Source organism: Phycodurus eques, chromosome 15, assembly GCF_024500275.1.
Source record: "Phycodurus eques isolate BA_2022a chromosome 15, UOR_Pequ_1.1, whole genome shotgun sequence".
NCBI classification, from domain to species: Eukaryota; Metazoa; Chordata; class Actinopteri; order Syngnathiformes; family Syngnathidae; genus Phycodurus; species Phycodurus eques.
In genome coordinates this window covers 23970756-24103450 of record NC_084539.1, presented here as the reverse complement: position 1 = coordinate 24103450, position 132695 = coordinate 23970756, and the positions used below count along the sequence as shown (strand labels likewise).

Genomic DNA, 132695 nt, shown 5'->3' with positions numbered 1-132695 from the left:
ACTACTTTTTACTTTTACTTGAGTCATATTATTCTAAAGTAACAGTACTACTACTTCAGTACAATATTTGGCTACTCTACCCACTTCTGGTCTTAATGCCCAGCGCTAGTCTCCTCACATTCGACCTTGTCGTCTTGATCATAGTCCACCTTCAAACTTCAAAAAAATTTGACCAAATGCTTTGTTTGAAGTAAACAATGCCGACACCCCAAAAATGTGTTCACTATTAATATACAGAGGTACCGTGACTTGCAAGTTTTTCCAGTTACGAACTATCACTTGTTTTGTTGTTGTTCGGCCACAATGTACTTAGATGCCCTGGCGTGTGGGCATGGAAAGCCACAGCAGCCGTTTCTTCGACGGTGTAAGCAGTTAAATACAAAATTAGAACACGCAAGGTGCTGCTGTAGGTCACAACTCGCACTCAGACGAACCGGCCAACCAGATTCCGGCTCCTGACTGAACTCGCTGGGCCACGACCGTGAAAGGCACACATCCAGCACTAGGACACTGCAGTACTTATAGGTTATTACTTTTCCATGATTTTTTTTACAAGTTACATTTGTCTTTATTAAAATGTCACAAAAAGTCTGATGAATATAGTTTCTGTTTTTCAGTTAAAGTCTTTGACAAACTTTTTTTTCTGATTTTACCGATTATTGTCCTTCAAGGAAAAAGTAACCTCCCACTCCGATGTAAACTTTGTGTTGCACCACACACACTTGAAGGAATGTAAGAAGAGCTAAAGTGTGCTGCAACTGCATCTCTTGAGCTGAGCTCAGGGGCCCCTCCACACACTAGAAGTCTCTCCAACAACTAGTTTCCCTTTTTTTACATTTTTGTCCACAGTTGGACTCGAACCTGTGTGCTCCAGGTCTTTTAGAGAGGTTGAGGAAATGCTGAAGGAAAACGATTGATGTTAGAAATTCGAAATGGGGAGTATAAACTGCAGCAGAGCTGTAAATGTAATTATATTGTTAGCAAAAAAAAATGTGTTTTCAAGCTTCGAATAGATTTTCACTTCAACTTTCAAACTTGTATGAGATAATACAGGATTTTGGAGGGGGTTAAAAATGATTAAAGATGTGAAGTTCTCAATGTTTCGGTTCAGACAGAGAAATTTTAACATTGTGTTTTCGATTAATATATTTTGCATCCATCAATCCCACTTCTGAGCCGCTTCTCCTCACTAGGGTCGCGGGCGTGCTGGAGCCTATCCCAGCTATCATCGGGCAGGAGGCGGGGTACACCCTGAACTGGTTGCCAGCCAATTGCAGGGCACATACAAACAAGCAACCATTCGCACTCACAGTCACACCTACGGGCAATTTAGAGTCCCCAATTAATGCATGTTTTTGGGATGTGGGAGGAAACCGGAGTGCCCGGAGAAAACCCACGCAGGCACGGGGAGACCATGCAAACTCCACGCAGGCGGGGCCGGGGATTGAACCCCTGTCCTTAGAACTGTGAGGCTGACGCTCGAACCAGTTGGCTTGCTAGGCTACTTTTCGTTTTGTTGACTGCTTGTGAGCCGTATCGTATTAAAAGCATGTGAACGGACCTCAAGCAAGCCTTGAATTAAAGTCCTCTCCCGAGCACCGGTGACCACCAGCACACGTTTTCCCCCATGTTGTTCTTATAATACACACAACGCGATCAATTATTGTCGTCGTCGTTGTTGTAACGAGTGTATCCGGTAGCATTTGAGTTTGACAAGACAAAGCCCAATGATCGTAAAAGACGGGATGCGGTGGTATCGGAATACAAGATTTTATTGCAGTTGTCTGACATAGTCCAATTGTGAAAGAGGAAATTTGTCTTGTAGTCCAACATTATGCGTTGTCTGTCCCACACTGCCGAGATGTTTTTTTTTTAATAACTATTGGCTGTCATATATTTACAGTACTAAGTCAAAAGACGTGCAACAAGCCTAAAAATAAACCAGCTTTTGGATTTAAATACACTGTACACGATGGCGACGCAGAGTAAATTTCTCTTGCGGAGCCGATCAATGACATCATTTTTCGGATCTGCAAATTATGACATTAAAGCCGATCAGCATAAAATGCTAATTATCGTCCGATACCGATCAGGCCGATGAGATCGGTGTAAATTGTAGTTACAATGTGTGTAATAACTTTATTTAAAAAGGTACATTTTGGGAGTTGGACTTTTCTTTCGATTAAATAAAACAAATCTTTATTTTGTCACATAACTATGTTCATTTTTTTTAGTCAACAACAACCCCAATCAACAGGGGGCGCTGTGACAAAAATGTCAAATAGTTGACATGCCCACATGACAAGCTATGCTATGCTACTAGAAAAGGATGTCTTGCATGTATAACCCTCAGTCTGCTTGTGACAATGACCACCACTGACTCCTCCCTTGTCCGACACACCTCCTCCAGTCTTCGCTTGCCTTCCCGGCAGCCTTCAGAAGTCGTCATCGTCGCAAATGTCTAAGTAGACGTCAAAGGCTTCTCGGTTGCAGTTTCCCTCGGGCGTGAAGACGTACTTGTGGAAGGTTCCGTCCACGCAGATGGCTGCGGGTGACACGACAAAAAACATCAACGACGTTTACGCGTTTCCAGAAGACGACGAGGAGCAAGCGGCGGCTGACCGATGACGGAGTTGACGTTCTTGGACGTGTTCTTCCCGAAGGCGCAGATGCATGCGCACTCGGCCGGCACGGTGAAGCTGGCCAGCGACCACTGACTGTCCACGTACTGACCGATCACAGGGCCCACCTTTCCAACGCGAGCCAACCTGACACACACACGCGCACACACACGGTCAAGGGGGCACGGGGTTGAGGAGCGGGCCGGTGCGGTCTTACGCGGAGCGGCGGTTGAGTTTGGTGTCTTTCAGCGCGAAGATGTGGACCGTCCCTTTGTCGCTGGATGCGCACAAGAACGACGAATCGTGACTGAAGTTGATGCTGCACACAGGAAGGAAGTGGACACGGTCAGCAGCAAGTTAGAAGCGGTCAATGGGAGCGGGCGGGCGTGCGGCACTTACCAGTAGAGCGTGGCGGGGTCTGTGCCTCGCCGCAGCTCCACCAGTTTGTCGCGGCTGCTGGTGTCGAAGAGCCGGATGAGCGTCCCCTTGCGAGATGCGGAGGCGGCCACACTGCCCGGCTGGTTGAGCGCCACGCAGGCGATCTCGCTCTGGTGAGCGTTGACGGTGAACGGAGCCGCCGACGTTCCGGGTTTGGTGTTGGACAGATCCTGGAGGAGGGGAAGGGACGGGTGGGACATCGTTCCCGACAGGAAGTGCGGCTGGCTGATATGGACTTCAGTGACATCAGTCAAGACAAGTTTGAATAATTTCTGCTGATATCAAACAAGCTTTTTCCAAGGCATTAACAGGCATCAACTTACACAGAAATAATGGGAATGATTACAGTGCTGTGAAAAACTATTGGTCCGTTCTCAAATTCTTATATTTTTGCATAGGTTCCCCACTTTAATGTTTAAGCTCATCATGCAAATGTAAATATCAGACAAATATAACCAAAGTGAACTTAAAATGCTGTTTTTAAGTGATTTCATTAATTAAGGAAAACAAAAACTTCGAGTTACCTGGCCCTGTGTGGAAAAAGTAATGGCCCCCTAAACCTAAGAACTGGCTGGGCCATCATCAGCAGCAACAACTGAAATCAAGCGTTTTCTGGAACTGGCAATGAGTCTTCACATCTCTGGATATATTTTGGCCCACTCTTCCTTTCAGAATTGTTTGAATTCAGAAAAAATGAAGGGTTTTGGAGCATGAACGGCCTTTTGAAGGTCATGCCACTGCATTTCAATCGGATTGAAGTCTGGACTTTGATTAGGCCGTTCCAAAACCTTCATTTAGTTTTTTTTTTTTTTAAGCCCATTCAGACGTTGACTTGCTGGTGTATTTTGGATCATTATCCTGCTGCAGAACCAAAGTGTGCTTTAGCTTAAGGTCACCAAAATTTTCTTCAGGATTTTCTGTTAAAGAGCAGAATTAATGGTTCCATCAATCACTGCAAGTTTTCCAGGTCCTGAAGGAGAAAGCAACCCAAGACCATCTCACTAATGATTTTTTTTTTTTTTTTTTTTAATGCTGTGCTACATTTACGCCAGATGTAACGAGATGCACACTTTCCAAAAAGCTCAACTTTCATCTCGTTTGTCCATATAATGTTCTCCCAAAAGTCTTCGGAATCATTCAGATTATTTTTTTCTTTTAGCAAAAGTAAGACAAGCCTTTGTTCCTTTTGCTTAGCAGTGATTTTGGCCTTGGAAATCTGTCATGGATGCCATTTTTGCCCAATCTCTCCCTTATTGTTCTGTCATGAGTAGCATCTCCTCCAGTTGCACACTGATTGAGGAGTATCTGCAACATTTGCACAATCAACATTGTCCCAGATGATCGCACTACTCGTCACTTAAACTGCATACACCCCTTGAAGTCTCGGCACCCTTTGCACAATGGTCATTGCACCGGACTATTGCAATATTAGTCATTCGAACTGCTCTCAGTGCTAGAGGACTCTGCATCTTTTGCACAATTGTCAAAAAAAAATAACATAAAAATAAAATGTACCAGCATTAACAGACAACTAGCAACCCTTTATTGCTCGGTGACTGTTTTTTTTTTTGTCAATGTCTTTCTGTCTCCAAAGTGTTCTCTGTCAATTGACTGTCTGTTGTCGTACAAGAGCGGCTCCAACTCCCGGAGACAAATTTCTTGTGTTTTCTTTAACATACTTGGCAAATAAAGATGATTCTGATGAACTCTGACCTTGACTGAGGCAAGGGAAGCCTGCAGTTCATTACCAGTTGTCCTGAGTTCCATTGTGGCCTCCTGGATGAATCATTCCTGGTCTCTTGGGGTAATCTTTGTAGGCTGGCCACTCCTGGGAAGGTTCACCAGTGTTCCATGTTTTCTCCATGTGAGGATAATGGCTCTCTCTATGGTTCACTGGAATCCTAAAGCTTTCAAAGTGGCTTTTATAACTCTTTCCAGACTGATCAATGTCAATTACTTCATTTCTTGACTGATCGGGAATTTCTGTGGATCGTTTCATTTTGTTGCAACTTTATTACGTCTTTTGTCTGACTTGATTTCGTCGGGACAGTATGTGTTTAAGTGATTTCTTGATTGAACAGGTCCGGATGTAATCAGGCTTGGGTGTGATCATTGAAAATTAATCAAATATTGTGATTAGCCACAATTCATTCATGATTTAAAAAGGGGGGTAATTTCTTTTTCACACAGGGCCACGTAAACTTTGAGTAGGTTTTTCCCCTTAATAAATAAAATCATTTAAAAACAGCATTTGAAGTTCACTTGGGTTATATTTGTTTAGTTAGTTACATTTGTCTGATAATCTTAAAGTGGGGAAACTGCAAAAATATAATTTGAGAAGGGGGCCAATACTTTTTCACTGTATTTTGTCTATACAGATGATTTATTAGTTTTTCCTCTTGGAAATGGTCAGTGCAATGGAAATGTATTTATTTAAATTTTTATTAAATTATTATTGTCCGAGCTGAGTGGAATGATGTTGGCGACATGAAGTAGAAAGATGAAAGTCAAGTGTGTGGACGTTACAACCAACTGCAGACTTCCACATTTGTGTCCCGGGAAGACGAGCAGCTGCTTCTCCAGACTGGTACACAAGTCGCACAGACCTGCTGGGAACAGCGGCGGCTGTTACAAAATGGCCGACGGGGGGAATATGGTGTCAAGGACTGAGTGGGTGAGACCTTTGGGGTTGTCACGCGTGTCAAACTCAAACAGCTTGACCGGCTTGTCGGGAAAGCTGTACACGTAGATCCGGTTCTTCAACACCATGACGATCCTGGAGAGACAAACTCCAATTAAGGGGGCCAAAAACACCAGTAATTGACACCCCCACCCTGACCCTGAAGTTTAGAAATGAAGAGTTCGAACACAAAAGCCGCCAAGCGCTATTATGTTATTGTTGGATACGGCCTTTCCTAACCCTCAAAACCAAACAAGTACTACGTAAAACTGGTCGGGAACAAAAAGGTTGATTGCAGAACCCACCAAGTGCCAGAAACATTTTACTGCGTCATCCCCACTGATGCCAATCATGAACCTGCATGTATTATCGCCATGACCATTTCGTCACTCGTCAAACATGTTTGAGGCAGTTATTTCTCGCTAACTCGCTGCTTCGATTGTGCTTGAAAGTGTGCAATGTCAGTACTGTTGACCTGACACTTCAGTTGGGTGAGAAAAAACAAGGAGAAGCTACTCTTCAACGTGCGAGTGAGCAAATTTGTCTTCTGCAACTCTTGAATACACAAAAACACAACCTTTTTGATGCTCTTTTGTATTATTGACATTTTATTCTTTGTAGCACTGTAGAGTATGTGAATTAATAAAACTATATAAATAATGCATATTCAATTAAGTGGAACAGTGAACGACTGGTTAGCACGTCTGCCTCACAGGTCTGAGGACTCAGGTTCAAATCCGGCCTCGCCTGTGTGGAGTTTGCATGTTCTCCCCGTGCCTGTGTGGGTTTTCTCAGAGTACTCCGCTTTCCTCCCACATCCCCCAAAAAATCCATGCTAGGTTCATTGAAGGCTCTAAAGTGCCCGTAGGTGGAAATGTGATTGCAAACGGTTGTTTGTTATTGTGCCCTGCGATTGGCTGGCGACAAGTTCAGGGTGTACCCCGCCTCTCGCCCAGATTCAGTAGGCATAGGCTCCAGCACGCACGCAACCCTAGTGAAGATAAGCGGTACGGAAGATGAATATTCAATAAAGTATATTTGAAATTAGTAATTCATTTTACATACAATCTGGTCAAAAACTATTTGAATCGACAAAAACAATTGAGGGGCCACAGGGAAGCTGAGAGCCGGCCCCCTTCTTGGGACCAGAGTCTAAAGAAACGGCCCTAAAAAGAGACGAGAGTCCCATTTTTATTTAATTTCCAAAATTAAAAATTGGTTTTAATGAGCACGTCCGCAGATTCCACGAGGAAGTCTTCGCAAGAGCGCCGACACGATCTTCAGGAAGAACAGAACGGACTGTTTGCAAGCAATGTGACTTTTCGTTCCGTTTGAACGGTTAGCAATAAGGGTTATTTGTGGCTTACTTGTCGTGTCGCATGCGGACGCCCAGCACCGGTTTGGTGAACGTGAACTCCAGCACCAGTTTATCTTTGGCGTCCCGACACTCCCGCGCATCGTCCCAGATCAACACTGAAACCAAATATACCCAGCCACAAGTGTGGGCTCGTGGTCGTCATCGTCATCATTATCAACAAGGGTTCAAGTCACCCACCTGATATGTCAGAGAATTTGGGATTGACTCCACCCCCGACCACGGCCAGTAGGTTGGAGCGATGCAGCATGGAGCACGACGCCACGCTGCCCACCTGCTCGTGATCTGGAAAGGAGGAAATGACGTGCTCACGTCAGGGGGCGCACGTCAGGGAGCACAGGTGAAGAGGGCGGCTAGACGGCGACATGCTCACCCAGGTGGCCTTTCTCCATCAGAGGCTCGACGTTGTAGATCCTCACACCAGACTCCATGGAGCAACAGAAGCAACCTGGGGGGGGGGGGGGAAAGCACTTTTTAACACTACAGGAGCATGAGGCAAATGTTTGTGCTCAAGGGCCACGTTTGACTTTTGAAAACAGACAGGTCACTTGATTTGGAGATTAGGGTTAGGGACCATCTGTTGTATTATTCTGTATAATTAATGGACCTTTTATTCCATCAAATGTAAATAATGAATTTATGTAACTTATCACTTTACTCATTGTTTGAAAATAGTTATTTACATTCAACAAATTTAGATAAATGACTGAAAATCAATAAATTTTTATTAACACATTTTCGAACGGCTAAATAAACGTAACAAATCTCTTGGTCATGTAAATTATGATTAAAAGAATGGACCGAGTTGTGTGTTGCCCATTCAACTGCATCAGGTCTGAATGTTTTTATTCTTAAAACGAGCCCAATCTAATTTCTTTAATGTGAATCTATAAACACACTGTAGTTAAATTAAACCTTCAGGATTAAACGTTGAAGTATGGACGTGCATTATCGGCCAGAATGAGTAGGAAGCTGGAATTTACTGTGGTTCTGAAAGTGAAATGTGAAAGGGCAATTTAAAAATTTAAAATGAATCTTACTGTGGTCCTGGTTAAACTGCAGACTGTTGACTCCTCTCTGTTGGGTCATGCTTGGACGCATAAACACTCGACCTCTCCGGACCAAAAACAAACGAAACTACACTAAACTACGTTAAGATAACCTAGACTAAGCTGCTGTTAGCTGCTTAACTTTGTCCGCCGTGCCAATTGAAAGTAGCAAACGACTACAAAGACGTCGCAAGCAGTCTTTTTGTTTGTGTGTGCTTGTGGTAAATTGGCCATACGACGGTTTGGTTTGTTTACGGCGGGTGACGTCACTGTGCCGACGTCCGGTTCGCTGACACTTCCGGTTCTTTTTTTACGAAACTTTTCCCCAACCAAAGAAAAACATTTATAGAAGAATAATAAATATACGCCACGCATGCAGTAAACGTTTCTAAAAATTTATATTTACTTTTTAACCGGACGACGTGGAATTCCAATCCTGTGGTCTGTTCATCATGCGAACACGCAGGCAGGCCGCGCGGCGGCGCGCTTTCATCAAATACCGTGTTGGGTCAAAGCGTAGCGGTAATATTCCGAGTAAATCTGATGGGTATTACCGTACATCCGTGTACTTTGTACCACGAAATGAGCACACTTACAAACTTCAAGACAAGATAAAAAAAATTAATAAAAAAAAAAAGTATAGTGGTATCTTGAATTAAGAGTTGAATTCCTCGTGACTATGCTCGTAACTCTTTCTGGACTTGGCTCCTTTTTATTGCTATTTTATTTATTAATTAAATTTATTTTAATCTCTAAATTATGTTAAATTGTTTTATGTTGGAGTTGTATGTGCAGCACTTTGTTGCAGCTGCGGTTGTTCTTAAAGTGATATATAAATAAAATGTCCTTGTTTATAAATTATAAATAACATCGATTTACGATGGATTTATAATTTATAAATAAAACTGACGAGCTGGGTTTATGATTTATAGATAAAATTGACGAGATGAGGCGGCACGGTGGGCGACTGGTTAGAACGTCAGCCTTACAGTTCTGAGGACCTGGGTTCAATCCCCGGCCCCGTCTGTGTGGAGTTTGCATGTTCTCCCCGTGCCCGCGTGCGTTTTCTCCGGGCACTCCGCTTTCCTCCCACATCCCAAAAACATGCATTAATTGGAGACTCTAAAATTGCCCGTAGGTGTGACTGTGAGTGCGAATGGTTGTTTATTTGTATGTGCCCTACGATTGGCTGGCAACCAGTTCAGGGTGTACCCCACCTCCTGCCCGATGACAGCTGGGATAGGCTCCAGCATGCCCGCGACCCGCGTGAGGAGAAGCGGCTCAGAAAATGGATGGATGGACGAGATTTATATAAAATTTACTTGCTTTGAATTTATTAAATTGATTTGAGATGGATTTATAATTTCTAAATAAAATTTAGTTTGGTTTGCAATTGTGTGACTGTAGAACATTCATGTTATTCTATCTTTATTTTTCTGCTGCGTTTTTCATCCGTCTTCTCCTTTGCCATGTTGCATCCGATTCACAAAATTTTCACTTTGCCCACAATTCCACATTTTACGGATAAATATTCTCCAATCAGCAGCACGGTGGACAACTGGTTAGAGAGTCAGCCTCACAGTTCTGAGGACCTAGGTTCTATCCCCGGCCCCGCCTGTGTTTGCACGTTCTCCCCGTGCCTGCGTGGGTTTTCTCCGGGGACTCCGATTTCCTCCCACATCCCAAAAACAGGCATGGTAGGTTAATTGAAAACTTTGATTTGCCCGTAGGTGTGAATGTGAGTGCGAATGGTTGTTTGTTTGTGAGTGCCCTGCGATTGGCTGTCAACCAGTTCACGGCGTACCCCGCCTCCTGCCCGATAACAGCTGGGTTAGGCTCCAGCACGCCCGCGACCCGAGTGAGAAGCGGCTCAGAAAAGTCATTCCCAATGGCACATTCAACAAAACTGTCATTCCCATTCAAAATTCAAAATGACAATTCAGCTCATTCAGTTCACCTTGGGGTTGATTTTCAACCTTTAAAAAAATTCCCACTCACCAAAAATTCCTCATTTCTCACCAAAATTTTCTACCTTTTTGATCCACAAAACTCCTGTACTAGGACATAGTCAGCATTATTCCCTCCAACATTTCTCATCTTATTCAAACCTTTCAACTACAAAACCTTTTCGACAGTCCAAATATTCCCACACACCAAGAATTAAACTATTTCCACTGGATTTTTCTACCTTTTGACCTACAAATTTCCCATATTAGTCTACATTATACCCTCCTGCTTCAACATTTCTCAACTGATTCAAACTGTTTCAACTTCGTATTCAGCTCATTCAAGCCATCCTGTGAGTTATTCCAAATTGCTAAAAATTTCCTAGATTTTCAAAATAAAAGCCTGAAACTCAAAATGTTTACAAACATACCTACATACCTGCTTCAATATTTCTCAACCGATTCGAACATTTCAACTTCGTGTTCAGCTCATTCAAGCCATCCTGTGAACCGGCGAGGTGGGCAGCGTTGGAAGACCAACTCGAGCAATGGATGAATGATCAAAGAACAGCCGAGAGAAGAGTCTCTACAGTCACCATTCGACTGAGGGCAATAACGCTTGCAGAAGAAATGAAAATCTAACATTTTCAAGGTGGTCAGTCTTGGTGCTTTCATTTTATGAAACGGCGCCATCTATCCATCCAGGCAAGGACTACCGTGGCGCAGCAACTTCCGGCGTATTACAAGGAAAAGCTGGCCATCTTCCGCTCCTTCTGCAGTAAAAAGATTGCCGACAAACATATCCAGGCCGACCACAACACCAACACGGACGACGTGCCGCTCACTTTCGACATCCCGGTGAACCGCACTGTAGAGAAGGGGACCACCACGGTAGCGATACGCACAACGGGGCACGAGAAGTCGGCTTTTACTGTTGTGCTTGATTGCCATGGTAATGGAAAGAAACTGCCACCAATGGTGATTTTTAAGAGGAAGACTCTGCCTAATGAAAAGTTTCCAGCCGAAGTCATCGTTAAGGCCAATCAAAAGGGCTGGATGGACGAGGAGAAAATAAGAGTGGTTGAGTGAGGGGTACGTAAAGAGACCAGATGGGTTTTTCCCACGTGTCCCTGTTGATCTGTGACTCCATGTGCACCCATCTCACAGCCGCTGTGAAAAACCAAGTGCAACTAAGACTGGGAGGTACCGCTGGGAGAGTTACACCACCATATGTGAATGCTTGGGCTAAGGCATCTGCTTCGACTGTTCGAGCTTTTGCGAAACCCGGCATAATTTCTGATTATAAAATTGCAGTCTAGTTTAGAAATTACATGAATTTATAAAATTCACTGTATTGTATCAAATCAATTTATCCCATTAATCCATTCTGCCCCCCCCCCCCCCCCCCATTTGTCACTAAGAAAAATAGCACCACATTGTATATACAAAATGTAAAGATATTTAGTTGTATAAAGTGAAAGTACTGTATGCATTTGTGCTGGAGAGTGCCTTCAAGGGGCTTGGCATGGTGAGCTGGATTCTTAGTTTGCACGTGACCATCTGGAAACGAGTTGCAGCCTGCAGCAGCTTGCAAGTATTTTAATTTTGTATTTGTCCCAATCAGTAAACTGCTGAAAGTACATGGGCCACTGTGGCGCTAAGGCATTTTACCATAATTAACATGCCTAAACCTGGAAAACAGGTTAGCTGACTTCCTGTGTATGCTACTCTAACAAGGATGACTACAGTTTGAAGCCAAACTTGCCATTTTTTTATGGCTGTGTCTTCACACAAAAGTACATGTCATTTATGCAAATATTGTAAACAAACAAAGCCTCATCATCAAATTTTTTCAACTTTTTTCTCTTTTTTTAAAAAAAACAAAAGACATTGAAGTTTCTTTGTCATGATCCCCTTCGCCATTCACCCCAATCGGATGGAATTATTTAGACCGGTTTTGACAGATTAAGATAGCTCCATTAACGCGCACCCTCCATCCCACCCAGCTGGTAATTTAATTTAAAAAAAAAAAAAAAAAAATCAGGTGGGGAAGAAACCCAGATCAAGGTACCATTGTCGTGATGCCACAAAAAGGTGACCGATTTTATTTAAATACTGTCATCTGTTCAGCTGGTGTTTCTGGCGCTCTCCAGCAGGGACCGGGTGGTATTGCGGGGGAGGGCGATGGCATCTTCCTCATGCGCAAGAAAGGGTGGCGCAGATTTGTCTGCAGGTTCCAACCACTGGGGTGCCACCACTCTGCTCATTTGGTCTGGTAAAGATGGCAGACTAGTCAAGTGCACATTTATGGGTAGAATCTGAGTGTTAGCGGCTAACAAAAAAAAGAACGTACCACATTTGTAGAGCAGACGAACTCTTCGGACGTCTGTGTGAGTCATGCCGACGCGCTGACCCATGTTAGTGGCCTTCACTTTGGCCACGATGGTGGGCTTCCCATTTGCCGAGAAGAAAGTCCTACCCCCGCCGCCGACACACAATCAGCCAAACCACCACCGTGATAACTTTAGCTTGCGTGGTGCGTGCGATACCTGCCGTAGTGCATGATGGAGGTCAGGTCGTACGCGAGCTGGAACGTTTCCCCAATTTGCTTCCGGAAGTTTTTATGATGCCCTTGAAAACAAAGCAGAGGCTGTGCTGGGAAGCACTCCCTATACATTACGTTGTGCTTTCACCTTTTTGTCACGAGCATCGGCTAGCCCATATCAAGGGCTCTAAATGCATCCCACAATGCATTGACAAAAGTAGTTGGCATTTGATTGGCTGTGATTTGAATCAATCACTTATTCCTGACTCCCTAATCACTATAGAGGGAGTTTTATTACGTGGACAGTTTGTTAAAGGTCCACTCAAAAACCCTCTTTAGTGATTAAGCAATGACTGATCAGAATCATTCCCTACTCCACAATCACAAAAGGAATTTTAAATGCTGGACTATATCGTGGACCTAGATAGGGCTTTTTCAGGAACCATCTTGTGATTCTGGAGTAGGGAAGGAGTGAATATTCAGAACACTCAGAATCATAGGGTCCTTCCCTACAGTGATGTTTTTAGTGGAACTATATAGTCCACTAAAAGTCCTAGTTGCTGATTAGGAAATGAGTGAATGATTGTCAACACAGCCAGAAAGTGACAACCGTCGACTGAGTGAGACGTTTGCGAGAAACTTTTCCGACCTTTCATGATGTTGCCGGACACAATGCTGATGTATTTCCCGCGGTCCATCCTTGTGTGCTCGTGGTAGAATCCCAGCGCATGGAGGACCTCGTGGACGATGTTGCCTAACCTGCAGTTGCTGCCCATATGCACATCCTGCTTGCCGCCTATGAAGCCCACGTAGGACGCACACCTGCGTCATCACATGGAATGACTCCAAATAAACCACAGGTGTCAAAACCAAGGTCCACGGGCCAGATGTTGGCCATGAAAGCTTGCATCAAAGTTTCCCTTGACTTCGGTTCAAAATGAGCTATAAAATGATTAGTCATTCACGATATGGTTTCACAAAACCCACCATGAGTAAGTGAAGAGTTCATTGAAAAGGGCTACATATGAAAATTGAAAAAATTTTGATTTGCCAGAGTCCCATTAATTCCAAAAGGCTACCTTCCCTAGCATTAGCTGAAGATAGACAAATGTCATCAGGTCAGTCACTGCCATTTCCTCCCAAAGAAGTGGTAAAAGACAATAACCAGGTGAGATCCTCTGAATAAATAAAAACCACAGAAGTCTCAGACCAATTAACATTTTCCCAATGTTTTCCCTAATGTGGGTCACCGGATTTGGATGAAGTATTAGCGTAGGTTCTATGGACATTTGCCCATACCTACTCCACACCTCCCTCAAATCGGTCTGGGTTTGCAACTGCGACCTGCCCCAAATAGTATAGCAGCTCACATGTATAAAAGTGTCAAAATATGAGCGAGAAGCTTTTCTTACCCAAAGCCGTCTTTGAAGTAGAGGTAGTCCACCTCGGTAGTACGCTTGTGGAAGGACAAACAGGTGTGGGAATAGATCATGTTCAGCGCCATCTCAATGTCATTGGTGCGGAAGCCTTTCGCACAGAAGGGTTTCGCATTTAGCTCATCGTTAAACGTTTGCGCTCACACGCGATCTCTCACCCAAATTGGAAGCAATCTTGTATGGGATCTTTGTGGAAGGCCACAGTCTGTCCACTGCGTTACGGTTACTCTGCACAGGAAAAACGAGATCTTATTTTACCTCCTAAACCAGACATGCGCAAAGTCCGGCCCCCGGGCCGCATCCGGCCCGTGTTCATATTTCCACTGGCCCGACGCCTCTGTCATAAAACCAATAATAAATGTGGCCCGGCAGTACAAAATACACGCGCAATTTTATATTTCACCACAGGATGGCAGTAAACTGGTGGCTGAACTCTCACGGGGCCGTTTTGCACATGATCTGTTTTTTGCCCATTTCTAAAATGGCAACTGGAAGTAAGAAAAGGAAAGTTGATAGCGAGGGCTGACGTTTCCAGGAAAAATGGAAGTCTGACTATTTTTTCACTGAGTTTAGAAACAACTGCGTCTGCCTAATTTGCCAAGAGACTGTGGCTGTGTTCAAGGAGTTCAATATAAAGAGGCACGACCAGACGGAACATGCTAATTACGACAAGCTAACTGGGAACAAACGCAGTGAAAAATTGAAGCAACTGGAAGCTGGTTTAACGGCACAGCAACACTTTTTCACAAGAGCCAGTGAGTCGAATGAAAATGCAACAAAGGCGAGCTATGAGGTGGGCAACGCTGATTGCCCAGCACTGCAAACCTTTTACGGAGGGTGAATTTATTAAAGACTGTGTGATGAAAATGGTGGAGAACATTTGTCCTGAGAAAAAGCAACAGTTCGCCAATGTTTGCCTGGCTCTTAGCACTGTGTCACGAAGAGGCGAAGAAGAAGTTTCTTCTGATATTAAGAGACAGTTGGACGCAAAAGGAGTGAAGATTGAATTTTTTTCGTGAGCCTGTGACGAAAGCACGGATGCATCCGACAGCGCTCAGTTCCTGATTTTTTTTTGAGAGGAGTGGACAGTGAAATGAACGTGCGTGAAGAGCTACTTGACCTCCAGAGCCTTAAGGACCAAACAAGAGGGAACGATTTATTTGCTTTTGTTTGTTCCGCCGTACATGACATAAAATTAAAGTGGAATAAAATCACGGGGACTATTACGGATGGCGCACCTGCCATGGTTGGCGAGCACAGTGGATTATCAACCCTAGTGTGTCAGAAAGTAAGCGAAGAAGGAGGTAAAGCTATAAAACTCCATTGTATTATTCACCAAAAAGTTCTGTGCCAAACCGTTTCCGTGGATCTCAGTGACGTTCCAGCCCACCTGCAGCTGGAGCTCATTGAGCTGCAGTGTGACACGGAGTGTCGCAGCCTGTACCAACAACTCCCTTGTCAACCTTTACCAGCAGCTGGATAAAGACAGGTTCTAAGAGATTCGTACATTTGCTAAGACAATGTTGAGCTTGTTTGGCTCGACATACTTGTGAGAAGACATTCTCAGTCATGAACATGAATAAGAACCGCGTGAGGACAAGACTAAGCGACTCCCACCTGCGTGACATCTTGCACATTAAAACCACCGCTTTTGAGCCAGACCTGCCCCATTTACTGCAGTCGAGATCTCAGTAGCACCCTTCACATTAATGCAAACATGTTTGTTGATTCTGATGAATAAAGTTTGAGTTTGAGTCAAATTTCATAAAAATACTTTATTTTGCATTTCATTAATTTTTATTTTAACCTTCATTTATCCAGGTCAGGCAGTTATAAGATCTACCTAGCAGCAGACAGTATAGTAAAACTGTAAAATAAAAATACAAAAAAGCATTCCCCTCGTCGGTAGCATGTAAAATTAATGCTGGCCCGCATGACAATTTTTTTTACGGCAATGTGGCCCCTGAGCCAAAAAGTTTGGGCACCCCTGTCCTAAACGAATGGTATTCAGATTGCTCAGTTCCACACATCAGTACATAAGCATCAGAAATCACGTCTATGAGACGCAAAGACTCACTTGCAGAAGCATGTCACCCTCCGCCACTGCATCATCCATCAAGCCTGTCGACACAGCACAACAAACAGCATTTTTTCATCGTGGCACACCCTCGAAATGAAACAATCCCAAAATTCTAACAGTATGCATAGGCTGTGCATATTGATAAAAAGCATCACCTCTCTGCCTGTCGGTGTTTTTCAACCGTTGCGCCGAGGCACATTAGAAAATCCAGAGCACACCAAATAAGTTTCCAAAAGTATACTGAAATAATGCTCATCTCAATTTACTCCCAAATGTACTTCACCAGTGTGAAATGTAGGCCACAAAGCTGTTTTATGAATGGCCAACAGGTGGATCCACTGGCTCATTGAGCCTTCTGCCATCTAGTGGTAGCGCATTCAATTGTTCTGCTTCTCGCTATGTCACTGGCATGGATGAAGCTAGATCAATGTGTTTGGAATCACTAGTCTAGGATACATGCTTGTGATTAGGCCTCATTTGGACAAATTCCCTTGTTGGTGTTCATCAAATTACGAGGCCTGGAACGGGCTCAAAATGGCTTCCGGCTTACAGTCTTATGCAAGCGTCCTTGAAACCTTTTTATGTTATTGGATCAACAACATTCAATTATCTTTTGAAAATAGTAATATTGATTAATTTTAAAATCATCCTAATCAAAAGATCAATTCATCTATGGAAAAATATTTACACTTCCACAAACCTAATGCCAAAATGTCTTTACCGTTAGGTGTCCGAGATGAAGTTTCATGATTTGCAACGTTTTCTGAAGATGCCAATGACATTTTTGGATACATCAGATTTCTCTCCTATTGCTTAATTTGCATTTTCCATGGAAACGAACAAATGAATCTTGGTGTCGAAAGAATTCCTCGCTTTCACTTCTTTTTGAGAGGTCACTCAAACTATCTTGACCGTTAATGCCATTGGAGAGATTCTCATGTTGCAATAAACCAGAGGGATCTGTGAGCTGAAGTGCCAGTATGAGACTGCTATTTTGCATTCACACAATAGCAGAAAGCAAAATGCTGTTATTTCTGAGACATGAATGTATGAATTTGTGAAAGTGTGGGAATTGCTGCATGTCTTTCCCATTATTGTGATTGTATAAAGACATGCATGTGAAGAGTTTAAAGTCTATTTAGTATCATTTAAGCACTTTCATCTACAGAGTTTGAAGCGCATTTCCATCAAATTTCATGTTGCCAATTGAAACTAGCTTCAAGAGGAATTTGTTCAAACTTTCCAGGGGTTGCTACGGAGCTTTAAGGGATTGTGGTTGGAACCTTTTTTAAAAAAAAAAAAAAAAAAAAAAAAAAAAAAAAAAAAAAAAAAAAAAGACATTTTCACGAGGATACCTACACTTGAAAAAACCAATGAGTTTGTGCATGTTGATCCCATAGTCATCAAAAGAATTACAATTAAAAAAAAGAAAGGGCCTACCAATCATCATCCTTGTCATCATTATTATTATTATTAGAAAAAGAAGAAGAAGTGCGCACTGGCCTGCTAGCGTCTCCGGGTTGTTCTCGGTGTACTCGAGGGCTTTGACGAGGAGGTCTGCATTGGATTGATGACAATTGATCGGGGATAATGCTGACAAAAAGTGACATGCTAACTCTACCTTTGTCTTTGGCTGGTGACGGAGCACAGTGGCCTGAAACAAAACACACATCAAAAGAAAAAGCTCAAGAACAAGTTAATGTTGTGGATGTTTACCATGCTGAAGGGTTGCACAGCAGAAAAGTGCAGCAAAGAGCAGCAACATGGTCACACTGGCTCATTAGCGCTGAAGCACATCACCTGGGCGACACCTTCTTAAATAAGACAATTTGCTAATTAACTGGATTGGGAGCCTTCTGCTGCCCGATGACTGGAGGACTGCACTGCAATTGTCAATCTAAAAACACTGTTCACTACGCCCTAATTATGCTATAGGGACTTTTATACAGTGGACGTAGATAGTTAGTAGTGGACCTAGAGTAAATGATCCAAAGTCAGCGACTTGCGTTGGAAATCAGTGATCGTTTCCTACTTCCCTCATTTTAGTTTGCGCGTGTGTGTGTTTGAGTGACAGAAGGGGATGGATTTTATGTAAATCACTGAGTTGCATTTCACTGTATGAAAAGTGCTTTATAAATAACATTTTGCTTTGAATCACTGCAGCAACCGTCCCTTGCCATATTGCAGTTCACATTTTGCATTCTCACCATATCACAGATTTTTCCATCGGAGATATCTAATTTTGTGTCGCAGATTTGTGTCTTTGTGTCTACATTGTGTCTTTGGAGATCTAGAGAAAGCCTATGACAGAGTACGCAGGGAGGAACTGTGGTACTGCATGCGGAAGTCTGGAGTGGCAGAGAAGTATGTTAGAATACAGCAGGACATGTACGAGGGCAGCAGAACAGTGGTGAGGTGTGCTGTAGGTGTGACAGACAAATTTAAGGTGGAGGTGGGACTGCATCAAGGATCAGCCCTGAGCCCCTTCCTGTTTGCAGTGGTGATGTTAGAACAAATTAACACCAGTTAGAACAAATTGTAATCCGTCCACTGATGGTCAAGGGCAGACAGCTGCTGGTGCACTTTCAATCGCTTAATTGAGAAAACGTTAAGAAATTAAAACACGTAACATCGCGTGTCGCTCACCAGGCCAGGCCCTGCCTTTTAAATCCACACACACTCAAAGTCAGTGTACATTGTGAGGATGCCGACCCCAAGTGGACAAAAATAATGCCTGCAGCTCACATGCATATTTTGTATTGGTATTATGCGTAAAGGTTTAAAATATGTACAAATAATAAAATGAATACATGGTCACTACAGATTTCCATCAATCGAGAAAAAACAAGGGACTACAGTATGGGGATTTAGAGTACCTTCTGTTTAGTACCACATTGTGCCACAACATGCAGCAATGAGCTCTACTGGAAGACATGCAGCAAGATTAAGAGAAGAGAAGCAGAGGCAGAGAAGGTCCCAAACTAAGCTCCAGTAATGTTCATTGTTCCCACGTTGCAGAGAATAAATGCCTGTGAGGATTGTTAGATGCAATGTTTGTATGTGTTGATTCTTTGTTTGTGATAATGTCGCACTTGTTTGAAGGTTATAATTAGACAGGGACCTGTTTCAAACGCTCCACCATCACTCCAGTCCCCAAGAAAGACACACTTAATGTTAAAGTAAAAAAGTAACAACAATCAAATACACTTTTTTACGAAGGAAAATAAAAAGAATTGTGTGGCAACAGTGAAGCCGTGCATTTCTTTCCATTTACTGTGGATTGTTTGACAATGACCTCCCAGTCATTTTCCTCAATATGTTAGAAAGGGGGCGGCACGGTGTACGACTGGTTAGCACATCTGCCTCGCAGTTCTGAGGACCCTGGTTTAAATCTATCAATCAAATACACTTTTTACTAAGGAAAATTTTAAAAAATAGCATGGCGACAGTCAAGCTGTGTGTTTCTTTGGACTTTTATCTTTAGTGTGTAGGTTAATTGAAGACTCTAAATTGTCCGTAGGTGTGAATGTGAGTGTCAGTGGTTGTTTGTTTGTATGTGCCTTGCGATGTGCTGGCAACCAATTCAGGGTGTACCCCGCCTCTCGCCAAAAGATAGCTGGGATAGGCTCCAGCTCGCCCACGACCCTATAAGTGGTACGGAAAATGAATAAATGTTAGAATGGGAGCTATCTGCCTAACTGGTAAAATGCTATTGGACAGCTGCGCTGATGCTTTGTCACGCAATCAGCTATAAATGATTGCATGCTAAAATTGTTGACTCAATAGTAACTATGACCGTAATTTCTCGTGTATAATGCGCATCCCCCCCCCCCCCAAACAAAATTGTCAAAAGTCAATAGTGCGCATTATACATAGGTACAGGGGCAAACGGGGAAAAAAACTTTCACATTTTATAAATGTATGCCGCCATCTAGTGGTTAGGAAAAAGCTGTACACTTTCATTCCAAAATGCTACCACCACCTAGTGGTTATAAAAAAGGTGTAGCCTACACTTTCATTCCAATATGATAGGGGTACGTACGACTGTATATATGTACAGTTGTGCTCATAAATTTACATAACCTGGCAGAATTTGTGAAATATTGTATTTTTGTTTTGAAATATGACTGATGACTGAACAGGAACCATCATTCATTTCTTTATGGTTATGTTTTGTTTAATGATAATGCTTTTCTGAAAAGCTTGACCCTTTAATTTGAATCCCATTAAAATAAAATTGAATATGGCCCTCATGTTTTGTATAAAGAATTAGGGTTAGATAGATAGATAGATAGATAGATAGATAGATAGATAGATAGATAGATAGATAGATAGATAGATAGATAGATTGGTAGATGCCAAATTATTAATAATATGAAGAATATGAACCTAGTCTTTTGTTTTCGATTGAGAACTAACGTGGATGTGTGGTGAGCAGAATGTTGCCAGCCGAGTGAGGGAAGGAAGGCGATAATACGCAGAATGTTGCCAGTTGTCTTGTGGGGAAGGTTCCTTTTTCTTTCTTTAGCAAGCGCCTCTATCAGCAGAGAGGAAGGAAGGAAGGAAGGAAGGAAGGAAGACTGGGACTGGTTGGAGGCGGTCTTCCTTAATTCCTGCTGGCGACGTCAGATGAGCGACCACGGTGAACGTCATGTGCGCGGCGATGAAGAGAGGAGCTCTTCATCATCAAATGCGGCGCATCCATGGAGAAAGAGGCCTAGGTTAGGCGGCACTCGCACACACTCCAACCTTTTGTGCGTGTGCGTTGCCAGCAGGAAGCATGTGACCGCCGCCATTATGTCGCACGCCATCTACGGCCAACGCAGTCTTCACTTGGGTGCTTCTCGTCCCTTAAATGCCACTAAAGTCAGATGCAACATAAAACACAACCATTACAACCAGGGACTTTCAAATTGTAATCTTGCGATCACAGCGCGCGTGACGTCAAGTTTTCAGATTTCAGTTTTTGTGAGTTGCACACAACCACACGGCATGGTTCAAATCTTCTCCCCATTTAGTCCAGTTACTTCGTTTCAGCATCTGCTCTCGCCCGTCTCCACATCTTCAACGGGATGCATTCTTCGCCGAATGGAAGTCGGCCGGCTCCATGCCGAGATAAAGCTCCTCGCGGTGCATCATCAACAAGTAACAAGTAACAAGTCAAAAAGCGCAGATATTCTCCTCTAAAAAAAGATATTAGTATGACCCAAAATGAATACAGGTGGGAAAGTACAAATAAAGGAGAAAGTTAACGGAGATGTTGTAAATGAACTGCCGATTCACAAGCACACACAACAACAAATGCCAATATTCTCTGCCCGAAAATGACACGGCTAAAATGCTGTAAATAGTGCAAAATGGCAAACACAAAACATAAAAAAGCGTGACAAGCTTCGACATCATTCACATTCATGCGTCATGCCGTCATATCATCACGGCACGTTGTCGTCGTCACACTATCGTCACATCTTGTCATTCCGTTGCACCGTTGCATCATCACACATCATGACATCGTCGCTTACAGTAGTGCATTTGTATTATTCATTCATATCATTGTTTTCCGATCATTGCGTCATCTCGCTGTGATGTCATCGTATCACGTATAGTCATGTTATAGCTTTGTCTCATCATTCCGTCGTCACGCCATGCCAGCATATTATCGGATCGTGTCATTTTATCGCCAGATCTTGTCACGCCGTTAAATCATCGTGCCATCATGTTAGCGTGACATGTCACCAAATCCTCATGTTGCCATGTTAGGTCATTGCATACTGAAGTAACTTGACAAGTAAAGGTATAATCATGTTATCATATCATGCCATCCAATAATCATGTCACATTGCCACGGTCCCAAATGAGAACGTGTTGCATTCGTCATTTGTCATCTGACTTCAACGTGACTTCCTTAATTTAAAATCAGGCAAGTTGCACAAAATATCCAAAAAGTTAAAATCATCTCTTTTTTTGTGTGTGCCTGTGGGCAAATTTATGACCGCACTACATTTCACCACATCCTGCATGCACGCACACACACACACGCACGCACGTACACACACACACACACACACACACAATGTATACTGTGTGCTTGTTGACAAAGTGTGTATTTTATTGTGAGTCAAGCGTGTTGCTCTGTCTTCAATATGTCAGTAAGCAAATGTCATTCCTGGAGCCTTTGTCACGAAGAAGACACAAAGTAGGATGCAGTCATACAGACTCACAACAGATGATGCAAGAAAAAGCACAAATCAATGAAATAGAAATAAAAATGGAGTCTTACTGGAAGGTTTCAAATGCTTTTAAAGACATCTCTTAACTTCAAATGTTTGTGTAAAGATGCACGTCATGTTCATTATAATATGTACACCCCACAGTCGATAATATGACGACCTTTTGTACAATGTGCAACACAAAGGGCATAAAAAAAACTTTTGATTTTGAGTTTTGATCGATTAAATATGTGGTGAGGCTTTATTTTCACCTTTATAAGGAGTCAAGTTGTTTTCCTGCTGCATGCCATTCATTATACTATTTGCAGAACAGTAACTTTGACGCAAATATGTTTTGCTTTAGTGACACCTCAAATTATAAAACAGCAAAAACAAGACAAGTAAACATTTTTTTTAAATCACTCCATCCACTGCATCTTTTCACACATGTTCTACTTCCTACCGCCACGCATACTCTGTTTCTTGCAGACATATACACACACTGTAAGAGTGTGAGGTGCCTAAACTTGTCCGACTTCCAACTGGTTGCCATTTCCCTCCCTCATCATCAACACGGCAAGCCGAGAATTCGCCGCCTAATCTTTATCTTCTACTCAAAGATTGTGCTGATCCCAAAACCAAAGCCATGCAACGCCACCATCTGCAGGGATCTGGTACTCATGGCGGCTGTTTACAAAACTGAACTTCGAGCTGGGCGAGACAGTCTTCCACGCCTACCCGTTGAAAAACGAACTTGACTAATAAATTACGCTGTCTTACGCTCATGACACTAAATGTTTGGATTAAAAATGCCCACGGCAGTGAAGGACTTAAATCCCAAGTATGATGAACACATTTTTGTATTTGTTGCTTAAAGCAGAAAACAGTGTACATGTGTACACTTCATGTGTAAACAAAACCTCCGTATTTAGAAGAGTCGCAGAAGCAGACACAAATGTACATGTGAAAAAAACTTTCAAATATATATATATTTTTTTTGAGGAGAGAATTTTCCTGGGAAGATTTGAGGTGGCCCCTCCTTGCAGGATGTCGGGGGCGAGGCCTGTTATCGTGGAGCCGCAGAGACATATAAAGTCAGAACCGAGACCACGACAGCCTCCATCCCTCCCTGTGCCACGGCTGCCACCTCCATCCTCTGATCACACCTCACAGGCAAAAGGAAAAAGAACTGCATCCATCCATCCGTCCATCCGTCTGTCCGTCATCTGTCCGTCTGTCCGTCATCACCCATCTGTCCGTCCATCTCCCTAGTTGCTATCCAGCATGGCGGTGGACAAGTCCAAAGTGGCTTTGGGCTTCATGATGGCTGGAGTTCTCATGGCTCTGTCCGGAGTCATCCTCATCTTTGTGGGCCGGACCGTCATGAACGACCAGATTGTCAAGGTACGTGTGCCTGTGTGTGTGTGTGTGTGAGTGTGCGCCTGTATGCGTGTGTGTACGCGTGTTCGTATGTGTCTGTGTGTGTGTGTGTATTTGTGTGAGGGAGAAAAAAAGAGAAGCACTTCAGATGATTGAAAGTGTTAAGTATGGGAGTGAATAATGCAAAACAAAGTTATCAGGCTTGTAACTCATTGATTGATTTCAAACCGCACTTAGCTTTTATTATTTTTTTAATTCTTATTTTTTTTAGTGTAGTTGTTTTTTTAGAGTTAGGGGTTATGAACCATTATAATAAAATAGTATCATTGTTTTTGTCAAAGTTATTGGTAAAAAAATTATTTGGTTAGTTAGTTATTACAAATCTAATTTGTTGATTGATTGAAAACTGTAATTAGCTATTCTTATTTTATTTAGTTGTGTTTTTGCATCCTTTGTATAACAATAATAAAATATATTAAATGATGTTATTAAACACAATAGACTTTTACAATCACTCTTGTTTATTTGTTTTATAATTCACATAGCTTTTATTGTTTGTTTTGTGTTTTTTATTATTTCCGTTATACTTTTAATGCTAAAATGTTATTGTTATTATTGTTAGAATACTAAATGGTATGACTAAAGGGACTGTAAAGAAGGATATTCACACCGCAGGGAAGTGTTGTTGAAAAGCCTGCCAAATTTGAATGTATAAAAAAAATTGCCACATATATAAAATGAGGCTCCAAAATAATGAACAATAGAGACCACCCGCCCTCCAACTGTAGGAATTTGTGGGCATGTCCGGTGAAACGAGCCCTGCTCGACCTCCACCTCTCAGTCAAATCTGTTTGTCCATACGGTATGCTCAAGGGTCTGTAGTGAGCTACAGGCTGAAAACGAGGTGCCGCTGTGTTTAATCAACAGTTAACTTTTCCTCGTTGGCTTGTTAGCTCGTGGGCTAGCGAACATAATAAAACGTTAACTTTCCCGTAAGTTTCTCTGCTGTGTGGACCCACACACAACAACACTTAGCGAGGGCTTTTTGACGACCCCGCCGAGGGTCTAGTGAGCTCGTTAACTTGCTAGCTCATTAGCTCGCGGGCTAGCAAACATAATAAATAGTTAACTTTTCCTTAAGTCTCCCTGTTGTGTAGATCTCCGCGTGGCACATGAGCGAGACTGGAGTACTGGACGGACCCAATGCCAGTCTGTCGGTCCGCGAGCCCGCCAGCAGGGAGTGGAGCCATCCAAATTGCCAACGGCTCGCTCTGTGCGCCGCGTGAAGCATAACACTTCATGGTAGATGTATTTTGTGAGATGTAGGGTTAGCTTGTTGGCTAACTGCACACTGTAGTGGTAGAAATGGGCCAATGTTTTTTTTTAGATCACATTTGCGGCGAATAGCCACATGTAAAATGATGGCACACGTTGCTTATATCGAGGGTGGAAATTCTATACAACTAATAGGAGTGTCAATGCTACTAATAAACACATTACTGTATTTGTATGCAATAGGTCATGAGTAAGTGCTCAAAATGTTGGTTTGGTGGGCAGACAAAAGTTTTGATGACTCAACATTCAAGTTCAACACAAGTAAACATGAAAACCTTATGAACCTTGTCCACGTCAACTGACTCGTGTTTGCTTTTTGCCCAACGAGCGCAATGAAGCGAACTCCAAGCACCCTAAAAACTAAAAGAAGACGCGGACTGCATTTCCCAGAATGCCACGCGAGAAGGAGGAGGAGGAGGAGCAGGTTTGTCTATAAATTAGATGGCGAACGAACAGACGCCTCAAGCGTCTCCGTTGGAAAAGTGTCTTTTGCAATGTCTCAACAACGGCGGCGAGTTCCTCTCGGGACACTTTAAGGGACGCGGACGCGAGGAAGCCCTGCGGACGCGGACGTGCATTCAGCTGGCCCGTGTGGCAGCCAGCAGCTAGCAGGTTAACAGTTAGCTCCCACCAAAACAACGACAAAAGTGTCGATGGGGGTGAATAAAAGCAAAGTGGTGGTAGGTTTCATGGTCATGGGGGTCCTAACGCTGGTGCTCGGGACCATCGTGACCATCGTGGGTCCACTGATTATCGACGACCAGATCGTTAAGGTGAGTTCCGACGGACCTTGAACGCCGCACCAAATCAACCCACTAAACCATGATACGAAAACAAAATTCCAACACCAATCTCTCGTCTTTCACCACCTGATTACTTTATCATTCATTTGTACGTGTTTTTACATCATTTGTCATTGAATAAATCAGTAATTTGGAAGTGAACGTCATATTTTCAATAATTGTGTCTTGTGGGTCATTAAAAACAACAAATGGAAATGGCAAATCTGTGATGTTTTATTTTCACTGATAAATGTAATCAAGTAATTTCTTTGCTGGTGATAATTGGACAACTGTCTTCTTCTTTTCCTTTCAGCTTGTCCCTTTAGGGGTCGCCACAGCCCGTCATCCTTTTCCATGTCAGCCTATCTCCTGCATCCTCCTCTCGAACACCAACTGCCCTCATGTCTTCCCTCACGACATCCATCAACCTTCTCTTTGGTCTTCCTCTAGCTCTCATGCCCGGCAGCTCCATCCTCATCATTCTTCTACCTATATACTCACTCTCTCTCTTCTGGATGTGTCCAAACCATCGAAGTCTGCTCTCTCTAACTTTTTCTCCAAAACATCAAACCTTGGCTGTCCCTCTTATGAGCTCATTTCTAATTTTATTCAACCTGGTCACTGCGAGAGCGAACCTCAACATCTTCATGTGCTCTGCTTCCTGTTGTCTCTTCAGTGCCACTGTCTCTAATCCGTCCATCATGGCTGGCCTCACCACTGTCTTCTAAACTAGCAGAGACTCTTCTGTCACATAACACACCTGACACCTTCCTCCACCCGTTCCAACCTGCTTGGATCCGTTTCTTCACTTCCTGACCACACTCCCCGTTGCTCTGGACTGTTGACCCCAAGTATTTCAAGTCATCCACTCTTGCTATCTCTTCCCCCACCACCCCTCTCATTCATGCACGTATAGTCTGTTTTACTTCGGCTAATCTTCATTCCTCTGCTTTCCAGTGCATGCCTCCGTCTTTCTAACTGTTCCTCCACCTGCTCCCTGCTTTCACTGCAGATCACAATGTCATCTGCAAACATCACGATCTGCGGGGATTCCACTCTAACCTCATCTGTCAGCCTATCCATCACCACTGCAAACAGGAAGGGGCTCAGGGCTGATCCCTGATGCAGTCCCACCTCCACCTTAAATTCGTCTGTCACACCTACAGCACACCTCACCGCTGTTCTGCTTCCCTCGTACATGTCTTGTATTATTCTAACATCTCTGCCACTCCAGACTTGCGCATGCAGTACCACAGTTCCTCTGTGGGTACTCTGTCATAGGCTTTGTCTACATCTACAAAGACACAATGTAGCACCTTCTGATCCTATCTGTACTTTTCTATCACCATCCTCAAGGCAAATAATGCATGTGTGGTACTCTTTCTAGGCATGAAACCATACTGTTGCTCGCAAATACTCACTTCTGTCCTGAGTCTAGCCTCCACTACTCTTTCCCATAACTTGATTGTTTGGCTCATCAACTGTATTCCTCTATAGTTCCCACAGCTCTGCACGTCACCCTTGTTCTTAAAAATGGGCACCAGCACACTTTTCCTCCATCCCTCAGGCATTTTCTCACCCGTTGGAATTCTGTTGAATTGGACAACTGTAATTATGCTTAATGAAATATGCATTGCCAATCATAAACATTTTTTTTCCAAATCAGTCAGTCATCATCAACCCCCCCAAAAAACAAACAAGCACATGCTACTTTATCCAATGTTAAATAAAACAACAACCAAAAAGTCATTGTATATACCAGTTTCTTACTACATAGTATTTTTATTTTTAGACAGTCTGTGCTCTGTGTGCTGCTGTAACTTGAATTTACCCTCTTGGATGAGTTGGTCTCTTCTCCATTTATTCACCACATATGAAAAACACATTTAGATTCGTTACTGTAGTTGGGGTGTGTCACTCCATTGCAAATGCGTGTGTACAAAATGCGCGTTTTCAGCATAAAATGTATTCTACACATGGAAACAAAATGGAACATGTAAACTATGTCGTTGGCCCCCCAGAACACAGTGATCGACCCCAAGAACGAGGTGTCGTACACCATGTGGAAGGACATCCCGGTGCCGTTCTACATGTCGGTCTACTTCTTCAACATCCTCAACCCCAAGGAGGTCCTGAACGGCGAGAAGCCCATGCTGGAGGAGCGAGGACCATATGTGTACAGGTCAGAGTTCGGCGCTGCCGCAATGCTCACCTTTGAACTTTGCACACTTTAAGACATGGAGATAAATACAGCTTTCTGGATGGAATTGAAGTCAAAGCAATCAAATCTGAAAGTTCAACGTGACTCTTTATATTTCAAGTGACAGTACACAAGCTGGAGGCTTATTTTAGCAGGCCATTTACATATTGTGTCAAACAAATCTAACGTTACATGAGAGCGGTCGAAAATGCAATAAAGTCAAATGATACAATCAGTGCAGATTCATTTGCCGTACCTTAAATGAATTCATGATAATTTGTTGTTCAAAATACATTGAAAGAACATCCATCCATCCATTCTTTGAAGCGCTGCTCCTCCTTGAGGGTCACTTATGGGTATGCCGGCACCGATTCCAACTGACTTTGGGCGAGAGGCGGGGTACACCCTGAACTGGCTCCCGGCCAGTCCCAAAATGTTAATACGTCCAAGGTTTTCCCACATATACATTTGTGGCGGGCCGCCACAAATAGAATTTGGCTTTTGCTGTGCTGAGATTGTGCCGCGATGTGTTCCTTTTGTGTGTGCTAATTATCCATACCACCGATTTTCTTTCTGATACGATACTGAAAATACAGTCCCTCCAATGACTGGAGTATCAATATTTACTTTTGAGAATCGATCTTCTGGTATCAGCGAGATCGACATTTCAGAGAGTATCGATCTTTCACCACACCAGTGACGTTGCTCCAACCAGTGTAAAGGCGTCTCGCCACAGCACACTGTTTTTGTTCGTATTTGTGTGTATTTTCGAGTTTGCGTGTTCTCCCTGTGCCTGTGTGGGTTTTCTCCGGGCACTTCGGTTTCCTACCACATCCCAAAGACATGCTTGGTAGGTTGATTGAGGACTCTAAATTGCCCGTAGGTGTGAATGTGAGTGCGAATGGTTTGTTTGTTTATATGTGACCTGCGATTGGCTAGCGACCAGTTCAGGGTGTACCCCGCCTCTTGCCTGAAGATAGCTGGGATAGTCTCCAGCACGCCCGCGACCCACATGAGGATAAGTGATACAGAAAATGGATGGATGGATGGATATGTGTATTTTCGCTTCGAAACGCCACTCCGTGTTGGGCGCTGCGAAAAGACGGGAAGCGAACAAAGCTGCAGCACCGAGCACGGCGAGTTCCCCCCCGACCCCACGCTCATGCGTGTAAACTAACTCTGTTGACTCCTTTGTACACAATTATACAGTGTTAAAGTTCTGTAAAAAACCTTTTTGAAACAAATAAGGATATACAGTATATGCGACTGTTAAGTCTCATGACCACCATTAATATATGACTGCGTCAGGACTCCTACTGTAAACCCACAAGTTCTTCTTTCAAATCATTCAAATCATTTCCAACAAAAGTATCTAGTTATTTTTTTCTGTACAGTACTGCATGTTTTGACAACTACTACATTGTTACCAAAAATTAAGTTCTGCTTGTTTGTTAACAAATACACATTTTATATTCAAATCACACTCATTATGTTTTTCCCTGAACCCAAACGCACATGTATGCTGATATGAAGTTAAAATTTTGGCTGGTACAGCATTTATGAAAAGTAAAAACAACAACACAGTACATAGAACACATGTAAACACATGCATGCCTTTTGTTATGCTTTTTAAGAACATGCACGTTTCCCTTGTTTTTTAAAATTATATAAAAGAAATGATCTGTCTAGTCAGCCACTGCTTGTTGCAGACCTACTTCATATTCAGAGTAAAATATTTTGAAGATATAACACGAGTCACTCTCAATCTTTATTATATACAAAGCTACGGTATCCCAGTTACGTTAGACTACACACATTGTGCATGGTCCAGTGCTACCAATGGAAAAGTTAGTGTAGAGCCCTGTAAGTGTTTGATTTTACATTTTATATTATTCTATTTCTATAAATGTATTTGTTTTTATTTACTAAAGTGATTGTATTTTTTTTTATTGAAATATTTTAATGTATTGTAAGGTATTAGGTAAGTGTTCGTTTAACTTCAACGGCCCGATTAATTGGCTCGCCCATTTAACGGTTGGCTTCTGTTGTGGAAGGTTTGATTTGTAAGCCAATGTTTTTTATTCATGTCTGAAGAATTGTCCGCATCAAGTTTCTCCATGGGCACAAATTTTGAGCGATGATGTCATTAAAGGGTGAGCAAGTTGGATGACGTGGCCTTGATGTGTGGTGTGTGCGTGCACAGGAAGCAGTGTCAGAAGGACAACATCACGTTTCATCCCAACAACACGGTGACCTACCGAGAATACAGACGCTACTTCTTCGAGCCGAGCATGTCGGCCGGAAACGAGTCTGACGTGGTCACCATCCCCAACATGCTGGTACTGGTAAGATGGACTTTTTGACTACATCAGACTATAACTCTCTGCATTTGAAAACAATGTGTACTTATTACTCAAAATAGGCTTGTTACTTTTTTCAACCTCCGCGGATGACGACATGACATAAAAAAGACGGAACGAGAAAAGGAGGTGGTCAACCTTTTGACTGATGAATGCTCTATATAAAAATCCCAACGTTGCTTTGTTCAGAATCATTCACTCATTCCTGACTCACGAATCACTACAAAGGGACCAATCTAGGTCCACTATTCAAAAATGCCGATGTACTGTAATAATTAGGCAGTGGTTAATTTTCCAGTGATACTATGTAAAAAAAGTGCAAATACCTGGTTACTGTACTGAAGTAGATTTTTCAGGTCTCTGAACTACACTAAACTTTTTCAAACGACTTTTTACTGTCCAGAATCAGAATCAGTTTTATTGGCCAAGTATGTTACAAGACACACAAGGAATTTGTCTCCAGTAGTTGGAACCATGCTCGTATGACAACAAACAGCCAGTATGACAAAATATACATTTAGGACAAAAAACAGGAGTGTGGAGAGTAATTGAACAATGAAAGTGTACCACGAGTCTGGTGATTAGGGTTGGGCATCGTTTGAATTTGAGCGATTCTGGTTCCTTATTTCGATTCCGGTTCCAAATGATTCTCGATTCTTTTAGGGGACTGGGTCAAAAAAGTTTACATGGTGTAAATAAAGGGTGTCCAAATTATGAACATCCATTTTCTTAGCAGCCCGCAGCATAGACTAAAATGAACATTTGACTCGTGGTTCTTTATAACCAGTATCAATATCAAACCTATGAACGAAAAGGCGTGTGTGGAAATAACCCAATTGACTTAATATTCATTAATTGTTTCAAAAAAAGTTAAATATAGCGTTGTACAAATAAGTATTTGGGACTGTTTCATCACGTCAAATGGTTTAAATGTGCAAGTTTTAACTTGACTTCCTGTTTTAAGCTTGTATCCTTTTATTTTGGAGGGAACACACCGGAACTCACCATTTTGACACGAAAAGCAACTTTACACGGCACCAGTGATTCAAATGTATTTATTTTATTTATTTATTTAAAAAAAAAAAGTTATCTTTTTTAATGGATGGAACCACATGCTATAAAACGCTGATTCCTTTCCCGATTTTGACCGATGAGGTACAAGGTTAGTGTTTGTGATACTGTGAGACAACGTTTATGTGAATTTTGTCCCAATAAATTGCGATGTAAAGTTGCTACGGTGAAGTTTTAGCTCAATGTTAAGCTTTTTTTTTTTTTTTGTCATCGGCGCTTACGTTGGTTTGAAGACTAAAATAAACGCTAAAAAACATCAGTGCAAAAGTGCAACCAACCGTTTACCTTGTTCGCTGTCTCAATGTTGGCATAGACGTATTTTATTGTTTCACTCACCCAGTTGACTTCACTGAAGCTCCGCGCGGTGTAGGCTGAGGCTCGGCGCGAGTCAGATGCTACACATTGTGCAAGCCTCCTTTGCGCAATATCATTGCATTCCAAGTGTTGCACTGAGGCGACTGGTCATTAATTCTAATAAAGTTAAGAGCACACTTGTTCGCTGTCGCCGTTGGGTACAATGACGACTTCATGCGCGTTCTTCTTCGTTGGTTTTCACCGCTTCTTCTTCAGGGTGGGCGGACTGTAGTCAGGGAACCGAAATCTTTTAATTGTAACGATTCCAGGAGAACCGGATCGATAGTCCCGGTTCCAGTGGTTTCTCTCTTCTCGATGCCCAACCCTAGTGGTGTTGCTGATATAATGGCAATTGAGCCAATGATGCAGTCCTCAAGCAATTTAAAGTGATTAATAGTGCAATGATCTGGCACAGTGACGATTGTGCAAATGGCGCAGAGTTCTCAAACACATAAGTGGGCAGTAGTAGTCAACTACAGTATGCAAATAGTGCAGTGTCCTAAAACAGTGAGGGTACGAATAATGTAAGTATCCTGACAGAGGCAGCATGCAACAATGAAATTGTAAGTACCGTATTTTCCGGACTGCAGAGCGCATAGGCCGCGCCCACATTGTGTAGAAATTATTATTTTTTCATATATATAAGATGGCGCCTACCAGTGTGGTCGCCTCGGTAACGCGCTCTCTAGTATTGTTTTTGTGTTTTTTGTCCATCTTTGGAGACCTTACACGACTCACTTACACAAGGGGAGACCTGCTAACCATCAAGGTGGCTACTCCGGACTTTCTGTCACCAACTTTCGCAAATCCGCTCAGTTTTTTCCCCGAGTTACTCACCGGAGCGGCGTCCGCGGTTTTCGGCGCATTGAGACAGAGGGAAGCGTGGCGGCATTCAGGTGAAACTCCGCAAGAGAGGACACAGATTGGCGTTCCCGTCGATCCACCTCGCGAATCTACGCTCCCTACCCAACAAAATGGACGAGATTCATCTTCTGTTAAAGACCAGTAAAGACTTCGACGTTCCGCGGCCATGTGCTTCACGGAGACCCGGCTTTGCGACGCTGTACCCGATGGCGCCGTCATGCTTCCCGGCTTCCACATTCATCGAGCGGACCGCGACATGGAATCATCGGGGAAAACGAAGGGCGGCGGGATATGCCTCTATATCAACGAAAAATGGTGTACGGACGTCACGGAGCTCAGCACACACTGCAGCCAGCATTTGGAGTCGCTGTTTTTGAACTGTAAGCCATTCTACTCGCCACGTGAGTTCGCATCATTCATACTGGCTGGAGTCTACATTCCGCCTCAAGCTAACATGAACACCCCATTGCTAACGCTCGCCGAACAAGTCAACGAAATTGGAAAAAAACACCCGGACTCACCCCTCATTATTCTCGGGGACTTTAACAAAGCTAAACACAACCACGAACTCCCTAAATACAAGCAGCACATCGACTGTCCTACCAGGGAAAATAATACTTTAGACCACTGCTACACTACGGTAAAAAACGCATACCGTGCTATACCTCGTGCAGCCCTGGGCTCGTCTGATCACTGCTTAACTCACTTAATACCGACGTACAGGCAAGAACTTAAATGCGTGAAGCCTACAGTGAAAACAGTGAAAAAGTGCACCTAATGAAGCAAAGATGGAACTTCAAAGCTGTTTAGACTCCACAGACTGGAGTGTCTTTGAAAATTCAGCTGACAGCCTGGATGAATATACTGACACTGTTACATCCTATATCAGTTTCTGTGAAGATGTGTGTGTACCAACAAAATCATTTCACACATTCAACAACAACAAGCTGTGGTTCACTGCTAAACTTAAGCAGCTTCGCCAAGCTAAGGAGGACTCATATCAGAGTGGGGACAGGGCCCTGTATAATCGAGCTAGAAACCAGCTGACTAAAGAAATTAACATTGCAAAGAGGAACTATGCAGCAAAGTTGGAAAAACAGTTTAGCGCAAATGACTCTAAATCAGTCTGGCATGCATTCCAATCGCTGACTAATTACAAGCGACGATCCATGAACAGGATGTGAGACGCATCTTCAAACAACAAAAGATTAACAAAACGGCAGGCCCAGACCATGTGTCCCCATCCTGCCTCAAAGTCTGCGCGGACCAGCTCGCTCCAGTCTTCACTCAGATCTTCAATAGATCTCTGGAACTGTGCGAAGTTTCACTTTCAAACGCTCCACCATCATTCCAGTCCCCAAGAAACCTGCAATCTCAGGTCTAAATGACTACAGGCCTGTCGCTTTGACATCTGTGGTCATGAAGTCCTTTGAACGTCTCGTGCTGGACCACCTCAAGAGTGTCACAGGTCCCCTGCTGGACCCCCTGCAGTTTGCCTACCAAGCGAACAGGTCTGTGGATGATGCAGTCAACATGGGACTGCACTTCATCCTAGAACACCTCGACAGTGCAGGGACCTACGTGAGGATCCTGTAGAGATGATCGTGGACTTCAGGAGGCATCCTTCGCCACAGCTGCCCCTCACGTTGTCCAGCTGCCTTGTGTCAACCGTCGAGACCTTCAAGGTACTGGGAATTACAGTCTCTCAGGACCTGAAGTGGGCGGCCAACATCAACTCCGTCCTCAAAAAGGCCCAGCAGAGGATGTACTTCCTGCGGCTTCTGAGAAAGCACGGCCTGCCACTGTAGCTGCTGAGACAGTTCTACACAGCGGTCATCGGATCAGTCCTGTTTTCTTCCATCACAGTCTGGTTTGGTGCTGCTACAAAAAAGGACAAACTCTGACTGCAACGGACAATCAAAACTGCTGAAAGGATTGTCGGTACCCCCCTACCCACCATTGAGGACTTGCACGCTGCCAGAACTAAGACAAGGGCGTGTAAAATCCTCTCGGACCCTCCGCACCCCGGTCACCAGCTCTTCCACCTCCTTCCCTCAGGCAGGCGCTACCGATCAATGCAAACTAGAACTAGTTGACATTCCAACAGCTTCTTCCCTCTTCTTCTTAAACACCTGACCTACAATTCCATTACAACATGCTGGCAATTTTTTGACTTGAGTTCGTTGTCACATTTCTGTGGGGCCAATTATGTATTACTCGTGCACCAACTGTAGTTGACTCGCCATTCTGCACTATTTGCATATACTGGCCACTCATGCCAGAGTAGCATCTGCTCCATTTGCACACTGATTGAGGAGTATCTGTAACATTTGCACAACCAACATTGTCCCAGATTATCGCACTACTCATCACTTTAAACCGCATACACTCCTTGAAGTCTCAGCGCCCTTCGCACAATGGTCATTGCACCGGACTATTGCAATATTAGTCATTCGAACTGCTCTAAGTGCTAGAGGACTCTGCATCTTTTTGCACAATTTGTCAAAAAAATAAAATGTACCTGCATTACCAGATAACCAGCAACCCTTTACTGCTCAGTGACTGTTTTTTTTGTCAATGTCTTTCTGTCTCCACTCTGGAGCTGCCCACGGTGAGAGGCGCCGAGCAGGTGTAGGTATATTCAATTGACTGTCTGTTGTCGTACTAGAGTGGCTCCAACTACCGGAGACAAATTCCTTGTGTGTTTTTTGGACATACTTGGCAAATAAAGATGATTCTGATATATTAGCAGCACCAGACTATATGCCGCGGATATATACATTGTGAAATGAGATATTTACACAGAAAGATTTTGTAAATGTTTATTTACATACCTTAATTGTTTCCAAACAGTGCCTGTAACACAGCAGTAAAATGGCTCTAACATAATAGAAAAGTAATTGTTTTTATTCATCCTCCTCTTGTTCACTGAAGTCGTCATCTTCAGTGTCGGAGTTGAAGAGCCTCAGAACATCTCCGTCACACACCATTTCAGTCTCTCTGTCGGTGTCGATCTCATTTTCATCTCGAGACAGTTACCGCTGAAGTTGTGCTGTTCTCCTCACGTAGCAGTCCAGCCTTTCAAAATCGGTTGGTGATCGTAGATTCTTTCACACTGCTCCACGCTTTTAAGATCCACTGGCAGACCTCAGAAAAGGATCTTCGCATGCGGCCAGTTTTTTGAAAGATTTCTCGCCGCTGGTCATCCAAGCCTCCCACTCAACTCAGAGTGCAGATTTAAAAGCACAATTCACACCGATGTCCAGTGGCTGCAAAAACTTTGTTGTACCTCCAGTAATCACAGCTGGAATTGAGTTTGAGCTCTTGATTGCTGTTTTCACAGAATCTGTTATATGGCCCCTCATACTGTCCCAAAAAAGCAATGCTTTTTTACTACTGTAACACTCGGTCAGCCATTTATTTTGTTAACTAACGACTATGCCTTGTGGGAGTTTTTCTTTTGGCATAGTCGGCCGCTTAAAAATCACCATTGGTAGAAGCTTTTGTCCGGATGCGGTGCAGCTCAAAACACACGTGAAGTGCGTTCTCTTGTAGCCAGTTGTTTTCACCATAATGGATGACGCTCCTGTCGTGTTAACAGTTCGAGTTAGATGTAGGTCGAACGTCAAAGGCACTTCATCCATATTTATGATGTCGTCTGGTCCGATGGAATCCTCGGCTATTTTTGTTGCAATGAATTTGTGGAAGTTTGCAACTTTTTCCTCGTAGTTGGGAGGGAGTTGCTGACAGACAATCATCTGTGCCCTGATGGACAAACCTTTTTGTCTCATGAATCGAAAACACCATGACTGTCCACCTTGAAAACCTTCAATGCATATTTAGCTGGCGATTTATTTATTTATTTATTTTTATTTTTTTTATTTAAAATTTTTTTTTTAGCTTTCAGTCGAATCTGCACGGTGGATACACCTCGGCCGTCTGCTCTCTGTGTGTTCACCCAGTCCTCAAGAACATTTTCAAGTTCGGGCCATCTGCTCTTATGACCTGAAACCCTTTGTTGTCTTTTGGCATTGGATCAGTTCTTCACCCTGCCGTCTCCAACGCCTCACTATCGATTCGTTAACGCCAAGCTTATGTGCAGCAGCTCTATTTCCCTCCTGGTTAGGCAGATCGATGGCTTTCAACTTAAAAACTGCATCATGCACTTTTCTTCTTGTACTTTCCATGATGAGTGTGTGAAAAATAAAACATATTTTGCGTTCGTGCGTGTCCGCTGCGCTTTGCGTTGAGTGCGCAAAAAACTAGCATAGTCTTCTTTTACACGCTGGAGGCATCTGCACATGCCCAAACCCTAGTTCGTTATGGGAAACGGTCATGTTTTAAGTATTACGTTCGAACAAGTTTTTGTTGTACATTTAAACAAGTTGGGAAAATCTATATTTCAGCCACATCGTTGCATTGGCCACAGGGTTCAGAGCACAGGAAAAAGGTAGCGGCTTATAGTCCGGAAAATACGGTAGGTGGGTATCAGTAATTCTTTCAGCAGCCTTGACTGTCCTTTGCAGTCTGATTTTTGTCATTCTTTGTAGCAACACTAAACCAGACTGTGATGGATGAACACAGAACCGATTCAACTTCTGCGACAGGCCGTGCTTCCTCAGAAGCCGCAGGAAGTACATCCTCTGCTTGGCCTTTTTGAGGATGGAGTTGATGTTGATATCCCATTTCAGGTCCTGAGAGACTGTAATTCCCAGGAACTTGAAGGTCTCGACAGTTGACACAGGGCAGTCGGACAGCTTGAGAGGCAGCTTTGACGAAGGATGCTTCCTGAAGTCTACGATCATCTCTACTGTCTTGAGCGTGTTCAGCTCCCGGTTGTGTCGGCCGCACCAAAGCTCCAGCCGCTCCGCTTCCTGTCGATACGCAGACTCGTCAACGTCTTTGATGAGGCCGATGACTGTGGTGTCGTCTGCAAATTTGGAGTTTGACAGCCGGGATCGTTGAGGTGCAGTTGGTCGTGTAGAGACAGAAGTGTATAGAGTGCATAGTGCAGCCGCTCCGCTGGTAAGTAACGCAGAGAAAAAACTTTGTGGATTTGTGAAAGACTCGCCTGGCCGTGAAAGGGCGCCTATCGCTCGGTAGGAACTGGAAAGCGTTTAAATAATTTATTGCTTACCCAATCTTTTTGTTTTGGTTTGTCAGAGAGACTTCTGCCTTGGACGCTGTGACCCTACATCTTTTCTTCAGGCTGAATTCACGTTATCTGATAAAGATTTTTTAGTTAATGTGATATTTGACGTTCATGATCTGATTGCGACTTAATAAAAAATTCAGAAGTTACTCACCAGTTCGTACTTGACTTAATTTTCCACTGAATACTTAGTTTTACTCTTACTCAAGTCATTATTCAGAGGACTACGTTTTACTTTGAGTTGAGTCAGATTATTCTAAAGCAACAGTATTCTTCCTTGAGTATATTTTTGGGGTACTCTAGCGACCTCTGGTTGTGCCGAATTACAGAGCGGGAGTACTTTTGCCACCTCAGTTGGGGCCCTTTTGATTGATTCATGTGGCGTCCCTCAGGGTGCAGCGGTGATGATGGAGAATCTCCCATTCGCAGTGCGGCTGATGATCAGCGCCACGTTCAAGACGTTCAAGGAGGGGCCGTTCCTCACCAAGACAGTGGGCGAGCTCATGTGGGGCTACGAGAGCGGCCTAGTGGACTTCCTCAACAAGTACCTGCCCGGAATGCTGCCCTCCTCCGGGAAGTTCGGACTCTTCAGCGAGGTGAGCGCCCGCCCCCACACAAGCCCCCCTCACCCGGGGGCGAGTCAGCATGGCTGACTCACTCTGGTTGTGCAGTTCAACAACTCTGACACGGGTCTGTTCACCATCTTCACGGGCCGGGATGACATCCGCAACGTGCACAAGGTCAACTCCTGGAACGGCCTCACCAAGGTACCCGAACGCTTCATGCTAATGTTAGCTCGGCTGAGCTCTCTGTGACATATTTGCATGTAAGTGAAAAAAGAAAAATTGAAAGTGTGAAAAAAAACTTGATTCTGAGTATTTGGACAATTTTAAGTCAAACAAGTTCTCTACGATTAATCAATTATCAAAATAGTAATTTTCATGATGGATTGGCTGTCGATTAATCGATGAATTGTTGCACCTCTAGTCCAATTCCTGATACTCGTGATCCTTGCTGGCGCACATGCTCACTGTGTCGCATGTTTTGCGTGAAGGTATCATTCGTGTTCATGTTTTAAGCTGCTTGCTGATAAAACATTTGGGGTCGCTGCATGGAGAGATACAAAAATGAGATGAAATGCCTTCTTTTCTTGAACACTTTATTTTTGGGTGTATTTAATGAAGGGGCATACATGGTTAAGAGCTTGTCTGTTTATTGGTTATCCTGCTTGCATTTTCCTCTGTTTATTTAACCTTGCCCACAGAGTGCCTGTGAGCAAAAAGTCGTTCGTAGAAGCCCCTCATAAATACTAAACACTTGTGTGTATTCTTCTGCGCACACAATGAACCCATCAATGTTTGTTTCCTCTTCCAGCAAACGCACTGAGCAGCTGTGCATTGACGAGCAAACAATACAAGTGAAGAAGCCTAACAGAGCAGTTAGCATAAGCTGCCTGGAAAACGACATCGTGTTTTATTTATTTATTTAATTTGTCACATATATTTTATGTAACCGCGGCACGGTGGATGACTGGCGGACGACTGGCGTCTGCCTCACAGTTCTGAGGACCGGGCTTCAATCCGCCTGTGTGGAGTTTGCATGTTCTCCCCGTGCCTGCATGGGTTTTCTCCGGGTACTCCGGCTTCCTCCCACATCCCAAAAACATGCATGGTAGGTTAGTTGAAGACTCTGAATTGCCCGTAGGTGTGAATGTGAGTGAGAATGGTTGTTTGTTTCTATGTGCCCTGCGATTGGCTGGCAACCGGTTCAGGTTGTACTCCGCCTCCTGCCCGATGATAGCTGGGATAGGGTCCAGCACTCCCGTGTCCCTTGTGAGGATAAGTGGCTCAGAAAATGGATGGATGGATATTTTATGTGTATAACTTGCTTAGGCCTGGTTCACACAAGGATTTTTCATATCTTAAAAGATGATTTATCTGTGACTCACAAAGATAAAAAATAAGAGACTTAGCGTTTCGGTCGTATTTTGTGTGGTGTGCCTCAATAATCTCGACGACACCCCCCATCAAGATTCTCTTCTGCCGCAGAACTCGCAATCTCGCGAGATCACACGTGATCCCACAAAAACGAAGACTGGCAGACACCTCTGGGTGTACTCTGGAAACTACTTTTGCCGTGTGGGGAGGGAAGCCACTTTTAGACAAAAATCACATCGCGTAGGACATGTTTGTTTAGATTTGCGAGAGGTCTGCTTTCCTCACACACACAAAGACTTTTGGTTGTCAATATTGAATGCGTTCCATATATAAGATTGTCGGCCCCAACCCGCTGGGGACCCGATTGTCTGGACAGATCCACTCTTAACACATCTCAGACCACACGATCATCTTAGAAGACAAGATTGTCTGGCGTGTGACGTTCTTAGTCGGGAACGGGCAAAATCGGGACAAAAACAGCCCGATTGTCTTCAGTCGCGGGTGCGCTCTACTCAAACTGCCCAAGTAAAACTTGATAAATATGACGAATATACACGTCCCACCTATCTATTCATGCTAAGACGTGTTGGTTTGGTTGTAACAGGTTTTGCTCTGACCGACCAGGCCGAGCAAGCAATTTCATTTTAAGTAAAAAAATCACTTATACTGCAGGAGAACAAGATTTGAAAATTGGAGTGGTTTTGAAACGGTGTATTTTATAAAGCGCGGTAGACGTCGAAAGCGGCAACCGGCCCGCGCCTTGCAGCAACACATGTAAACCGACAATTATATCACAGGCGTATTCTTTATCCTCTGTGAAAAACACTAATATTACTGCAGCTAATTGGGACAGTTGTGAAAACCTTCTTCGTGTGTCTTTCTGTATTGTCCTTCCCCCTGGTGGCCAAGGCACACACAGCAGAATGAGCCCAATTTGTGTCTGGAATGGATTCGTGGCGTCCCCTTTTTTTTTCTGGGGGGGTTCATGTTCAATGTCATCCCTCGGTTTCACGTGATCACAAAGCGTCGTGACGTCGTCTCTTTGCAAACGGCATCATTTGTTTGTGTTTCAGTTGGACTACTGGCGGACGCCTCAGTGCAACATGATCAATGGCACGGCGGGCCAGATGTGGCCCCCCTTCCTTACCCCGCGCTCAACGCTGCCCTTCTACAGTCCCGACGCTTGCAGGTTCGCAAGCACACGCCGCCGCGCCCGACGCACCTCACCCTCTTCTTCGTCGTCTTCTTGTGCTTCTTCTTCGTCGTCTTTTCTTCTTCGTATTCTTCATTCATCTTCTGCTTCATCTTGATTGTCTCCGTCTTCTTTGCCTGCTTCATTCGTCTTTTTCTATGTCATCTTCATTCTTTGCCTTCTGTTTCTTCTCTTTCTCCTTCTTCGTCTCCTTCATTTTCTTCTTGGTTTTGTGGGCGGCAGGTCCATGGAGCTGGTGTACCAGCGCCCGGGCAGCATGAAGGGCATCCCCTTGTACCGCTACGTGGCACCCAAGACGCTGTTCGCCAATGGCAGCGACTACGCCCCCAATGAGGGATTCTGTCCGTGCCGCCAGTCCGGTCTGCTCAACGTCAGTAGCTGCCGTCAGAGTCAGTAACGGGCGCCGCACGCGTGGATTTGCTTTTTGTATCTTTTGTCACATCCAAGATGCCGTCGCTTGAGCTACGTGGAAAAAAATGGCACAGTTAAGGTAGCGGGAAGTGTTAGGGGAATCAGGAATTACCATGTCCGCAATCATTCATCATTCCCGCCTCCCAAATCACTACAAAGGGATTTTTAGTGGAGGTTTTAGGGTGCGATCTCGGTCCAATCTTGTCACGTTGCTACTCTAATGATCTCAAATGTGGGCAAGTGGAGCCACAGCGGCCGTTTATTGAACAGGACAAATAGTCAAACAGTCAAATACAAAGTGAGAACACTAAGAAAGAGCTGCTGTTAGCCACAACTCACACCCGGATGCTCACCCGCATACGAACCGCCCAAGCAGACTCTAGCTCTTGATGTCACTCACTAGGCCACGCCCCTTATAGGCACGCACACAAATACTACACGTACAGTAAGGACACTTTATAAAGCCAGTTTATTTGTTTACATTCTCTGATATTTTACTGGGGTTTAAACAGTCAAATTAAAAACTCATTAAAATTGTGTTTGTGGGGCTGGAATGACTGCGATTGGCTGGCAACCAGTTCAGGGTGTAGCCCGCCTCCTGCCCGATGATAGCTGGGATAGGTTCCAGCACTCCCGCGACCCGCGTGAGGATAAGCGGCTCAGAAAATGGATGGATGGATGGATGGAAGGGGCTGGAATGAATTACCAGCATTTCAATTTGTTTTTTTTTCTTTTTTTCCCCCTCTTTTTTCCTTTTCTTTTTTTTCCTTTCTATTTTTTTTATTTTTCATCAGCTTTTCATTTCATTTAAATGGGCAAACTTAATTTGACGTCCGAGTAAATTGAGTTACAAGCCTTGTCCCGCAATTAGTTAAACTCCTAATTTAAAAAGCGATGATCAACTTGAGTTCCCTCTAAAATTGAACGAGACGAGTGGAATTTGTTTTGCATGTGACAAGGACAGGCTCCCGTGGACAGTAATCACGCCGAACATCCCCGAAGACACGGCAGCCGTTTTTTAGCTGACGTAAAAACGCTGGTCATTGATGCACCTTTGACCCTAGGTGTGTGCGTCCAAGGTGGCCTCGTCTCAGTTCCACATGAGAAAAGGCCGTGCTAGAGCTGCATAACACGGACCAGGATGGTCTTGCCGTTTGGAATTGGTGATCATTTCAGAAGCTCGTTTCTTAACGATTGCGTTTACATCACGACGATTAAAAATTATTAACAATCAATCTTTTGATAATCCATTCATCGTTTCGAGACCTTGTTTAATGTAAAATTGTCCAAATCCTCGGAATTTCAGCGTCTCAATAGTGAATATTCTCCGATTTCTGCCGTCCTCCATGTTTGCAGACTGATTATCTTTGTATTGAATCAAAATAAGAACTTTCCAAACAACTGCTTTTAATTTGGAAAACAACGATCAACATTTCTGCCCATTTTCTGACGGATTACGCCCCAAACAGGAACTGAATCGTCAATTTGGAATAGTGTCCTGTTTTTGAATAGAGGGCACAGAAATTCAAAACTTTAATTCGATCCATCAATTAATTGAAAAAAATGGACAGCTTAATCAATTATTAAAACAAGAGGGTTAACCCTAACCCCTATTACAAGAGAAAAAGAAGCAGAAGAAAATTAATGGTACTTTTGTACCATTAATTTTTTTTAAGGCTACATCCGTACGTAGAGCGCCCGCCGCCATCTTGATGTGTTTTTCTTTTTCTTCAGATTCTCCCGTCTTCATTTCGCACCCTCACTTCTTCAACGCTGACCCCGTCCTGCTGGACTTTGTGCACGGACTCCATCCAAATGAGGACCAGCACGGACTCTTCATAGACATCCACCCTGTGAGCACACACACACACACACACACACACACACACACACACACACACACGTGCGTGCACATACATAGGGTGACAGTTGAATTTTGATAAGATTTTATAAGATAAAGCGTTTGTTTTATGGCACTGGGTGAAAATGTGTCAGGAGATAAATTGTCGATGTTGTGCGTCAACATGCAGACTTTGCGTTTTGTGTCAGGGTCACTTTTTTTTTTTTTAAATCATTAGGTAAACAGACTGCTGGTCAAAGTTCATGTCAGGAATCAGGAATTGTTTCTTTGCCATGTTATGGTGTACATAATAGGAATTTTTTAGACAATGTGAGGGTTGTGTAAGTACATGCGTATGTGTTTGGTTACATGAATATGGTGCATATGTTCCCCTGCCTGGGTCCCCCGCAGGATGGGCTCGCTGGCTTGGCCCCCACACCCTGTGGGCGGAGTGGGCCGGGCACACCCTTCCTCGATGTGCCGGCTCAGCGACTCCGTACTCCGGTTGACTAACGTGCACGTGGTATGGTGTTCACTCACTAATAAGTTCCATAGACACGCTGCAGGCTTGAATTGCTTGTGCTGGAACAACTAACAATAACACAGGTTGGATTAAGATAACTCACAGTTTCTTACAGGTGTTTAGACGCTATAAAAGCATCCCACCGCACCACTCGTCAGTAGCGCTGCCTTGCTCATTTCCCACATCCTGTCCCGTCCTCTCTCATCTTGTTCTCTTGGTTAGTTGTTGCGCGTCCTCACAGGGTCCCCCCGTCCACAAATAAGAACACGATTTGACTGATGCAACGTTACTTGTGCTCAAATATCTAGACCAGGGGTGCTCAATGCGTCGATTGCGATCGACCAATCGACCGCAAAGGTAGTATTGGTAGATCGCGTGACATTAAAAGAAAAAAGACATCAGCCTATCATCCATCCCGTCCGTCGCTTCATTGATATACAAATATAATTGTTGACATCAGAATTTTTCTGACACTTGGGTCACGCACATGCGCAAACAACGGCGCGAAAAGGTAACTGCAGATGCGCAAACAACAGCGCTGTGTCAAAACTAACAAGCTAGTCAGTGAGTTACCTCCAATTTTTATCTCTCGGTGTTTTCTCTTAAACTTAAGAACGGGTATAAAAATGAGTGGGGAAGCTGGACCAAGTAAGAAGACAAAAACTTACCACTTTCATACGGAATGGGAGGAGGAGTATTTTTTTCACAATGAAATTTTCGAAATGGGTATGCCTCATCTGCATTACCAAAGAAGGTAAATGTGGAGCGGCATTTTAGGACTGAATGGAAAATACGACACTGTCCCAGTTGTCCGGACAGCAGTTATTTTTCACACAACATACTTCAAAAGCGAAAGCCGCCCCCGAAGCATCGTTCCGGGTGAGTCACGTCATCGTTAAGAACAAGAAGTCCTTCAAAGAAGGAGAAATGGTAAAAGAGGCAATCGTTGAAGCAGCTGACGCATTGTTCCGGGACTTTAAAAATAAGGCAGAAATATTATCTTCGATCAAAGCTCTCCAGCTGTCAAGAAGTACAGTTAACACGGCGTTGTGAAGCCATGGCTGAGGATTTAACCCAGCAAATGTGGAAGAACATCGGAGATTGTGAGTGTTTCTCACTGCAGTTGGATGAAGCTACGGACACACCCCAGATGTACATTTTCATTCGTATGGTGTTTAGTGATATCACTGCAAAAGATGAGCTACTAACAGTACTGCCCATGAAAGAACAGACGCGAGGATAGGACATATTGCAGTTGTTCAAAAACTTTATTGAGAAAACCCAGCTCCCGGTGTACAAGTTGGTCGATCACCACGGATGGAGCACCCGCAATGGTTGGCCGCGTGAATGGATTTATTTATTTATATTGAGTGCAGGCAGGACGATGCTTTACCACTGAATTCCTGATTTCCTGAATTACCATTGCAAAATCGACCAACACGCGTTATGCGCTAAAATGCTCAACATGAAAGAGATCATGGACGTGGCAACGAAGATCGCCTGTTGTATTCGAGCCAGAACTCTTCAGACAGTTATTCCGTGCACATCTGGAGATGGCTGAGTGCGACCGCTCTGAGTTGTTGCTACACACTGATGTGAGATGGCTTAGTCGAGGGAAATTCCTGCAAAGATTTCGAGAGCTCTGTCAGGAGATGGAGTTTTTCTGTGTTGCTGGACATGCAGAATACAAGCTACTGAATGACGGTCAGTGGCTTTAATACTTGGCATTTTTAACCAATCTGAAAAAAAAAAAAAAACAGTGATCAAATATGATCAGCTCAGTTAACGCTTTCAACCAAAAGAGGCAACAGCTCTCCTCCAAGGGAAGGCCTGTGTGCAACTTGACAGTGCACAGAGCTGATTGACAATTGTCTGTCAGAGTTTGACAAACGCTTTCAAGACTTTTCTTTGCTCGAGCCAGTCGCTACATTCATGTGCTATCCTTTTCGAGAAGATGCTGAGGTTGATTCAGTCGCATCAAAAATTGCAACACTGTTTCGCTTGAACTCTTCTGGAGTGGAAGATGAGATTTTGACACTACGAGCCGACATTGAGCTGAAGTACAGAGCTCATGGACAGTTTTGGAACTTACTCACAGAGCTAAATTACCCCAACATGAGAAAATGTGCTACCTTTTTGACTGCATTATTCGACTCCACTTATTTATGTGAGTCAGCCTTTTCCCAAGTGAAGATCATTAAGTCCAAGTACCGTTCCACCCTAACTGATGAACATTTGGAAGTGTGCTTGAGGCTGACTGTCAGCAGCTACTGTCCAGATTATGCATCCCTGGCGGATTCACTTCAGTGCAAGTCATCGGAGTAAACTCGGGTCATGACAAAAAACTTACATTGTGAATTGTGTTGTGTTGTGCAAGATTGGCTCTTGCGGTGATGCAAGTTACATCAACATACATTGGTGCTGAGCTGTGTCGGTGGCCCAGAATTTTAGCTCACTGGTAGCGCTCTCAAACCGGAGACATGGTCGCGGCCCCCACACCCCCCAAAAAAAGTTAGATCGTGGGAGGTTGGCTTCATGAAAAGTAGATCTTGGGGCAAAAAAGTTTGGGCACCACTGATCTAGACTGTCATAACTATTGTTCAGCTGTGGTTCGCACCCGTATTCCCCTTGTCCGTCCCTCTCTCGGTCCCCTAAAGCCTTTTTCTGTCCAGCTGTATTTTCGATAAACATCAGAATAATTAAAACATTAAAAAACAGGTAGAGGGAGTATTTCAAACTCGCCTGTTGCACAGCAAAACTGTTCCACCACAAAAGGCATATACAGATCCACCATTCGGCATGTCCATGCAGCTGAACAGGACAGATTATTTAAAAAAAAATATATGGTGCAGACAAAACCGGATGGTGAAAACCACAACCAGTGAGCACCTTTCTACAGACACGTCAACTTCAACACAGTAAGCTGAGCTGCTGTCAGCATGTCACACTTGTAAGCTTCCTGGTGCCTTGTTGGAGACACGCACACACAATGATTATTGCTCTGTGTGTTGCAGATAACGTAATTGGATAATAGGTTTACAGCCCCATTAAACCTTGACGACTTCAATGAAACGTTGATCATTAAAATAAAATATTTTTCCCTCATGATGATGAAGTGTCAGAACTTGGCCTTAATTGACCCTATTCTATTGTTTTTAAGTTACATTGGAACATTTCTGAGAGACCTTGTAAAATGAATTCTGAGATTTGTTTCTGAATCCATTCTACTGGAAATGTGCAAAGACTGACAACTATGTTGTGCTGAATTGTGGAGATCTCGCATTGAACTGTTTTTGACCATTTGAGTTTTCCAGTTTTTCCTCTTAAGTTTGTGTGTGTGTGTGTGTGTGTGTGTGGGGGGGGGGGGGGGGGGGGGGGGGGTGACTTTGGTAAAACAGTGCCCAGTGCTGCACTTGGGATTCCAGGCATGAGTAGGCCTTCCCCCACTACGTAAAACCTGAGGAGCTCTGTTCGGATCAGTGGCTATCTGGCGCAATTGCTATACACTTAGCTTTTATTACGTGGGCCATTTCTACCAGTTCAGCGTTAGCCAGCTAGGTATGTCTACACCCCAAAACTTCATCTTCCCTGATGCCCCAATTTACAGAACACCTCTGTGTCCACCGTGTCCAAGAGCGGGGAGGACGTATCAAATTTTCACCCGCTTCAAACCTGATTTCATATGCAGGGTTTACAACCGAACTGGCTTACAGACAATTCAATATTTTTTACCGGGAAAAGGGTTTCGGTTTACACACTGTTTTCGGTTTACAAATGTCTTGGCCTGGCCGCGGAAGCCCCAGAACATTGTGCGTTTTCTCGCGCTGCATAAACATCCTTGGCTCTGGGTATAATCACGATTATTCCTCATTTGGGAAAAATCTTTAAGAATAAATGATACATTTATTTTGTTATTATATATCCCAAAAAAATTCTACTTTACCAATTGAATAAAGTTTACAAACTGCAATCATGAATTGCATGGAAGCAAATACAGTTCATGCATAAAAAGCAATAACATTAGGCTGCAAGCACCAAGTTTTCATTTGAAAATCCCCGTCGTTAATATAGTGAATTGTCAAGGATGATGCGTCTCCATTGTTCTTCTTGAGCATTGGTCAGTCGTGTATGGACGCAAACTTTTTTTGAACAAAAAACGTTAGATTTTTAAACAAAACCTTTTCCCCATAGAGAGTAATGGATTATTCCAGTCCTGCTGTTTCTTATGGGGAAGTAAAGTCACACGTCATGTTTTTCAAGATGGCCATTCGAGCGGTTGGCCTAGTTGCTAAAAATACGGCGGCTAAATTGTTGTCAAAACCACGTGTGCTTTTGTAAACAAGTGCCTCTCATTTTGCTGCTATATTGTGCGCATCAGCAAGGACGTACTTTGGACTGTGTTATGTTTGTTTGTTTGTTTGTTTAGTTTTTTAATCGTCCTGAGCGTTAAACTCTAGCGCGAATGCTATTGCCAGTGTTAGCCGACGTGTTTAGCAGCTCGCGCTGAATGTGATGGCGAGTGAAACGTGTGCGATCGGCCGTCAAAACAGGAAATGGTAATCATGCGCCAGTGCCGGGCTTCCTGTCTCAAGATTCTGCGGGGATGCGGTCGCCCGATGAAAGCCAGCTTTTGTGTGCGTCTCATGTGCGTCATTAACGCTTCGCCTTGACGCTCATGTGCTTTTGTGTTTTCAGCAAACGGGCGTCCCGCTCAACGTGTCCATCCGCCTCCAGCTCAACCTCTACATCAAGCGAGTGTCAGGAATTACGTATGTGCGACCATTCCGCTGTTCCCTAAGCTCTTCTGTCCGCCGCCGACTTCAAATACTTCCTGTTTGCGACCTTAGCGCCTAACGCCCGCATTCTTCTTCTTCTTCTTCTACTTGTGGCAGCGAGACGGGAAAGATCCCCGAGACCATCATGCCCATGATCTGGTTTGAGGAGGTGAGTGGGCCACCACAGGAAGTACTTCCCGACTTCCTGTCACCACAGGAAGTGCTTCCTTACTTCGTGTTCGCACGTTTCATACAAGTCGGCTGTGTTGGGAATCGTTCACTTGTCGCCTGCTCCCTGATCGCCATACAGTCGAAATTACAGCTATAAAATGTATTCTTTTGAAATGTTTGGGTAAATGATAACCTTTTTCCATTGACTGCGCTCCATAGGTACGTTGGTAAAGGTAAAAAGAAAATAGTTTTTCAAAATGAAATAAAAAATGTACTCCAACTGTTAGAAAATTAGTGGCTACCGTAATTTCTCATGTATAATGTGTACCCATGTATAATAAGCACCCCCAAAGTTGACCTCAAAATTCTGGAAAACTCATCTACCTAACCCTTCTATTTACAATGCATTTTTACAATGCATGATTTTGCTTCCACCCATATGATCAAAACAAAGTATTATCTGTATTTTGTAAGTTTTTTTTCAAATAATTATTCTGAAGTAAAGCACTTTATTGGAACATGTAATACTTTGTTTTTATTTACTTGCTCTTATTTTGAAATTCACAGCCCTACTTTTATTTAGAAAATGAGAAAACACACAGCTTTTGATCATATGTTTCATTACCCAGGCAGAATTTGTAAGATGGGTACACTTCTTTAAACTGTCGAGCATTTCAGAACAGCATATCATTAAACAAAACATAACCATAAATAAATTAATGATGGTTGATGCTCAGTCATCAGTCGTATTTATTAAAAAAAAAAAGTAATTCTGCCAGGGTATGTAAATTTATGAGCACAACTGTACATATAGGCAGTCATACGTACCCCTGTCATATTGGAATGAAAGTGTAGGGTACACCTTTTTCATAAACTCTAGGTGGCCGTGGTATATTGGAATGAAAGTGTACAGCTTCTTCATAACCTCTAGCTCAGTGATTCCCAACCTTTATTGAGCCAAGGGACATATTTTGCATTTGAAAAATCTCACGGCACACCAACAAACAAGAATGTCACAAAATTTGGATTCACAAGTCAATTATACACTTTCTGCCATCTAATAGAAGCGCATTTATTTGTTCTGTCTGTCTTTATATGCCGCTGGCATAGATAGATGAACAAAGATACATTATTTGTTGTCAATGAATAATATTTTGACCAATTAAGTGAAATTTGATCATTTCCCACGGCACACCAGAAGAGCTCTCACGGCACACTAATGTGCCACGGCACACTGGTTGGGAATCACTGCTCTAGATGGTGGCATACATCTATAAAACATCTATAAAGTTTTTTTCCATTTTCCCCTATACCCATGTATATGTGCACTATTCATTTTTGACAATTTTTTGGGGGGGAAAAAATTTGCATTATACACGAGAAATTACGGTACTTTGTGACATAACATCAGTGCATAAACGAACGGATGTTAGCCAAGCTAGTTAGCTGGTTATGAGCCTTGGTAGCCAGTCTGTCGTACAGCATTTATCTATCCCAGCTTTGATGACTCAGAAAAACAAAAACATCTCATACCGTTGGTGAGAAGTTTTAGCTTTTTTGAAACCATGACTTTTTAAAAGCGCGGTACACCTTGAAAGTGGTAACAGGCCCAAGCCGAGGCGCAGACATGTACGGTGGTCCCTCGCTATTCAGAGGGGTTGAGGACTGGGCTCGACTGGGAATAGCGAAAATCCAGAAATAATTGACCCAGTCATTATCATTATAACTGCCATGAAAACATTTTTTCCTTCTGGAAAAAATAAATAAGTAGGAGATCTGGTAAAAAAAAAAAAAACACAAATAAGCAGGGGATTAAAAAAAAAAAGTACTCTAAGTGGGCGTTCCTGCGAATAACAGGTATGTTCTCAAATAAAATTTGCGAATAGGTGAATTCTGAACCACAAATATGTAAGTGTCCACTGTATAATGACTATTACTGTAGTTTACTTTATTTTGGAGACCTAGGCCTCTTCTCTGCTGTCCAGTACAACTCAGTGCTGCCTGGCAGGTGGTGGCATGAAGTGGTATTAAACTAAAAATACGCAACTCTCTTTGGGACTGGCCCGTATACTGTAAAACTCATCGCCAAAAACGATCACTTAAAAATCTGCAATATAGCGGGGGTTTACTGTATCGCTTTTCTAGTGACCATCCGTTGTTGACTATTTTTCAAGACATTCCAAAAGCAGTAGAAAATGGCCCCAACACTTTATAGTGGATACGAGGGAGGGCTTCCCAACACAGCCCAAGCTGACTTTCATTTGAATGTTTTCGGTGGTGACTGAGAAGACATTTGCGTGACTTCCCGTACTCAGAGCCGGCTACATCGACGGTCCCATCTTGCACACGTTCCACACCAACCTGGTGGTCCTGCCCGCCGTCATGGAGGTCATGCAGTACGGGTTCATCGTGCTCGGACTCGCCACCGTTGTCGTCGCCGCGCTTGTCAGGCACAGACTCAGCAAGGTAGCCGTCCGCACCCTGCGCTTGCCTCTATGCGTGTGTCAGTCAATGTCTGTGTTTGGGTACCACGCCACCCAAAAAAAGGCTACCAGCATCAACCGGTTGTCTTGGCCTATCTCACCACCAGCCTTAAAATGCTAACATTCGCTGTACAACGTCAACGACAGAATGACGTTCACGTTAGTGAAATAGTGTACACAGACTTCCTGGAACGCGAGCCTCGCTCAGTTGTAACGGGAGAGTTGTAGTTGTTCGCGGTGTGGCTAAGGCTACAGGCAAAGCTAAGCTGACACTTTGAAGTAGCTTGAGTGTTGTCGGAAAACCCACAGCTGGCGTATAAATCCATCAATCAATCAGCTGAGGTCATTGAAGGCAGAGCGACATCAGCGGCGTTGGCATGTCTTTTCGGACCACCAGTCGTTTGCCTCAGATCCGGTGTGTGTGTGTGTGTGTGTGTGTGTGTGTGCGTGTGCGTGCGTGCGTGCGTGTGTGCGTGCCTGTGCCAGTGTATATTTGCAGAGCAGTGCTTTTAAGATGAGTGTGTAGTTTGTTCGAGAAGCTTCTCCATCATCAGAATCCTCTTTATTTTGCCAAGTAGGTCAAAAACACACAAGGAATTTTTCTCCGGTAGTTGGAGCCGCTCTAGTACGACAAGAGACAGTCAATTGACAGAGAATGCTTTCGAGACATAAAGGCATGGAGAAAAACAGTCACTGAGCAATAAAAGGTTGCTAGTAATCTGGTAATGCTGGTAGAATTTTTTTATTTTTATTTTTTTTGACAATTGTGCAAAAAGATGCAGAGTTCTCTATCAATGAGAGCAGTTTGAATGACTAATAGAGCAATAGTCCGGTGCAATGACCATTGTGCAAAGGGCGCCGAGACTGCGAGTTAATGGCAAGAGGGAAATCAACTCCTCATGATAATAGTAATCAATATAGTGAATTCACGTTCATCGTGTGGGAGGGGTACTTGTTAGTTTTTTTTAAACACAGTTTTACCCTTTCCACATGCTTTGAGCACATTTTAAACTTATTAAAACACACATTCTCACTCTGGTTAGCATAGTTCTCCAAATAAGAGGTGGCGTGTGCTAGCTTCAAGTAGTTGCCACTCCCAGTTTAAGTTTACTGGAAAATTGACCCATAAAACAAATGAGACTTCAACATTGTATATTATGAACTAGACCTTACACTGCTTTTTATCAGCCTGATCGGTATTGGCCGATAATTAGCATTTTATGCTGATTGGCTTTAATGTCATAATTCGCCGAGCTCTGCCAAAGACATTTACTCCGCGTTGCCATTGTGCTCATCCATCCATCCATCCATCCATTTTCTGAGCCGCTTCTCCTCACTAGGGTCGCGGGCGTGCTGGAGCCCATCCCAGCTGTCATCGGGCAGGAGGCGGGGTACACCCTGAACTGGTTGCCAGCCAATCGCAGGCCATTGTGCTCAGTATATTTGAATCCAAAAGCTCATTTATTTTTAGCCTTATCGCGTATCTTTTGACATAGTACTGTAAATATCTGACGGCCAATAGTGGTTTTAAAAAAAAAAAAAAAAAAAACATCGGCGGTGTGGAACAGACAACATGTCTGAGACAGATAACACGTAATGCCCGGATCAGACTACAAGACAAATTTGCTCTTTCACGATTGCACTGTCAGACTACTGCAATAAAATCTTGTATTCCGATACCACCGCTTTTCCCGTTTTTTTACTATCATTGGGCTTTATCTTGTCAACTCAAATGCGACCGGATACACTCATTACCGTGACGACGACAACAAAAATGTTATGTAGCCAGCTAGCTAGCACTAACGGTTGTACCTAAACATGCCGCCGTTCTGTCGAATCATGCTCTAAAGTTTCGGTGTGGGTGAAGTAATTTTAATTACAGTAAGTTAGCATCCATTATTTCTGTCATGTTGTAATGTTGGTTTGACCTGACTGATTAGAATCCATGATCTGACTCGAGCAGTGATTTCCAACCTTTATGGAGCCAAGGAACATATTTTACAATTTAAAAATCTCACGGCACACCAACAAACAAAAATGTCACAAAAAGTGTATACATTCATTACTGCATGTACTTCCTGCCATCGAATAGAAGACCATTCATTTGTTCTGTCTGTCACTATGCCTCACTGGTATGAATAGAGGAAGAAAGATAGATTAACAGATTAACAAAGCGGCAGGCCCAGACCATGTGTCCCCATCCTGCCTCAAAGTCTGCGCGGACCAGCTCGCTCCAGTCTTCACTCAGATCTTCAATAGATCTCTGGAACTGTGCGAAGTTCCATCCTGTTTCAAACGCTCCACCATCATTCCAGTCCCCAAGAAACCTGCAATCTCAGATCAAAATGACTATAGGCCTGTCGCTTTGACATCTGTGGTCATGAAGTCCTTTGAACGTCTCGTGCTGGACCACCTCAAGAGTGTCACAGGTCCCCTGCTGCAGTTTGCCTACCAAGCGAACAGGTCTGCGGATGATGCAGTCAACATGGGACTGCACTTCATCCTAGAACACCTCGACAGTGCAGGGACCTACGCGAGGATCCTGTTCGTGGACTTCAGCTCAGCCTTCAACACCATCATCCCTGAACTCCTTTCATCCAAGCTTCTCCAGCTCAGCTTCTCACCTGCCATCTGCCAGCTTTCTGACGGGCAGGACACAGCAGGTCAGGCTGGGGGAGGCCACCTCATCCACATGCAGCATCAGCACTGGGGCACCCCAAGGTTGTGTCCTCTCTCCGCTGCTCTTCTCTCTCTACACGAACGACTGCACCTCAGCGCACCCGACTGTCAAACTCCGGAAGTTTGCAGATGACACCACTGTCATCGGCCTCATCAAGAACGGTGACGAGTCTGCATATCGACAGGAAGCGGAGCGGCCGGAGCTGTGGTGCGGCCGACACAACCTGGAGGTGAACACGCTCGAGACTGTAGAGATGATCGTGGACTTCAGGAGGCATCCTTCGCCACAGCTGCCCCTCACGTTGTCCAGCTGCCTTGTGTCAACCGTCGAGACCTTCAAGTTCCTGGGAATTACGGTCTCTCAGGACCTGAAGTGGGCAACCAACATCAACTCAGTCCTCAAAAAGGCCCAGCAGAGGATGTACTTCCTGCGGCTTCTGAGAAAGCACGGCCAGCCACGGGAGCTGCTAAGACAGTTCTACACAGCGGTCATCGAATCAGTCCAGTGTTCTTCCATCACAGTCTGGTTTGGTACTGCTACAAAAACGGACAAACTCCAACTGCAACGGACAATCAAAACTGCTGGAAGGATTGTCGGTACCCCCCTACCGACCAAAATCCTCTCGGACCCTCCGCACCCCGGTCACCGGCTCTTCCGGCGCCGTCCATTACAACATGGTGGCAATATTTTGACTCGAGTTCGTTGTCACATTTCTGTGGGGCCAATTATGTATTACTCGTGCACTCACTGTAGTTGTCTCGCCACGCTGCACTATTTGCATATACTGGACACTCATGCCAGAGTAGCATCTGCTCCATTTGCACACTGATTGAGGAGTATCTGTAACATTTGCACAACCAACATTGTACCAGATTATCGCACTACTCGTCACTTTAAACCGCATACACTCCTTGAAGTCTCAGCGCCCTTTGCACAATGGTCATTGCACCGGACTATTGCAATATTAGTCATTCGAACTGCTCTAAGTGCTAGAGGACTCTGCATCTTTTTGCACAATTGTCAAAAAAAAAAAAAAATAATAATAATGTCCCGGCATTACCAGATAACTAGCAACCCTTTACTGCTCAGTGACTGTTTTGTTTTTTTGTCAATGTCTTTCTGTCTCCAAAGTGTTCTGTAAATTGACTGTCTGTTGTCGTACTAGAGCGGCTCCAACTCCCGGAGACAAATTCCTTGTGTGTTTTTGGACATACTTGGCAAATAAAGATGATTCTGATTCTGACATTATTTATTGCAAATATAATTTTTTGAGCAATTAAGTGCACAAGTATATACAGTAAATGAACAGGTCGTTTAAATAGACACATTGCTCCATCTTGTGATCGGTTATCGTTTTTTTAAACTCGCTGATCGGCGAGTTGTAAAGCCTATTAAAAACCACAATGGTCAACCAAACCGTATCATTTCATCCAACAAAACCCCACTACCTTGCTTACATGAGCTAAGATGTTGGGGTAATTCTAACCTTCAAATGACTGCATGGAAGCAACCTATACAAACAGAGCACACGACAAAACTCACAGGCGTACAGTATATTCTCTCTGCTCTGTGGGAACGATTAATATTAATGAAGTTTAGTTGGTTAGTTGACCTCTGCGTCTTCTTCTTTGCTGCTAATTACGTTGCATCTCTTCCAGTCAAGCTCAGTGCTGCCTGGCATGTTGGAGCACAACGTGGTACTACACTGAAGGCACGCAACACAAAATTTGGACTTGCCTGTAGTGTGCACTGTAAAACCCGTTAAAAAAAAAAAAAGATCGCTTAAAAACCAGCAGTGTCGCGAGGCCGCGTAGGATGAATCGTGATAAAGCGGAAAAACTGATAAAACTGTGTAATCCTCACTAATCAGCCCACTAAACACATCAGCTGCCCAAAGACATCCAGTCCCCGCCCTCCATGTTTGACCCATAACACCATTCATCCATCCTTTAATTCATTAATAATCAATTGAGTAACGAGTGTGCATGACGGCCTGCCGCACCTCCTGTTGTGATATTTTCTTCATGTCTGAGAAGCTGTGCTCATCTTCTAGGCGTCCTATAATGAGCCCGCTCGTGGCCACGCCGCCCCGGAGAAATGCGTGCCGGCTAAAGCAGGTGGGTGCGCGCACACACACACGCAGACGTATTAGAATGTTACACAGTGGTGAGCGGTCAGGGACAGCAAGCAAGCTATATTTGCAACCTCAATTCAAATATTTGTTCCATGCAATTGTTTTCATTTATTCCCAATTGTGTGGATGTTAGATTTTCTGTCCAATCAGATTTCAGTTTGTGTGTGTTGCCAAGTCAACGTAACCTGCCCGTGGCCTTCAAATCTGTTCTACTGGCCCACAGGCCATCTAGCAAATGAGCTTTGGACACTTTCGAGAAGCAATCACATTTCAAATTGGTGAACCAGCTATCTGCAACGGCTGCAAAGTACACGGACCATTTGTTTTTCCTTCTTCCTTCTGATGTAGGAGAACAAAAAATGGGAAATGACCCTGCAGTATATTATTATTATTTTTTTTATGTATGTAAACAAAAACTGGAAGTGAGTAGTCTCCTATTTTTTTTATCTCCATTGTCAAGTTGGCATAGCCGTCTAAAGAAATTTTTAGAATTCCCGGAGAACGGCGGCTTCGAAATAGATACACAAGCTAATGATATCAACAGTGGGGAGCCATAGATATGAACACGAAATACGCCAGAGCCCGGCTAACAGACATGCCTACGTGGCGGCCATGTTTGACATGTCGTCGTTCCAGGCTGCGACCAAATTGGTCGCGTACGTGACCTTTTTTTCCAGCTTGTGCGATTTAAAAACTTCCTCTTGTTGCACTTGGCAAATGCATATTTTAATGGCTGTAAGTCGCCTTTTTTTCCACTGCAATCTCCTCTTCTTGCACGCTCCCTGAGAGAGCGAGAAAGATACAACAACTGCAACATAATTAACTTCTTCTTCCGGAGAGGACACACGCTATTATCACAGCACCGTCGCGTACACTCGCACCACATATGAGCAGTGACCACCACATACCTATAGTGTTGCTGGCCCGCTACTTATTCCTTTTCAATGACAAGTGTGAACCGTCAACTTCGAATTTGTAAGATGTGTACAATTCTTTAGTATGCTCTAATATCATTATATCAGTGGCATTAAAAAAAAACCATCAACACTACTACCATTTATCGAAGTTTTTGGGAAAATATATCGTTCTAAAAGATTTGCTATTGTAGCAGCCCTAAACACACAATATATTAAGGGGGTGCAACAGATTGCAAAAATCGATCGCATCGCTCGCCCCCGAGTTACATCGACGAGCTTTAACGAGCCCGACTTGTTCACAATGAAGAACACTGACGAGCTTTAACGAGCCCGACTTGTTCACAATGAAGATTTTGTTTAGGAAACATCCAGAAACTTGAGCACTTTGCAAGCGATAATAAATCCAGAGAAGGTGAACAGACGTGTTTTCATTGGCGGGGACGAGCCGCTTCCTGTCTGCAAATGTGACGGAAATGAAGACAAAACAAGAGCAGATGTGCTCATGCGGAGCACGTCTGGAATTGTTCCCAGGAATGTGTTGCGAAATTCAACACCCAACGCCACGGACATTTGGTTGGCGTGTCCGTCGTGCTGAGACCCACAAAAAAGTCTCAAGAAGCCATGCTTGAAAACACACAGGAAGTCGGCCATTTTGTTTTGAAGTGACCCTTTTTCCATATTTCCACGCATCCCATAAAGACGGACGAACTCCTACAGATTTTATCCATATGCGACCACATTTGAAGCACGTATGCTGGACAGATGCTAATTACCAAGAATTTGAGTTATGGTGTGGGCGACTCATGCTAGCAAATAAGCAATAAGTCAACGCTACAAGGTCAGTAGAAGACCAAATTTGGACTTAACAAATATGAAATGTGGTAGACATGACCGAAAAGACACGGAAGTATGCCATTGTGGTGGATAAAAAGACTTCTGATATAGCATACTTGAAATAAATGCTTGAAGACAGTTACTAAGCAGTTTATTATCTTTGCAAAGAGGTCGTACAGTTCCACATTTGGAAGGTACGCAAATGATCCGATCAATACACAAACTACGGACAGACACAATCAGGTGGTCAAAGAAAAATAAAAGTTGCCTCAGATTCCTCTGGTGGAAATGCACGGTCGGCTTCACACCTTCACCTTTCGCGATTGTTCTTGAACAGGCAGACTGCACTCACTGCATGTGTGTTCTCATTAAACCAACTGTTCCCATTCGCTATTAAAGAATATGAATCATCTTTATTTGCCAAGTATGTCAAAAACACACAAGGGATTTGTCTCCAGTAGTTGGAGGCGCTCTAGTACGACAACAGACAGCCAGTTGACAGAAAATACTTTTGAGACATGAAAACATAAAAGCACAGCATGGAGAGTCACTGAGCAATGAGAGGTTACCGGTAATGTTGATACAATTTATTTACATTTTTTTTTTTTACTATTGTGCCAATTATGCCGAGTCCACCAGCAATTTAGAGCAGTTTGAAATGACGAGAGCGATAATCTGGTACAGTGACCATTGTGCAAATGGTGCAGAACCTTCAAGAAATTTAAGCGGTTTAAAGTGACTAGTAGTGCGCTAATCTGGAACAGTGTCAGTTGTGCAAATGGTGCAGATACTTAACAAGGTCAACAACAGAAATGCAAATGCAGAGGGGCAAGACTACTACAGTGAGTGCACAAATAATGTATAATTGGCCCGACAGAGATGTGACAACAATCTCAAGACAAAATTGGCAGCATGTCACAATGGAATTGTTAGTTAACTGCTGAAGAAGTTAACGACAAGAGGAAAGGAGCTGTTGGAATGTCTGCTAGTCTGCTAGTTAGCTACAAAACACTAAAACCGGTTGTACAATATCATACAGAATTTTCTATTACAGTCGTCCCTCATCGTTCCAAAGCACCCCTGCAATAGACGAAATCGGTGAAGTATAGACCAAGTATTTATACATATTTCAAAGCTTCATACATACACTGTATTACCAACAATCAATATATGCATGTGCGTTACAGGTATTGTTTTTGTTCACTTGAAGTCGTCATCCTCACGTTCTACGCTATAGTTACTGTGATGTTCAATGTGTATCTAACTCTCAAAGCCAGGCCTGGCCTGTTGAGTGATTTACGAATAAGAAGGTATGGTTGGCTGGCTATTTTTTGGCTTTAGCGTTAGCCACTGTGTATGCAGAATGATGGCGTCAGTTGAGGCCGTCAGGAAGAATAGAGGAAGTTTGCCGTATTTTGTTACCATTTTTTATTTATTTTTTCCCAGTAAAGTGATTGAAAGAGCACCAGTGGCTGTTTCTATCCTCCCTCTAGCCCAACCACCTGTTATGGATTATAATTTGTTGTAACGAGCAGTGGTAGGCTACATTCAATTAGCTAACGATGTTTACTTTATCGTAGATTTGCAGTTGAATAACAAACCACTTTGACTTTGCACTAGGCACATTTCTCTTCAGCCTTTTTTTATGAAGTGTGAAATGATCCCAACTGTGGCCAATTTCTGTCTCTGACAGACTTTTTCCTCCTGGCTTGCGCTTATTGCTTCGTGAGTCTGCAGTCACAGTCTGTGTGGAAAATAACCTCAGCAAAATCCCACAATATATCATATAATCCGCGATATAAGTAGAATAAAACAATCTTTAATGCACTGAACCCGCAAAAAGTGAACCTCGATGTACATAGCGAGCGATAACTACCCAACATTTTAGTGTGAGGCGGCCATTTCCAGAGATTCTTCTTCTGCTATCCACTTTGAAGGCTGCTCGAGGTTCAACTACGTGTCAGTTACACGTTAAGGCTTCTTTGTACTCGTGCGGACAGCGACCGCGGTGACATCACTGCGGCTGTCCCACACGTAGTTTGCCTTAATACTTGAGCGCAGTTTTGAAAATGTACTGCAGTTCACCTCCAAGTCGGGGTGTCGCTACAGCTGGTATTGGCTAGGACACCCCAGAGTAGAGTTTGCTCTGCATGTTTTTGGCCATTTCCGGAAGCCGTTTTTACTTTCCTTTCAGTAACAGGGAACAAAGCGTGGAACTGTGTCTGCTAGAACAAATGGACCTAGATGACCAGAGAATACGTTTAGTTATGCTGCAAAATCGTTCGAGAAGGCGGCGGCGTAGATGGTATGTAGAACCAAGGGGCACGCTAAGTACATCATCACAGCATGTGACAAAAACAGACCAATCACGAGACACGATCTCTGCGACGTTCGACGCACAGCAACAATTTTTGACGTGTGCGCGTCACGCTACGCAGAGGGGCCGCACGGGCCAATTCGTCGGTCACGTGATGCAATGCGGGCGTTGTCAGCCGCACGACCGCGGGAGTATAAAGAGGCCTTTCGTCATACTGTGCTGCAAATATACCATTATTTTCGGAATCGATTGAACTGACTTATTTTTCTGGTTGGGTCTGTAACATCCGTCAGAAAATCGGCAGAAATGTTGATTGCTTTTTAGTAAAAGCTGATGTTTTCAAATTTGATTTCGATGAAATACAAAGATGATCCGTCTCCTTTCATGGAGGACAACAGAAATTGGAGACTATTTACAGTTGACAGGCTGAAATCAGAGGATTTGGACCATTTGAAGTTCAACAATGTCTCTAAACGATTAATCGGTTGTTGATTAATCAGTTAATTGTTGCTCCTCTGGTGCGGTCACGTGACCTTGTGAAAACCTCCTTATTGGCCGCTTTGTCATCTTTGACAGAAAAGTGAAGCTGACGGCGGCGGCTCTTCATCGGACCCTTTCACCTACGAAAGACAACCGCTACCACCAGCCCACACTCACTGACACACGCACATGCAATCCCGCCTCCCAGCATCCTGACGCCCGACCGTGCCTTGTCGCCATAGAAACGTTCATGAAGTCGGCCGCCGACACCCCCCCACACCCCCTGTATCACGATTGGGTGAGGGCTTGTTTTTTAGGCGGAAGTTGAGACCGTCGTCGGCAAGTGTGCGGGGTCACGCCATTTACAGGAAATCTCCCGGACATGCTTGCATGTGAATTTGACTGTTGTTTCTTTTGTAAGAAATGTTCATGTGGATTACTTAGTTTGTGGACGAGTCACAATAAATATGTTGCCATCCCAACACCACGCCCGCGCTTGTGTGTGTGTGTGTGTGTGTGTGTGTTCATAGAATTCTGTTTCTGATGAAGATCAATAAACGTTAAATGTACAGAAGATGTTGGAGTTTGACCTCGTTATCAACACTGACACACACACACACAACTTGTGAATCAAAGTCTGTGTGTTATATCACAAGTAGCAAAATATTTTCCAAAATGTTTCAGTGTTTCATTCTTGTAAACGGCAGTAATGACGTCAGATGTGTTGTCATGTGACCACAGCAGTGCCCTCAAATTTACAAGGTACCGCTGTGGTTCATTCGGCATGATGAAGAAAACACGTTTATTCAAACAAAACAAAAAAATAATAATACAAGTATATGTGTTGTTTAAAGAAACATACAAATATGGATAAAAGGATAATAAAGTAACAATATAGTAATGTGAAAGTAAATCATGTATCTTGTTTTTTTTTTTTAAAAAAACTTCACCACGATAGTTGTTTGCAATGGGCTCCTATTTTTTAAACCAGTAACATCGGTTCCGTGTGTTGCAATTTGACAGGGAGAGGTCATTGTAGTGAAACAAACGGCCTCTAGATGTCGCTAATGTCTCGACAATAGGAAATCGTAGGGACTAATAGGAATACAAAAACAAAGTGCAAATGATTCATAGTTTAATTGATGTCTAAATTTATATCATGTTGTAGTCGTTTTTAGTATAGTTTGAATATACAAATTTATTTTTAAATGTATTATACTCGTACTCACTCAATGGAAAATGCTGTGATATAGTTTGTCCTCATCCTTTCAGATTAGCGAAAATAATGTAAAATGCATCATAATTCTCATTCAAGGGTTTTGTTTTCATTGCCAATATGCTTTATATCCGCAACATACAGAAGAATCCAAATGCAGTTTCTCAATTTTTATATACAGTGACGCACTTTACACACAAGGTAAAGCAAAGCAAATATATTTATATAATTTCATACACAAGGTAATTCAATGTGCTTTACATGATTTAAAAGCATTTAAAAAAAAAGAGGAAAAAAATAAAATAAAACTACAATTAAAACAGCCTACAGTGCAAGAAATATAATTTAAGAGTAGAAATGCTATAAAAAGCATGGGAAAGAAGAAGAGTTTTTAACCTGGTCTTAAAAACATGCACACCTGGGGCTGACGTCACTTCTGTTGGCAATTTATTTGTGTGTAGCATAATAGCTAAATGCTGCTTCACCGTGTTTGGTTTGGATTCTGTGCTCCACTATTTGACCTGAGTGTGTCAATCTCCGAGCCCGACTGGACTTATATTCCATTAGCATTTCATTCATCTATTCAAGACCTAAACCGTTTAGTGATTTATAGACCAGTAGTAGAACTTTAAAATATATTCTAAAGGTGACTGGAAGCCAGTGTAAAGATTTTAGAATTGAAGTAATATGCTCTGACCTCTTTGTTGTGGTCAGAACCCAAGCTGCAGCATTCTGAATGAGTTGCAGCTGTTTAATGCTTTTTTTAGGGAGTCCAGCCAGAAGACCATTACAATAATCAAGTCTACTTGAGATAAAAGCATGGATGAGCTTTTCCTGGTCTGCTTGACACATGCAAGCCTTTACTCTGGATATGTTCTTGAGATGGTAGAAGGCAGTTTTAGTAATTGATTTCATAAGATTGTTGAAAGTCAGGTCGGAATCTATCAGAACACCAAGGTTTCGGACTTGGTCTTTGGTTTTTAAAGAGAGTGACTCCAGGTATTTACTCACAGCAATCCTCTTTTCTTTATTGCCAAAAACAATTATCTCAGTTTTGTTGTGGTTTAATTGAAGAAAATTTGGCTCATGGAGATATTTATCTGTTTAAGACAGTGACACAACACCTCAATTTAACTGTAGTCATCTGGAGACACTGCTAGATATAACTGTGTGTCATCTGCATAGCTATGATAGTCAAAATTAAAGTTCTGAAGAATTTCACCCAAGGTTAGCATATACAGGCTGAACAGGAGGGGTCCAAGAACTGACCCTTGAGAGACTCCATAGTTTATTGCCATTCGATGAGATTGAACACTTCCAATGGTTACAAAATAACTTCTTTCCTCCAGGTAGGACCTGAACCATTTCAGGACTGTTCCATTTAGTCCTACCCACGTTTCCAACCTGTTCAGCTGTATATTATGATCTACTGTATCAAAAGCCGCACTGAGGTCCAACAACACCAGAATTGACACCTTTCCCGAGTCAGTATTCAACCTTATATCATTTAGCACTTTGATAAGAGCAGATTCTGTACTGTGATGAGTTCCGAACCCTGATTGAAATTTCTCAAAAAGTCCATTTAAGTTCAAGATATTGTTGAGTTGATGAAAAATCACTTTCTCAACAATCTTGGCTATGAAAGGGAGATTTGAGATGGGTCTATAGCTTGCTAACATGGAAGCGTCCAGGTTTCTATTTTTTTAGCTGAGGCTTAATGGCAGCTACTTTAAGAGCTTTAGGAAACTCGCCTGACTGAAGTGAGCAATTGATTATTTGCTGCAAATCATCTAGCACAGACTTCGCAATAGCTTTGAAAAAGTCAGATGGTATTGAGTCAAGACAGCTCGTTGATGGTTTCTGTTGCTGAACTGTTATCTCTACAGTTTTCTGGTCAACTGTAGCAAATTCTGACATGGTAATAGAGTTTTTCCTGGGTGGCCTCAGATGTAGTATCATTTTATCATTTTGCTGATTTGTGATAATATTTAACCTGATGGATTGTATTTTTTCACTAAAATAACAAGCAAATTCATTGCATTTATCTGCTGTTAGGTAACTCAATGTGCTTTGCATGATTAAAAGCGTTGAAAAACAAAGTACAGAAAAATAAAAGACGGCATAATAAAATTACAAAAAACGTACAGTGGAAAAAATATCATTTGAAAATTGAAAATGCTCTAAAATGCTCAATCATAAGCATGAGAAAAACCTTAACCCTTCTTAACCTGTACTTGAAAACATTGACACTTGGAGCTGCCTTGACTTCTGTTGGCAACTTAATCCATTTGTGTCCAGCATAACAGCTACGTGCTGCTTCACCATTTTGCTTTGGACTCTGTGCTCCACTATTTGACCTGAGTCTGGAGATCTCCGAGGCCTACTGGCTTTCTATGCCATTAGCATTTCTTTCGTGTAGCCAGGACCTAAACCGTTTTGTGATTTATAGACCAGTAGCAAAACTTTTAAATCTATTCTAAAGCTGACTGGGAGCCAGTGTAGAGACTTTAGAATTTGGAGCAATATGCTCAGATCTCTTTGTTCTGGTCAGAACCCGAGCTGCAGCACACTGAATGAGCTGCAGCTGTTTTGGGGGAGTCCAGTCGGAAGGCTGTTACAATAGTCAAGTCTACTTGAGATAAAAGCAATGGACGAGCTTCTCCAGTTTTGCTTGGCACATTACATTTGATTACATTTTGATTAATTAATTTGAAATGAATACATTAACAGGACCCTTGAATAATAAGGGGATTCAAACCATACTGTAGATACTTTTTAAAAATCTCATACAAACTAATAGATTGCACCACAAGGTGGTGCTTGGAGGTCATATTTGTTAAAAGAGGTCATGTTTGAGACTACAGCAGAATGGCACATGACCAGAGAGAGCCAATCACAAGCGTTGGCTTTGCAAGTAGGAAGTGATATGAAAACAAATCTGAGCTTTTGCGGCTATTTTCCAAATAAAACTGTGATCATGGAAATTTACAAAAGCAACTCATATCATGACACATTTTCTCCCAGTAATGTAATAGATTCCGATTACATGCATTTTGTGATTAAATTGCATAATCTGGTTACATGTAATTAGTTACTTGCCAACAATGGGTGTAATCATGTTTGTCTTTGTGTTGTTTCATTGGAAAATGGAAACATCAGCAAAATGGAAGTTGGACGTCGATGGATGCCCTGCAGTTACACACACACACACACACACACACACACACACATGCGCGGGTTGTTCAGGCAGTCTGTGTGAGCGCTCAGTTGTGGTTTGTTGTCGGGTGAGCACACTTCGTGAGTCTACTCCTCTTGATTTTTTTGACGTTGACGCACCTTTGTCTTTTTCTTCTTCAGGTGAGCATGAACAACTTTTCTATTTCATACCTAAAACTTGTACGTGGGTCATTTCGAGTCAACTGCTTTCCTTGCAAATATTTTAATGTGTGCGTGTGGCTCATCTCTCATCCATCGCGGTCGTCCAAGGAGCTGATGCGTCGCATTGCCGTGGTTACTGTGACACCTGTCACATCCATGCAATGCAAACACCTTGCGTTCCTTCAATGCCTCACAAGTGCTTCTGACGCTCACCGTTTTTTTTTTTTGCGCTTCCCCTTCTGCTTCCGTGTGTGCGTGTGCGCGTGCGTTGCAGGCCGAAGAGCGTCGTCGCCCTCGGCGGAAGGTCGGCCGACAGCGAGCGAACATAAGTGAAGCCTGAAGTGATGGAAACGTGCGTGTGACCTTCACAGTCAGTGATCAGGCTTCCTGATCTGCTTAGCCAACCAAATGACATCTATTGATTAGCACCGCTCTCGCAGAAAGTCACGACGGCAAGCGGGCGGGAGGCCGCGTTGCGCTTTCCACCAATCGGCACGGCGACCGATGATGACAGTGACCAATCGTCACCTCACAAATATAATTATAATTCAAGGAAGACAATCCAAATGGTCTCTTCATTAGATTTTGTCTTCATAAACCTATCTACAATCAAGTGAGTCAAAATTCCTGGCCCACACTGTAGTTGTTCGGGATTTAATACTGGCAAGCAACAAATGTTATGGCGCCCAAAACCTTTGCGCACTGCACTACCGTCAAGTGTACACATACAGTCAAAAGTCCTGCTAATACAATAGAACAAAGTAAAAGAATGAAAAGGACAAAAGTGTACTCGAGTTGAATCAATCAAACGTGGGGGCAGGGCTTGGTGGGAGGGTTGCCATCAAGTTATCCTGCGGCGACTCATCGACTCGTTGCGGCTACACGTGTCACGTGTCCATCTTCTTCAGGATGGATCCGTACGAGTGGCAGCACGCCAGGGACAGAGGTCACCACCGCTATGACAACGACGACGAGGGTGAGCGCGCGCACGCACGCACACACACAAAGGCTAATGGGTATACAGTAATTCATATGTTACATAAATAATGTTACATTTATCACATTGTGAATTGCTGTTTTCCATTATGTTACAGAGATATTTTGCATGTTCCAAACATGACAAAGGCATGATACATGTTTTACATACAGTAGATATGTTACATAGTATGTTGCATAGATCTGAAGGGAGTCACAACAAGCATGTGTTACGCGTCTTACATATGGTAGGTTTGTTCCCTGCTTGATTGTGTTACATGTGGAAGGAAAAAGTATGTGAACCCTTTGGAATTTCTTCAATTTCTGCATGAATTGGTCATCAAATGTTTTCTGATCTTTATCTAAATCAGGAGAACAAACTGTCTGCTTAAACTAATAGATGTGTTATTCTCAATAAAGATATGAAAAGGTACAATTGTTTGTCATGTAGCAGTTTAAGCAGACCCTGCTTGTTTATTCATGTGATTTAGATGAACATCAGACTACAACCCCAATTCCAATGAATTTGGGATGTTGTGTTAAACAAATAAAAACGGAATACAATGATTTGAAAATCATGTTTAACCTATATTTAATTGAATACACTATAAAGACAAGATATTTAATGTTCAAACTGATAAACTTGATTGTTTTTAGCATATAATCATTAAGTTAAAATTTGATGGCTGCAACATGTTTAAAAAAAGCTGGGACAGGTCGCAAAAAAGACAGAAAGTTGAGGAATGCTCATCAAACACCAGTTTGGAACATCCCACAGGTGAACAGGGTAATTGGGAACAAGTGGGTGCCATGATTGGCTAAAAAAGGAGCTTCTTCCCTGATTGCTCAGTCATTCACAAGCAAAGATGGGGCGAGATTCACCTCTTTGTGAACAAGTGTGTGAGAAAATAGTCCAACAGTTTAAGGACAATGTTCCTCAACGTACAATTGCAAGGAATTTAGGGATTTCATCATCTACGGTCCATAATATCATCAAAAGGTTCAGAGAATCTGGAGAAATCACTGCATGTAAGCGGCAAGGACGAAAACCAACATTGAATGCCCGTGACCTTCGATCCCTCAGGTGGCAGTGCATCAAAAACCGAAATCAATGTGTAAAGGATATCACCACATGGGCTCAGGAACACTTCAGAAAAGCAATGTCAGTAAATACAGTTCGGCGCTGCATCCGTAAGTGCAACTTGAAACTCTACTATGCAAAGCAAAAGCCATTTATCAACAACACCCAGAACGCCGCCGGCTTCTCTGGGCCCGAGCTCAAGATGGACTGATGCAAAGTCGAAAAGTGTTCTGTGGTCTGAAGAGTCCACATTTCAAATTGTTTTTGGAAATTGTGGATGTTGTGTCCTCCGGGCCAAAGAGGAAAAGAACCATCCTGACTGTTATGGACGCAAAGTTCAAAAGCCAGCATCTGTGATGGTATGGGGCTGTGTTAGTGCCAATGGCATGGGTAACCATTAATGCTGAAAGGTACATACAGGTTTTGGAGAAACATATGCTGCCATCCAAGAAACGTCTTTTTCATGGACACCCCTGCTTATTTCAGCAAGACAATGCCAAACCACATTCTGCACGTGTTACAACAGCGTGGCTTCATAGTAAAAAAGTGCGGGTACTAGACTGGCCTGACATTGAAAATGTATGGCGCATTATGAAACGTAAAATACGACAATGGAGACCCCGGACTATTGAACAGCTGAAGCTGTACATCAAGCAAGAATGGGAAATAATTCCACCTACAAAGCTTCAACAATTAGTGTCTTCAGTTCCCAAACATTTATTGAATGTTGTTAAAAGAAAAGGTGATGTAACACAGTGGTAAATATGAGCCTGTCCCAGCTTTTTTGGAACGTGTAGCAGCCGTAAAAAAGTTTATGATTATTTGCTAAAAACAATCAAGTTTATCAGTTTGAACATTAAATATCTTGTCTTTGTAGTGTGTTCAATTAAATATAGGTCGAACATGATTTTCAAATCATTGTATTCTGTTTTTATTTAGGTTTGACACAACATCCCAACTTCATTGGAATTGGGGTGGCACATTTGATGAGCAATTTCTGCAGAAATTCCGAAGGGTTCACATACTTTTTTCTCCCACTGTACATGTGTATGTTGCATGTGTTACATCTGTATGTTTTATGTACAAACTTTGTATGTTGGTGATTGTGAAAAAGAGGGAAAACCCAGCGTCACTTCCTGTCATGTGTGTCGTGCGCAGACATAGAGGCGCTGTACATTGGCGTTCCGGCGTCTCACCGGCGGAAGGGACGGCGCCGCCGCTCGTCCAACCGCCAGCATGACGAGGCCGATCGCGCCGCTCGACACTCGCACTATGAGCATCACGCCTGCCAACACGCCCGCCGAGGATTCTACCAGGACAGCGACGAACGCGATGACGCAGACGACTGCGCTCGGATTCTGGACCGCATCGACTCCTCAGGTGAGCCGCCATCTTTGGCCTTTGTACTTCACGCATATGAAGTTGGGTTAGATTTACCAAACACCATCGAGTAAATCGAATCCCCCACCTATTCCACAGTTTTTCTGTAGAGCTAAACTAAAACAAGTTGTGGACCCTGCATTTGGTACGTGGGCATTCAGTGGGGATTTACTCAACTTAATCCACCTCATATAGTACCACTATCACGTCAACACAGTCATGCAAACCATCAAAACTATATTCTCATGGCATTCAGTGTGTGGCAACTGGACTGTACTGGCTGTCTTTGAAGATGTTTAGCCGCTCAACCAAGTTAACAGGCTTCATCAGTTGGTGCAGCAAAGCTTAGCTAGGACTCACTAGACTGGAAAAACTCTACTATTTATGCTCCAACTTGGAAGCACATCCTAAAACCACGTATGGTATCATTCTTTTGGAATGCAAAAAGGGACAGTCATTAGGCTGCCTGATTGAGAGGCCATTGTCTGTCCACAAGAGTCGTTAGGTGGCAACTCTCATTAATGTTTCATTAATGTCTAAAGCTGACTTTTTCATGACTGCTCTGAATAGTGCGAAGGGAAATTCAAAAATAACCTGGAATTATATTAAAAAACTATTGGGTGATACACAAAATAACAAAACAAAACTAATGCAAATTAAATTAAATGGAAACATCCTGACGGAACCTCAAGTGATGGCTGATGCTTTTAACAAATACTTCATTGAATCTGTGTCAGAAATCTCTTCTAAGTTTGCAGTAAAACAAAGGAAGGAATCCTCTGCATTGTCTGCAATGCAGTTCTTTACTATTACAAATATTACTGAGACCAAAGTTATCGATTTAATTCATTCACTCAAACCATCTAAGGCAAAGGATGTTTTTGGAATGGACACGAGCATGCTCAAAGATCTAGGTTCAACTCTGGCTACTCCTATTGCCTCAATCATTAATCTTTCAATTTCATCTGGTCACTTTCCAAAGGCCTGGAAATCTGCTATTGTTACCCCTGTCTTTAAATCCGGTGACTCAACTTCTCTGAATAACCCCCGACCTATAAGCATTCTTCCGGCCATTTCCAAAGTTGCAGAAAAATGGGTGTCAGAGCAGATTGTCCATTATTTAATCAGCAGCTCCCCCTCTCTCCACGCCATGCAGGTTGGTTTCAGATCCAAGCATTCCACTGAAATGGCTACATGCCTCTTCATTGAGAAAATAAAATCTTCTCTCGACAAGGGTGGAGTTGTAGGGGCGGTGTTCTTGGACCTCAGGAAAGCTTTCGATACAGTAAATCACTCTGTTCTTCTTACCAAGCTCTCAAAATTTAACTTCTCTCGCAAAGCTGTGAGCTGGGTTGAATCATATCTGCATGACCGAACACAATCTGTATCAGTTAACAACTGCAGATCAGAGTCTCTTAGGCTAACATCTGGAGTCCCTCAAAGATCAATATTAGGCCCCCTTTTATTTAGTCTTTATAGCAACGATTTGCCCACTGTTTGCTCTGAAGCAGAGTGCGTAATGTATGCAGACGACACGGTTTTCTTTGTTCATGGTCGCTCCAAAGATACTGTTGCTGCTAAACTCACTAACACAATGTCCTGTGTCACAACTTGGTTGCAGGAGTGCTGTCTACAGCTAAACGTTTCTAAAACTGTAGGCATGTGTTTCACGAAAACACCTGACCCCGACATACTTGTTAATGGAGAAAAAAAAGAAAAAAATGCAAATTGTCAGCCAATACAAATATATTGGGTTAAGAATAGATTCACAGCTTTCCTTTAAAGCCCATATTGACAAATTGTGTAAAAATATCAAATTATCAAATCAAAATATCAATTCGAAATGAAATGTCAACTGAAGCCGCAAGAATTTACTTGCATTCAATGATTCTTAGTCACTTTAACTATTGCATAACCAGTTGGTCCCAGGCTGGTCAGAATGCAAAAAAAACATTGGAAGTTTTGTACAAACAAGTAATTAAAGTGATGGATAAAAAAACCAAGGCACTATCATCACTGTGCAATTTAAAAAAAATACAGTCTTTTAAACTGGGACAGTCTTCACATATTTGTAGATTTAAATTTGATTTATAAAGTACTGCATGATTTGGCCCCAGCTCCTCTGGCTGAGTTCATCAGCACTTTCAGTAAGTCAGCCTGGTCAGTGAGGAGCGCTGGTGAATGGAACTCAGTACCTGAGGACGTTAAACTGCTTACAACATTCAAGGCCTTCACAAAAAAACTGAAAATGTGGCTAGTTAACACCTATAGCTGCCAACACGAAAAGACAAGTATGTTATGTTGTTTTATTTGTTATGATAAAAAAAAATTGTGGTTTTATTCTCTCTTAATAGTATAGTTTGATTATGTATCCTGTATTATATTGTCTTGTAGATGTATTTTACTGCATTTTTACATCATGGCAAGGGGACTACAGATGAAAACTAGCCTTCTGGCTAATTCTGTCTTTTTTAACCATGTGTACTTCATGTGTTTTATGAAATTGCATTGTCCCCTTTCAAAAATAAAATGATAAACTGAATTCAGTTGTAAAGTGGTAGTGGAATTTCTATCGGCTGATAGACCGTGTTTTTCAGTACTGTCGTCTGTACTTTTGCCTATATGACAAGCCAACAGACACACGGCAAAGACTTTGTGTCCATCCATCCATTTTCTACCGCTTATCCGGGTCGGGTCGCGGGGGCAGTAGCTTTAGCAGGGACGCCCAGACTTCCCTCTCCCCAGCCACTTCATCCAGCTCTTCCGGGGGGATCCCGAGGCGTTCCCGGGCCAGCCGAAGGACGTAGACCCCAAGATACTTGAACTCCTCCACTTGGGGCAGGATCTCATCTCCGACCTGGAGAGGGCATGCCTCTCCGACCTGGAGAGGGCATGACACCCTTTTCCAACTGAGGACCATGGTCTCAGATTTGGAGGTGCTGATTATCATCCTAGCCGCTTCACACTCTGCTGCGAACTGCTCCAGTGAGAGTCGGAGGTCACGGCTTGATGAAGCCAACAGAACCACATCATCAGCAAAAAGCAGAGATTCAATACTGAGGCCACCAAACCGGACCCCCTTTACAGCCTCGGCTGCGCCTAGAAATTCTGTCCAGAAAAGTTATGAACAGAATCGGCGACAAAGGGCAGCCTTGGCGGAGTCCAATCCTCACCGGGAACGAGTCCGACTTACTGCCGACTTTGTGTGCGGCGTGTTATAACACAACTCGAGCGAGGGGCACAATATATAGGAATACTGCATCCTATGTAAAGGCTTGTGCCGTTTCACTGAAAAATATATGATTTCTAATACGTAGACTCGTGCTAAAAATTATTGCCACCCCTAGGGTGCCATTATTTCAAGCCATGACTGTATAAAAAGACATGCTTTTGACATACTGTCACATCGAGCCAGTGGCCACTCTCTTTTTCTGTTGTACAGCTGCTACTTGGCTGCACGTCGTCGTCACTGTCTGATCGGCTAAAACATCAGAATCATCTTTATTTTATGTCCAAAAAACAAACAAGGAATTTGTCTCTGATAGTTGGAGCCGCTCTAGTACGACAACAGACAGTCAATTGACAGAGAACACTTTGGAGACATAAAGACATTGAGAAAAACAGTCACTGAGCAATAAAGGGTTGCTAGTTATCTGGTAATGCCGGTACAATGTAAAAAAAAATATATATATTATTATTTTTGACAATTTGGCAAAAAGATGCAGAGTCCGTTACCACTTAGAGCAGTTTGAATGACTAATATAGCAATGGTCCGGTGCAAAGGGAGCCGAGACTTCAAGGATTGTATGCAGTTTAAAGTGACGAGTAGTGCGATAATCTGGGACAATGTCGATTGTGCAAATGTTGCAGATACTCCTCAATCAGTGTGCAAGTGTGGCAGATGCTACTCTGGCATGAGTGGCCAGTATTGGTCAACAACAGATATGCAAATAGTGCAGCATGGCGAGACTACTACAGCGAGAGCACGAGTAATGTATAATTGGTCTGACAGAAATGTGACAACAAACTCAAGACAAAAAAATTGCCAGCATGTTCGTAATGGAATTGTAAGACGCTGATGGCAAGAGGGAAGAAGCTGTTGGAATGTCTGCTTGTTCTAATTTGCATTGATCGGTAGCGCCTACCTGAGGGAAGGAGCTAGAAGAGCCGGTGACCAGAATTTTGCACGCTCTTGTCTTAGTTCTGGCAGCGTGCAAGTCCTCACGGGTGGGTAGGGGGGACAAAACTTTTAAGCAGTTTTGATTGTCCATTGCAGTCGGAGTTTGTCCTTTTTTTTAGCAGCACCAAACCAGACTGTGATGGAGGAACACAGGACTGATTCAATGACCGCTGTGTAGAACTGTCTCAGCAGCTCCGGTGGCAGGCCGTGCTTCCTCAGAAGCCGCCGGAAGTACATCCTCTGCTGGGCCTTTTTGAGGACGGAGTTTATGTTGATTGCCCAACTTCAGGTCCTGAGAGACTGTAATTCCCAGGAACTTGAAGGTCTCGACGGTTGACACAAGGCAGCTTGGACAGCGTGAGGGGCAGCTGTGGCGAAGGATGCCTCCTGAAGTCCATGATCATCTATACAGTCTTGAGCGTGTTCAGCTCCAGCACCACAGCTCCAGCCGCTCCACTTCCTGCCGATATGCAGACTCGTCACCGTCTTTGATAAGGCCGATGACAGTGGTGTCATCTGCAAACTTCAGGAGTTTGACAGCCGGGTGCGTTGAGGTGCAGTCGTTCGTGTAGAGATAGAAAAGCAGCGGAGAGCGGACACAACCTTGGGGAGCCCCATTGCTGATTCTGCGTGTGGATGAGGTGGCCTCCCACAGCCTCACCTGCTGTATCCTGCCCGTCAGAAAATCTGACAGATTTTAAATCCACTGGCAGATGGCAGGCGAGACGCTGAGTTGGAGAAGCTTGGATGAAAGGTGTTCAGGGATGATGGTGTTGAACGCTGAGCTGAAGTCCACGAACAGGATCCTTGCGTAGGTCCCTGCACTGTCGAGGTGTTCTAGGATGAAGTGCAGTCCCATGCTGACTGCATCATCCGCAGACCTGTTCGCTCGGTAGGCAAACTGCAGGGGGTACAGCAGGGGACCTGTGACGGTCTTGAGGTGGTGCAGCACAAGGCGTTCAAAGGACATCATGACCACAGATGTCAGGGCAACAGGCCTGTAGTCATTCAGACCCGAGATTGCAGGTTTCTTGGGGATTGGGATGATGGTGGAGCGTTTGAAACAGGATGGTACTTCGCACAGTTCCAGAGATCTAGTGAAGATCTGTGTGAAGACTGGAGCGATCTGGTCCACGCAGGCTTTGAGGCAGGATGGGGAAACATGGTCTGGGCCTGCCGCTTTGTTAATCTTTTGTTGTTTGAAGATGCGTCTCACATCCTGTTCGTGGATGGTAAATGCAGAAGTCAGAGGTGTGATTGTGGTCGGGGGTGCGGCCGGATGGGTGTGGGGTGTGAAAGTGTCCTTTTCAAATCTGCAGTAGAAGGTATTCAAGTCGTTGGCTAATGTGCTATTATTCTCAGCTAGGGGTGATCGTTACTTGTAATTGGTCAGCGGTTGTAATGCATACCAGACTGATTTAGAGTCGTTGGCGTTAAACTGTTTTTCCAACTTTGCTGCATAGTTTCTCTTTGCAATGTTAATTTCTTTAGTCAGCTGGTTTCTTGCGCGATTATACAGGGCCCTGTCCCCACATTGATATGCGTCCTCCTTAGCTTGGCGAAGTTGCTTAAGTTTGGCAGTGAACCACGGCTTGTTGTTATTGAATGTGCGAAATGACTTTGTTGGTACACACACATCTTCACAGAAACTAATATAGGATGTGACAGTGTCCGTATATTCATCCAGGCTGCCAGCTGAATTTTCAAAGACACTCCAGTATGTGCAGTCTATACAGCTTTGAAGTTCTATCTTTGCTTCATTGGTCCACTTTTTCACTGTTTTCACTGTAGGCTTCGCGCATTTGAGTTCTTGTCTGTATGTTGGTGTTAAGTGAATTAAGCAGTGATCAGACGAGCCCATTGCTGCACGAGGTATGGCACGATATGTGTTGTTTACCGTAGTATAGCCGTGGTCTAAAATGTTATTTTTCCAGATAGGACAGTCAATGTGCTGCTTGTATTTAGGGAGATTGTGGTTGAGTTTAGCTTTGTTAGTCCCCGAGAATAATGAGGAGTGAGTCCGGGTGTTTTTTTTTTTTTCAATTTCGTTTACTTGTGCAGAGAGCATTAGCAGTGCGGCGTTCGTGTTAGCTTGAGGCGGAATGTAAACACCGGCAAGTATGAATGATGAGAACTCACGAGGCAAGTAGAAAAACATTCAAAAACAACGACTCTAAATGCGGGCTGCTGTGTGTGTTGAGCTCCGTGACGTCCGTACAACATTTTCCGTTGATATAGAAGCATATCCCGCTGCCTTTTGTTTTCCCCGAAGATTCCATGTCGCGGTCTGCCCAGTGAAAATGGAAGCCGGGAAGCATTACGCCACCATCGGGTTAAAGGAACCTGTGTTTTTAAAATCACCTATTAACTCTCAAGGTTCCAAGCGTGTTCGTTTTTGTGAAAGAACGTGTAACGTATAACGACGTGTTAAAAGCCAACCAATTTATTCCTGACAGAGGAGTCTATACAAACTTCAGAGCTCTGGGTAAGCAGTTACGCCTATATTAGCCTTAGCAGAGATGGTTTAGACCGAACAAAACTATCTGTTCCTAGACCCAGATTTTCAAAAAGGAAGTGTGTAGTTGTCTTCGTCTGGTTGGTCCAGGGTCCATTGACGTCATCGTTGCTATGCAGAATGATGGCCGTTGCCGCTGGTGCCGGACGCTTTCTCAACACTTCTCACTTCTCAACACTTCCTCCTTTGTTTGCAGCAACGCTTTGTAGCAACGGTTATCTCCGACAAATGTTTCCTGTGACCTCCACATGCACCCCACCGGGAACGTCCAAGCAGCACACCCCCACACTTCACTTTCACTCCATCCACATTGCAATAAAGCATCATTGTTCAAGCATAAACCAAGCCACTAGCGTAATTATATCATTTTTTAGCTATTTACAATTAAACGGCAAAACCATATCCCATTAGGATACAGCCTCACAAAGCCAAGTCTCAGTATAGCACATGGCAGCGGAACGTCCGAAGTCTTTACTGGTCTTTATCAGAAGATGAAGCTCGTCCATTTTGTTGGGTAGGGAGCGTAGATTCGCGAGGTGGATCGACGGAAACGCCAATCTGTATCCTCTCTTGCGGAGCTTCCCTCTGTGGTGCCACCTTCACCTCCATGCTCCGGTGAGTAACTCAGGGAAAAAACTGAGCGGCTTTGCGAAAGTTGGTGATAGAAAGTCCGGAGTAGACTCCTTGATGTTTAGCAAGTCTCCCCTTGTGTAAGTGAGTCGCGTAATGTCTCCAAAGACGAACGAAAAGCACAAAAACAATACTAGAGAGTGCGTAACCGAGGCGTCCGCGCGGGTAGGCGCCAACATGTACGCTTTGACGATGCCAAGTTCAGTTGGGTGCTCCTGTACGTCGAAATCCTCCTCCTCCACATATTCCAACACATTGCTTGACATTGCGTATAGTGTGTAGCGCACTGTGTTTCTCAATTGCAACGTCACTTCTTGTAGCCCTTGCACTGGATAGAGTAACCACACCCCGGCGTCTTGAGCTTTGGGTATGTTCGGGAAGGACTCAATATACATCATAAAAACCTAATTTGTAGCTAAACTATGGTTGAAAACTTGCTGGAAGTTCCGTACATGTATTACATAACATATAAACAATGCAAATATTAATTTTAACTGACCCCATAACATCTTTGTCATCTGACCTTTAAGGGAACAACTCCAAGTCATTGGTACAGATATGTGGATGACACATGGGTTCAAATGGAAAACCAAGAAGTGCAAGATTTCACCGAGCACATGAACTCAGTGGACAATAACATCAAGTTCACACATGAGGATGTCAAAGACAATAAGTTGCCTTTTTTGGACTGTTATGGACACGACAGGGGCCTCCATGATGGGATTTACAGAAAACCTACACCCACTGACCAATACTTATTTTTGGACTCACACCACCATCTGGAACACAAACAGGGCGTTATCCGTAGCCTACAACACTGAGCTGATAACGTTTCAACTAGTCCACAGGCCAAAAAGAGAGAGCACAGACATGTGAGGGAGGCTCTCCAAACCTGTGGTTACGCCAGCTGGTCATTTGTGAAAAGTGCACCCAATTCCAGAACGGACAGGAGCAAGGTGGATGAGAAAGAAAAGTGACACACGCAGCAATATTTTCATTCCGTATGTATCAGGCCTGTCGAAGAAACTATGAAGGATTTTCAACCAATGCAACATTCCGGTAAACTTCAGACCTGGTAACACGCTGAGACAAAGCCTGGTACGCCCCAAAGACCGCACACCACACACACAGAAAAGCAGTCTGGTGTATGCGGTCAAGTGCAGTGAGAAATGCACACATACATACATTGGGGAAACCAAGCAACCACTGAGCTGACGCATGGCACAACATAGACGGGCAAACTCCTCAGGTCAAGACTCAGCTGTTTACCCGTACCTCCAACAGAAACCCAAACGAAAATGTGGATATTGTGGACAGGGAAGACAGATGGTTTGAAAGAGGAGCGAGAGAGGTCATCTATGTGAAGGTGGAAAGACCATCGCTTAACAGAGGTGGAGCTCCACTTGCAACGCTGTCCTTTCGTCCATTCCTAAAGGCCTCTTGATACTCCCGTGCTTGCGGGCCCGACAACGTCCGCATTGCATCACGTGACCGACGAATTGCACCGTGCGGCCCCTCTGCATGCTGTGATGACGTACTCAGCGTGCCCCTTGGTTCTCAATACCAACTACGCCGCCGCCTTCTATCATCTGGTCATCTAGGTCCATTTGTTCTAGCAGACACTGTTCCACGGTCGCCATTGTTGTTGCTTTGTTCCTTGTTACTGAAAAGAAAGTAAAACGGCTACCGGAAAAGGCCAAGATAATGCAGAGGAAATTCCACCCTGCGGTGTCCTAGCCAATACCAGCCGTAGCGACACCCCCGAATTGGAAGTGAACTGCAGTACATTTTCAAAAACTGCGGCGTGGGTTGCGCTCGAGTATAAAGGCAAACTACGCGAGTGACACCCGCAGTGACGTTAGGGCGGTCGCCGTCCGCACGAGTATAAAGAAGCCTTAAGAAACTCAATAATTCTGCCTCCAACAGTTAGCACAAAATGACCATTAATGAGAGTTTCCACCTAACGACTCTTGTGGACAGACAATGGCCTCTCGAGCAGCCAGCCTAACGACTCCCCTTTTTTGCATTCCAAAAGAATTATACCATATGTGTTTTTGGGGTGTACCTCCAACTTGGAGCGTAAATAATTGAGTTTTTCCACACCAACTCAGATTAGTGAGTCCTAACTAACCCTTATTGCACCAACTGATGAAGCCTGGTCACTTGGATGACAGGCCAAACGTCTTCTAAGACAACCAGAACAGTCCAGTTGCCACCCATTCAATGCCCTGAGAATGAAACGACCCGAACGACTGAGAATATTCACAGGCGTTAATATTATTTTACAAAATTATTTTACACAACGCGTCATCCTTTTCCATGTAAGCGGCAGGCGATGCCTCAAGCCTCCTCTTCTGTTCAGAGACGGCTTTTATAGTTTACCAAAAATGGCTTCTTTTACACCTCGGGTGTAGTAGCTCTTCTTGTCTTGGTGGATTTGACAAAGGCCCACTGTGATACCCAGATAGTAAGAGCCTCTCTGATGTGATTCTGCTCCTTCTGTCTTCCATCGTCGGTGGTGGGGATTTTCTGTGCTCTGTCCTCGAGCGTTGTCGGTCATCCCCAGGGAACACAACCACCGAGGCATAAATTAGGAGACTCCCCACCGAAATTTGGGATTTTAGGAGAAACTTTTTCAACAAATAAGAACAGTCCAGTTGCCTTCCCTCAACCTTTGCGGATTTCCATGACAACCTGAATAACTGACAATCTGCATCGACATATTTCAAGCACTAAAGACCGTGAAGATCCCATCAACCTCGCAACACAGAGAGGCTGAAATCTGATTGGACAAAAAAATCTAACATCCACATCCTGGAGGTAGTGCAGCCAAGAGAAACAAATAGACTGTTGCAATAATGAATAATACGATTTTATTGAACAAATATTAGAATTAAGCTTGTAAATGTAGGTCATTACTGAATAGGTGAATGTGTGACCAGTGAGCCACAAAACTGTAACAGAAACCGATTGGAAAGTTCTGGAATTCCGTTCTGAAGTTAACGCTTAGGAAGTTGGCATGTGCTGAAACTTATTTCCGCCGGCTGCTTACATTGTGTGGTCAGAGGTCGCTAATAGAGAATTTCTGGACTTTTTAAGCAGGCACGTTAATAAACATCATGTGTGGAAGGCTAATCTCCAGCTGCGCCTAGCTCAGGACATTCCCGGACTGAGTGGAGGGGCAATGCCACAGGGGCTGGGGTGGGCGGCGCCCAAAGTGGAGGCCTTCAATTCTCTGGCTCTAAGCTGATTAAAGCTGTGTGTGTGTGTGTGTGCGTGCATGCGTGTGTGTGTGTGTGTGGGTGTGTGCCTGTGCGTGTGCGTGGACACATTCAGGAGGAGGAGGAGGAGAGTGCTCCAGAGTTCTGCGGTGTGTGTCGGGCGCCTGAATAAAACTTGAAGCTCTTAGTGGGACACTTGAACAATATTGTTGAGCGGCTAACTTTTTAGTTGGTTAGCAGGTTAGCGGCACTGACACATCAAAGGTGTCCACGTCTTTGTCGTCGTCGTCCTCGTTCCCGCTCATGTTGCTTAACTGACGATTCGCCACAAAGCGGACCAAAGACCATCGTAGGGGTTTTGGACGAATTCACCGTCATGGCTTCTTCCTGCAAGACGCTCGCTGCCTCTCACATAGGTAACAGCGACGAGAACGAGGAAGAAGAGGAACGACGAAGACACAGCTTACCAACAGCAGTATTTTTTTGTCAATGTTTTTTTCAGAGAAGTCAGAATTATTCATTTATTAATTTTATCTATAGAGTGGACCTCGCTGTTGGTGTGGGATAGGGACCGGGCCCGACCGCAAATGGTGAAAAGCTGCAAATAATTGACGCTCAATTGAATTGCCATAAAGGAAAACAATTCTGCTTTTATTTCTTTATTTATTTATTCCACCCTAAAGTAAAACGCATATAACCAGGGGATCAGGACAATAATACAGCAAATAAGTGGGGTTTTCGTGAACAGCGGGGGATAAGTTTCTCCGTGAATTGGCGAATCCAATGCCAAAGCGCCAATATGTGGGGGTCCACTGTATTTTTATTTTCTATTTATTTTATTATTAGTTTTTCCCCCAGTATATTTATTTATTAATTATAATTTGCAATTTTTAGGTTAGTCACATCTTACTAACATCAATATTTTTACTTTTTTATGTTTTGTTTTTTTAATTTTCCAGAGCGTCAGTGAGCATGCTTACAAAGTTAATATTAGCTTCCACAGCTACTGTCTATTAACATTGACATGCTACAGCTAATTAGCCTAGCAGAACGTGCTAGTGCAAAATTGTTAGCGGCTACTTCTAAATGTTTGGACAACACAGTTGCGGTGATTAGCTTCCTTGTTGCTGAATTTCATGTTTTGCTTCACTGGTGCCGCGTGTCGCCATTAGCATTTAGCTTAGCTTAGATATTTATAATCATCAGGCAGCAAAAGGAGTTTTTATATAACAGTTTGTTGTAACTGTCAACATTTTGCAATGTTGATAATATCCTCTTCTTTTATTCACTTGATTTTTGCCACTGGAATCAAAGACAGGTTCATGTTTTTTTTAATTGCTGTTTTATGCGACAACGTGATGGACACGTGTGCAGGAGGTGGGCTCTAAGTGCCTCCAGGCTGGCCAATCAAGGAAGATCGATCCACTGAGACTAATTAGAGCAGCTCGTTAAAGGCAGGCTGCTCGTAACCACAAGAAGAGCACTCTCTTGTGGATAAAACTTGTACTGCAGCCAGAGGCCGTCTTTGATGGGTTGTTGTTGTCTTATTACAAGGCCCCCCGCGTCAAAGCGCAACGAAGACGCCAACGGGGGTGCGGCCATCCCATATTTGGAAGTGGTGACGCAACAGCCTAAATAAAATACATTTGTTCATGAGCTTTCCAGTTCCAAGAAGAGCGTTTTGAGGTGAATTCCAGGCTGAGCAGGGAGCTTCGAAAGGGAGCTGTCTGAAACTGTCTGACGGGGGAGGGGTATCCTATCCCTTTCTGTCACTCTATCGCAACACAAGCAGTTGAGACAGCCGTCCTTTGCCTAGTGTTTGGGGTTCTGTCGGTTAGTTCAAGTGTGATTAACTTATAGAGCTGATCCGAATGCAAAGTGACAAAAACAACCTCTGTTCGTCGGCGCTCTCAAAGCGCAATTGAATGGTAATGGTGATTTCCATTCAATTGCGCATTACAATCGAATGGAATGCAATTGCATTCATTTTCAGAGGTGGGTAGAGTAGCCAAATATTGTACTCAAGTAAGTTTATTTTTTAAATAATAATCATCATCATCATAATAATATAATTGCATGAACATAAAATAAAAATAACTAAATAAAACATGAATGCGCAAATTCGGATATTGCTGAACAATATCACTAAATCTAAAACGTAATAAATAAAATTTTATAAAATAAAATCTTTGTAAAGTAACAAATTAAGGCAAAGAGAGAGGCAGAGAAATGAAAAGAGAGTTTTGCGTTCTACTTGTTAAACAGCACTATACTGTAGGCTCACCATGCAGATTACAAAACCAGGAACAAGGCTGCAGTGGATATTAAAAGTCTACACAACCCTTTTCAAATGCCAGCTTTTTGTGTTGTAAAATAATTTTGACCAAGATAAAACTTTTTCCAACATTAATGTGACCTAGAATTTGTACAACTCAACTGATTTATTTTTGTATCTTTTTGAGAGGGGAGGTGAAAGGAAACTTGAATGTGATTGACTTGGACTTGAAGTTTAACTTCCTGCCTTCTTGGCCAGGTTGCCATTGCAAAAGAGATGTTATGTTTTAACTGCTCGTTTACCCGGTAAATAAGATCAATTAAAATAATTAAAAAAAAAAAAATAATCAGATTACACAAGTAATGCTCCCGATGGGGACTCCATCGTTCTGCTGGGGGACTTCAATGCTCACGTGAGTAATGACAGTGAGACCTGGAAGGGCGTGATTGGGAGGAACGGCCCCCCGATCAGAACCCGAGCGGTGTTTCTGTTATTGGACTTCTGTGCTCATCACGGATTGTCCATAACGAACACCATGTTCAAGCATAAGGGTGTCCACACGTGCACTTGGCACCAGGACACCCTAGGTCGCAGTTCGACGATCGACTTTGTGGTCGTGTCATCGCACTTGCGGCCGCATGTCTTGGACACTCGGGTGAAGAGAGGGGCGGAGCTGTCAACTGATCACCCCCTGGTGGTGAGTTGGCTCCGATGGTGAGGGAAGATGCCGGTCCGACGTGGCAGGCCCAAACGTATTGTGAGGGTCTGCTGGGAACGTCTGGGAGAATCCCCTGTCAGGAGGAGTTTCAACTCCCACGTCCGACAGAACTTTGCTCATGTTCCGGGGGAGGCGGGAGACATCGAGTCCGAGTGGACCGTGTTCCGCGCCTCCATTGCTGAGGCGGCCAACCGGAGCTGTGGCCGTAAGGTAGTCGGTGCCCGTCGTGGCGGGAAGTAGTAGTCCTATCGGGCCTTTTCGGCCTGAGGCAGCTGATGGGTACCGGCTGGCCGAGCGGAATGCAGCTTTGGTGGTCGCTGAAGCAAAAACTCGGGTATGGGAGGAGTTCGGTGAGGGCATGGAGGAAGACTTCCGAACGGCTTCGAGGAAATTCTGGTCCACCATCCGGCATCTCAGGAGGGGGAAGCAGTGCACCATTAACACTGTGTATAGTGGGGATGGGGCACTGCTGACCTTGTCTCGGGACGTTGTGAGTCGGTAGGGAAAATACTTCGAAGACCTCCTCAATTCCACTGACACGCCTTCCCATGAGGAAGCAGAGTCTGGGTTCTCTGAGGCGGGCTCTCCTATCTCTGGGGTCGAGATCACCGAGGTCGTTAAAAGCTCCTCGGTGGCAAGGCCCCGGGGGTGGATGAGATTCGCCTGGAGTTCCTAAAGGCTCTGGCTGTTGTGGGGCTGTCCTGGTTGACACGTCTCTGCAACAGTGATGCGGACTTTGTATCGGTCCGTTGCGGTAAAGAAGGAGCTAAGCCGAAAGGCGAAGCTCTCGATTTACCGGTCGAGTCTCTTGCGTCCATAAAATAGTGCTAATGTTGCCATATACACAGCCAAAACAACAGCAAAAACATATCAGCTTAGCGCAAGGTGTTTTCTCAAGTTAGACGTAGGCTGAAATATCCACGTTTGGCCAAAACTACGCTGCACGTTAAAGCTTTTGTTTTTTGTCGTCTGTAACATAAACACGAGTCGCACATGGCTGTCATGACCCACTTTGATTGGCCCGCAAAGCCCAATAGAAGACTTTGTGTGTGCGGACATTTCTTGTGTCGTTTGATCGGTGAACTTGAGTCAAACATCACTCTGGTAATCACGGCGGATTGGAGAAACGGTGTCCGACGCGGAAGTCGAAAACGAAAGTCTAAAATTAGATCGCGCACGCAGTTAACGATAAATAAAAGTAGCGAGCGGCATGTAGATTTTTTTACGGAGTAAAAGTACCGATTCTTCTTAAAATAAACACTCGAGTAAAAGGAAAAAGTAAGCTTCATTAAAACGACTCTGACAAGTACATCCGTCCATCCATTTTCTGAGCCACTTCTCCTTACAAGGGTCACGGGCGTGCTGGAGCCTATCCCAGCTATCATCGGGCAGGAGGCGGGGTACACCCTGAACTGGTTGCCAGCCAATCGCAGAGCACATACAAACAAACAACCATTCGCACTCACATTCACACCTACGGGCAATTTAAAGTTGTCAATGAACCTAGCATGCATGTTTTTGGGATGGGGGAGGAAACCGGATTGCCCGGAGAAAACCCACGCAGGCACGGGTAGAAGGTGCAAACTCCACACAAAACTGTGAGGCAGACGCTCTAACCAGTCGTCCACAATTTATCCAAAATGTTACTTGAGTAAATGTAACAGAGTAAATTTAGCGCGTTACTACCCACCGCTGTTAGCTTCTGCCCATCTTTTTTTAGGGTGACGATAGTTTTGTTAAAGCGTTGACGCGAGTCTGATGTCGGCCATGTTGCAGTGTCGCCGGTGGCAGAGCGTCTACGTCACATCCTGGGGGAGGACGACGGGGGGCCCACGCCGACCATCTTCACTGAGATGGACACCCTGCAGCAGGAGGGCGGAGAGCTCGAGTGGAAGGAGTCGGCCAGGTGAGTCGCGGCGATGGCGCGGGGACTGATGGGCACCGCTTGACGTTTGCTGGCGATTGTGATCGGCAGGTGGGTGAAGTTCGAGGAGAAGGTGGAGGAGGGCGGCGAGCGCTGGAGCAAACCTCATGTGTCCACGCTGACGCTGCACAGCCTTTTTGAGCTGCGCACGTGTCTGCAGACCGGAAACATCCTTCTGGACCTGGAGGCTTACTCGCTCGCGCAGATTGTCGGTGAGACGCATCCCTCAATGACGCAGTTGATGCAACCACGCTCGTTAGCAACTTATGACGTATGACGTGTAACGTGACCTGGAACATGGAAAGTGACTTTTTGCAATGTAATTTGTGTATGAGGTGAATCATGCAAAATACAGATATGACTTAAGATGTAACATGATTTTGGTGACTTGTTACATCTGTCATGACGTGTAATATGTAGCATACAGTATGATGTGACTTCAACATTTAACATGTGACACGATTGTGGTGACGTGTAACATAGTGAATGACGTAACTTTTAACATGCGACACGTGTGATGTGTCACATGACATGACATGTGGTCTGCAGATGAAAATGGGACTTGTGATGTGACTTGTGCCCCAACATGTTAGGTGGCTTTTGTCAGGTGTGTCCTGAACGGAACAGAGGATAGGACCCAAAAATGCACGACTCCAAAACAAATGGACAGTTTAAAAAAAGAGAGGTTTAATATACGGGCAGAGGTCGGTACACAGGCAGGCAATCCAAAAAAGGCAACAGTATCCAAAAACATGAGGCAAAAAGGCGAGGTCGATAATCGGAACAGGGTCTAGTCTTACTGTGAGTCTTTGACGTGGAAACAAGGAATGCTGGAAGGCGACGACAGCTGGCGATGAGAAAGAATGAGACACGAGGTTAAATGCAAGGGGGAATTAGTTGGTGAAGATGCTCTCAGGAGCAGGTGTGTATGAAACAGGGGGAAGACAAAAACCGGAACACACACCCATGACAAGGTGATATAAAGTAAGGATGACGTGCGACATCTGACATCCAGTAAGACAGAACATCGAGCGTTACGTGAGTTTTAGCATGCAACTTGTGACGTGATATTTGATGTGTGTAAAATGACATGTAACACACAGTATAATGTGACTTTTAACATAACATAACAGGTCACCTGTGACATGGTGTGACGTGACGCAACATGTAACTTGACGTGACGTGTTGAGATGTCATACGCGGCAGGTGATCTAACGTGTCATGTGACATGTGGATGACATGTACATGACATGTAGCTGGTAACTTGCAACCTTTGATGAATCATGATGTGCCATGTGTCATGTGACACGCTGACAGCTGAGAATACCTGTAACGCATCACGCAACATGTTGTGTAACGTAACGTGTCTCGACAGAGATCAGATGGTGGAGAGGCAGATCATGTCACAAGTATTGTCATGTGTCACGTGATGCGACGGGCTATGTCACATGTGACGTGTAACATGTCGCGCGAACATGTCAAGCAATGTCATCTGTCGACAGACGAGATGGTGGCGCGTCAGATGGCGGACGGTTTGTTCTCGGAGGACGTGAAGGAGAAGATCGTCTTCGTGTTGCTGCGTAGACATCGCCATCAGACCAAGAAGCCCATCCATCGCTCGCTGGCCGACATCGGAAAGTCGTCATCGTCGTCCGCCGCAACCGCCAGTAAGAAAACACGACACGCGCATGCGTACACGCACGCGACACTACGTACGCATGTGGTGCGCCAACGTCGCTTTGCGCTTGTGTCTAACGTTTTGTGGCTTCTAACATGGTGTCGCTTGCTCCGCCCCCCCCCCCCCCCCCCCCCCCCCCCCCCCCGGACCTTCCTGTGCGCTCAGACCGTAGTCCTCAGGCCAACCTGAGTTGTAGCACTACCTCCGCCTCCGCCCAACATCGCTCCACCGATGACCTGCGAACGCGACACTCCGGCAGCCTGGGACGCCTGCGTGAGTCACGGACATACGTACACGTACACACACGTACACGTGCACTCCGGTCAGTGACCTTAGCTTTAGCATCCAATGCTAACACACTAACGCTTTGCTTCTTTCACTCGTCTGCTTAGATTTAGCAATAATAACAAAATGCAACATTTGTTTTTTGTTTGTATATTTCAAATATTTATTTTTTGTTTGAAGTATTTAAATAATACATTTGTTTCTTGTAAACTATGTCTTTACAGTAAATCATATTCAGTTATTTTGGAAATATATTTGATCTATTAAAATAATTGTTCTTATTGTTTTTGTATATAGATTTGATATGTTAAAATTATATTATTTGCCGTTGTTATTGTTTTGATATCATGAAATAATATTTCATTTTTTATATTTTAGGCATTTAATTCAGATATCTTTATATTTTATATATTGAAATCATCAAAAATCTATGTAATACATTACACATCCATGCAACTAAATCAATATAATTTGTTATTAAAAAATTGTTTAATGTAGCTTTTGTTGAACGTGTGAAAATGATTATGGCGGAATTTGGTTGACGTTCTTTGTGTTTGTTGTCCAATCTTTGAGAATGTAATCCTTGTCCGTGTGTGTGTGTGTCTCAGTGCTTTCTTTGTTGTTGTTCAAATTAAAAGTGGGTGTGTGTGTTTGTGTCGCATTTGCAGATCATGCGCAGAGTCGCAGCATGAACGACATTTCTGAGACGCCCAGCTCTGACCAGGTAACTCTGTGTATGTGAGTTGGTGTGACTTTTTACTTTTTATTATAGTTGTCATGGCAACAGCTAGCTGAGTGTCTGATGAGTTGACATGCGAGCTGCCACGTATCTGCCACTAACTGACCCCTCCACCAGCATTGGATCTATACCCCCCCAGCCCCCCCCACACACACACACGTTAATCTGTCACCTACTGTACATGCCATCCATCCACTGGGCACCTTTCTCTCACCTGGCTGCAACCTTTTGCAAATCTTTTTCCTACAACTGAAAATCACACAATGGGCCAGCATCTTGCCACCTTTCTGCCACCTGCCAGCCACTAAGCCCACAGAAACCTGTCAGTGACAGCCATCGAGCTGCCACTAATCTGCCACTGACATAAAATAACCTGACACATACCTGGCCACCTGCTACCGAATCAATGCATAACACTTCCACCCTCGTCACCTAATTGCCATTTATCTGACACCTTAGCTGTCAGTGAACCCATAGTAATCTGGCACTGGATCCATATAACCACCTATGTACCCGCCACGTCCATGTCACCTAGCTGCCAGTTACCTGCAATTTAACCCACTTGTAACCTTCACAGTCGGCCGCCTTGCTGCCTCTAATCTGCCGCTGGTTTATCCTAACCCTGACACTTATCTGACACTATCTGGCCACCTATCAGCCACTTTCCTGCCACAAAACTGAACTCGTGCAAACCAGTGACCTTCCACGTTCCTGGCCTCCGAGCTGCCGCTAACCTGCCAGTGAACCCGCAGTAAGATGTCCCTTTGCTGCCACCTAGCTGCCACTAAACCCCCACAAGGCTGAGGCGGGACTTCTGTCCTCCGTGTTGGCGGATTAGAGTTGAAGTTTTGGTGGCTGGTGACCGGCAGGGCCGGCGGCGTTAATCTCCTGAGGCCTGTGGGAACCAAAACAAAGCTTCAGTGTGTCCCTCTGACGCTTTTGCTTTCACTTTGACACCAACTATACACTTTTAAAAGTTTATTTTTATGGTCAACAACAAATTTATTGTCAAAGATTTTTTTTCATTGAATTAGGACAATTTTGATGTGCTGAATCAAAATATCACATTGGTTCTGCTCAATCAGGTCAACTTGTTGAGCTACTATTTACAGGTATTTTAAATAAACGGAGGTCCATGCCCTGAATTTTGGACAATGATGACGTGACATTCAATTTACAGGTACGGTAATTACTTTTATCAATGTCTACTATTCAATTTACAGTAAGCAGTTTGTAACAATTGATTATTAAAGATGGCACTAGTATTGTTTTGTGCACAGACTGGTGTCTTTGAAAATTCAGCTGGCAGCCTGGATGAATATACGGACACTGTCACATCCTATATTTGTTTCTGTGAAGATGTGTGTGTACCAACAAAGTCATTTCGCACATTCAACAACAACAAGCCGTGGTTCACTGCCAAACCTAAGCAGCTTCGCCAAGCTAAGGAGGACTCATATCAAAGCGAGACAGGGCCCTGTATAATCGAGCTAGAAACCAGCTGACTAAAGAAATTAACATTGCAAAGAGGAACTATGCAGCAAAGTTGGAAAAACAGTTTAGGGCTAACGACTCTAAATCAGTCTAGCATGCATTCCAATCGCTGACAAATTACAAGTGATGATCCCCCCAAGCTGAGAACAATAGCACACGAGCCAACGACTTGAATACCTTCTACTGCAGATGGACACTTTCATGGACTTAAGCTCAGCGTTCAACACCATCATCCCTGAACTCCCTTCCGCCAAGATTCTCCAGATCAGCGTCTCACCTGCCATCTGCCAGTGGATTTACAGCTTCCTGACGGGCAGGACACAGCAGGTGAGGCTGAGGGTGGCCACCTTATCCACACGCAGCATAAGCACTGGGGCGCCCCAAGGTTGTGTCCTCTCTCCGCTGCTCTTCTCTCTCCGAACGACTGCACCTCAACGCACCAGGCTGTCAAACTCCTGAAGTTTGCAGATTACAACACTGTCATCGGCCTCATCAAGGACGGTGACGAGTCTGCATATCGACAGGAAGTGGAGCGGCTGGAGCTGTGGTGCGGCCGACACAACCTGGAGCTGAACACGCTCAAGACTTCAGGAGGCATCCTTCGCCACAGCTGCCCCTCACGCTGTCCAGCTGCCTTGTGTCAACCGTCGAGACCTTCAGGTTCCTGGGAATTACCGTCTCTCAGCACCTGAAGTGGGCGATCAACATCAACTACGTCCTCAAAAAGGCACCGCAGAAGATGTACTTCCTGCGGCTTCTGAGCAAGCATGGCCTGTCACAGGAGCTGCTGAGGCAGTTCTACACAGCGGTCATCAAATCAGTCATGTGTTCTTCCATCGCGGTCTGGTTTGGTGCCGCTACAAAAAAAGGACAAACTCCGACTGCAACTGACAATCAAAACTGCTGAAAGGATTGTCGGTACCCCCTTACCCACCCTTGAGGACTTGTACGCTGCCAGAACTAAGACAAGAGCGTGCAAAATCCTCTCGGACCCTCCACATCCCGGTCACCGGCTCTTCCGGCTCCTTCCCTCAGGTAGGCGCTACCGATCAATGCAAACTAGAACTAGCAGACATTCCAACAGCCTCTTCCCTCTTGCAATCAACTTCTTAAACACCGAACCTACAATTCTATTGCAACATGCTGGCAATTTTTTTGAGTTTGTTGTCACATTTCTGTCGGGCCAGTTATATATTATTAGTGCGCTCACTGTAGTAGTCTCACCACGCTGCACTGTTTGCATATCTGTTGTTGACCAACAAAAAAAATGGATGCCATTTTTTTTATTTAGCCATGCAGAATTGTCCTGAATCAGTTGAAACAACATAGACAATTTACAAAAAATCCTTTTGTAACCCAGTGTTATTTGTGCCGACTGGATGTGGACTGGATGCCAGTTCGCATGACCATAGCATGTAAAGATGCATTCCGATAAATGTGTAATTTCTTTATTACTGTACTAGGAGTAACGTATGAACTGGAAGATACGCAAGCCAGACTGTATGCAATTGGTTGAACTGGACTACCCCTCCTTGAGACATTAGCTTATCATATTGGAGGGGTTTGTGTGTCCCAATAATCCTAGGACCTAAATTGTCTGGGGCTTCATGCCCCTGGTAGGGTCACCCATGGCAAACAGGTCCAAGGTGAGGGACCAGACAAAGTACGGCTCCAAAAAACCCTATGATGATTAAAACATATGGATATAGGTTTCCCTTGCCCGGATGCGGGTCACTGGGGCCCTACTCTGGAACCAGGCCTGGAGGTGGGGCTCGAAGGAGAGCGCCCGGTGGCAGGGCATGCACCCATGGGGCCCGGCCGGAAACAGCCCGAAAGGGTAACATGGGTCCCCCTTCCCATGGACTCACCACCTGTGTGAGGGGCCATCGGGGTCGGGTGCAGTGCGAGCTGGGCGGTGGCCGAAGGCGGGGACCTTGGACGATCCTGATCCCCGGCTACAGAAACTGGCTCTAGGGACGTAGAACGTCACCTCTCTGGCAGGGAAGGTGCCCGAGCTGGTATGTGAGGTTGAGAAGTTCTGACTAGATATAGTCGGGCTCTCCTCCATGCACGGCTTGGGCTCTGGTACCAATCTCTTCCACTCTGGAGTTGCCCACGCTGAGAGGCGCCGAGCTGGTGTGGGTATACTTATTGGCCCCCGACTCGGCGCCTGTACATTGGGAAACGGCCCCCACCGATCAGAACCCGAGTGGTGTTCTGTTATTGGACTTCTGTGTTCACCACGGATTGTCCATCAGGAACACCATGTTCAAGCATAAGGGTCTCCACACATGCACTTGGCACCAGGACACCATAGGTCTCAGTTCGATGATCGACTTTGTGGTCACGTCATCGGAATCGTGGCTGCATGTCTTTGCCACTCGGGTGAAGAGAGGGGCAGACTTATCAACTGATCACCATCTGGTGGTGAGTTGGCTCTGATGGTGTGGGAAGATGCCAGTCTGACCTGGCAGGCCCAAAAGTATTACGTGGGTCTGCTGGGAACGTCAGGCAGAATCCACTGTCAGAAGGAGTTTCAACTCCCACCCCCGGCAGAACTTCACCCACGTCTCGGGGGAGGCGGGGAACTTTGACTCTGAGTGGACCATGTTTCGTGCTTCCATTGCCGAGGCGGCCGACCATAGCTGTGGCAAGTAAGGTAGTTAGTGCCTGTCGTGGCGGCAATCCCCGAACCCGTTAGTGGACACCAGCTGCGAGGGATGCCGTCAAGCTGACGAAGGAGTCCTATAGAGCCTTTTTGGCCTGTGGGACTCCTGAGGCAGCTGATGGGTACCGGCTAACCAAGCAGAATGCAGATTTGGTGGTTGCTGAGGCAAAAACTCGCACATGAGAGGAGTTCGGTGAGGTCATGGAGAACGACCTCCAACGACGGCTTCGAAGAAATTCTGGTCCACCATCCGGTGTCTCAGGAGGGGGTAGCATTGCACCATCAACACTGTGTATGGTAGGGATGGGGCGCTGCTGACGTGAGTCGGTGGGGAGAATACTTCGAAGACCTCCTCAATTCCACCGACAGTGGTGAGGCTGGGTTCTCTGAGGCGGGCTCTCCTATCTCTGGGGCAGAGGTCAGAATCATCTTTATTTGCCAAGTATGTCCAAAAAACACACAAGGAATTTGTCTCCGGTAGTCGGAGCCACTCGAGTACGACAACAGACGGTCAATTGACAGAGAACACTTTGGAGACAGAAAGACATTGACAAAAAAAAAAAAACAGTCACTGAGCAGTAAAGGGTTCCTAGTTATCTGGTAATGCCGGTACATTATTAATTTCTTTTTTTGACAATTGTGCATAAAGATGCAGAGTCCTCTAGCACTGAGAGCAGTTCGAATGACTAATATTGCAATAGTCCGGTGCAATGACCATTGTGCAAAGGGCGCCGAGACTTCAAGGAGTGTATGCGGTTTAAAGTGACGAGTAGCGCGATAATCTGGGACAATGTTGATTGTGCAAATGTTGCAGATACTCCTCAATCACTGTGCAAATGGAGCAGATGCTACTCTGGCATGAGTGGCCAGTATTGGTCAACAACAGATATGCAAATAGTGCAGCAGTGGCGAGACGACTACAGTGAGTGCACGAGTAATACATAATTGGCCCCACAGAAATGTGACGACGAACTCAAGTCAAAAAATTGCCAGCATGTTGGAATGGAATTGTAGGTTAGGTGTTTAAGAAGTTGATGGCAAGAGGGAAGAAGCTGTTGGAATGTCTGCTAGTTCTAGTTTGCATTGATCGGTAGCGCCTACCTGAGGGAAGGAGCTGGAAGAGCTGGTGACCGGGATGCGGAGCGTCCGAGAGGATTTTGCACACTCTTGTCTTAGTTCTAGCAGCGTGCAAGTCCTCAAGGGCGGGTAGGGGGGTACCGACAATCCTTTCAGCAGTTTTGATTGTCCGTTGCAGTCAGTTTGTCCTTTTTTGTAGCAGCATCAAACCAAACTGTGATGGAAGAACACAGGACTGATTCGATGACCGCTGTGTAGAACTGCCTCAGGAGCTCTTGTGGCAGGCCGTCCTTTCTCAGAAGCCGCAGGAAGTACATCCTCTGCTGGACCTTTTTGAGGATTTCCCAGGAACTTGAAGGTCTCGACAGTTGACACAAGGCAGCTGGACAGCGTGAGGGGCAGCTGTGGCGAAGGATGCCTCCTGAAGTCCACAATCATCTCTACAGTCTTGAATGTGTTCAGCTCCAGGTTGTGTCGGCCGCACCACAGCTCCAGCCGCTCCACTTCCTGTCGATATGCAGACTCGTCACTGTCCTTGATGAGGCCGATGACAGTGGTGTCATCTGCAAACTTCAGGAGTTTGACAGCCGGGTGCGCTGAGGTGCAGTCGTTCATGTAGAGAGAGAAGAACAGCGGAGAGAGGACATAAGCTTGGGGTGCCCCAGTGCTGATGCTGCGTGTGGATGGGGTGGCCACCCCCAGCCTCACCTGCTGTGTCCTGCCCATCAGGAAGCTGTAAATCCAATGGCAGATGGCAGATGAGACGCTGAGCTGAAGACGCTTGGAGGAAAAGGAGTTCAGGGATGATTGTGTTGAACGCTGAGCTGAAGTCCACGAACAGGATCCTCGCGTAGGTCCCTTCACTGTTGAGGTGTTCTAGGATGAAGTGCAGTCCCATGTTGACTGCATCATCCGCAGACCTGTTTGCTCAGCAGGCAAACTGCAGGGGGTCCAGCAGGAGACCTGTGACGCTCTTGAGGTGGTCCAGCACGAGACGTTCAAAGGACTTCATGACCACAGATGTCAAGGCAACAGGCCTGTAGTCATTTAGACCCGAGATTGCAGCTTCCTTGGGGACTGGAATGATGGTGGCGCGTTTGAAACAGGATGGTACTTTGCACAGTTCCAGAGATCTATTGAATATCTGTGTGAAGACTGGAGCGACCTGGTCCGCGCAGACTTTGAGGCAGGATGGGGACACAAGGTCTGGGCCTGCCGCTTTGTTAATCCTTTGTTGTTTGAAGATGCGTCTCACATCCTGTTCACGGACAGGTGAGGTTGTATGACAGGTACTGTGTGTTGTCTAGAAAAATTATTCATTCCGAAATACCTGAAATAAATGATGAGACGTAGAATATCGACTGTCTGGCCCAAAGGAGGTTTCCAATGCACATTTACTCTAGATACATTCCCATATGTAAAGGGTTCAGAGCAGTGCACATAATGGAGACAGACACAGTTAAATGGTCAAACTGAGAAACTGTATGGTTTCCAGACTCTGGCCATACTGGAAATGGCTCTCCTCCAAGAGCCCACCCTGTCTTGGCTTTCTGCTCACAAAGTATATCACCACCCGCTCTGTTTGTTCCAGATGTTTTATTAACCACTTGGTTCCCAAGGTCTGCACTACTTTTGGTCTATCTTCTTTTCAGTTTTCTGCTCCAAACGATTGGAACACTGCAAAAAATGATAAACCTCACCCCAGTATCATTGTTTAAAAACATCAGGAAGGGATAATGTACATGATTGCTGCACCTGTTTTTAGCCATTCTGTAACTATATCACACTGTGCAATTTGTTCTCTTTGTATTTGCTTTCATTTTTCTATTCTACCTATCGAAGTTCCCATTACACATGAAAGCATCTTACTGGGCTAGCAAGTCACTAAGTTGTCAGTGTTGTTCCTCTTCCAGCTGAAGAACAAATTCATGAAGAAGATTCCACGCGATGCCGAGGCGTCCAACGTGCTGATCGGCGAGGTGGACTTTCTGGACAAACCCTTCGTCTCCTTCGTGCGATTGGCTCAGGCTACGACGCTTGGGGGCCTCACTGAAGTCCCAGTTCCCACCAGGTGGGTCATGCTTCAAAGGTACTCACACTCTGTACTTAAACAGAAGTAAGACTGGTAAAAGTAGATGTACTAACTATTGTCAAAACAAAAAAGTCCCTGTCCCTGTTGTTTTCCGCCCTATAAGTCCCTAAGAGCTCAAATCAGCTGCACGGTTGACTTTCCCTCTCTCTATTTACTGTATGTCTTTTTGTACATTGTGTCGTCATCCGCTGAGATTGAAAAAAGTCTATTTTGACAATGGAAGGAGTATCAAATACAGTTGTTGTACAGTAACGAAGTATGTGATACCTTGACATAAGAGTTTAATTTGTTGTGTAACCAAGCTCATAACCCAATTTACTTGTATAAGAAATAAGATGAAGCACGAAACCCACTGGCACAGTGGCCGACTGGTTAGCACATCTGCCTCACAGTTGTGAGGTTGCGGGTTCAAATCCAGCCTCGCCTGTGTGGAGTTTGCATGTTCTACCCGTGCCTGTGTGGGTTTTCTCTGGTTTCCTCCCACATCCCAAAAACATACATGACAGGTTATTTGAAGACTCTAAATTGCCCATAGGTGCGAATGTGAGTGCAAATGGTTGTTTGTTTATGTGTGCCCTGCGATTGGCTGGCGATTGTGACATGTTCAGGCTGTACCCTGACTCTCACCCAGAGTCAGCTGTGATAGGCTCAGGAGCCATTCCCTCATATTCACTCGCCTAGCACACACTCACTGTATATATTTTTCTCACTGGGCACACATACACATCCGGGGTTCCTGGGGGACTGGTATGGGGTCGGGAGGGTGCTGGTATCAGACCGGGTTTCAGCACATCAGTGCTGTTTCCCGGTCCGGGCGCCCTGCCTGCCCCCCTGGATTTTAATGCATCACTCACACTCATCCCCATGTGTCTTTTCATGCACCACATAAACCCATCTCTGGGGGACGTTGGGTCTTGGGTGGGGGGGATTTGGCTGTTAAGCAGCAGGGCCTGGCAGTGGGGGTGGTGGGCGTTGGCTTGGGGGGTGGTATTGGGTCCCTGCGGCCTCCTCCGGGTGGCCGGTCGTCGGGGCGCCCTGTCCCATCCACCGCCCTGCTCTTGGGTGGACCCCTGGGCCCAATCCCACCTCTCAATTGATTGGGTGGGGTCCTCAGCCTCCGCGATGCGGGCACAACATTTACGGGACACTTCTGTCAGTTGTTGTGCATGCGAAACGGTGTCAATTCACTTGCATGTGTCCACAGGCACGCACCGCTGGGACTTTTTCACTGGGTGTGGGGCCACTCACTTATTGGGACAAATAGCTCATGAATATGCGAATCGCTTGGGTATCCCCTCACTCACCTCTTATAGACATTTATAATTTACATAGTCACTCCCACCACACTTCAGTTGTACAGCCGGGTTCACGACCCTTGTCTTGCATGCTTCTTCTCCAGTCCTTGTCCTGTCCTTCCCTCACAGGGTGTAGCATTACTGCCCCGTACAACACTTATCTGTTTCATTGTTCTAGATATGTAATGATTTACTTTTCTCATCTTGTTTACAAATAGTGCTTTGTCTTTTGTCTTCGTCGCTCACTCCCCTCTAGAAACTTTGTTCTGTTCGACTGATCAACTCTGAGTCTCAATATCAATTATAATACTAAGAAACCACAGCGGCAGCTTAAAAACTCCACTGTGACACAGTAAAACTGTTCCGGCATAAAAGGGAAACAGATCCTCCATTCTGCTTGACCTAACAGCCGAACAGGACAAAAAACAAAAAAAAGCTGGGACAGGCTCCAGCACGCCCGCAACCCTAGTGAGGATGAGCGGTACGGAAAATGGATGGATGAAGAAAATTGACCAAGCAATGACTAGTATTTGTAGAAACTCCCAAGTTGAGAGCTCGAGAGTTGAGTAGCACCTAATTGTATTTGTACTTGGTTACTTGCCAGCGGGCGGCACGGTGGACGACTGGTTGGAGCGTCTGCCTCACAGTTCTGAGGACCCGCGTTCAATCGCCGGCCCCGCCTGTGTGGAGTTTGCATGTTCTCCCCGTGCCTGCGTGGGTTTTCTCCGGGCACTCCGGTTTCTTCCCCCATCCCCAAAACATGCATGGTAGGTTAATTGATAACTCTAAATTGCCCGTAGGTGTGCATGTAAGTGTGAATGGTTGTTTGTTTGTATGTGCCCTGCGATTGGCTGGCAACCAGTTCAGGGTGTACCCCGCCTCCTGCCCGAAGATAGCTGGGATGGGCTCCAGCACGCCCGCGACCCTGGTGAGGAGAAGCGGCTCAGAAAATGGATGGATGGATGGATACTTGCCAGCGCTGCATTTAAGGGTTAGGGTGTTTGTGACCAGGAAGTGTCTGGCAGGTTCCTCTTCATCCTGTTGGGTCCTCATGGCAAGACCAGGTCATACAACGAGATCGGCCGCGCCATCGCCACACTGATGGTGGACGACGTAAGCAAGCCGCGCCCCGATTAGCTCTCGGTGTCTCGTTTGACTTTGCGTGGTCTTTGTGTGTCGCCAGCTGTTCAGCGACGTGGCCTACAAAGCAAGGGACCGTGAGGACCTGATTGCCGGCGTGGATGAGTTCCTGGACGAGGTCATCGTCCTCCCTCCAGGAGAATGGGACCCCAAGATCCGCATCGAACCCCCCAAGAAGGTTCCGTCGGCAGATATGAGGCAGGAGCTTTGTGCCGTCAGACAATGTCATTGGTGCCGGACACGGCACTCAACTCAGTCTTGTTCTGCTACTTTCAGGAAGTCTGTGCTGAACCTGAACGAGCTTGCCCAGATGAATGGCTCGGCTGGGGGGTTGGCCGGCGGGGAAGATGAGCAAATTCCTGTGCAACATGAGGTTGGCGAGGAGCTCAAGTTCACCGGCAGGTAAGACGTCTGGAGGACAGCAAGTTAGGGCTGCCCGTCATGGGAAAGGCAAAGCAGGTTTATTTTGATAGAAATATAAACTATTTGATCACAAGTGGGCCGCACCAGGATCAAAATCAGAATTAGAATCATCTTTATTTTGCCAAGTATGTCCAAAAAACACAAGGAATTTTTCTCCGGTAGTAGGAGCTGCTCTAGTATGACAAGTGACAGTCAATTGACAAAGAATACTTTTGAGACATACAGACATTGAGAAAAACAGTCGCTGAGCAATAAAAGGTTGCTAGTAATCTGGTAATGCCGGTACAAATTTTTTGTTGGTTTTTTTTTTTGTGCAAAAAGATGCAGAGTCCTCTAGCAATTAAAGCAGTTTGAATGACTAATATAGTATATGGTTAGTAATATATAATATACTAATATAATACTAATACTACTACTAATAATACTAATAATATTATTATCGATCTATTTTTCTTATGGAGTTCAATGATATTCGCAAGACTCATAAAAGATCAATGACAGCCTCAGCTGTCAGTGAATCATGCCTATTTGATGTTTTCTCATTCATTCCCATCTTACACAGAGTGGATGTGTAGTCGGTACAGATGTGAAGTCAGGTCGGGAGAATTTGTGTCGATGAAAAGTGCACAGGCCCAGGCTCGTAAAAAAAGACACATGCGGACAAGAGTCCTTAAAGCTATGGAATAGATTTAGTTCTGAGACCATTGCACGGCTCAAAGACCCCTAATGATGACGACAAACAATGGACTGCGTTTTCCCTTGCCTGGACGTGGGTCACCGGGGCCCCCCACTGGAGCCACGCCTGGTGGTGGGGCTCGAAGGCGAGCGCCTGGTGGCCGGGCCTGCACCCATGGGGCCCGGCCGGGCACAGCCCGAAAGGGTAACGTGGGTCCCCCTTCCCATGGGCTTACCACCTGTGGGAGGGGCCATAGGGGTCGGGTGCAGTGTGAGCTGGGCGGTGGCCGAAGGCAGGGACCTTGGCGATCCGATCCCCGGCTACAGAAGCTGGCTCTAGGGACGTGGAATGTCACCTCTCTGGCAGGGAAGGAGCCCGAGCTGGTGTGTGAGGTCGAGAGGTTCCGACTAGATATAGTCGGACTCGCCTCCACACACAGCTTGGGCTCTGGTACCAGTCCTCTCGAGAGGGGTTGGAATCTCTTCCACTCTGGAGTTGCCCACGGTGAGAGGCGCCGACCAGGTGTGGGTATACTTATTGCCCCCCGGCTCGGCGCCTGTACGTTGGGGTTCACCCCAGTGGACGAGAGGGTAGCCTCCCTTCGCCTTCGGGTGGGGGGACGGGTCCTGACTGTTGTTTGTGCCTATGCACCAAACAGCAGTTCAGAGTACCCACCCTTTTTGGAGTCCTTGGAGGGGATGCTGGAGAGCGCTCCCGCTGGGGACTCCATTGTTCTGTTGGGGGACTTCAATGCTCACGTGGGCAATGACAGTGAGACCTGGAAGGGCGTGATTGGGAGGAACGGCCCCCCCCGATCAGAACCCGAGCGGTGTTCTGTTATTGGACTTCTGTGCTCGTCACAGATTGTCCATAATGAACAACATGTTCAAGCATAAGGGTGTCCACACGTGCACTTGGCACCAGGACACCCTAGGTCGCAGTTCGATGATCGACTTTGTGGTCGTGTCATCGCACTTGCGGCCGCATGTCTTGGATACTCGGGTGAAGAGAGGGGCGGAGCTGTCAACTGATCACCACCTGGTGGTGAGTTGGGTCCGATGGTGGGGGAAGATGCCGGTCCGACGTGGCAGGCCCAAACGTATTGTGAGGGTCTGCTGGGAACGTCTGGGAGAATCCCCTGTCAGAAGGAGTTTCAACTTCCACCTCAGACAGAACTTTGCTCATGTTCCGGGGGAGGCGGGAGACTTCGAATCCGAATGGACCATGTTCCACGCCTCCATTGCTGAGGCGGCCGACAGGAGCTGTGGCCATAAGGTGGTCGGTGCCTGTCGCAGGCGGCAATCCCCGAACCCGTTGGTGGACACCAACGGTGAGGGATGCCGTCAAGCTGAAGAAGGAGTCCTATTGGGCCTTTTTGGCCTGTGGGACTCCTGAGGCAGCTGATGGGTACCGGCTGGCCAAGCGGAATGCAGCTCTGGTGGTCGGTGAAGCAAAAACTGGGAGGAGTTCGGTGAGGCCATGGAGAAAGACTTCCAGACGGGAAGTCCAGGAAATTCTGGTCCACCGTCCGACGTCTCAGGAGAGGAAAGCAGTGCACCACCAACACTGTGTATAGTGGGGATGGGGCGCTGCTGACCTGAGTGACGTGAGTCGGTGGGGAGAATACTTCGAAGACCTCCTCAATTCCACCGACACGCCTTCCCATGAGGAAGCAGAGTGTGGGTTCTCTGAGGCGGGCTCTCCTATCTCTGGGTTTGAGGTCACCGAGGTAGTTAAAAAGCTCCTCGGTGGCAGGGCCCCGGGGGTGGATGAGATTCGCCCGGAGTTCCTCAAGGCTCTGGATGTTGTGGGGCTGTCCTGGTTGACACGCCTCTGCAACATCGTGTGGACATCAGGGACAGTGCTTCTGGATTGGCAGACTGGGGTGGTGGCCCCCCTTTTTAAGAAGGGGGACCGGAGGGTGTGTTCCAACTACAGGGGGATCACACTGCTCAGCCTCCCTGGTAAGGTCTATTCAGGGGTGCTGGAGAGGAGGGTCCGTCGGGAAGTCGAATCTCAGATTCAGGAGGAGCAGTATGGTTTTCGTCCTGGCCGTGGAACAGTGGACCAGCTCTACACCCTCGGCAGGATCCTCGAGGGTGCATGGGAGTTTGCCCAACCAGTCTACATGTGTTTTGTGGACTTGGAGAAGGCGTTCGACCGTGTCCCTCGGGGAGTCCTGTGGAGGGTGCTTTTGGATTATGGGGTACCGAACCCCCTGATACGGGCTGTTCGGTCCCTGTATGACCGGAGTCAGAGTTTGGTCCGCATATCCGGCAGTAAGTCGGACTCGTTCCCGGTGAGGGTTGGACTCCGCCAAGGCTGCCCTTTGTCGCCGATTTCTAGGCGCAGCCGAGGGGATTTCTAGGCGCAGCCGAGGCGTAGAGGGGGTACGGTTTGGTGGCCTCAGTATTGCATGTCTGCTTTTTGCTGATGATGTGGTTCTGTTGGCTTCATCAAGCCGTGAGCTCCAACTCTCACTGGAGCAGTTCGCAGCCGAGTGTGAAGCGGCTGGGATGAAAATCAGCACCTCCAAATCTGAGACCATGGTCCTCAGTCGGAAAAGGGTGGCATGCCCTCTCCAGGTCGGGGATGAGATCCTGCCCCAAGTGGAGGAGTTCAAGTATCTTGGGGTCTTGTTCACGAGCGAGGGAAGAATGCAACGTGACATCGACAGGCGGATCAATGCGGTGTCTGCAGTGAAGAGCTGGATGAAGTGGCTGGGGAGAGGAGGAAGTCTTGGCCGTTCCTGCTAAAGCTACTGCCCCCGTGACCCGACCTCGGATAAGCGATTGAGGGAAGAATGGAACGGGAGATCGACAGGCGGATCGGTGCAGCGTCTGCAGTGATGCGGACTTTGTATCGGTCCGTTGTGGTAAAGAAGGAGCTAAGCCGAAAGGCAAAGTTCTCAATTTACCGGTCGATCTTCGTTCCTACCCACACCTATGGTCACGAGCTGTGGGTCGTGACCGAAAGAAGAAGATCCCGGCCAAAATGAGTTTCCTCCGCAGGGTGTCCGGGTTCTCCCTTAGAGATAGGGTGAGAAGCTCGGTCATCCGGGAGGATCTCAGAGTAGAGCCGCTGCTCCTCCGCATTGAGAGGAGCCAGATGATGTGGCTGGGGCATCTGATTCGGATGCCTCCCGGACCCCTCCCTGGTGAGGTGTTCCGGGCACGTCCCACCGGGAGGAGACCCCGGGGACGACCCAGGACACGCTGGAGAAACTACGTCCTTCGACTGGCCTGGGAACGCCTCGGGATCCCCCTGGAAGAGCTGGATGAAGTGGCTGGGGAGAGGGAAGTCTGGGCGTCCCTGCTAAAGCTACTGCCCCCGCGACCCGACCCGGAGAAGCGGTAGAAAATGGATGGATGGATGGATGGACCATTGCAAGCTTTGCTCTTCCTTCCTGAAGGCTTGGCGGCGGCCTGTGGTTGGACATCAAGAGGAAAATGCCGTGGTACTGCAGCGACATCTATGACGGCTTCCACATCCAGACTGTCTCGGCTGTGCTCTTCATCTACTTGGGCTGCATCACCAATGCCATCACCTTCGGCGGCCTGCTGGGCGACGCCACCGACAACTACCAGGTAAACTAAACATCTCGTCCTCGGCTCTTCACGCTTGGAGGCGTTCTCTGAGCCCCACGTGACTTCTTCCTCCTTAGGGTGTGATAGAGAGCTTTCTGGGCACGGCGCTGGCAGGAACCGTATTCTGCTTGTTTGGCGGGCAGCCGCTCATCATCCTGAGCTCCACGGGACCCATTCTCATCTTTGAAAAACTCCTCTACGAGTTCTGCAAGTAAGACCAAGGCTGGTGGGAACCCTTTACCTACTCACTCACTCCCTTATTAGAACCCCAATTCCAATGAAGTTGGGATGTTGTGTTAAACATAAATAAAAACAGAATACAATGATTTGCAAATCATGTTCAACCTACATTTAATTGAATACACTACAAAGACAAGATATTTAATGTTCAAACTGATAAAATGTATTGTTTTTACAAAATAATCATTAACTTAGAATTTCATGGCTGCAACACGTTCCAAAAAAGCTGGGACAGATGGCAAAAAAGACTGAGAAAGTTGAGGAATGCTCATCAAACACCTGTTTGGAACATCCCGCAGGTGAACAGGCTAATTGGGAACAGGTGGGCGCCATGATTGGGTATATAAGGAGCTTCCCTGAATTGCTCAGTCATTCAGTCAAAAAAATGACTTGTTATGATGGAGAATACCTAAAACTAATACTTAGAGAATTTTTCCAGTCCAAAGACAAGACACGTGTGACCAGCACAATGCCATGTTTGTGTCCAGGAACAACGGCGTGGACTACATGGAGTTACGGCTGTGGATCGGGATCCACTCGTGTCTACAGTGCTTCATCTTGGTGCTGACGGACGCCAGCTACATCATCCAGTACATGACCCGCTTCACGGAGGAAGGCTTCTCCAGCCTCATCTCCTTCATCTTCATCTCGGACGCCATCAAAAAGATGGTCCGCCTTCTACGCATATACAAGCCGCTTACCTGCTAATGACTTGCTGACTAGCTGTCAATAATACCACACATTTGAGTCCATCACTTGCCACTGACTGGTGACTTTTATGTCACTTACCTGCCACCGAATCCACACAAACCACTTACCTGCCACGTTCCTGTCACCTAGGTCCCAGTTAACTGTCACTGAATCCACACAAAACCACTTACCTGCCATGTTCTGGTCCCCTAGCTGCCACTTAACTCAGACAAACCACTTACTGTACCTGCTACATTCCTGCTACCGAGCTGCCACTTACCTTCAGAGGTGGGTAGAGTAGACAAATATTGTACTCAAGTAAGACTACTCTTACTTTAGAATAGTAGGACTCAAGTAAAAGTCAAAAGTAGTTGTCCAAATATTTACTTGAGAAAAAGTAAGAAAAACTACTCGAGTAACTCGTGAGTAACTTCTGATTAAAAAATAAAATAAAAATTAAGTGCATCAATGTAAAATAAAATTAAAAATAATAATAATAAATGCGAGTCCACACATACCTCCCACCATTTAAATTTTTAAGTGCCCCAAACGAACAACACATGCATAGGTCCACACAGAAACATTTTATTTATTCACTTAAATGACTAAATGAAGAAGTTGTTTGCTGACCAGATTTATTGATAGTTTTGTGTGTGTGTGTGTGTGTGTGTGTGTGTGCGTGTGCGTGTGTGTGCGTGCATGCATGCAAGAGACAGAGATTACAGCATGGCACGTATCCCCATGGCAGGTGTTTTACAGTGGCTTATGACCATAAAACAGGGCTAATGTTGCCACATGTACAGCAAAAACAGCTGCAACTTAGCGCAAGGTGTTTTCTCAAGTTAGAAGTGGACTAAAATATCCACATTTGGGCAGTGACAATTTAAGACTACGCTGCATGACAAAGTTATTGAGTAAACACCCCATAATGAGTAACTTTGATTGGCCCACGAAGGGTTTGTATGCGGTCATGTGACTGCCTTGTGCCGTCTGATTGGTGAATTGGAATCGAATGACACGAGGGATCGCGTTAGATGAGCGTAACGGCTCCCTATGCGGAAGTCAAAGATAAATTCTAAAAATAGATCACGCACGCAATAACGGATATATAAAAATAGCGAGCGGGATTTCGATTATTGGAACAGAGTAAAAGTATCGATTCCTCTTCACATAAATACTCAAGAAAAAGTACAATGCATTCAAACTACTCTGACAAGTACAATTTATCCCAAATGTTACTTGAGTAAATGTAACAGAGTAAATGTAGCGCGTCACTACCCACCTCTGCTTACCTGCCACTCAACCCAGAGAAAGTACTTACTTTACATGTTCCTGCCCCCTTACCTCCTTGTCACTGAGCTGCTACCTAGCTGCCACTTACTTGTTAGCACGTAAGCATGTGAGCTAGCTCTGACGCTTGCGTTGCGTGCAGGTGGGCGCCTTCAAGTATTACCCCATCAACCGCGCCTTCAAGCCCGACTACATGACGTCCTACAAGTGCGACTGCGTCCCTCCAGACCAGCGTGAGTCTGCCTTGCAGGTCCTGACGACCAGCTCTTCGTGGTCTTTATTGTCTTCATTGATTTTACTCTCTTTATGGTCTCTGCGGTTTTCATGGTCTTCCATCCATCCATTTTGTACCGCTTATCCGAGGTCGGGTCACGGGGGCAGTAGCTTTAGCAGGAACGCCCAAGACTTCCCCCACTCCCCAGCCACTTCATCCAGCTCTTCACTGCAGACACCGCACTGATCCGCCTGTCGATGTCACGTTCCATTCTTCCCTCACTCGTGAACAAGACCCCAAGATACTTGAACTCCTCCACTTGGGGCAGGATCTCATCCCCGACCTGGAGAGTGCACGCCACCCTTTTCCGACTGAGGACCGTGGTCTCAGATTTGGAGGAGCTGATTCTCATCCCAGCCGCTTCACACTCGGCTGCGAACTGCTCCACTGAGAGTTGGAGATCACGGCTTGATGAAACCAACAGAAACACATCACCTGCAAAAAGCCCATAGTGCAGAAGTACCCCCCACAGGACTCCCCGAGGAACACGGTCGAACACCTTCTCCAAGTCCACAAAACACATGTAGACTGGTTGGGCAAACTCCCATGCACCCTCGATGACCCTGCCAAGGGTGTAGAGCTGGTCCGCTGTTCCACGGCCAGGACGAAAATCACACTGCTCCTCCTGGATCTGAGATTCGACTTCCCGACGGACCCTCCTCTCCAGCACCCCTGAATAGACCTTACCAGGGAGGCTGAGGAGTGTGATCCCCCTATAGTTGGAACACACCTTCCGATCCCCCTTCGTAAAAAGGGGGACCACCACCCCAGTCTGTCAATCTAGAGGCACTGTCCCCGATGTCCACGCGATGTTGCAGAGGTGTGTCAACCAGGACAGCCCTACAACATCCAGAACTCTGGGGGAATCTCATCCACCCCCGGGGCCTTGCCAACGAGGAGCTTTTTAACCACCTTGGTGACCTCAACCCCAGAGATTGGAGAGCCCGCCTCAGAGAACCCAGACTGTCAGTGGAATTGAGGATTTCTTCGAAGTATTCTCCCCACCGAATCACAACTTCCCGAGTTGAGGTAAGCAGCGCCCCATCCCCACTATACACACTGTTGATGGTGAACTGTTTACCCTTCCTGTGACGCCGGATGGTGGACCAGAATTTCCTCGAAGCCGTCCAGAAGTCTTTCTCTATCGCCTCGCCGAACTCCTCCCATACTCAAGTTTTTGCTTCAGCGACCACCAAAGCTGCATTCCGCTTGGCCAGCTGGTAACCATCAGCTGCCTCAGGAGTCCCACAGGACTCCTCCTTCAGCTTGACTGTATCCCTCACCGTTGGTGAACACCAATGGGTTCGGGGATTACCGCCACGGCAGGCATCGACCACCTTACGGCCACAGCTACGGTCGGCCGCCTCAGCAATGGAGGCGGGGAACATGGTCCACTCGGACTCGATGTCCCCTGCCTCCCCCGGAACATGAGCAAAGTTCTGTTGGAGGTGGGAGTTGAAACTCCTTGTGACAGGGGATTCTGCCAGACGTTCCCAGCAGACCCTCACAATACATTTGGGCCTGCCACGTCGGACCGGCATCTTCCCCCACCATCCGAGCGAACTCACCACAAGGTGGTGATCAGTTCACAGCTTCGCCCCTCTCTTCACCCGAGTGTCCAAGACATGCGGCCGCAAGTCCGATGACACGACCACAAAGTCAATCATCGAACTGCGACATAGGGTGTCCTGGTGCCAAGTGCACGTGTGGACACCCTTATGCTTGAACATGTTGTTCATTATGGACAATCCGTGATGAGCACAGAAGCCCAATTACAGAACCGGAGTCCCCAGGGAGAGCCCTCTCCAGCACCCCCTCTCAGGACTCCAAAAAGGGTGGGTACTCTGAACTGCTGTTTGGTGCATAGGCACAAGCAACAGTCAGGACACCTCCAGAACTAAAACAAGACAAAATCCAGATGTCAGAGGGTGAAGCAGGGGGAGAGAGTAGTTGCATACTAGCTGTGGTTTAACCAAATGCGAGAGTATAGAAATAAGTCTTAAGTCAAGATTTAAGCATTTCTAAGGAGGTAGCTGATCTAATTTCCACTAGTAGGGCATTACGGAGTACTGGAGCCCCAATAGAGAATGCTCTAGAATCTCACCAGCAGCGACATCTTTCTGTTTTTTTATGACCTTTGCGGTCTTCATGTTTGACTTTTGTCTCCCTGCTTTCTGATGGGGGCGTGGCATGAAAATGTGAGTATAGGTCTCAGCTCGTCGCCTGCTGGGCCGACAACAGTGTCACTTCCTGTTTTCTGCTTCTAAGTTCTCCTGCATAAATATCACTTCCTGTCTCCTTCTCAGTTTTCCTACGTCAATATCACTTCCTGTTTCCTGTGATATCAATGTAACTTCATGTTTCCTAATTCCTGTTTCCTCTTTGCAATTGGATGTTCTTTGACATCAATTTGACTTCCTGTTTCGTATGACATCAATTTGACTTTTTGTTTCCTGTTTGTAATGGAATGTTTTCTGACATCAGTGAGACTTTCTGTTTCCTGTTTCTGCAGCTTTCCCGTGGAACGTTTCAGCTCCTCTTGCTGACGACAACATGTCGCTTCTGGTGAGTAACATTCTCCTTAGCATTTTAGTGAGTAAATGTGAGGCGCAACAAAGTCAGTTAGTAATGAGCGCGTTTGTCCTGCCGGTGGCGCCGCAGTTCAATGTGAGCGATGTGGACTGGAGTCAGTTGAGCAAGAAGGAGTGCGTCAAGTATGGCGGGGCCCTGGTGGGCAAAGCGTGCAAGTACGTCCCCGACCTGGCACTCATGTCCTTCATCCTGTTCTTTGGCACGTACTCCACGACTGTCACGCTCAAGAAGTTCAAGTTTAGTCGCTACTTCCCCACCAAGGTAAGCACCCGGACCCAACGGCTTTCCACCAGACAACCCGCTCGTCACCCCAGCATGGGCATCTTTTACCCATAATGTGCTAAGCTGAGAACCACATTAGCCATATTGGCTAACATGCAACATCCATCCATCCATTTTCTGAGCTGCTTATCCTCACTAGGGTCGCAGGAGTGAATCATGTATAACATGCTAGCCATGTAAGCAAATATGCTAAGAAACATAAAACATTAGCCATGTAAGCTAACTTGCTAAAATACATAACACATTAGCTGTATTGGCTAATATGCTAAGGAAATGATGTAATGTAACACAGGATCCACTTTCGCTAACATGCTAATAAAGTTAAACTGACTAACATGCCAAGAAGCTTGTATAACACATTGACCATGTTTGCTAACATGTGAATAAATTCATAATTGTATCTATTCTGGCTAACATTCTAATGAAGTTATGATGTCAGCTAACATGGCTGAAGTGTTATATACGTTTTTAGCATGTTTGCCAAATTAGCTAACATTCTAAATTCATGTTAGCCTCCATGGCTAACGTGTCCTGTGTTTCTTTACATGCTAACCAAATTGGGTAACATTGATTGATGAATGCACAATGTTAGTAAGTTTTGGTAACATGCTAAGAAACATACAGCATATAACACGTTAGCCATGTTGGCTCACATAATATGCAGTGTTGCCACAGTTACCTTGAAAAAGTAACTTAGTTACTTTACTGATTACTTGAGCTTAAAAGTAACTTAGTTACTTTGGTGATTACTTGATTTCAAAAGTAACGGGTCATAACGAATATCGACATAAGGTTAAAAACAATTGTAATATCAAATAAGGCCATATCGCCCAGCACTATAAGAAACATTTACGACACATTAGCCCGGTGCTACAGTAGCGTACTAGTCGTATCAGACCGCACTTTGTCCCTGTCCCGTGACCCCTCCCCTCCCCTGACTCCGCCCCTTTCCCCACTGCAGCTGCGTCAGCTAATCAGCGACTTTTCCATCATTATCGCCATCCTGCTCTTCTGCGGATTGGACTTGCTGCTGGGACTGGACACTCCCAAACTGCATGTTCCCATGCACATTAAGGTCCCTGAACCCATCGCCCGCCATTTCCTTCACTTTGTGTGTGTGCGTGTGAGTGTGTGTGTGTTGTTTATTCCTGATAATAACAATAATGGTCAGCATAATCATATGTCATGATGGTGATTGTGCAGATTTAAACAATCCATCTTGCTTTCTCCTCTTCACTGTGTTTGTGCGATGCTAAGCTAAGGAAGCTAATCAGTGATTTTGCCATCTTCATGTCAATCATGTCCTTTGTGGCGCTGGATATGTTGATGGGTTTAGACACGCCCAAACTGATCGTTCCCACTGAGTTGAAGGTACACTTCACTTTAACCAGCATGCAAACTTAACTCTGTATTATGTGGCATCTGGAAAGTGTTCGCGGCGCTTCACTTTTACCACGTTGTTATGTTACAGCCTTATTCCTGTTTTTCGTTTTAAAATCACAAGGACATGAGAATTTCCTCTTGAGGGATTATAGTGAGTTAACAAACTCATTTGGATTTGTGGGCCATAACCTCTAAATAACTATTCTGAAATGTTCCCATTGTTCTGGAGCAAATAATTAGGAGAACCTTCAGAAAATATACACTATGTATTGTCTTGTTGCAAATCATAAGCAGTCTGAAATTTCTTAACAAAAATTATTGCAATTTTAACAGTGCCATATTAAGTATCATTTGTTTTGTTCATTTACAAAGTGCAGTTCCTGCGTTCATACGGTGGCCGTGAAGTGCAAAACACAAAAGCAAATTACTTAACACAACAGCCAATTAAAAGAAAACAGCAAATAATTAATCACAACAACAAATCAAAGAACACAACAGAAAAAAATAATCACAACAACAAGTAACAAAATACAAGAGCAAAAAAAAAAACAACAGCAAATAACTAATCACAACGATAAAACTAATCACTGAATGGACGAACTTACAGGAAGAGGTAGGTACTGGTGAGGGAGATGACTCATCGCTGATTGGACAAACCTACAGGAAGCAGTAGGTACTGGTGAGGGAGATAAGATCAGGGACAACTTGATTGGGCGATACTGTCTGTACAGCCCAACCTCTTTTAAATGTGTTGTCAGTGAGCGCATACTTATTTGAATGTCGTGATTTAGTCCTGAACATGTCTGTCCACTATCGTCTCAATATGTGCAACGGGAACAAGCTGGGCGGGTGCGGATGTAGTTTAAGAAAGCCAACTCCAAATCCTTAAATGAGGGCGCTGGCAGCTGAGTTGGCGGCCCGGGCACTCATTACCCATTACGTGACAGGGTTGCAGCCTGGATCGAACCCCCGTGTGGTCGACCGAGCAGGAAGTAGTTATGTAACGCAGAGCCACAAAATTAGACCGGATACATACGTCAAATATTATTTGATAGCAGGAGCTACGTTTGGATCACCGGTAACGCTCATTTAAAAAAACCACGCCAGACGCGTCCGTTCCATTACAACATGCTGGCAATGTTTTGACTTGAGTTCGTTGTCACATTTCTGTGGGGCCAATTATATATTACTCGTGCACTCACTGTAGTCGTCTCGCCATGCTGCACTATTTGCATATCTGTTGTTGGCCAATACTGGCCACTCATACCAGAGGAGCAGCTGCTCCATTTGCACACTAATTGAGGAGTATCTGCAACATTTGCACAATCAACATTGTCCCAGATTATCGCATTACTCGTCACTTTAAACTGCATACACTCCTTGAAGTCTCGGCGCCCTTTGCACAATGCTCATTGCACCGGACTATTGCAATATTAGTCATTCGAACTGCTCTAAGTGCTCGAGGACTCTGCATCTTTTGCACAATTGTCAAAAAATATCCATCAATCCATCCATTTTCTGAGCCGCTTCTCCTCACTAGGGTCGCGGGCATGCTGGAGCCTATCCCAGCTGTCATCGGGCAGGAGGCGGGGTACACCCAGAACTGGTTGCCAGCCAATCGCAAGGCACATACAAACAAACAACCATTCGCACTCACAGTCACACCTACGGGCAATTTAGAGTCTCCAATTAATGCATGTTTTTGGGATGTGGGAGGAAACCGGAGTGCCCGGAGAAAACCCACGCAGGCACATAAATAAATAAAAATAATGTACCGGCATTACCAGACAACTAGCAACCCTTTATTGCTCAGTGACTGTTTTTTTTTTTTTGTCACTGTCTTTGTCTCCAAAGTGTTCTCTGTCAATTGACCGTCTGTTGTCGTACTCAAGCGGCTCCAATTCCTTGTGTGTTTTTTGGACATACTTGGCAAATAAAGATGATTCTGATTCTGATTCTGAATAACTTCCTGGTCAAAGCGTCCGATCAAGTCGTCCCTCTTGTCCAATCAGCAACGAGTCTTATCCCCGACCAGTACCTACCTCTTCCGGTAGCTTAATGTCATTGTGTTTTTTCATTTACTGTGTTTTTTTTTTTTCCATTTTCCATTGTGTTTAGTTATTTGCTGTTGTGTTTTTTTACTTGCCGTTGTGTTTAGTTGTTTGGTGTTTTTTTTTTATTTGCCGTTGTCTTTAGTTACTTGCTATTGTGTTTTGCACTTCAGGGCCACCATACGTTCGGAATCATTCACTCATTCCCAACTCCCTAAACACTACCAAATGGATTGTGTTGACTCTTTTTTATAACTTTGAAAAAAAAAATCTCAAAAAAGTTGAATTTATCCTGTAACATAACGTGTGTAAAAAGTGAAGCTGTGTGAATCTTTTCCAGATGTGCCGTGCATGGAAATCGGAATTTAAGTTGAATTTGTGGTTTGCAGCCCACCCGCGCCGACCGCGGCTGGCTGGTGATGCCGTTCGGTAAGAACCCGTGGTGGTGGTACCTGGCCAGCTTCGTGCCGGCCCTGCTGGTCACCATCCTGATCTTCATGGACCAGCAGATCAGCGCCGTCATCGTCAACCGCAAGGAGAACAAACTTAAGGTTGTCTGATTGTCGCTCACCGGCTAGAACGCAGGCAACTGGACTCTTGTCACTGTTTCGGCTTCTTCACTTCTACGAGGGCCACTAAAAAAGTAATGAGCCCAATTTTCCTCTAGCTTTATATTTATTAGATAGAACGGCAATAAATCCCTATAAATACAGCCAAAAAGTGGGAATTTCATGGCTACTTTTCAATATAATCTTTAATCTTTTTCGCAAACACCATCGATGAACAAGGGCATGAATCCAGCCTCGTCAAATTCAGTAGACGAGTAGACTTTTTTTTTTTTTTTTTTTTTTTTTTTTTTTTTTTTACAGCTTGCATAATGTTTTCATCGGAGAAGTGCTGAGCCCTAACGCCTTCTTTTAAAGGTCAAAAAAGGTGATGATCTCATGGCGAGTATGGGAGATGGGTTAGGGTTGTCCAGCCAAAGGAACCGATGACTTCACGAGCTCCTTTGCTTGTCACGGAGCTTGTCTCTTAAAGCGGGCTCTTGGATCCTGGACACCCACTTTTTGACTGGTAGCCTTTTGTAGCTTCCGCATACAAAATTTGGAACTTTTGGGGAATGTTTCTTAGTGGTTCCCCTTCCAAAGCAAGAAACTCGATCACAGTTGTGGGCAGCTGTGGATCAGTAGGTAGAGCGGATTGAAGGATCATTGGTTCGGATCCGGGCTACAACTGTCTGCATGTCGAATTGTCCTTGGGCAAGACTGCGATGAAAATCAGCACCTCCAAATCTGAGACCATGGTCCTCAGTCGGAAAAGGGTGGAGTGCCCTCTCCTGGTTGGGGATGAGAGCCTCCCCCAAGTGGAGGAGTTCAATTATCTCGGGGTCTCTGGAATGGGAGATCGACAGGCGGATCGGTGCAGCGTCTGTGGTGATGCAGACTTTGTATCGGTCCGTTGTGGTAAAGAAGGAGCTCAGCCGAAAGGCGAAGCTCTCAATTTACCAGTCAATCTACATTTCTACCCTCACCTATAGTCACGAGCTGTGGGTTAGGGTGAGAACAAGATCCCAGATACAAGCGGCCGAAATGAGTTTCCGCCGCAGGGCTCTCCCTTAGAGATAGCGTGAGAAGCTCGGTCATCCGGGGGGAGCTCAGAGAAGAGCCGCTGCTCCTCCACATTGAGAGGAGCCAGATGAGGTGACTGGGGCATCTGATTCGATTCCCTGGTGAGGTGTTCCGGGCACGTCCCACCGGGAGGAGACCCCGGGGACGGCCCAGGACATACTGGAGAGACTATGTCTCCCAGCTGGCCTCTGAGTGGCTCGGGAATCCCCTGGAAGGGCTGGATGAAGTGGCTGGGGAGAGGGAAGTCTGGGCGTCCCTGCTGGGGGCAGCCCCACGACCCAAACTCGGATAAGCGGATGGATGGATGGGCATGGCAGCGCCTTGCATGGCAGCAGCCACCCATTAGTGTATGAGTGTGTGTGTGTGTGTGTGTGTGTGTGTGTGTGTGTGTGTGTGTGTGTGTGAGGCTTTGTAAAGCGCTTTGGGCACTGTGATGGTGTAGATAAAGCGCTATAGAAGTGCAGTCCATTTACAGCTCTCTGCTTCTGAAGGGAATCCAACAATGACATAATTTACAAAATGGCTAACAGGAAGAGGACAGGCTTAAAGAAAAGTTTTTTTCAGTAAACCTTCAAATAAGTATTTGAGCTATAAACTGTGAACATATTTATTTTTTTTAAAATCAATTATTAGTAGGTTAATTGAAATTCGGCTCGTTACGTTTTAGTTGCCGCTCGTACATTTTGGGTGTGTTTATCTCTGTGGTGGGTTTGCTCACATAAAGGTTGTTCTTTTTGCATACCAACCGGTCGGGATTACACTTAAAATAGACTCCTCACTTAAAAACTAACGTGTTTTTTGACAATTTTCACTTGTTTCAAGCTCCTTTTTACAACCCTAATGCCAATGAAGTTGGGACATTGTGTTAAACCTAAGTAAAAACAGAATACAATGATTTTCAAATCATGTTCAACCTATATTTAATTGGATACACTACAAAGACATGATATTTAATCTTCAAACTGATCAACTTTATTGTTTTTCGCAAATAATCATGAATTTAGAAAACCCAAACGTTTATTGAATGTTGTTCAAAGAAAATGTGATGTAACGCAGTGGTAAACATGAGCCTGTCCCATCTTTTTTGGGACGTGTTGCAGCCATCAAATTCTAAGTTCATGATTATTTGCTCAAAACAATAATGTTTATCACTTTGAACATTAAATATCTTATCTTTGTAGTGTATTCAATTAAATATAGGTCAAACATGATTTGCAAATAATTGTATTCTATTTTTATTTATGTTTAACACAATGTCCCAACTTCATTGGAATTGGGGTTTTACTTCAAATATGGAGGGGAAAAAATGCCAGTGTAATACATTTTTTTTATACTTCGTTCAAGTAAAAATTTGCTTGAAACAATAAAAAATGTCCCCCAAAAAAGTACATGTTTACATGATGAGTCTTATCTTAAGTGTAATCAGATTAATTTTGACTCGATAAAAGAGAAATATTCTTGGTAAAATTTTGAGTTTTTGCAGCGTGATGGCCGAAAACCCGTCCTGTGACTTTCTGGTTTTGCATAGATGGCTTCTTTCATACCTCTTTTAAACTAGTGTCATGGAAAATGTCATACTTTAATTTGTATAACTGTTTTCATGTTGTTTTTATATCTTTAATCGCAACAGTTAGTTTAATGAGCATACACAAGAAGTGACCCCAGTCCGCCTGCTCAAGAACAATCGCAAAAGATAGAGGTGTGAAACGGTTTCTTTCTTTGTTCTTTGACTACCTGACTGTGTCTGTCTGTAGTGTGTGTATTGATGAGCTCATTGGCATGTAGGAAAATGCAAAAATCCATGTTTGAGACCCTGTCTTGACCAGACCTTCCAGATGCTCCATGTCCAACTGTCTAACCTCTTTGTAAAGATAAAAAACTGCAGCCTTTTATAAATAGAATTATTATATTTCACAACGGTCCCCTCTGTCCACAATTCGGACAAGCGGCAACGACAACCACAACCACCTGCAGGGGTTACACCCAGCAGAGACATCCAGCTTCGACGTGGAGAAGCCTTTAGTATTCAAGGTGAAACGTCTTTAACAAACAAGAAGATTCCAGTTGATCAAGTCACCCTTTGCGGAAGCTCACGGTTCCATCGACTTGTACAAGAACAAGTTCAGTGCCGGGAAAAAGTATTAGTCCCCTCCTCAAATTCATACACAGTATTTTTCCATACTTTCCCCATTTTGTTTGAGATCATCAAACAAACGCAAATATCAGACAATATAGCTCAAGTGAACTTAAAATGCTGTTAAATGGTGATTTTATTTATTAAGGGGACAAAAACTATTCAAAGTTAACTGGCCCTGTGTGAAAAAGTAATGGCTCCCTAAACCTAAGAACAGGTTGAGCCATCCTCAGCAGCAACAACTGAAATCAAGCGTTTTCTAGAACTGGCAATGAGTCTTCCATTTCCATAAAACGGTTGAAAAAAAGTAAGCGATGGGTTAATGTGCATATGTGCTCCCTCCACCCCCGCCCCTGTAGAAAGCTTGCGGGTACCACCTGGACCTGTTCTGGGTGGGCATGCTGATGGCGGTGTGCTCCTTCATGGGTCTGCCCTGGTACGTGGCCGCCACAGTCATCTCTATCGCGCACATCGACTCGCTCAAGATGGAGAGCGAGTCCAGCGCCCCCGGGGAGCAGCCCCAGTTCCTGGGGGTCCGGTAAGACCCCACGCACCACCCCTCACCCTCCTCACCACGCCTGACAACATCCTTGTTCTCCTGGTGTACTCGAGCGCTCTCTCTTTCACACATTAGCGAGCAGAGGCTGACCGGAATACTCGTCTTCGTCCTCACTGGACTTTCCGTCTTCCTTGCTCCCGTCCTGCAGGTCAGTGTGGCGAGTGACCCAATCTACTTTCCCAACCTGAGCTGTCTCCCCGAGCTACTCTACTTCTGAAACTCAATTTGCTCGATAAACCCAATCTGCTTCCCAAACCGATCTGCCTCCATGAAACCAATCTGTGTCTACAGCCTGATCTGCTTCAACATCCCAGTCTGCTTCCAAGACCTGTTCTGCTTCACAAACCCGATCTGCTTCCCTGAGCTACTGTGCTTCTGAAACCTCATTTGCTTAATGAACCCAAACTGCTTCCTCAACCCGATGTGTTTCCGCAACACGATCTGCTTTCACGAGCCAATCTATTTTCTCAACCAGATCTACTTGCAAGACCCAACTTGCTTCACAACAATATACAAATGATGACTATAACCGTAGCATGGCTTGCTACCAACGAACATATCTTTAATTGATTACAATTATGATGATAACTTAGCATGGGATGCTAACAACACAGCACCTCTTTATTTGACTCTGCTACATGCAAACCATGCTGGTGAGGCTAATGTCTGCTGGTTGCGACTAACGCTAACCCTCATGTTGCAGTACATCCCCATGCCGGTGCTCTATGGCATCTTCCTGTACATGGGCGTCGCCTCGCTGAGCGGCATCCAGGTTGGTGTTTGTGTTAGCTTTCAGTTAGCACGTTTGCAGGTGTTTGTGTGTATGTAATTGCGTTGGCTTGTCAGTTCTGGGAGCGCATCAAGTTGTACCTGATGGCGCCCAAGCACCAGCCGGACTTCGCCTTCCTGCGTCACGTCCCTCTGCGCCGAGTCCACCTCTTCACCCTGGTACAGATCACCTGCCTGGCCGTCCTCTGGGTCCTAAAGTCCACCTTCCTGGCAATCATCTTCCCAGTGATGGTGAGCAGATTGACATTTGCGTTTATCGTGGAAATGCATTCCAGACCACACGCGTTATAGAGAAATGTTGTGGATAAACAGACGACCCAATGAGACATGGACAAGATGGTTAGAGGTGACAAACTGATCATTTTACTGATACAAAATCCATTTATACACAGTCGACGGCATTTCTTGGAAGCCGCTCCCAATCTGGAAAGCTTGTGGACAAGCAAAACAATGAGGGAGTATTACCTGAAAAGGAAGCTCACCCAGTAAACATATTTTTGTATATTTACAAAACAAGTTGAATTGATTGTAACTCCTGTGGGTTCACCTTAGTTCATTCTGCCATATATTCCTCTAATGTTTCATGTTTCCCTTCTGTCCCAATGTGAGAACGTGGTAATGGTTGCATTGGATCACATTCAAATAATCATAAGTATGTTTTTGTAAAAAAAAAAAAAAAAGTAACGTAAAATTGTTTTACCCCTCCCACACACCTTAAACACATTTGAACACACTTTTTGAAGCATTCCTTATGCTTAGCTTTAGTCAATAAGCCTGATTTGCTCTTGCAGAAGATTTACCAGATCGGGCCCGACATAATTTGTCGGGAATGACAAAACTTCTTGTAGTGTGACATAATCCACGACCATCGATTTGGCTCTCCAATCGCCGTACAACACCAAAATGAAAAATCTCGCATTTCTTTGGATATCTTCCGTGTAGTGTGACATATCAACGACAACTCTCCGACAGCGCACTTTGACGTCGACCCATATCATTGTGTATTGTGACCGGTGCATCGCCTCCCTTGCTTACTGTTGCCAACATACTTGGTCGCCGTTATCAACATTTATTCACGCGCACAAACCAACGTTTAGCGAAGCTTTAGAGCATGATTCGACAGAATGCCGGCATGTTTACATACAAATGTTAGTGTTAGCACTTGCTGGCTACACTAACTTATGTTGCCTGCTTACGGACATTATTAAAAGTACGTGGACAGCCCTCAAGCTCTCCTTGAATGGACAGCCCAAAACAGCGCGATGCCCGCTGAATTTCAACGGCGGCAAAGGAGGGGAAATTGTCCCGACGACATGGCTGATGGTCATTATGCCGGCTCATAGGCTGCTTCTCTGCAGCCCGTGAGAGCGTGTGCAATGTGCGTCGCTGGGAATTCTCTTTGGAGCCGTGAGAGAAGGCACACATTTGATTGACAGCTAAAAGTTCCGGGGAGGCGGGGTTTCAGACCATTCAGCGACACGCCCACAGCATCTGAAAGCTGAAAGAATGTCCCAATTCTTGACCATTTTGAAGTCTGATTTCACATACTTTGTGATTTTTTTTATTTATTTTTTTTATTATTCATTCATTCACAAGATTCTTTTCTCTAAGACATTTTTTGGATGACTTTGGGGGGAATTTAAAGGTACAAAAAACATTGAAACCACTTATATCAAATGTGAAATTTTGTTTTCGTAATAATATAATATGAGTAGTAATCTTTCAAGTATTCCTGATCATCTCAGAACCAAAGACAATTTCTATGTATAAATTATGTCGATGGGTGAGCACGCTGTCAATGATGAGGTTCGTTGTAGTGTGTTTGCGTGTGCTCATGTGTGCAGATCCTGGGTCTGATGGTCGTGCGGAAGCTTCTAGATCTGATGTTCTCCCAGCACGACCTGGCCTGGCTGGACGACATCCTGCCCGACAGAGAGAAGAAGAAGAACGAAGATGACAAGAAGAAAAAGAAAAAGAAGAAGACGGTGGCCGATACAGAGAGCGACGAGGAGGTGAGCGAAAACTTTCCTACATGTCTATCTAGCGTGTCAAGAAGGTGTCTATAGGAGCTTCCCCCTTAACACATTTCTATCACGTCTGTAATAACATGTCTATGACATGTATAATATGTCTATAATGTGATTTATATAAATAGGTATACTGTGCCACATGTTTACATACACTATATAAAAAGACGCACTGTCTGACATGACATTGCGTCTGGCACTGTCTGACATGAAATCAGATTCACCTTTTCCTGTTTTAGGTCAATTAGGATTACCAAAATTATTTCTATTTGCTGAATGCCAGAATAATGTCACGGTTTGTGGTGATACTGGAAAAAGAGGAGGACCCCAGCGCATGGAAGCAAGAAGGCAAGGCAGGGGGAAAAAAACACAACAGGAAACATGAGAAAAACGAGAAACGAGACTTGCAGAAACAATAATCCGACACAGACTCAACAAACCCAGGGAACTAAATATAAGCAAATTGACAAGACACCGAGGCACACCTAGACAAGACACGAGTGGCTGGAGGGAGCTGATTGGTTGACACAAGGTAGAGGGGCTGATGAGAACAGGTGGAGACAAAAACCAAATGAGCAGACAAGTCAGAAACATGGGACACAGGGAAACTTTACAAAACATGAAACAAACTAAATCCAATCAAAACCAAGTCAACAAAATACACAGATAATGAAAATAATGTGAGAAGGATTTTTGGGACAATTTTGCATTACTCTTCAAAGTAAGAAGTTTACATACAGTAAGATTATTATGCCTTTAAACAATATCTGAAAATCCAGATAATGTCATTTCTTTGTGAGCTTTTTTTTCTTTTTTTTTTACATCTGAGTTAGACACACCTGAAAATGTATTTGAACTCGGCACACATGAAACCCAATGCTTCTTTATGCAACATCATGGGAAAGTCAAAAGAAATCAGCCAGGAAATCAGGAAGAGAACTGAGTACAATTTACAGATGCCTGAAGGTGCCGCATTCATCTGTTCAAACAATTCTACGCAAGTATAATAAACACCATGGGAATGTTTCTCAGAAATGGATGTGCTTTGGTCCCACATGTGAATATCGAGCCAAGAACAAAAGCAAAAAGACCTTGTGAAGATGCTGGCTGAAGCTGATGTGAAAAGTTTGTCATTACAGTGAAACGAGTACCATACCGATGGGCTGAAACTCCAAAAAAGAAAAGATTTTTAAAAAGCCAGATTACAGTTTGCAAACGTACACAGGGACAAAAACTTTCATTTTTGGAGACATGTCCTGTGGTGTGACAAAACTCAGAACTGTTTGGCCACAATGAGCATCGTTATGTTTGGAGAAAAAGAGAGAGAAGCCTGCAGGCCGGAGAACACCATCCTGACTGGGAAATACGGGGGTGGCAGCAGACTGGTGCATTTCACAAAATAGGTGGTATCATGAGGAACGAACGTGATGTGGAAATACTGAAGCAACATCTCAAGGCGAGCTTGGGTGTCAACGGGTCTTCCAAGTGGACAATGACCCAAAGCATCTTGCCAAAGCGCTTACAAAGTGGCTTCAGGATCCCAAAAAAAAAAGTCAATGTTTTAGGGTGGCCCTGATCGCTAAGCTTTGATCTCAATCCTATTGAAAATTGATGGGCAGACCTGAAAAGGCATTTGCGAGCAAGACACCCTACAAATTTGGCTTACACCAAGTTACACCAGTTCTGTCAGGAGGAACGGGCCAAAATTCCTGCCAACTAGTGTGAGACGCTTGTGGAAGGAGATGCACAAAATGTTTGACCCAAGTCATACTGTGAAGAAAAGGCATGAAAATGTCTCTAAAAATATAGTTGTGGCATTGAGAAAATTGTAATAATTTCGATTACCCTAATTGGCCAAAAAGGTTTAGTCTCATTTGATGTCAGACTGTGAGGGGAAAAAAAGCATGTGTTTTTTCATATAGTGTATGTAAACAGCTGGTTTCAACTGTACAGTGGGACCTTGATGTACAAGCTTAATTGGTTCTTGAACGGGGTTTGTAAGTTGAATATCATTTTTCCATAAGAAATAATGGAAACATGAATAATGTTTTGTAGCCTCGACAAAAGTCCCTATTTTAGTGAATGTTTGAACACTTGGAACATAATATAAAGCTCTACATTACTGTTCAACATGAAACATGGGGTGGTCGATTAAAAACCTTTTTATTATACAAGTTAACAAGAAGAACAACAAGCAGAAGTGTCCTCCTCATTCAAACGCAGCTGCCCTGCCAACACGCACCCAAACAGTTTCACGCAACCAGTCGCTCTGGTGCGTTCACAGACAGTCGAAAATCGCAAAACCCTACACTTTCACAACCAGGTTGCTACAATTATAAAGGAATGAAAACGGAAATCCGCTCGAGCTTGCGGCTTCTTCGCTTGACAACAAGTCGGCATGGAAGCGCCTCGCCCTCTTACAAACGATAGGCTCGGAAATGCTACTGCACGCTAGCTGTTTTTCGTTGATCCAGACGAGCAACAGCTTTTCCACTTGGTCCAGAGGTTTCTCTCGCTCCTTTTGAAGATACTCCATTGGCCCTCCCTTGGTCATGTAAGCAGCAACAAAAACGTCATTTTTTTTCCATAATCGTGGCAATTATGAACTTGTTTTTTCCATAATGTGTACGGTATTGCGAGCGAGGTGTGCAATACGGCGCCATCGATATACGTACTCGTCACAAATTGTCTTTTTGAAGCTCAGTGAGTGCCTCCCTCACGCCACGCTTGGCTGTTACGTTTCTTGGGCACTATTGAGCTAACAAAATGAAAAATTATTCGTATAAAGGCGAAAAACACCAAAGGGGCACACTAAGCAAAGTCGTGACCGACCGCAAATCCGCAACGCTTAGCAGAATACTATCATAATGAGAACGAGCCGCAAAATGGCTGCACCACCTACTGCAAAAGGGAGGGATGAAACGTTTGCACAATGCGACAAGGTTCAAACATCGGGCAACATTTTTGTTTGGTCTGTGTTTCGTAAATCGAATAATTCGAATATTGAGGAGTTTGTGCATCGGGGTTCCGCAGTATATGCATAAATACAGTATGTGTGGATATACAGTATACACTATATTGCCAAAAGTATTGGCTCACCTGCCTTGTCTAACATTTTAATATAAGTGACATTCCCTTCTTAATCCAGAGGGTTCAATATGACATTGATCCACCCTCAGCCATTTTAACATCTTTAAATCTTTCGGGAAGGCTGTCCACAAGGTTGAGGAGTGTTTGTATGGGAATGTATGAGCATTCTTCCAGAAGCGCATTTGTGAGGTCACACACTGATGTTGGGCGAGAAGGCCTGGCTCTAAGTCTCCGCTCTAAAAGTGTTCTATAGGGTTGAGGTCAGGATTGTGCAGGCCAATCAAGTTCATCCACATTAAGATCTCTCATCCGTGTCTTTCGGAACCTTGATTTGTGAGCTGATGCACAGTCATGTTGGAACAGGAAGGGGCCATCTCCAAACTGTCTGCACAAAGTTGGATTTGTCCAAAATATTTGCCCCTGAGATCCGGTGAAAGGAACTCTGAAGGCTTCATCATACCAAGAGAATGTGGACAGTCAAAGAGTTTGGGGATTACCACTTCCTGTTCCAACATGGGGCGGCACGGTGGACGACTGGTTAGCACATCTGCCTCAGAGTTCTGAGGTTGCGGGTTCAAATCAGGCTTCGCCTGTGTGGAGTTTGCATGTTCTCCCCGTCCCTGCATGGGTTTTCTCCGGGTACTCCGGTTTCCTGCCACATTCCAAAAAACATGCATTGTAGGTAGATTGAAGTCTCTAAATTGCCCGTAGGTGTGAATGCGAATGCGAGTGCCAGTGCGAGTAAGAGTGTGTGTTTCTATGTGCCCTGCGATCGGCTTGCGACCAGTTAAGGGTATTTTATTTTTTTTTGTCCTGTTCGGCTGTCAGGTCAAGCAGAAAGGAAAATCCGCTGTGGTATTATATTTGAGGTTTATTGAGAATCAGACTTGATCCGTCGAACAGAACAAAGTTTCTAGAAGGGAGAGAGAAACAAAGACAAAAGACAAAGCAAATATGAGTGTTGCATGGGGCTGTAGTGCTACACCCTGTGAGGGAAGGACGGGACAAGATAGACAAGGACAGGAGAAGAAGCATGCAGGACAAGGGTCGTGGACCCGGCTGTACAACTGAAGTGCGGTGGCATTCATTATGTGAATTATAAAAGTCGACAGGACGAGAGTATAAGTGAGGGGGATACACAAGCGATTTGCATATTCATGAGTTATTTGTCGCAGTCAGTGCGTGACCCCACACCCAGTGAAAGACTCCTAAGGGTGTGTGTCTGCGGATACATGCAAGTGAATTGATACTGTTTTACATGCGCAAAGACTGACAGAAGTGTGCTGTAATTGCTGTGGGCGCACCGCGGCGGCTGGGACCCCACCCAATCAATCGAGGGGCGGGATCAGGCCCAGGGTCCACCAGAGTGGAGCCCGGCGGACGCACCGAGGGACCCAGGGCGGTCCGCCGGCCCCACCGAGGGGCCCCGACAACTGGCCACCTAGTGGGAGCCGCGGGATCCCGATGCCACCCCCCACCACACCCGCCGCCCCACACTGTGCTAAGTGAGTGATTAAGAGGCATGGCTCCTGCAGGTCGGGCCCACTAGGCCGGACAACCACCGACGAAGAGGGCCATCCCGCTCAGACCCGCAGCACCCACTACCCGCCCCCCAAACCAGGCAAGGAAAAGAACCCCATAGCAGGCCCCACAGCCCGCAGGGGACTGTAGACAAAGAGGAGTCTCAATACTCGTCCATAAAAGACTACATTTTACAATAAATACTACAGTAGCAGATCCAGAAGGCCGATAAATAATTATACAGGCTACATAAAATATTTAACAAGCTTTAGCAATTGTCAATGTATACGCTCCAAATGAAGATGATCCAGCCTTTTTTCACATGCTCTTTTCACACTTCTCAAACTTGTCAGCCACTTCTACAATTATTATGGGAGGTGATTTTCACCTTACGCTAAATCCCCTAATAGATTGCTCAAATCTCAAAAATAGTAATCAGCCACAATGCTCCAATATACTAGAGCAGCAATATCTGGAAGACTTTGGTCTTGTTGACATATGGAGGCTGAAAAAACGTACAAAAAGAGAATACGCATTTTTCCTGTCAGTTCACCGCTCTTTCTCAAGAATAGGTTTCATTCTTTCAAACAATCCGGCAGCTCAAAGAATTACTCCCAAAATACTTCCAACCATCATCAGCGATCACGCACCAATTTCTCTCAAACTAAAAGTTGAATCCAATTTGGGACCCCCACCAACATGGCGCTTCAACACGTCCCTAATGAAGGACCAAGATTTAGATTCTTTGGTGAGGAAGGAATGGGATGAGTTTCTGAAATTTAACGACTCCCCAAGCATATCCCCAACTCTGTTGTGGGAAACCAGGAAAGCTGTTTTCAGAGGTCGAATCATCATATTCTTCGTATAAGAAAAACAAGAAAAAAAATTGGAAAATGGAATTCAGGAAAAAATAAAACACCTCACAGAAGAATATGCAATGAATCCGATAGATATGCTTAGAAACCAACTTCAAAAGGCAAAACATCAGTGAGACGTTAAACTTATCAAAAAGAACAGATTTTCTACAACCACAGTTAAGATACACTAACTTTGAGTACAATAATAAATCGGGAAAATTCCTTGCGAACCAACTTCAGCGCAATAAAGAAAAGTCATGAATTGCAGCCATTCAAGATTAAAACGGCAACTGTACACAGTCACTGCTAGAAATAAATTACATTTTTTACAATTTGTATAGCATCTTATATGCCTCTTCGAACAGCCCAGATCAAAAAGAAATTGAAACATTTATTAAGGATCTAAACATCCCTCAATTAAGTACACAAATTAAAGACAGCATTGATGTTCCTTTAACCATCACAGAATTACATAACGCATTAAAAATTATGCAACCGGGACGGGCGCCTGGCCTGGACAGGACAGAATCGTGAAACATTTTTGGCCAATACTCACGCCTCTATTTTTCAGAACAGTCAATGAGATAAACGATAAAGGTAGCCACATGAACACAGCTTCAATTAAGTTATTACTAAAGCCAGGTAAAGACCCCACTCTCCCGGCGAATTATCAGCCCTTATCACTGATTAATGTAGATATCGAGATTATCTCGAAAGCCCTCGCAGCGAGACTTGAAAAGGTACTTCCGTCGGTAATCCACTATGACCAGAAAGGCTTCGTTAAAGGTAGAAGTTCCACAAATATTGTCAGAAGTCTATTGAATTTAATAAGCATGTCACAGCGTAAAAATCTAAGCGCAATTATCATGTCACTTGACGCAGAGAAAGCTTTCAATAAAGTTAACTGGGCTTCGATTTCGAAATGAATAATATACTCCTTCATTTTAGTACATGGGAAAAACATGGAATTAACCACCTACAACAATTATTTAATTATACAATTATTTGTCTTTAGGACACATGATGAACTGTCCCAAGAATTCCAAATAACAGCCGGAAACTTTCTTGCAATAAAGTAAAAGCAGCAATAAAAAAAAGAATACCAACACTCCAGAGCACAATCGAACTGCCGGAGTTTGTCAAGCAAATAATGAAGCTTCTCCCGCAAAGTCAAAGAAATCTCTAAGAAGTTTATAAATTAATTTCATGAACTAAATCAATACACTTACCAATCACCAAATGGGAAGAAGACCTCTCCATGTCTGCTGACCCTAGCTACTGGATACAGATTTGTAACAATATGTTTAGAATGACAAAAAACACAAATCTACAGTTTATAGAATATAAAGTGCTCCATAGAACACACTTTACTCAGTAGGCTATGCATAAAACGGGCTTCTCTCCATCTAATATATGCGTGCAAAGCACCCAAAAGACCCCAGACACCTATTTTCATGCTATATGGGAATGTACACCAATTCAATTCTTTTGGTCTTCGGTTATACAAAAACCTCTCGTATATTTTAGACTGCAGTATTCCACTTTCCCCAAGATTGTGCATACTTGGCGATTTAAGCATAATTGACTTCCCTAATAAATATTCACAATCATTACTTGTCGCGTTAGCTACCGCAAAGAAAACAAGTCTATTAAACTTTAACAACAAACTAGCTATTAACATCAATCAGTGGCTAAATCTCATCACAGAATATATTGCGTTAGAGAAAATATTAGCAGAACGAAAAAATCAATGACACATATATGTAGATAGCTGGTCACCTTTCCTCAACATCCTAAATCTAGACTCTTGATTCCTTTGCCTGAGTAGGTACGTGCCATTTGACAATAACAAGACTACCGTATTTTCACGACCATAAGGCGCATTGTATTAAAAGGTGCAGTCTCAGTTACGGGGTCTATTTCTGTATTAAACACATACATAAGGCGCACCGTATTATTGGGCGCGGGCATGGTAAAACATATGCTAGAATGCATGCAAGCGTATGTTTTTAAAAAGGAATCGGGAGCAAAACTGAGTTTGGTTGTACTTTATTGAAGTTTTTAACAATGTACTCGCGTTATTTTTGGATCAATCCTCATCCACAAATCCATCAAAGTCCTCATCTTCTGTATCCGAACTGAAAAGCTGCGCAAGTTCTCTGTCTGGTTCCCTCTCGTCATTGTCGGAGTCAGTCTCGTTGCCGGGGATCTGTTCTACAATGATACCGACTTTCGCAAAAGCTCGGACAACAGTCAAAGCAGATACCTTAGCCCAGGCATCCACAATCCATTATATATCCATACGGTAGCGTAACTCGCCCGGCGCCGCCTCCTCGTCTTAGTAAAGCTGTGTTCGCCATCTGTCATCCACGGCTCCCACGCCGCTCGCAACTTCACTTTGAACGCCCCGTTTACACCGATGTCCAGCGGTTGGAGTTCCTTCGTCAAGCCTCCCGGAATGATGGCAAGCTCCGAGTTCATTTGCTGCATTTGGTTTTTCACAGCGGCTGTGAGATGGGCGCGCATGGAGTCACAGATCAACCGGGACGGTGACGTGTGGAAAAAAACATCCGGTCTCTTTACGTACACCTCACTCAGCCACTCTCTCATTTTCTCCTCGTCCATCCAGCCCTTTTGATTGGCCTTAACGATGACTTCGGCTGGAAACCTTTCTTTAGGCGGCGTCTTCTTCTTAAAAATCACCATAGGTGGCAGTTTCTGTCCATTACCATGGAAACCAAGCACAACAGTAAGAGCCGACTTCTCGTGGCCCGTTGTGCGTATCGCTACCGTGCTGGTCCCCTTCTTCGCTACAGTGTGGTTCTCCGGGATGTCGAAAGTGAGCGGCATCCCGTCCATGTTGGTGACGTGGTTGGGCTGGATGTGTTTGTCAGCAATCTTTTTACTGCAGTAGGAGCAGAAGATGGCCAGCTTTTCCTTGTAATCCGCCAGAAATTGCTGCGCCACAGTAGTCTTTGCCCGGATGGATAGATGGCGCCGTTTCATAAAACGAAAGCACCAAGATGGACCCCCTTGAAAATGTTCGATTTTCATTTCTTCTGCAAGCGTTATTGCCCTCAGTCGAATGGTGACTGTAGAGACGCTTCTCCCGGCTGTTCTTTGATCATTAATCCATTGCTCGTGTTGGTCTTCCAACTCGGGCCACCTCGCCTTGTTTCAGCGGAAACTCAGCTTCGTCTTTTTGACTTGGCGAAGCTCATTTTCCTGCTTCCTGCACTCGCGAACCGTGGATTCGTTGACCTTGAATTCTTTCGCGGCTGCTCGAGTCCCATGTTCCTCCACGTAACTGATAGTTTGCAGTTTAAACTGTGCTGCGTAAGCGTGTCTCTTCGTTGTTGCCATTTACGGAGGTCCTTAGCCAAACCGATGTTGTTTTGCACATTGCACATACCGGCGCTATATAGCGTCCTCCTTCACGCGCACCCTTCCCCTTTTACGTCCGCATGCTGTCCTCAGTCACGTCCGCCTTTCCTCTATATAAGCAGCGTGTCGGCAGGAAATGCTGCCAGTCGGTCGAACGGAGCGCTCATCGAAGTCACACGAAAACATTTACAGATGTTGGAACTCGGCGCACACATAAGGCGCGCCGCATTATAAGGCGCCCCGTCCATTTTGGAGAAAATTTAAGATTTTTAAGTGAGCCTTATGGTCGTGAAAATACGGTATTTTCATAAGTGTGAAAGTAAACAATGGAATTCTATATTCTTTGTTGTCGAGGTTGTTGTTATTGTTTTATTATTATTCTATTTATTTATTTGTATTTTTATTTTCACACATTTTAGATCGGTTTGCATGGTGAAAAGACACATGCATGCTGTGGGGATCTTCTCCTCTTGGCCCTGTGTTTGCTGTTCCAGAATCTGTGGGGGCGGGACTTTTTTCACTCCTTCCTGATCTCGGGGTGGGGGGGAACCACCGGGGCGCCCTCCTGGGGAGTAATGGTGGTGTGATGACAGTCTGTTATGGACGAACTTGACTGGCCTGCACAATCCTGACCTCAACCCGAAAGAACACTTTTGGATGAATTATAGCGGAGACTGAGAGCCAGGCCTTCTCGTCCAACATCAGTGTGTGACCTCACAAATATGGGCAAAAATTTCCCATCGTCTCCCTCCTAAACCTTGTTGAAAGCCTTCCCACAACAGATGAAGCTGTTACAGCTGCAGAGGGTCGACCGACATCGTATGGATTTAGAATGGGATAGCACTTAAAATCATACCTGTAGGTGAGCCAAGGCAGGTGAATGCTTTTGGCAATATAGTGTGTGTATGTATATGTGTGTATATATATATATACATAAAACCTCTCGTTTGCGTGCCACTGCCCTCGAACAGGTGTATAACGTGCATTAGATGTATAACATATTTGTAGTGTATTTAAGTAGGACTAACGTGCTCTGTGTTGTTTGTCCTGCAGTGTTGCTGACGTTAACGCTTCCTGCATTTTCTTCTTGAATTACTTCGTCTTCTTGTTCCTGCTCGGCGGCTTCCTGTCACTAACAACAACAACACTACAATGACAACACAACAACAATACAACAATCACAACACAACTACACTAAACCATAAATAACACATTAACAACAACGCAGCAACACAACAACAGAACAATCACAACAACAATAAAATTACAACACAATGACAACACAACAACAATGACAAACAACGCAACAAATTGTAAATGGACTGCACTTATATCGTGCTTTATCTACACCATCACAGTGCCCAAAGTGCTTTACAAAGCCTCACATTCACCCATTCACGCATACATTCTACACCACCACCAACAACAACACACAAATGACAAGAAGAACCGAGTCCTTGCCAAAGTCCCGCGTTCAGATGATGGACGGCACTATTCAAACGAACGTCTAGGTTGGCTTACCTGAATCCAGCATGTTGACTCCTCCCTCTTTGTGTGGCCACACCCCCTCAGATCCCCATGGAGCTCGACTCCGCCCATGCCAATTGTCCCGCCCCCGCCTCTGCCTGTGAGTACCGCCCCCCCTCAATAAACTCTCAAGTTGAAAATGTTTGCTTTTGTCCTTTTTACGCGACGTAGCATCACTAGCTGCTAGAGTCCTATGTTAGCCACTTATTTGAATGACTTTTGATGATGTCACAATCAGCCTCTGTGTGATATTATCGCTAACGTGTAGCTAGCTGCTAACCCTGTTCAAAGATGGCCAATGACAAACGCGTGTGCTGCGTTTGTGTTGCGTTCTCTTGTGTGTCACGTGTGTGTGTGTGTGTGTGTGTGTGTAATATGCATGTGCTTGTGTTATACATGTGTCATGTATGTGCGGTGTGTGTGTGTGTATTATGCATATGTGTTTTATACATGTGTAATGGGTGTGTGTGTGTATGTATTTTGCATATGTGTTTGTGTTGAATGTGTGATTTGTGTGCAAGTGTGTGTTGCGTGTGTTTTATTTATGCACGTGTTGTGTGTGCATTATATGTGTATGCTAGGTGTTTGTGTCGTGCATGTGCATTATGTGTGTGTGTGTCTGTCTGTCGGTGTGTGTTATGTGTGTGTCTGTGTATATTATGGATATGTGCGTTATATACAGAATGTGTGTGTCTTGTGTTTGTGTGTGTTTGTATTATGCATGTGTGTGCGTGGCAGGAGATGTACTCCTCTTGGAGTTTGGCGTGCAACGATCAGAAAACTCGTAAGGTACGGCACGTTGAACCTACAGCCTCTTAATGTTTCCTCCCGACTTGGTGGCGGCGGCGTGCCGGAACAACAACAGCAACTGCACAACCGCCAGCGCCACGCCAACACACGCACGCTAGCATCACTTTTAGTTTCAAATGTATAGCGTGGGTACATGTACCCGCCAGCTCGCTTTTTCCTTTTGCAGACATTTCGATCATTCGGCGTTCCTCGTTAACCATGGGGACCACGTCTCGGCTTCATGTTTTGTATGAAATATAAAAAGATGAAATAAAGCAGGGATGCATAAACAATGACTTATTAACATGACATTCAGACATAAGTTATTTAGTGACAAGTTGTTCATTTTGTATGAAATGTAAAGACAGCAAATAAAGCAGGGTAGATGTTATCTCGTCATTAGTCATTTTTTCATGTCGTTCATGTAATTTTTATTCTTGACAGATGGATGTAGTCATGTAATTTATTCGTAAGTAATTTACTCATAAATGTCATAACTCATAATGACTTATCATTTATTCATGGGTCATTTATTCCTAAATTGTTTATTAATTCATAAGCCAGTGATTCATTATGTTGTATCTTCATATTGTATATAGTTGTATGAAAATGTAAAAAAATTGACATTTTTATATAAAAATGTAAAGGCTGTCGACCAGTTCAGGGTGTACCCCGCCTCTCGCCCGAAGATAGCTGGGATAGGCTCCAGCACGCCCGCGACCCTAGTGAGGAGAAGCGGTACAGGAAATGGATGGATGGATGGATAAAAATGTAAAATAAAGCAACATCCCAAAACATTTGTAAGATGTTTCAAACGTGTGACGACACTTCAACCAATCAGAGAAGATCTTAACTTCCAGTCAGGAAGTATCTGGAATGTTAGATTGAGGCTTTTATTGACTCTCTCCACGCTCAGCATCACTTTGCACCTAAGGATGACACGCTCGTAGAACTCTATTCGTAATGTGTAAATAAAAAAGTAATAACGATCAAATCCACTTTTTACTCAGGAAAATAACAAAAATGGTATGTCGACAGTGAAGCCGTGCATTTATTTGAATTTTTTTGGGGGATTTTCTGCACCTTCACTGTGTATTGTGTGATAAACAATGATCTCCCAGTCATTTACCCCATATCGATCAGAAAATAAACAGTATGTGTATTTGGTAAAATGCTTTTGGAGAGATGGGCTTCTTCAAGTCACCAACAACATATATACTGATAAGACTACTTGATAAGAAACATTGTTGTCTCATCAGTAACTAATATTGGTTTGGTGAAGTAACTAATCCAATTACTTTCCCTGGTACAATAATGCGTTACATTGCTCGTTACTCAAAATGGCAGCAAATTCGGAGTTTGTAACGTGTTACTGGGATGACTGGTCATTCATACATCATGTCATGTATTGATCATTGATTCACATCAGTCATTGACGTAATTTGATTCACAAGTCATGTATTCATTGACAAGGTATTCATTCATTAGACATTTGCTTCATTTATTCATTCACACATACATTATTCATTCATCCCTTCCCCTCTTGGCTGTGCCTCTTGTTCAAGGATGATGGTCTTCACATTGAGTTAGCGCGGCGTCCTTAAATGATTGATGAGTCAGATTTTGGCTTGAATGTTTCTGTTGCATTTCAGGCAGCAAAGCAAGCTGCGGCTGTTGTTGATGCTGTTTTCGCTGCCACCGTTTCTCTTCTAACTCGTAGGATCTGTTCTTTTCAAAGGTGGTGATTCCTTCTCTTACAGTAGAACTCCAGAGAGGTCCGTAGGATAACTATTGCCTTGTACGCAGCAAGCTCGGTTTCCTTGCGGATGTCGTGATCCTCAAATACTCGCAGACTGAGCTTTCCCAAAAGCAGTTGTAGCGTATATGGGTTAAATTAAAATTTCATTAATTTAGAAGAAAAGAATAAGATGGAAGCGACGCCTGCGTTACTTCCGGTTTAGCGTAATTTTAAATTACAGCGTTATACATTACGCTTTTTTATCTAGTAAAAGGGGCACCATGTCACTTTTTATGTGGATAAAATTTAGGGAAAGTGACGAGAAACCTTTTTATCAGTCTCGTAATCTGAAGGTTGCTATAATTTCTGAAATTTTGATAAGCGTTCGAGACGGCCAGAGGTTTCTTTCCTCGAACCCAAACACACACAACAATGCAGGTAGTGAATTTTATGGAAACTTTAATGATCTAACATGGGGAATCTACAGGGAAGCAATACAGAAGAACACAAAACAAACAAAGTACAGTCGAACATTGGCAAATGAAACTGACTTGTGATGTGAGATTGGTAGAATGAGCCTGTGGTGACAATGCATATCGCTGTGGATTCCTGTTCTTGTTAATTTAAACCCAAATATGCACTAATCTGTACTTTTAGTAGACTGCAATGTTGGACTTAAGTGTCTTGAACACGATTGAGGCAGGCAGGTCGAGCTTCCGGGTGTTTGGCCGGCCCGGTCAGCACGGGGAGCAGGTGGATTTGGCGGAAAGGAGGAGGACAAAGGAAAAAGGGAGCGCAAAAACGTCCCAGGCAGGACGGCCGGAGCCCGGGCGTCTCTGCTCGCAAGACGTTCAGAGCGGACGCGTAGTGCCCTGGCCCTCGAAAAGGGTAGCTCGGAGTGCTTGCAGGATGCTCTGCAGTCGGGGATGGTCCGATGTGTCCTCGTCACCTCGTGGTGAGGTGGGCTTCCTGGCCGGGCCAGTCTTTGGCAAATTAATATTATATTATTGGAGTTAAGATAACAAGACATTTTTCCGGCTGCATTGTCCCACACCCATCCTCTTTAATCCCTGTAACGAATGTTTGAAGTGTTATGTGATTGTTGAGAACACTGTAATATTTCTAATGTGGCATTTGTATGGTGTGGAGTGAAATATTTCGTCTGGTTCAGTTGACAACCGATTCGACATCAGACATTGAAGTTTGCAGCAATACAGTCACTAGTGGCGTTCTTAAAATATTATATCCCAGTCAAATCCGGTAAAGACTGTGGTTAGTGAACCCTCATTTGCAGCGACGTTCCGCCACCTGTGGGTGTCGCGAGTACCCCGTCCATTGTCCAGTGGCAAGTGGCGCAGTACACAGCAGGGCGGAGACTGCTCGATGGTGGTGGAAGTTAATTAATTTAGCGTTCTAGTGGAAAACTAGGTGTCTTTTGTCTCCGCTTTGATGCTCCTGGTGCTGTTAATTCACAAAGCGGCGGCGTGCAAACCAGATGTCTGTGCCTCACTTTGATGCTCCTGGCTTGTAATAGACTTAGCGTCTGTATGCAAAGTTGAATCTTGCCCCTCCGTGGTCATCTACCTCGGCGGGGAGAGCGGCGGTAGCCTGAGACTGGGCTGCTGGGTGTCATCTTTTAATAGGCATTTAGACTATGTTGTATGTCATCCTGAAGATCGATGGCTGAGAGTTGGCTTCCAAGGTAGTATAAAGGTTTCACAGTCTCCAATGGTGCTCCATCGAGAGAGATCACTGGCAGATTGCTGTTTCGATTATTGGGATGAGTGTCGGAGGAGGATTTGAGTCTTCTTGATGTTGATGCTTAGTCCAAGGCTCTTGTATGCCTGATGGAAAGCATTCAGAAATCTGCAGGAGATCATTTGCACTAAGAGCTGCTACACTTATCATTAGCATGTTGAAACTCCAGGATGCTGTGCCTTGTTGTCTTTGTGTTGCTTGTGAGGCAGGCAAGGTTAATAAGCCTCCCATTCATGCAGTAAGAGATTTCAAAGCCAGGAGGGAAAGTATCGCAAATTATCTCCAGGATCGTTGCAATAAAGATGACAAAAAGAGTCTGTCGAGCATACCGGTGTGGAGTAATCGCAAGATTCAAATGAATTTGTCGGGACATCCGTATCTAGACAGCAGGTCCCACAGGATCTCTGGAGAGACACGGTCGAAAGCCCGAGTTAGATCAGTAAATGCCAAATACAGAGGTTGGTGCACTGCATTTCTTTTGCAATTTTGTCTACCGATCACCACCTGGTGCTGTGTTGGCTTCGACAGTGGGGTAAGATGCTCGTCCGACCTGGCAGACCCAAACATATTGTGAGGTACGTATGGCAGAGTCCCCTGTCAAAAGGAGTTTCAACTCACACCTCTGGCAGAAATTCACTCACGTCCCGGGAGAGGCAGGAGACTTTTTTTTATTCTTATTTTTTTTTTTTTTTTTTGTCCTGTTCGGCTGTTAGGTCAAGCAGAATGGAAAATATGTATCCCTTTAATGCCAGAACAGTTTTACTGTGTCACAGTGGAGTTTTTAAGCTTCCGCTGTGGTATTATAATTGAGGTTTATTGAGAATCAGACTTGATCCGTCGAACAGAACAAAGA

The 132695-nt window shown here is 44.6% G+C and overlaps 4 protein-coding genes across 19 annotated transcripts; 2 read left to right on the top strand and 2 right to left on the bottom strand.

Annotated features, from left to right (window-relative positions):
- Window positions 1-1754: 1754 nt before the first annotated feature.
- Window positions 1755-8425, bottom strand: wdr45 (WD repeat domain 45). 2 transcript variants are annotated; one of them, XM_061699296.1, is made up of 10 exons: window positions 8155-8425; window positions 7488-7562; window positions 7295-7399; window positions 7107-7212; window positions 5741-5835; window positions 5586-5668; window positions 3021-3229; window positions 2839-2940; window positions 2623-2768; window positions 1755-2545 (listed from the first exon to the last, which is right to left on the bottom strand). In XM_061699296.1, exons 1-10 carry the CDS (start codon window positions 8213-8215, stop codon window positions 2436-2438), a joined length of 1092 nt encoding a protein of 363 aa, XP_061555280.1. In that variant the 5' UTR covers window positions 8216-8425; the 3' UTR covers window positions 1755-2435. The 2 variants fall into 2 exon arrangements, with proteins under 2 accessions (XP_061555280.1, XP_061555281.1); XM_061699297.1 differs by having other exon boundaries at window positions 5586-5665.
- A 3810-nt stretch (window positions 8426-12235) lies between these two features.
- Window positions 12236-16442, bottom strand: LOC133414151 (zinc metalloproteinase nas-4). The gene is made up of 8 exons (XM_061699302.1): window positions 16326-16442; window positions 16168-16211; window positions 14249-14318; window positions 14067-14181; window positions 13304-13476; window positions 12659-12740; window positions 12463-12584; window positions 12236-12381 (listed from the first exon to the last, which is right to left on the bottom strand). Exons 2-8 carry the CDS (start codon window positions 16204-16206, stop codon window positions 12236-12238), a joined length of 747 nt encoding a protein of 248 aa, XP_061555286.1. The 5' UTR covers window positions 16207-16211; window positions 16326-16442.
- Window positions 16443-23506: 7064 nt separating this feature from the next.
- On the top strand, window positions 23507-61473 carry scarb1 (scavenger receptor class B, member 1). 2 transcript variants are annotated; one of them, XM_061697655.1, is made up of 13 exons: window positions 25535-25867; window positions 27898-28058; window positions 30280-30421; window positions 38270-38473; window positions 38549-38644; window positions 40888-41003; window positions 41250-41416; window positions 43173-43291; window positions 48497-48570; window positions 48694-48749; window positions 51065-51213; window positions 55964-56027; window positions 60689-61473. In XM_061697655.1, the coding sequence occupies exons 1-13, from the start codon at window positions 25748-25750 to the stop codon at window positions 60694-60696; spliced, it is 1476 nt and encodes a 491-aa protein (XP_061553639.1). In that variant the 5' UTR covers window positions 25535-25747; the 3' UTR covers window positions 60697-61473. The 2 variants fall into 2 exon arrangements, with proteins under 2 accessions (XP_061553638.1, XP_061553639.1); XM_061697654.1 differs by lacking the exons at window positions 25535-25867; window positions 51065-51213; window positions 55964-56027; window positions 60689-61473 and adding an exon at window positions 23507-23783 and having other exon boundaries at window positions 48694-49476.
- slc4a5b (solute carrier family 4 member 5b) lies at window positions 55966-129126 on the top strand. 14 transcript variants are annotated; one of them, XR_009769868.1, is made up of 28 exons: window positions 55966-56027; window positions 66095-66162; window positions 68401-68622; window positions 83938-84067; window positions 84137-84297; window positions 85588-85752; window positions 85929-86036; window positions 86717-86772; window positions 93940-94097; window positions 96439-96526; window positions 96597-96751; window positions 96830-96955; window positions 101065-101239; window positions 101317-101450; window positions 101968-102148; window positions 103602-103692; window positions 106246-106298; window positions 106395-106586; window positions 107569-107682; window positions 107865-107978; window positions 110431-110592; window positions 114163-114341; window positions 114438-114510; window positions 115066-115134; window positions 115209-115382; window positions 116996-117163; window positions 127084-127657; window positions 128296-129126. XR_009769868.1 is itself a non-coding variant. In XM_061697642.1 (28 exons), coding segments are annotated over exons 2-28 (3351 nt in total). In that variant the 5' UTR covers window positions 55966-56027; window position 66095; the 3' UTR covers window positions 128298-129126. The 14 variants fall into 14 exon arrangements, 13 of the variants coding, with proteins under 13 accessions (XP_061553626.1, XP_061553624.1, XP_061553630.1 ...); XM_061697642.1 differs by having other exon boundaries at window positions 106267-106298; window positions 127603-127657; XM_061697640.1 differs by having other exon boundaries at window positions 127603-127657.
- Window positions 129127-132695: the final 3569 nt, after the last annotated feature.

Bases quoted from the DNA above. Each gene is read 5' to 3' on its own strand.
- wdr45 (XM_061699296.1), bottom strand. From the start codon at position 8,215: ATGCGTCCAAGCATGACCCAACAGAGAGGAGTCAACAGTCTGCAGTTT. The intron at 5,669-5,740 runs GTCTCACCCACT...CGCTGTTCCCAG, and splicing joins CACGCGTGACAACCCCAAAG to CAGGTCTGTGCGACTTGTGT. The intron at 2,546-2,622 runs GTCAGCCGCCGC...TGTCACCCGCAG, and splicing joins GAACGTCAACTCCGTCATCG to CCATCTGCGTGGACGGAACC.
- LOC133414151 (XM_061699302.1), bottom strand. From the start codon at position 16,206: ATGGATGATGCAGTGGCGGAGGGTGACATGCTTCTGCAA. The intron at 13,477-14,066 runs GTAAGAAAAGCT...GTGATGACGCAG, and splicing joins TACTTCAAAGACGGCTTTGG to GTGTGCGTCCTACGTGGGCT. The intron at 12,741-13,303 runs GTCGGAAAAGTT...TTTGTTTTCAAG, and splicing joins GTCCGGCAACATCATGAAAG to GGCATCATAAAAACTTCCGG.
- scarb1 (XM_061697655.1), top strand. From the start codon at position 25,748: ATGGGGGTGAATAAAAGCAAAGTGGTGGTAGGTTTCATGGTCATGGGG. The intron at 43,292-48,496 runs GTGAGCACACAC...TTGTGTTTTCAG, and splicing joins TCTTCATAGACATCCACCCT to CAAACGGGCGTCCCGCTCAA. The intron at 48,750-51,064 runs GTGGGCCACCAC...CCGTACTCAGAG, and splicing joins GATCTGGTTTGAGGAGGTGA to CCGGCTACATCGACGGTCCC.
- slc4a5b (XM_061697640.1), top strand. From the start codon at position 66,096: ATGGATCCGTACGAGTGGCAGCACGCCAGGGACAGAGGTCACCACCGC. The intron at 84,298-85,587 runs GTGAGACGCATC...ATCTGTCGACAG, and splicing joins CTCGCTCGCGCAGATTGTCG to ACGAGATGGTGGCGCGTCAG. The intron at 94,098-96,438 runs GTGGGTCATGCT...AGTGTCTGGCAG, and splicing joins GAAGTCCCAGTTCCCACCAG to GTTCCTCTTCATCCTGTTGG.